The sequence below is a fragment of the Chlorocebus sabaeus genome, chromosome 16 (genome assembly GCF_047675955.1).
Source record: "Chlorocebus sabaeus isolate Y175 chromosome 16, mChlSab1.0.hap1, whole genome shotgun sequence".
Classification (NCBI taxonomy): domain Eukaryota; kingdom Metazoa; phylum Chordata; class Mammalia; order Primates; family Cercopithecidae; genus Chlorocebus; species Chlorocebus sabaeus.
This window is the reverse complement of record NC_132919.1, coordinates 66,833,220-66,953,131: the sequence shown is the minus strand read 5'-3', so window position 1 is coordinate 66,953,131 and position 119,912 is coordinate 66,833,220. Positions and strand designations below refer to the sequence as shown.

The following is a 119,912-nucleotide window of genomic DNA, read 5'->3' as shown; positions in this document are numbered from 1 at the left end:
TCCCCAACCCAACCATCAGCATTCCCCACTCCCTAGCCCCCTGCCCGCCAAATTATCCTTAAAAAACCCTAGTCTCTGAATTTTGGGAGAGACTGATTTCAGTAATAAACTCCAGTCTCTCATGTAGCCACCTCTACATTCATTAAATTCTTTCTCTATTGGGAAAACCTGCTGTTTGCAGTGCATCAGCTTTTCTGGGTAGCGAGCAAGATGAACTCTTCAGGTGGTTCACTGTTCTTGATCTGGGAGCTGAATACACAGGTGTGTTCAGTTAGTACACTGAACTGCATACTTGGTTGATTTGTTTTATTTTTTTTCTTTTTTTTGAGATGGACTCTCATTCTATCGCCCAGGCTTGAGTGCAATGGCGCAATCTCAGCTCACTGCAACCTCTGCCTCCCAGGTTCAAGTGATTCTCCTGCCTCAGGCTCCCGAGTAGCTGGGGACCACAGGTGCGCACCACCACACCCAGCTAATTTTTGTATTTTTAGTAGAGACGGGGTTTCGCCATGTTGGCCAGGATGGTCTCAAACTCCTGACCTCAGGTGATCCACCTGCCTCGGCCTCCCAAAGTGATAGGTTTACAGGTGTGAGCCACTGAGCCTGGCCTGTTTGTTTTCTTGAGACAGAGTCTCATGCTATTGCCCAGGCTGGAGTGCAGTGGCTCCATCTGGGATCACTGCAACCTCCACCTCCTGAGTTCAACTGATTCTCCTGTCTTAGCCTCCTGAGTAGCTTGATTACAGGTGTGTGCCACCACGCCCAGCTAATTTTTGTAATTTTAGTAAATACAGGGTTTCACCATGTTGGCCAGAGGTGATCTTCCCCCTGCCCCACTGCTGCCCCTCTCCCAAAGTGCTGGGATTACATGCATGAGCCACCACACCCGGCTGAGCTGCACACTTTTGATAGTGTGCTTTTCTGTGGCATATTAAGACAAATGAAAACCTTTAGTCCAGGCGTGAGACTCCGTCTCAAAAAAAAAAAAAGGCCAGGCGCGGTGGCTCAAGCCTGTAATCCCAGCACTTTGGGAGGCCGAGACGGGCGGATCACGAGGTCAGGAGATCCAGACCATCCTAGCTGACACGGTGAAACCCCGTCTCTACTAAAAAATACAAAAAACTAGCCGGGCGAGGTGGCGGGCGCCTGTAGTCCCAGCTACTCAGGAGGCTGAGGCAGGAGAATGGCATAAACCCGGAAGGCGGAGCTTGCAGTGAGCTGAGATCCGGCCACTGCACTCCAGCCCGGGAGATAGAGCGAGACTCCGTCTCAAAAAAAAAAAAAAAAAAGAAAAAAAAAAAAAGAAAAAGAAAACCTTTAAGGCCAGGCACAGTGCCTCATGCCTATAATCCCAGCACTTTGGGAGGCCAAGGTGGGTATATCAAGTGAGCTCAGGAGTTCAAGACCAGCCTGGCCAACACAGCAAAACCCCGTCTACTAAAAATACAAAAAAGTTAGCCAGGCATGGTGGTGCACGCCTCAGCTACTCGGGAGGCTGAGGCAGGACAATGGCTTGAACCCGGGAGGCAGAGGTTGGTTGCAGTGAGCCAAGATCACACCATTATACTCCAGCTTGGGCAACAGAGGGAGACTCTGTCTCAAAAAAAAAAAAAACTTGGCCGGGCACGGTGGCTCACACCTGTAATCCCAGCACTTTGGGAGGCCAAGGCAGGTGAATCACGAGGTCAGAAGTTCAAGACCATCCTGGCCAACATGGAGAAACTCTGTATCTACTAAAAATACAAAAATTAGACGGGCGTGGTGGCACACGCCTGTAATCCCAGCTACTTGGGAGGCTGAGGCAGGAGAATCACTTGAACCTGGGAGTTGGAGGTTGCAGTGAGCCAAAATGGTATTTTTTTTTTTTTTTTTTTGAGACGGAGTCTCGCTCTGTCGCCCAGGCTGGAGTGCAGTGGTGGGATCTCAGCTCACTGCAAGCTCCGCCTCCCGGGTTCACGCCATTCTCCTGCCTCAGCCTCCCGAGTAGCTGGGACTACAGGCGTCCGCCACCTCGCCCGGCTAGTTTTTTGTATTTTTTAGTAGAGACGGGGTTTCACCGTGTTAGCCAGGATGGTCTGGATCTCCTGACCTCGTGATCCACCTGTCTCGGCCTCCCAAAGTGCTGGGATTACAGGCTTGAGCCACCGCGCCCGGCCTTTTTTGTATTTTTTAGTAGAGACAGGGTTTCACCGTGTTAGCCAGGATGGTCTCGATCTCCTGACCTTGTGATCCGCCCGTCTCAGCCTCCCAAAGTACTGGGATTACAGGCTTGAGCCACCGCGCCCGGCCCCCAAAATGGTATTAAAACATTTTTTTCTTTTTGTTTTCTTTGAGACAGGGTCTCACTCTGTTTCCCAGGCTGGAGTGCAGCAGCATGATCACAGCTCACCGCAGCCTCAACCGCCCAGGCTCAAGTGATCCTCCCACTTCAGCCTTCCGAGTAGCTGGAACTACAGGCATGCGCCACCATGCCTGGCTAATTTTTTTATTTTTAATAGAGACAAGGTCTCCCTATGTTGCCCAGGCTGGTCTTGAACTTCTGAGCTCAGTCAATCCTCCTGTCTCCCCCTCCCAAAATGCATTGCCTACTCTTTCTTCCTAGAGATTGGGAACAATACATTTACTTTCTTTTTTTTTTTTTTTTTTTTTTTTTTGAGATGGAATCTGGCTCTGTTGCCCAGGCTAGAGTGCAGTGGCACGATCTTGGCTCACTGCAAGCTCCGTCTCCTGGGTTCACACCATTCTTCTGCCTCAGCCTCCTGAGTAGCTGGGACTACAGGCACCCGCCACCACGCCCAGCTAATTTTTTGTATTTTTAGTAGAAACGGGGTTTCACTGTGTTAGCCAAAATGGTCTCAATCTCCTGACCTTGTGATCCGCCCATCTTGGCCTCCCAAAGTGCTAGGATTGATTACAGGCAGACCTGAGCCACTGCGCCTGGCGATACATTTACTTTCTAATTTGTTACCTTATTACCAAGCCTGCAGCTCTCTCTCTTCTGGTAGAGCACCTTTTTGTTTGTTTGTTTGTTTGAGACAAGTTTTGCTCTGGTTGCCCAGGCTGGAGTGGAATAGTGTGATCTCAGCTCACTGCAACCTCCACCTTCTGGGGTCAAGCGATTCTCTTGCCTCAGCCTCCCGAATAGCTGATACTACAGGCATGCGCCACCATGCCAACTAATTTTGTATTTTTAGTAGAGATGGCATTTTGCCACGTTGGCCAGGCTGGTTTCGAACTCCTGACCTCAGGTGATCCACCCGCCTCGGCTTCCCAGTGTTGGGATTATAGGCGTGAGCCACCATACCTGGCCACCTGTAGATACTTTAAAAAAACAAGTAGGCTGGCCATGGTGGCTCATGCTTATAATCTCAGCACTTTGGGAGGCCAAAGTGGGAGGACTGCTTAAGCCCAGGAGTTTGAGACCAGCCTGGGCAATGTAGTGAAACACTGTCTCTACAAAAAAAGTAAAAATGAACAGGCGTGGTGGCCTGCACCTGTAGTCCCAGCTACTTGGGAGGATCACTTGAGCCCAGGAAGTTAAGCTGCATTCTAGCCTGGGGCTGCACTCTAGCCTAGGCAACAGAGCAGAGCAAGGCCCTGTCTCAAAAACAAATAAACAAACAAAAAACCTAAAAAACCCCAAAACCCCCAAACTGAAAATATAACCTAAGGCTCTTGTCTTCTAGTTAAGACTTCTTTCTCTCCTCTACCACCTTGGCAGCTAGTGATTTCCTTTAATCCCATTACTGATGGAGAAACTGAGGTCAGAATTCCAGGCTAGAGGCTCTTGGGTCCAGGCATTCGCCAGGATATGGAGCAAACCTGGGTGTCTGCTACAATGTGAGCTCCCCAAAGGCAGGGGCACTGTGTCCCAGCTCCTAGAACAGAGACCAGCAAATTGTAGGTACTTAGGAAGTATATGCTGAGCGAATAAGTGAATGAAGGCTCACCATTCCTAGAACAAGACAGAGCGCTGCTGGAGGGAAGGGGAAAGAAGCTGTAAGTTTCAAACAGGGAAATGGGTCTCATTTCCAGCCTTTGGCAGGGAGTGGTACAGCTGGGTGCTGTGAGAACCACATCACTTTTAATCCACATGGGGCTCAGGCAGGAAAGGATCAAAACCCAATTTGAGAACTTGAGAGTTGCCCTGAGGCTCTGTGGTTTGGGAACAGTAGGGTCAATCTGAAGGCTGCAATGTGTCACTATTTCCATTACACACTTTCCAGGGTCCCCACTTGGCTGGTAAACTCAGAGCAGATTCTTCTGTCTTGGAAGATGGAAACAGGCCCAGAGAGGTAAAAAAAAATTTTTTTTGAGATGGAGTCTCGCCCTGTCACCCAGTCTGGAGTGCAATGGCGGATCTCGGCTCACTGCAACCTCCGCCTCCCGGGTTCAAGCGATTCTCCTGCCTCAGACTCCTGAGTAGCTGGGATTACAGGCGCATGCTGCCATATTTGGCTAATTTTTTTGTATTTTTAGTAGAGATGGGGTTTCACCGTGTTCCCCAGGCTAGTCTTGAACTCCTGAGCTCAGGCAATCCACCCACCTCAGCCTCCCAAAGTGCTAGGATAACAGGCATGAGCCACTGAGCCCGGCCCAGAAAAAGTTTTGAGAATGCTGCTTGTTGGGAACAGGGAGTTCTGCCTGCCCCAGACTGGCTGGATAATAAGAATTGCTAAAGAAGTTATTGATTACTCTTGCCGGGTGCGGTGCCTCACGCCTGTAATCCCAGCACTCTGGGAGGCCGAGGCAGGTGGATAATGAGGTCAGGAGTTCAAGACCAGTCTGTCCAATATAGTGAAACCCTTTCTCTACTAAAAATAGAAAAAAATTAGCCAGGTGTGGTGGTACACACTTGTAATCCCAGCACTTTGTGAGGCCAAGCTGGGTGGATCACCTGAGATCAGGAGTTCAAGACCACCCTGGCCAACATGGTGACTATCTCTACGCAAAAAGACAAAAATTGGCTAGGTAGTCCCAGCTACTTGGGAGGTTGAGGCAGGAGAATTGCTTGAAGCCGAGAGGCGGAGGTTGCAATGAGCACCACTGCACTCCAGCCTGGGTGACAGAGTGAGACTCTGTCTCGGAAAAAAAATAAAAAATAAAAAATAAAATAAAAAATATGTGAAGTCTTCTCAGAAAGATTAGTGGATACCAAAGGTACTTTCTGGCTTCAGGCCTGTGGCCTTTGGAGCTGTCCTTGGACAAATGCTAAGCGGTCCTTGGAACTCAATGCCTGTATAAAAGGGTGGGGGTGGGGGGTGGGGGTGTTGCAGACTGCCTCCACCAGAAAGTGGCCTCAGCCTAGCCATATTATCTGGAAACTTTCACTGCCTGTTCCTGTTACTCCACTCCTTACCCTTTCAGTGCCCCAGACACAACTCTATCCCCTAATGTTTTCTCCCCTCTGATTCTCCCAGCCTTTCAACCCCATGTCTTCCCATTCCAACGCCAACTGGGAGCATCCTCTGTCCCTAGTGTGGTTCATTCTCCATCATGCCCTCACTCACAGCTCCCATTAGCTCAAGGCAAAAGCTGCATGTCCCTCCCCTCCCTGTCACTCGCTCCCTTGGGCTATAAATAGCATAGCTGTGCCTTAGATCGTGTTGAGAGCTTCAAGACTTAGTCCCCCTTCCCCCCATCCTTTCCTCTTTAACACAACAGGGAGAACAAGCCTGAAGCTTCCAGTTAGGGTGGGCAAGCCCAAGAAGGAGGGGGTCTGGGGGAAGGGAATGAGAAAGGCTGTGCTGAATTCGGAACCACACAGAATATGGTAACTTTGCCATCTGTTGTCAGGGACTCTCCGCTTTTCCCCCAGCCTGCTACCCATTCCCTGACACTTGCTCCTGGAGGAAGAGGAGCAGCAGGAGTTAGCAGAATTCTAACAATTCTCTTTTAACCCTTGCGATCATCCTATGGGCAGGTGCTACCTTGATTTTACCAACAAAGCCATAGACTCTAATAGATTAAATGGCATAACCCAATATTTAGAGTGGTTGGTCTGTGGGCTAATTGATCCCATGTCTGACTTTGGCCTACACTAAGTCTGTCTGCATCATTGATTTAGGCCCCTCTAAATCAGAATTTCTATCGATGTGACCTGATTTGGAAGAAAAAGAGGTCTACTAAACAAATTACTAATGTAGCAATGCATAAATGGAAAACATTAAAGTCTCGGCATGTTCACAAAAATGATGCTATCATAATTTTATCTTATCTGTTTACTAAAGCAGGACTCTACAAAAATCTGTTCCTTGAAGTTTTTTTTAGTTACTGTATGTTCTCAGAAGTTTTTGAAATACAAAGCAATTTTACTTCTTCTATTTCAAGACTTCCCTTCCACTTTACATTCTCTCAAGTTAGTCCTGAGTAGTGAGTTAGAAATCTGGCCTTTTTTCTATCACTTACTGTTGGGCAAAACGCTTAATGGAGCCCCAGTTTTTTGTCTGTGAAGTGGGGATAATAATAGTACCTACCTCATTCCTATTGTGAGGATTAATCTACACAAAGGAGGCCAGGCATGGTGGCTCACGCCTATAATCCCAGCACTTTGGGAGGCCGAGGTGGGTGGATCACTTTGAGGCCAGGAGTTCGACACCAGCCTAGCCAACAGGGTGAAACCCCATCTTTACTAAAAATACAAAAATTAGCCAGGCGTGGTGGCATGCGCCTGTAATCCCAGCTACTCAGGACTGAGGCTGGAGGATCCCTTGAGCCCAGGAGTTTGAGGCTGCAGTGTGCTATGATTACCACCGCACTCCAGCCTGGGTGACAGAGTGAGACTGTCTCAAAACAAAACAAAACAAAAACAAAGCAATTAGCACACTGCTTGGCCCAGAGAAGGTGCTCAGTAAATCATAGCAATTATTATTATTTCTCAGCTCTGGGCTGAGATGCTGTAGGAACATCACCATCATTTCAGTAGGGAGAAGCTGAACTTCACTATCCATGGTTTGGTTCCTGTTCTTCAAAGGACTTGGAGTTGATCCTGTTTCCTGCCCTGTCTTATCCGGACATTTTCATCCCCCTTCTTCTGACCTAGACCAGTAAGGGAATATACCGTCCATCTCCTGAGAATTCAAGCCACTTCTGGAACCTGGAGAGGCAGCACAGGAGGGTGTGTGTGAAAGGCTGGGAGGAGAGTTCCCATGGACGCTGGGGACATGTGAAGGCCCTGGGGAGTTGCTGTGACCCTGGGTCTCTGCCTAGAGCAGTGAATGCTGGGGAGAGAAAAGGACATCAGCTGCCGAACAAATTTCCAGTGCTGCAAAGCCCCTTTAGGATAAACACACAGGGCTGAGTAATCTAGGGAAGGAACAAAGGCCTGGGATGGAGTGGGATCTCCCTAGCACACCCTGTCTTCTTCCATTTGCTTAGCACGTACTTTTTCTTTTCCTAAACAAGGGTGCCAGGATATACTAGCATTCCTAAGCTTCAGTATTCATCTGGAAAGGGTTTCCGTTTAACCAGCCCCCTGGAGGTTAGCATTGCAGTCAGGAGTGTAAACACTGGAGCCAGCCTGACCTGGGTTCAGATGACAAAACTGCCATGTACTAGCTGTGTATCTTCAGGTAAGTTATTAAGCGTCTCTGAAGCTCCATTCCTTTGTGAACAAACTTCTATTTACCATATAGAATAGCTGAGAGATTTGAAATATGCTGAGTACAGGGCTAGGCACGGTGGGGGTCATGCCTGTAATCCCAGCACTTTGGGAGGCCGAGGTGGGTGGATCAGCTGAGGTCAGGAGTTCGAGACCAGCCTGGCCAAACCCCATCTCTACTAAAAACACAAAAATTAGCCGGGCATGGTGGCAGGCGCCTGTAATCCCAGCTACTCGGGAGGCTGAAGCAGGAGAATCACTTGAACCCGGGAGGTGGAGATTGCAGTGAGCTGAGATCGTGCTATTTGCACTCCAGCCTAGGCAACAAGAGTGAAACTCTGTCTCAAAAAAAAAAAAAAAAAAAGAAAAGAAAAGAAATATACTGAGTACAGAAGAGCCCTAATCCTGGTCACTGTTATACCTACAAGCTGAGTGAGCATCACCTCATAGGTAGTATAAAGAGTTCTGGAAGCTGGGCCCCGTAGCTTCCATCTGTAATCCCAGCACTTTGGGAGGTCAGTTCTGAGACCAGCCAGGGTAACATGGTGAAACTCTGTCTCTACCAAAAATATAAAAATGAGCCAAGTGCGGTGGTATGTGCCTGTGGTCCCAGCTAATTAGGAGGCTGAGTTGGGAGGGTTGCTTGAGCCTAGGAGTTTGAGGCTTCAGTGAGCCAAGATCACACAGCCTGGGTGACAGAGGGAGACCCCATCTCAAAAACAAAACAAAACAAAAAACACCAAAAACTGGCTGGGTGTGGTGGCTCATGCTTGTAATCCCAGCACTTTGGGAGGTGAGGCAGGTGGATCATGAGGTCAGGATTTCGAGACCAGCCCGGCCAACATGGTGAAACGCCACCTCTACTAAAAATAAAAAAATTAGCTGGGTACGGTGGCGTGCACCTGTAATCCCAGCTACTCAGGAGGCTGAGGCAGGAGAATCGCTTGAACCCAGGAGGTGGAGGTTGCAGTGAGTTGAGATTGTGCCACTGCACTCCAGCCTGGGTGACAGAGCAAGACTCCGTCTTGGGGAAAAAAAAAAAAATCCCAAACTAAAAGACAGCCCAGAGAGCCTGTCTCTCACAACTAGGGTATTTTATTCACATCCCACATTGTTCATAAGAGTATCTGAGGGAGTGTTAACTTGGGGGACCCAGGCTTTCTGTTCATCCTTGTTCCTGTATCTCCATCTCCATTCTCCACATCAAGCCTCTCTCTGATCCAGACACTTAATTCTATGGGAATTAGAAGACTGAATCTAGTTAGGGGCCCCCCCTCCATTTGGTCTTTCCTTACTTTGCAGCGCCTGGAGCTCTGACTTGGGACTCAGCAAACTGGGGGTTAAGACCGATCCCCTGTCCTTTCCCCTCCCCTCTCCATCCCTGACTTCAAAGTCTTCATAAAGCCCAAGTCACTGCTTCCCTGACCCCATAGTGGCAGCTCCATCTCAGCTTTTGGCCGGTTCAAAACAGCAGATGCTGAGCCGTGGCCTGGCCGCTCGCGCTCCTCGTTCTAGCCATCTCCTAGGGTAAGCACCAGCATGCCAATGACCTGGGGGGCCACCAGTCCTTGCTCCTCCAGGAGAGGAGGGATAACTAGGATAGAAGCTGACTCAAGGGCAGGTACAGGGTTCATGCCTGTAATCCCAGCACTTTGGGAGGCCGTGGTGGGCAGATCGTCTGAGCTCAGGAGTTCAAGACTGGCTGGGCGACATGGCAAAACTGTCTCTACAAAAAATACAAAAATTAGTTGGGCGTGGTAGCACGCACCTGTAGTTCCAGCTACTTGAGACACTGAGGTGGAAGCACTGCTTGAGTCTAAAGGGTCAAGTTTGCAGTGATTGCCACTGCACACCAGCCTGAGTGACAAAGTGAGACCCTGCCTCAAAAAAAAAGAAAAAAAAGAAAAAAAGAAAAGAAAGTTTGTCCTATGGTTAGGCGTAGAAGGCATCCCATTGGACAGGGCATGGTGGCTCATACCTGTAATCCCAGCACTTTGGGAGGCCAAGGTGGGCGGATCAAGAGGTCTGGAGTTCAAGACCAGCCTGGCTAACAGCGTGAGACCCCGTCTCTACTAAAAAAATACACAAAATTAGCTGGGCATGGTGCACACCTGTAATCCCAGCTACTTAGGAGGCCGAGGTGGAATTGCTTGAACAGGGAGGTGGAGGTTGCAGTGAGCCGAGATGGCTACTCCAGCTGGGGCTACAGAGCGAGACTCCGTCTCAAAAAAAAAAAACAAAAACAAAAACAAAAAAAAACAGAAGGCATCCCATTGGCAGAACCCCTGTTTCCAGCCCAGGGATGAAGGTAGCCAGTTGGTAATTGTGAAGAACCTGTTTGGAAAGAGATGGACCTGGAAAAACAGGAGGAGCTCAGGAACCAGAATGTGTTCCTTTAGTACCACGTGCAAAATATATTATAAATTACATGCAAATCAATGTCCGATCATTATAATCTCTGGCAATTTGGTAACCAATGCTGTGATACTATCTGGTCTAGGATGGTTCTGGCTCCCTGGGGCCAGATCCTGCTCTGTAGCTCCCACAGGAGCAACCATCACAGACCAAAGGCCAGCGGGGGCCCCAACACTCAAGGACTGTTTCTCCCACCGCCATCTGTGGATTTTTCCAGCTGTTTTCCTTGGCCCAAGGATCACACCCATAGGGATGCAGATGGGGGAAGGGGAAGCTGAGAAAACAGTGAAGTCAGAACGAGCTGGGGAAGAGGCAGATGGTAGGAAATGGAGATGGAGAAATGGCACTAGTGGCCCGACCATCTGAGATGGGATACCTGGGAGGGACATCTTTTCAAGCAGAGGCTGTGTTAGGGCATGGTGAGAGAGGGTCTTAGCAGGTAACCTTCCTTTCCTCTCCAGACTGAGGAATCACAGTTCTGATTGTGCGTGCCTCTCTCTCTAGGACTGGGCTGCAGCCTAGGAGTCCCAGCTGCTTACATCCAGGTCCAGGATTATGTCTGCTAACAGAAGCTGGTGGGTACCACCTGACGACAAAGACAGTGTGTCTGAGAAGCTCCTGAGGAAGACTCGGGAATCTCCGCTGGTGCCTATAGGTAAGTGAAGAAAGGAATGGGGTGCAAGTAGGAGGCCTTCTCTGAGCAGTCATGTCTCCTGGTACCCTCCAAAGAGAATGAAGCAGAGGTCAGAAAACTCAAATGGTCCTACTCACGGAACTAGGGAACCAACAGCAAAGGTGCCAAGGGGCAAACCCTTACAATGAAATGAGGACGTCTGGATGGGTGGAGGTGGCGGCCAACCGAGCACATGGGATACGAGGAACCTGGAGCACCAACAACAAAGTGGGAAGGGTCAGAGAAACACCTTGGGGTCCCCCAGGGCTTCCTTCCTGACGGACCTGGTAGAGTAGGAAAACAGCTGTACCAGGAGGTGGGAGCCAGCAGTGTGGCTGGAGAAGGGCCCAGGGCGGAGCAAATTGGTGGGCAGGGGCTGTGTCGTGGTGATCAGCTATTTGTATTTGGGGGAGGGGTGTCACTGGTGGTGATCAGCTATTTGTATTTGGGGGAGGGGCATCACTGGAGGGAGGCAGCCACTTTGAGAACGCCATTGAAGGGCAACAACTCAATATTATTATTTTTTTTGAGACGGAGTTTCACTCTTGTTGCCCCAGCTGGAGTGCAATGGCACAATCTCAGCTCGCCACAACCTCCGCCTCCTGGGTTCAAGTGATTCTCCTGCATCAGCTTCCTGAGTAGCTGGGATTACAGGCATGCCCCACTACACCTGGCTAATTTTGTATTTTTGGTAGAGACCAGGTTTCTCCATGTTGGTCAGGTTGGTCTCTAACTCCCAACCTCAGGTGATCTGTCTGCCTTGGTCTCAAAAAAGTGCTGGGATTATAGGCATGAGCCACCACACCCTGGCAATGACTCAATATTCTAAGGATCCCCTAGGTCCCCCGCAACCCCAACCACCAGATGCTGCATAAAAGCAGCTGTTTATCCAGGTCCCCAGCCTGCCTGGTATGTCTCATCAGGGGAGTGCTGTGCATTGTGGCCATGGCCCAGGGGCTGTGTTCTCTGCCCACAGGCTTAGGAGGCTGCTTGGTGGTAGCAGCATACAGGATTTACCGGCTGAGGTCTCGTGGTTCCACCAAGATGTCCATACACCTGATTCACACCCGAGTGGCAGCGCAGGCCTGTGCAGTGGGTGCAATCATGCTAGGTGAGTGGCTTTGTGGGGTCGCAGGAGAATGAGGGCAAAACCAATTACGCAGAGTCTGTAGGTCTTTAAGTCCCAACACTTAAAGGGACTGTGACTTGGCTGCGTGTGGAGGTTCATGCCTGTAATCCCAACACTTTGGGAGGCTGAGGCGGGCAGATCATGAGGTCTGGAGATCAAGACCATCCTGGCCAACACGGTGAAACCCAGTCTCTACTAAAAATACAATTAGCTGGGCGTGGTAGTGGCAGATGCCTGTAGTCCCAGCTACTCGGGAGGCTGAGACAGGAGAATTGCTTGAACCTGGGAGGTGGAGGCTGCAGCGGGCAGAGATCCACCACTGCACTCCAGCCTGGGTGACAGAGTGAGAGTCTGTCTCAAAAATTAAAAAAATAAATTAAAAAAAAAGGACTGTGACTTAGGTTCCTGTTCTGGGATCCACATCATGTCCTTGGTGAAGCCCCTATACTGAGCCATTTTCCCTGTTTAGGCTCCTGTCCCAGGCCTGTGAGGACAGTGCACAGTGTCTCATGACAGTTTGCCCTAGGGGTGAGAAAAATCATGCAACAGAACATATATTGAATTTCTCTTCCTCTTGACATTAAAAAGCAGCCAGCCACTTGCTACCTGTGTGACAGTGGACAAATCTTTCCCACTGAGCTTCAGTTTCCTGATGTGTAATATGACAATAACCACCCCTGGCTTGCCTACCTCGCAGACTGCTGTAAGGTTTCTCAGATACACAATACATGTGAAAGTGTTTTGTGAACTGTCAGATGGGTGGTTTCCCCGGGCTGTGTGGTCAGATGCTTGGAATAGCTGTTGGGACCTGGGGCAGAAAGATGAGCAGGAAGCTGGACTCTCAAGGGAGTAGCTAGAGGTGAACCCCTGGGACACCTGAGAGAGCCAGAGGACGGGTAAAGGGTTTGATGCCAAGGGGCACTATTTCTTTTCCCTCACACAGGTGCTGTGTACACAATGTACAGTGATTACATCAAGAGGATGGCACAGGATACTGGAGAGAAGTAGGACTCCTATAGGAGCTGGGGCCGTCCGACTCCCCTAAATCAATCCCTAGTACATTCCTAATAAAGTAGCTTTGAGGAAAATCAACCGACTCTTTTTCACTGGGGGAGAACAGAGTAAAGGATTGGCAGTGGCTGGGGAGAGGACCTGGAGTGTCTGGAAATCAAAGGGCTCTGGCCCCCTACTCCAGGGCAAGGGAGATTCTTAGGGGAGGCAGTAGTTTCCTGAGGAGGTGGTGGGGTAGACCTCTGATCCCAAGAACCCAACAACTCCCAAGCCATCTTAGGTCCCACCCAGAAGCAGCACGGAGTGGGAGCAAGGAGGGCAATACTGGGGCCTTGGTGCTCATGGGAACACTGAATTAAAAGGCAGGCAGCTTCCCTGGGGACCCAGGCAGGAAGGAGGCTGCAGCTGGAAGCAGAGGCAGTGAAGCCTCTTGGGAGATGACATATATTCAGAATGTAAGCACCAGCACCAGAAGGGGCAGGGGAGACGGGGATGAAAGAAGCAGAGCAAGACAGAGGTCAGAATGTTCTGTTCACTTGCAAACCATGGCTAAGGTCAAACTTGTAGAAAATAAAATTCCATGTAAATCCCAAAGATAGGGCCCCTTGGGGTTTCATCCCTTTCTCTTTCTGTGAGCCCAAGCTCCTCTCTTTCCCTTGGGAAAGGAGCCTGGCAGAGGTCACAGAAGGAAGCAGGAGGCCAAATGCCCCTCTCTCACTGGGGCTCTGGGTTGGAGGTTGGTGAATTGTTCAAGATGGCAGCAGCAGCTTCCAGACACTCTGACAACACCAAGGCCATGTCAACATCATACGAGGTCTCAGCTTCAAGTACAGGAGTTGCAGCTCACTGTAGAGAGCAGAAGCTCCGAGGAGTCTGTGCACTCACATGGGGTAATTGAGCACAACATCCTGTTTGGCAAGCTCCAGCAACATAGGATCATCGAAGAATTTGCTGATGCTCACATCTTCACTGAGGCCCTGCAGGGAATGGGGCAAATACAAGAAAGCCTGAGGTGGTCGCAGACTGAGCGGGGAGACCAACCAAGACCTGTGCTCAGTGGGGAGGCTAGTGGTGGCTGGAATGTAGGTGGTGGTGTTTCAGGAGTCCTGCCTTTAGGGTACTATCACATGGGAGGATAAGGCTCTCCTTTCCCAATGAGACTGGGGTCCAGGTTTGGTTGTCTAAGGAGTATACAGATCATATCTCTACACTGGAAAAGTGTCCCTTAGGAAAAGGGGCCAAAAGAAAGAGAGGGAGATCCTGCTTCTGAGAGTCCTGGGAGGTTAAGGGATGGCAACAGGCCCAAGGGAGACATACCTTCCTACGGCGGGTTTTGATCATGAATTCCCGGGCCAGGTGAGGAGCCGGCTGTGGCTCCAAGGGGCGGATGACAATGCTCTTGTCCAGAGGATCACCAGGCACAATCTAAAAGGCAAAGGAATTTCAGATGGCCCAGGCAGAATTCCCAGAAGATTCAGGCCCAGAAGCAGGACTCTTATTTATTTTATTTTAAAATTTATTACTTATTATTATTATTTTTTTGAGACAGAGTTTCGCTTGTCTCCCAGACTGGAGTACAATGGCATGATCTCAGCTCACTGCAACCTCCACCTCCTGGGTTCAAGTGATTCTCCTACCTCAGCCTTCCAAGTAGCTGGGATTACAGGCATGCGCCACCACGCCCGGCTAATTTTGTATTTTTAGTAGAGATGGGGTTTCTCCATGTTGGTCAAGCTGGTCTTGAACTCCTGACCTCAGGTGACCTGCCCGCCTCGGCTTCCCAAAGTGCTGGGATTATAGGTGTGAGCCACCACAGCCGGCCCTATTATTTCTATTCTTTTTAATTTTAAACTGAGAGACACAGATTCAAGTTGCCCTGAATACATGTAACCCAGAAGAGGACTCTTCTCTTTTTTTTTTTTTTTTTTTTTTTTGAGACGGAGTTTTGCTCTGTATCCCGGGCTGGACTGCAGTGGCCGGATCTCAGCTCACTGCAAGCTCCGCCTTCCGGGTTTACGCCATTCTCCTGCCTCAGCCTCCCGAGTAGCTGGGACTACAGGCGCCCGCCACCTCGCCCGGCTAGTTTTTTGTATTTTTAGTAGAGACGGGGTTTCACCGTGTTAGCCAGGATGGTCTTGATCTCCTGACCTCGTGATCCGCCCGTCTCGGCCTCCCAAAGTGCTGGGATTACAGGCTTGAGCCACCGTGCCCGGCCAGGACTCTTCTCTAGTATGCTGTACACCTCACTTAAGGCTTAGAGAGGGATCAGGACAGAGGGGATGAGGCTTGCAGAGGTGGGAAGCCAAATCTGCCAGCTTGCATTGTTTTCTCACCTGCCAATGGTGGAAGACAGACAGAGAAAAGGCTTGTCCCTGGGTGTGAGTCCGAAGATCAGTCTCAAAGCCAAAAGAGTCGATGGCTGGGATAAAAGCTTTGATGGTGTACAGAGGGGAGCCTGGGATGGGTGCATCCTGAGTCACATGACCCCTGAGAGAGAAAAACAAAGGCTGAGTCTCTAGCCACACACAGGCCAAAAGCCAAGAAGCAATCCAGCATTTGCTGTTCCCAAATGCATTCCACCCCAGAGTTACCATCAAAAAAAGAGTAACCAAGAATGTTCTACAGAAAGCAGGAAAGGCTCAGGGCTCTCAGTATAATTGCCTGTGGAAGTCAAAGTGGCAGCAACCTCTGAGCAGAGGACAGGAGTGGGATGGCGATGGGACAAGAGCCCAAAGACATTTCCATCACTGACTTGCCTCAGCACTTCCTCCAACAGCTCTGTGAGGAGGGGATCCCAAAGAAATGTCTATTTTTTTTTTTTTTTTTGATATGGAGCCTCACACCGTCACCCAGGCTAGAGTGCAGTGGCGCCATCTTGGCTCACTGCAAGCTCCGCCTCCCGGGTTCACACCATTCTCCTGCCTCAGCCTCCTGAGTAGCTGGGACTACAGGTGCCCGCCACCACGCCCGGCTAATTTTTTGTATTTTTAGTAGAGACGGGGTTTCACCTTGTTAGCCAGGATGGAGAAATGTCAAATTTTAATCTGCAGAAAAGCTGGGGCTTGCCTCCCTCTGTTCCTACTTCTTTCTGGAAAATCAGCTCACAGGTTTCCAGAGTGAAGAGGGTAGGGGAGGCCAACCTCTTCTCCCTGCAGAAGCTGAGGTGACTCTTGTTGTGCTCTTGCTCTCAGCACTCTTCCTAATAGGCCTGGGGCTGGGGCTGCTCACCTGCGCCTGGCCAGGACGGTATAAACTGCAGAGACGCAATCTGCAGGGGCCTGGACCTCTACAAAGTAGTAAGGCTCCATCAGACGAGGAGTAGCCTGCAGCAGAGCAAGAAGAAAGGTCCCTCAGCGTAGGGAAGGCTGAGGGCCTATAGTCCCACTTGCTTCTTCACTTAGTCCGCAGTCCAGCGAAGCAGATGGTCTCCTACAGCCCCATTCTCTTACCATGAGGAAGGCAGAGTAGACGACTCGCCTCGCTGTGGGGATGATCTGGCCCCCGCCCCGGTGTAGGGGCTCCTGGGCAACCACTGCATCCAGGATCTTAAACTTGACGTTCCGAATCACTGTAAAGGAGGTGGAGGCAGTGACTGGGGAGAGGTTCTGGGCCTGTCATGGGGCCATGGTGGAGTAGCAGTCTCCTGCAACACTGCAGCTGTCTTGCAGTCATGAAAGACATGATACAAAAATCACATGGAAGGTGGGCGTTCTAACTGAATAAGCAAGGCCCATGGCAGAGGTCAGAAGTTAAGCATATGTTCTTAGTGTTTGCTTCAGGCCATGCTCAGACATAGAGCTTTCCTAGAAGTTTATTTCTTTCTTCTGCACATATTTACATTTTTGTGGATGTAGAATTCCAGAATTGTACATTTGGTGCACGAAGCCCAATCAGGGTCTATTAACCACTCCAATCTCATCATCCTCTTGATATCTCTTCTCAAATATGTCCAAGGCCAAACCCTTCTCAGAAATGAGGAGCAAATGACAGTTCAGAAATGACTTAAATTTCCAGGCTACACCACCAGGATAAGGAAGAAGGGAAGAAGCTGGCCCAGGACACGGGATGGTCCTGTGTACCCCAAGCTGCTTCTCCTGCCGGGTCCTAAAGATGGTGAGCCCATCCCACTCATATGCCTGGCTGCAGGGACCCTCGAGGACTGGGGTGGAGGAGTGCTGGCGGACTTACATTCATCACAGAGGGGGCCCTCCCTTGTTCCCCACTGGAAACCTTGAACGATGCTGTCCTTCACTGAGCCAAGAAGAGCCTTGTCCACCTACAGAGAAACATGAGGCCTCCTTAGCAGTCACCCTGGCAACAGCTGAAGCGTTTAGAGGGAGAAGATAGATGTGCCTGTAAGGGGATACTGTCCTTCATCAGAGGACACAAGATACTTTTGGGAAAAGAACACTTTGTAGTTTCTTCCACTCCAGAGGTAAGAGACTGCCACCCGGTTCCCATCAGTTCTGCTGTACCTCAGAGGGCAGAGTATCATCCACCAGAATGTTGGGGCCAGTCGCATCAGGGCCAAAAGCCCAGATGGAACGGGCAGCTAGTAGATCCCAATCGTACTTGGTCTGGAAGAACTCTCCCAGCTTCTTCCTGGGGAAAGGAGGGGACAATGGAGCTGTCGGCCAGCTCTGTGATTGCTGGTCCTGGAGCCATAGACCCTCCCTTCCTGGAAGACAGTCACCTCATCCTACCCACTGTGCCCAGAACAAGAGCAACGGCAAAGACATAAATGCTTCCCAGAAAGATGTGTGCTCTTAGAGACCCGGCAGGTAAGCTGCGGCATCCCCGCCTCCTTTCGATCCTGGTGTCAGAGCCCTCTTCTCACCTGTTCCATGTAATCTGGACCACCTCATTCTCTATGTCCTCTGCCAGGCCCTTCTCAAGAGGCTCAGCAATCATGGTGATCTTGTTCCTGGTCAGAATGGAAATGGGTGGTAAGGATGGCTAACAGAATAGCAGAAGAGGCATTCCTAAGAAAAGGGTAACAAGATGGACAGCTGAGGAAGTGGTATCAGTGAAAGCCACGGGGGCCGACTGTGGTGGCTCAGACCTATAATCCCAGCACTTTGGGAGGCCAAGGCAGGAGGATCACTTAAACCCAGGAATTTGAGGCTACAGTGAGCTATGGCTCACACCACAGCACTCCAATCTGGGTGATACAGCAACACACTGCCTCTTAAAAACAAACAGCTGGGCGTAGTGGCTCACACCTGTAATGCCGGCATTTTGGGAGGCCAAGGTGGGGGGAACACTTGGGCCCAAGAGTCCAAAACCAGACTGGACAACAAAAAATAAAAAAATTTACAGATGGCATGGTGTATACCCACAGTCCTAGCTGCTTGGGAGGACTGCTTCAGACCAGTAAGTCGAGGCTGCACTCCAGCCTGTGTCAAAAAAAAAAAACCCAGTCCGGGCGCAGTGGCTCAAGCCTGTAATCCCAGCACTTTGGGAGGCCGAGACGGGCGGATCACGAGGTCAGGAGATCGAGACCATCCTGGCTAACACGGTGAAACCCCGTCTCTACTAAAAAATACAAAAAAATAGCCGGGCGAAGTGGCGGGCGCCTGTAGTCCCAGCTACATGGGAGGCTGAGGCAGGAGAATGGCGTGAACCCGGGAGGCGGAGCTTGCAGTGAGCCGAGATCCGGCCACTGCACTCCCGCCTGGGCGACAGAGCGAGACTCCATCTCAAAAAAAAAAAAAAAAAAAAAAAAACCCAAAAATCAAAAAGCGAGTAAGGTTTGGAGTAAACTTTTAAGATAGTTATTTTATAGAGGTGAAGTGGCAGTTATGAAACTCCTCTTCGGAATATCCAAGGTGAATAATCCCATGGCATTGCGTTCAAAGGCAGAAGGGCTGAGAGGGCTGGAGTGAAACTCAAGTATTGTAAGCACCCCCCATTCTGAGATGTAGAGGTCTCTGTGCACAGTGCTCATGGTGGGGGTGGAGGTGGAAGATAAAGGAGAGAGAGTGTCCTGGAGGCTGCAGTCCCGGGGACACTGTGCTCCCAGCTTACTTCTTATTAGGAGTTTCAGCAAAGCACTTGAGGGAGGATGTTTCCACCACCGTCTCACAAAACGTGACAACTGGGTCAGCCACCTGGGAAATAGAAAATAAATTACTGAAGCGAGGTCTAATTTTGTTGGAAGGGCAACCATTTACCTAAGGGAATTCAGAAGCTCCCTTGACACTACCTCTGTGAAAATCCCAACTGCCTTAATCAGCACAAGTGACAAGTACAACAGCAGGTTAAAAGAGCTGTCCAAACCATCACCAAAAAGCCCGAGAAAATTTACTGTAGTAAAGAAATTAGATTCCTGAGCCAAGAATAAGTGGGATATCAAACTAGGGCCTTAATTCTAGTCTTCCAAGATAGCTCTCAGCATCCGTTTGGCCGTCCACCACCATTCATTGAACAACCCCCATGGGTCTGACAGAGCTGGTGCTAGAGACCCACTGGTATGCACCCGTGCCATTCTCAACCCACAGCGTCTGAGTGAAGCTCTGCCCTGAAGCCCCAACATGGTCTGCTGCCCAGGAAACCTAGTGTTTTCTATGACACCAGTGCTTCCTAGATACATCAGTAGAGGAGTCTAAGAGGACTACCGAGGGTCTCCACAGGGCCTTGGAGAAAATAGGTCTCAACTTGGACAAAGAGGCCAAGCAATATACGGTTTGAGGGGCTACATCAAGGCTTGACAAAGAATCCGGGAGAGACACTCCCCACTCTCTCCTTGAAACCACCCACTCTGAGACCTAATCATTACCCATGGGTTAATTGTACAATTACTTCCCTAACAAAGCACCAAGAATAACTTTGGCTTGGGAACTTTTATTTTTGAGACAGAGTCTCGCCCTGTCACCCAGACTGGGGTGTAATGGTGCGATCTTGGCTCACTGCAACCTCTGCCACCCGGTTTCAAACAATTCTCCTGTCTCAGCCTCCCGAGTAGCTGGGGTTACAGGTGCCCACCACCACGTTGGGCTGATTTTTGTATTTTTAGTAGAGATGGGGTTTCACCATGTTGGTCAGGCTGGTCTTGAACTCCTGACCTCAAGCAATCCAACCACGTTGGCCTTTCAAAGTGTTGGGGTTACAGGCGTGAGCCACCATGCGTGGCCTGTTTTATTATTTTTCAATGTATTTATTTTTTGAGACAAGGTCTTGCTCTGTCACCCATGCTAGAGTGCAGTGGCATGATCATAGCTTACCGCAGCCTCGAACTGCTGGGCTCAAGCAATCCTCCTGCTTCAGCCTCCGGAGTAGCTGGGATTATAGGTACAAGCCACCACACATAATTTTTATTTTTTAGTTTTTTGAGACAGGGTATGACTCCACCTCAAAAAGGAGAGCAATGGCACAATCATTGCTTATTGCAGCCATGACCTCCTGGGTTCAGGATGGAGAGCAATGGCATAATCATGGTTCATTGCAGACTCAACCTTCTAGGCTCAGGTGATCCTCCCACCTAAGCCCCCGAGTAGCTGGACTACAGGTACATGCCACTGCACTCGGCCAGTTTGCAGAGACGAGGTTTCATTATGTTGCCCAGATTGGTCTCAAATTGGGCTCAAGCAATCCTCCCAGCTCAGTCTCCCAAAGTGTTGCGATTACAGGCATGGACCACCATGCCCGGCCTGGCTAATTCTTTTATTTTAATTTTTGTAGAGACAGGGTCTCACTTTGTTGCTCAGGTTGGTCTTGAATTCCTGGCTTCAAGCAATCCTCCCGCCTCGGCCTCCCAAAGTGCTGGGAGTGAGCCACCAAGCATGGCTGTGCCTTGATTTTAAATATATGACACAGCAGAAGGGGGCAAACCAGTTCTCAAAAACCTTCCCATATAAGGAGCAACAGATCATGGTTTTCACAAACACATGTACTCTCTCTTCCCTTGGAGCTTCCCAGGAATTCAAGGATTTGGTCACTTGTGAAAGTCTGGACTGTGAACTCAGCTCCCGGCCAGATATTGCTGTACCTTGATGTCTATCTCCGAGTACATCTTCCGCAAATCATGCATCACACAGTCCAGGTAGAGCTCCCCAGTGCCCAGGATCACATGCTCGCCAGACTCCTCCACCTGAAACACAACAGTCCTGACAGTCACAGCCTGGATTCTCTTATGCCAGCAAAACACATACAAACAAAATGAAGGTCAGAGCCCACAAGAAGGTGCCTATCAGAAACAGCTACTATTTAGCATCTGTTCCAGTCTCTTCAAGAAGGTTCAGTGAGGAGCATCTGCCTATGAGTGGGTCCCCAAGACACCAGGACCACTCGGCACGGTGCTACTAGGTGTGAAGTCAAAGATTTAATTCCCATCTTAATGATTTAGGTCAAACTCTACCGTACATCCATGGACATAAACTAGCCCTTTAGCCCTCCTGGCCTGCTACCTGGAAAGGTACACTGGCAGGCTCATAGTGTACAAGGATCAGAGTAACAACTCACTTTTCCTTCTCTTCTCGAGAAAATCAATTCAAAGCATACTCATTAAGAAATATATTTTTTCCAGCTAAAGACATCTGGGGAACACAAATACATACATACACACACATACATACACATACACACACATACACACACACACCCTTGTCCTATACCCCTCCAATTGCCCCCTCCTGCACAGGTCTTGTTTTATCTCACACACACACACACACACACACACACACACACACACACACACACACACGTCTTGTCCTGCCTTCACATGACAGCCACAGGCTGGGATTGCTCCTGACATGGGTTGCTGGAAGCAGCAGATCACGAACACCTGATGGATGTGAAGTGGCGTGGAGCTCCGCCCATTCAGCTGGGGACAGTGGGGCTTGAGGGCTGCTGCAGGTCATGGGCATACCTTGGTGGTGAGGGATGGATAGCTCTTGTTGACCTTGCGCAGGCCATCAAGCATCTTGGGCAGCTCTGAGGGGTTGACTGGCTCCACAGCAATCTTGATAACAGATGTGGTATTGAACTTCAAGGGCCGGAAAATCTGAGCCTGAGATCCAAAGCACAAAGGATTGAGGGCAACCGACATGAGCAGGCACAGAAAGTGCAGAGGTATGAGAGGAGAAGAGGACTTGCTTAGAATCAGACTATGTATTCCCCAATCAGGAGCCTCATGCTGAGTGGGGGTAACCCGAAGGGCCATTTCTTCACAGGTATTCCGGCAGAACAGAGAGGAGGAAAAGAATAAAAGGCACCCGTCCTAATTCCTCGCATCTGAGCTGAGTACAGGGAGAATCCAGCAGGCTCATATCTAGAAGGCTAAGCCTGGAACCAGGACACGGCAATGACTCTGGATTAGTCCCGTTTGTGCCTATGTGTGTCCCTGGGACCATCTAGCTTAAGCCAACCCAGTTGTTCTTTTCAGAAACTCTACCTCCTCATTGCCTCGGGGTTCGGTTATGGTTGCTGTCTTCACAATTGGTTGATCAACACCTTCAATCAAAACCCAGTTGCCAGCAGGAACGCGGTTCACCTCGATGTGGTACCTAAAGCAATATCCAATAAGCACCAGTGAAACTTAAGCGGAGCATTCATTCCCTAATTTTTTTTTTTTTTTTTTTGAGACAGGATCTCACTTTGTTACCAGGCTGGAGTGCAGTGGCACCATCTTGGCTCACTGCAGCCTCAAACTTCCAAGGTTCCAGTGATACTTCTGCGTCACCCCCCAAGTAGCTGGGACTACAGGCACGCGCTACCATGCCCAACTAATTTTTGTATTTTTTGTAGAGATGGGGTTTTGTCATGTTGTCTAGGCTGGTCTTAAACTCCTGAGCTCAAGCGATCCTCCTGCCTCAGCCTTCCAAAGTGCTAGGATTACAAGTGTAAGCCACCACACCCGGCCTATTCCACAAAAATTTACTGAGTACTTGCTGCATGCCAAGAGCAGAGGTGAGCAAAACAGATACATTCTAGCAGGGGAGAGATACAGTAAACAATCATTATCCACACATGTATGTGGTTACAAACTGATGAGTATTACGAAAGAAAAGTACAAGGTATTTCTGTGAGGACATAACAGGAAAATCTTACTCCAACTGCAAGCTCATGGTAAAAAGCTGCTGCCCAAGGTATCCACTGTAAGGGCTAGCAAAAGCATCACAGAAGGCCAGGCGTGGTGGCTCATGCCTATAATCCCAGTGCTTTGGGAGGCTGAGGCGGGCAGGTGGATCACCTGAGGTCAGGAGTTTGAGACCAGCCTGGCCAACATGGTGAAATCTATCTCAACCGAAAATACAAAAAATTAGGCAGACGTGGTGGTGCAAACCTATAACCCTGGCTACTTGGGAATCTGAGGCAGGAGAATTGCTTGAACCCGGCAGGCAGAGGTTGCAGGGAGCCAAGATCATGCCATTGCACTCCAGCCTGGGTGACAGAGCGAGAAAAATAAAAAATAAAAAAAAGGCTGGACACGGTGGCTCACGCCTTTAATCCCAGCACTTTGGGAAGCTGAGGCAGGCATCACAAGGCCAGGAGATGGAGACTATCCTGGTGAATATGGTGAAACCGGTCTCTACTAAAAATACAAAAAAATTAGCCGGGTGTGGTGGTGGATGCCTGTAGTCCCAGTCACATGGGAAGCTGAGCCAGGAGAATGGCGTGAACCCAGGAGGCGGAGCTTGCAGTAAGCTGAGATCGCAGCTACTGCACTCCAGCTTGGGCGAAAGAGTGAGACTGTCTCAAAAAAAAAAAAAGCATCACAGAAAACTTCCACTTTCCCAGCTCTTCAATATTCTGCCTTTTGGCATTTAGGGTGGATATGACAAAAGGGGCCATCATTGAGGTAGAGTAGCCACCTTAGGGAACACAAATGTCTTGGTTTAACTTGTCAACTGGGAAGCCAAACTCATAAACTGACAAGTAGCCCAGAGGCCCAAGCTAAGTTTGACTCTGCAGATTGGGATGCTACAAGGTATCCAGTGAATCCTTCTCTCTTGGTCAAAGCATAGACAGTGGAGGTTGGGAAACAATTTCTTTTGGGAAGAAACACAGATTATGACTTAAGGAACAGAGGAAAGGAAATGGAAAGAGAGTTAAAATGAGTAACAATGGAAATCTTGCTACAAAAGTTCATACAAGCTTCCTGCTTTAAAAAGGGCTTTAAGACGGCCTGTGGTGGCTCACACCTGTAATCCCAACACTTTGAGAGGCTGTGGTGGGAGGATCACTTGAGCCCAGGAGTTGGAGACCAGTCTGGGCAATATAGTGAAACGTTGTCTCTATAAAAAAATTTAAAAATTAGCCAGACATGGTGGTGTGTGCTTGTAGTTCCACCTACTTGGGAGGCTGAGGTGGAAGGACTGCTTGAGCCCAGGAGGCGGAGGCTGCAGTGAGCTGAGATTGTGCCACTGCACTCTGGCCTAGGCAACAGAGTGAGACCCTGTCTCAAAACAAACAAACAAACAAACAAACAAACAAATAGGGCTAAAAAAAAAAGTTCACACAAGCCACCCAAAGTGCAAAGGCAAAGTTTCTGGCACTATTCCAACAGTAGCTGCCTTTGGCCCCAGCAAACCTTGGATAGGAAGAACTAGAAGTCAATAGCCCTGCAGATAGAGAGCCGCTTTACCCCCTCTTGCACAACTACTTCCAAGGAGGATCACCCCCTTCCAGCTCCTTGGGGGCAGTCCCTGGACAGACACCAAGGCATACCCCTGGGGCTCTGGTTGGCAGTACCTGGCCACAGAGATCCAAAGACGGCCCACAGTGCATATCTGGGAGTCTTCCTCATCCTCCAGGGTGTAGTTCTCCCCCAGTACCTTCACAGGCTGCCCAGCATGAATGGTGCCACTCAGCACCCGGCCAAAGGCATGAAATTGGACTCCATCATCTGTGCTGTACATCTTAGTAGTGTGGCACATCAGGGGGCCCTGGAAGAGGGGACAGGGTGCAGCTTCAACCACATCTACCCTCCGGGGAAGTACTACTCCCCACCATCTTCCTTGACAGCAAGGACATGAGCTCTATGAGGAGCTAGAGAAAGATGAGGTAATCTCATCTCCAAACTATGTTGTACCCCATCCCTCTAACGAGGCTGAATAGGAGACATGGCAGAGCAAAAATATTCTCTTCCTTTTTTCTTTTTGGGAAGATAAGAGCATTGAGGAAGAGATGCAGATTTAAGATGGCAGACCGGCACTATTGACAAGATTGCTTACTGTCCCAAATTTCCTCTTAAGATGTAACTCAATTCTCAACTGGCTGTGTATTTATGACGAGAAACTAGACAGCCTAAGAAATGGCTGGCAAAGATGTTTTTAAAAGCCAGGACTGACAAGATTAGCTACCATTTGTTGAATCTTTAGTATCTGCCAGGCAACATGCTGAACACAATCGTAACACTTCCTTAATCTTATTTAAATCTCATAACAACCGCTCACATTTTATTATGCTCGTGTTATAGACCAAGGCCTTGAGGCTCAGGAAATGTGAGTAATGTTCGCAAGGTCATGGCACTAGCAGCGGCAACATCAGGCTTTGCATTCAGGCCTGACTGTGCCCATGGGGATGGGGAGGCAAGGGTGGCGAAGAGGGCATGACTCCTGTGACCAGAAATCAGTATCCCCACACAGGAAAGGAAAAAAAAAATCAGAGAACCGGGGAGCCACGTGCCCTTACATCAGGGTCACAGTCACTCATAGCCTCGCCGAGGTCGGAGTCCACACCGCCCGTGTAGGTGTGCTCAATCTTCGGCTTGGCGCCCACCTTTGGAGAAGGGATATGCTGCACACACATGTCCACAAAGCCTGTGGATGGAAAAGAGAAAGCCATTACTACATGCCCCCCGGGGAGCACGAGCAGGAGTTACTCAACCATTCACAATGGTCAGAAAGCTCAAAGTGCGGGGACTAAAAGCTCTGGCACTATGATTCTAGGGGCAAAGTTGATAGCCTGCTTTCTGGGAACGTGCTGCTAAAAGATTTGGAGTCACCCTGATGCCGGCAAAGAGCAAGAAGTAGGTATCAGTGGTACATGGTTCCTTGGAACTCCGCTGACAGCAAGTTTAAAGTACATCCATCTATGAACTTTTATTGGCTATACGCATTTACATGGAACAAAATAAGCACCCCATCTAACACCTACTTAAAACAATTCCTGACCTGACTCCCACTGAGAAACACCGCATGCATCTCTATTCAATAAGTTACCCGTTTTCCAAACACATTAATAAACCACACAAGTGGGAACCCCCGTGAGCACACTGGGATAGGCGTGTCTGCCTTCAATGGTATCTAGTGTGTCAGACTGGTGGGCAGACCAAAATAAGCTATTAAAACTACACACCTTGGGGGCCCAGACACCTCATTCCCACTGGACTTAGAATCAGAGACTGCTGAGAAGACCCTCAGCCATCACCCTTTAAACTTTCCTGATTTTACAGATAACAAATTAGAGTTACGATGAATTAGGTGGCTTGCCCAGGGTCATCTCATGGAATGGCCAGGGCAGGATCGAGACAGGCTCAGGTGGTTTTTTTCAACCAGTCCAGTGTCTTTCTGCTGATCACCTGCCTTCTGTGTAACTAACCAAGTCTCCCAAATCCTAGCCTAGCACTTTTTGCACTATTTCATACCACCCAAGCACCCATGTTCCCGGCTGACCCCTGGAAAATACACTAGAACCACAGAGCCTGCCTCCCCATCTCATTTACTTGAACACTCCTCCCGGCAGGAAAATGTAATTCCTTTTGGTTCCCAAGATAGAATGTGTGCCATCATCCACTAAGGAAAGCAGCTAGGAAAAACACCAGTGTTCTGCATCTCCATCTGTAGTTTGTTGAAAAGATCCTCAGATCTCTGACCTCCATTGCAGCATGAGAAAAAGTTGCTGTGATACCTGTGGCAGGGCACGAGGATGACAGAGTTAAGGGGCCATAAGCACGTTACTACCTGTGAACTCGCCAAAGAACTTTTTGCAGACCAGCCTGAGCAGGGGGCGGATGTTCAGCTTCAGCTCCTCCTTCGTCAGGTGGATGCCAAGCTCATCTAGGGTCCGTGGGAGGCTGGTGTCCACGTCACCCACAACCTGTGAGGGTATAAGACACCATGTCAGCTGTAGTGAGAGCCTGAGCATGGTGCTAGAGGGAGACAAGGAAAGGCCAAAGAAATAGCTGAAGAACTCCTGCACAAGGCTCTCTTCTATGGAGACAAAGCTCTTGGCAAGGACAAAAGTTTTGTTTCAGCAGCATCTCTGCTACCTACCCTTCAAACCATAGGCAAAGCCAACTTGGTTACATACCCATCCCAGCTAATAAACCAAGCACTCAGACTGACTACTCCTAGTGCTGCCCCCTGGTGTCTGAAAAGCAGCATCTCATCCCACTCAGGAACTTCCTCACCTATTAAATAGAAGTCTATTTACAGACTTCTCAGATTTAGAGGATCACTGTGCACTGGAAGGACCAAAAAAGGTCACCTGGCTGTGGATCCTGTCAGGGCAGGGCCAAGCTAAATCATCCTCAGCAGACTCAAGGTCTCTACTGAGGCAGGCTCTATAAATTTTTTTTATTAATCCATTCCAGTCTGACATAAGATACTAAGTATTTTTCAGGACTAATAAATTTTAATCACTATTTTATCTTGTTGCTAGGTTTTGCTGTTTTGTCCACTGGAATGGTCACACATATTTTGTATATGTGTGTGTCCACTGTGCTTATTAAACACCTGCGTATTTTATTACTATCTTGGGAGAAAGGTCTGTACAAAAATTCCTGTGATTTTTACCCTTTTAGTCCTATCTTTTAGGGAGTACAAATTCATATAAATGTCATGTTATATTCTTTTTTTTACAGACAGGGTCTCACTCTGTCACGCAGGCTGGAGTGCAATGGTGTGATCATGGCTCACTGCAACCTCCGTCTCCCGGGCTCAAGTGATCCTCCTGCCTCAGCCCCCCAAGTAGTTGGGACTATAGGCACGCACCACTACAACAGCTAATTCTATTTTGTGTGCAGACAGGGTTTAGCCATGTTGTCCAGGCTGGTCTTGAACTCTTGATCTCAAGCGATCTGCCCACTGGGACCTCCCAAAGTGCTGGGATTATAGGCGTGAGCCACCACATCTGGCTAAGTTATATTCTTTGCTTCTCAGCATTCCACATGCTTAATTAAATCCTTACCATTTCCTGACAAATTATTTCAATCTGACAAGCATCACATATTTTTTTTTTTTTTTTTTGAGATGGAGTCTCGCTCTGTTGCCCAGGCTGGAGTGCGGTGGCCGGATCTCTGCTCACTGCAAGCTCCGCCTCCCGGGTTTATGCCATTCTCCTGCCTCAGCCTCCCAAGTAGCTGAGACTACAGGTGCCCGCCACCTCGCCCGGCTAGTTTTTTTGTATTTTTTAGTAGAGACAGGGTTTCACTGTGTTAGCCAGGATGGTCTCGATCTCCTGACCTCATGATCCACCCGCCTCGGCCTCCTAAAGTGCTGGGGTTACAGGCTTGAGCCACCCCGCCCGGCCAAGCATCACATATTGTACAAACAGTTATGAAAGCAAAGTTCATATGAACACGCTTTGTTTTTTTCTGAGACAGGGTCTCACTTCGCCACTCAGGCTGGAATGCAGTGGTGTGATCATGGATCACTGCAGTTTTGACCACCAGGATTCAAGCAATCCTCTGGCCTCAGCCTCCTGAGTAGCTGGGACCACAGGTACACACCACCACTCCCAGTTGATTTTTTTTTTTTTTTTTTTTTTGAGATGGAATCTTGCTCTGTCACCCAGGTTGGAGTGCAGTGGCACGATCTCAGCTCACTGCAGCCTCAGCCTCAAGAGTAGCTGGGATTATAGGCATAAGCCACTATGCCTGGGTAATTTTTGTATTTTTAGTAGAGATGGGGTCTTGCTATGTTGCCCAGGCTGGTCTTAAACTCCTGGGCTCAAGTGATCCTCCTGCCTTGGCCTCCCAAAGCATCTGGATTACATGGCTGAGCCACTATGCCCAGCCCAGACATACTTTTAGTGGTTGTAAAGTGGTTCATTTTATGGGATGTACCATCATTCATTTAATCAGATTAAGGAGCATAACTGACAAACATTTAACTTACTTCTTGTTTTTTCCCTTTTCCTGCCATTACAAACAATGCTATAAGGTGAGGTGGTAGACTCCTGCCTGTAATCCCAGCACTTTGGGAGGCCAAGGCAGGAGGATCACTTGAGGCTAGAAGTCTGAGACCAGCTTGGGGATAACAGCGAGACCTTATCTCTACAAAAAAGTTTTAAAAAGTTAGCCAGGCATGGTAGCTTGCACCTGCAGTCCCAGCTTCTCAGGAGGCTGAGGTGGGAGGATTGCTCAAACCTAGGAGTTTGAAGCTGCAGTGAGCTATGATCGTGCTATTGTACTCCAGCCTGGGTGACAGAGTGGGACCCTATCTCTAAAAAACGAAAACAAACAACAACCAAAAATGCTATAAACACTTTTGATTTATATAAGTAGCCAGGAGGACTTTCATAATTATATCTCTAAGTTAAATTCCCATAACTGAAATGATTAGTTCTAAGTGTCACATTCTTCTCAACAGTCAAGATATGTTCATAAACCTGCTCTAGGAGAAGCCTTTTCTTTCATACCTCCTCCCTTTCCTTTGATTTTTTTTTTTTTTTTTTTTTTTGAGACGGAGTCTTGCTCTGTATCCCGGGCTGGACTGCAGTGGCCGGATCTCAGCTCACTGCAAGCTCCGCCTCCCGGGTTTACGCCATTCTCCTGCCTCAGCCTCCCGAGTAGCTGGGACTACAGGCGCCCGCCGCCTCGCCCGGCTAGTTTTTTGTATTTTTAGTAGAGACGGGGTTTCACCGTGTTAGCCAGGATGGTCTCAATCTCCTGACCTCGTGATCCGCCCGTCTCGGCCTCCCAAAGTGCTGGGATTACAGGCTTGAGCCACCGCGCCCAGCCGATTTTTTTTTTTTTTGGAGACGGAGTCTTGCTCTGTCACCCAGGCTGGAGTGCAGTGGCGTGATCTCGGCTCACTGTAACCTCTCCCTCCCGGGTTCAAGCCATTCTCCCGCCTCAGCCTCCCGAGTAACTGGGACTACAGGCGCCCGCCACCACGCCCAGCTAATTTTTTGTATTTTTGTGGAGACGGGGTTTCACCATGTTGCCCAGGCTGGTCTCAAGCTCCTGAGCTCAGGCAATCTGCCCACTTCCACTTCCCAGAGTGCTAGGATTACAGGCGTGAGCCACCATGCCCGGGCCTCTTTCCTTTGATTTTAATAGCACTTGGAGTACTGCAGTGTTCTGAATCTAGAAGATTACTTCTTGAACAATTGGTGACCAACAACCACTCTTACACTTAACAGAAAACTGAGCAGGTTTAGGGACAGAGTGAAGTATGAGTTCACCAGCTCTTTCACACTGTGCTTACAAGAGCAGATCTGCCCAGTGTGGCCTGACACACTCACCTGGGCGAGGATCTTATAAAGGGGCTCCAAGATAAACTCCACGAAACTTCTCTGGGAGCTGCTAGTTGGGGCCTTTTTGGTGAACTTTCGCCTAAAAGGAAAAATAAGGGTTCTGAGTGACCCGGGAGAAAAGGCACTATCGCTGATCCCAAGAGGCATTGTCTAAGTGCTGAATCTGAACAGCAGCCCAGGCGAGGAATGTGTGTGCGACTGTAAAGTTTCCAGAGGCAGATTCCTGGAAGGATACATGGTTATGACCCTCCTGGATGCCTGAGTTGGGCTGTAAAGACTTCAGGAGAAAAAGTCTCTCACCAGATCAGAGCTTAGGAAGCCAACCCATTTAGGGGAGGAAAGACAGTAGTTTACGTTAACAAAAAAGAAGTAGGTATTTTAATCTTTGAACTCAGAGAATTTCTCTATCTCTTCTCACTTACTGGGTAAATGATCACCCCTCTGGAAAGTCACGTCCCATACTCTACTTACGTCTTAGGGTTGAAGTAGATGTCACCCCAGAGTCTTTTAGCAAATTCTTGGTAATTAATGTCACCTATGGGAGAAGTCACACAATTATAATCTACCTAGCAAAGTGTTCAAAATTCTGTTTCAGGTGGCACAGGTGGTTCGTAGCTGAGAACTTCTACCACTTTCCTTTCCAGGGTCCACAAATTCCCTTCTAACCGGACAGGAAAACGGGGACACTGAGACACAAAGTAGGACAAGACTGGTCCAAAGTTGACAAGGCTGTGCTGGAGCCAAAATGAGAACCCAAGCCTCTCCATCTCCACCAAGCACTAGGATTGAATTATGGACAACAGCATGTGTTACATGTTTTCCTTTGATGGAACAGGGTCACCTACTGTGTGGCATCCTCTATCTGCGCCTAAACCCTGTCTCTTCTGGAAGGGGAATTTAATGGTTCTTTCACCCCTTCCTGATGTAGACAAGCTCAACTCTGCTGCCAGTGTGGGCCACCTTCCAACTGCAGTGTCACCATAAGGCTCTGGCTAGCCCCAGGCCTCAAGTAAGCAATTACTCAGCCCTCTCGAGAGAAAACACCAAAGCCAACCTCTGGCTCATCTTTTACCAATTAGTATTTTTAGTTCAACTATAACTGCTAATCCTGGTCAGACTATACCAAACAACTATGGCTTTAAAAAGTCAAGACACTGGGTAACATTCAGTTAGACAAGTGATACCACCAACTACCTCCTGGATATTTCCACCCGGATGTCAGACTGTCCCCTCTCCCCTTGTATGGGATAAAGGGGATCAGCTTTTTCCTAAAGCCACATTCCCCTTCAGACTTCTCTGCCTCCATCAGTATCGTTATCACCAAAATTTCATCTAAACTCAAAATCTTTTTCTTCCTTACTCTGTTAATTACCAAATTCTCCCCTTCTTTCCCACATTGTTACTGAAGCTTTCCTTCCTCTGAACCACTGAATGTTTATGCCCTCTGTTAATGATCAAATTCTCCCTTTCTTTCCCACATTGTTACCGAAACTTTCCTTCCTCTGAATCACTGAATGTTTATGCCCTCTGTTAATGATCAAATTCTCCCTTTCTTTCCCACATTGTTAGTTATCGAAACTTTCCTTCCTCTGAACCACTGAATGTTTACACCCTCTGTTAATGCACTTACCATGTAGTATAATCACTGAACTTTTTTTCTTTGAGACAAGGTCTCACTCTGTCATCCACACTCGAGTGCAGTGGCATAACCTCGGCTCCCTGCAGCCTTGACCCCCCTAGCTCATGCAATCCTCCCACCTCTGCCTCCCGAGTAGCTGGGACTACAGGTGTGCGCCATCACGGCCAGCTAATTTTTTTTTTTTTTTTAGACGGAGTCTCGCTCTATCGCCCAGGCTGGAGTGCAGTGGCGTGATCTCGGCTCACTGCAAGCTCCGCCTCCTGGGTTCCTGCCATTCTCCTGCCTCAGCCTCCCGAGTAGCTGGGACTACAGGCGCCCGCCACCACGCCCAGCTAATTCTTTTTGTATTTTTTTTTAGTAGAGACAGGGTTTCACCGTGTTAGCCAGGATGGTCTTGACCTCTTGACCTCGTGATCTGCCCGCCTCGGCCTCCCAAAGTGCTGGGATTACAGGTATCAGCCACCGGCCATGGCCAGCTAATTTGTAAAATTTTTTGTAGAGGCAAAGTCTTACCATGTTGCCTACACTGGTTTTGAGCTCCTGGCCTCAAGTGATCCTCTACTTTGGCCTCCCAAAGTGCTGGGATTACAGGCACGAGCCACTGTACCTGGCCTGAACTTGAACTCTTCTCCTCGGCTAAACATTCCACTGTTACCTGAACAGGCCATGACTACCACCACCTGCCTCTGTGCCTCTTTTTCCAGCCCTGCAAGTCTGGAATTCCTGGCTTTTTACTCTCTATTTGCCCAAGTCCCATCTCCTTCCCTCGGCTTTACCTGACTCCAAGCCATTAAGGCTGACCCCTACCCCACCCCTAAGTTCTCTCAGCTGTATCTGCCTACAGCAGATACCTGGTACTCAGCTCACACTATCACCTCACATTGCCAATCATCATTCTGTGGGATTCTGTCCGTCCACTGGATGAAGTTTCTAGAAGTCCGAAGTTGTTCATCATGCCTTATTATATTATATTCCTAGTGAGAGCACATGGTATCAGTTTCGGCAGTAAGGTATAAATGGATTCTAGTTACAACTCTATCAATAAGTTCTGTGACCATGGGGATAGTTTCTCTCCATGTAAAATGAAGAGGAAGGACTCAATGATGTCTTCAATATTCCCTTCAGTGCTGACTTTCCAGAAGTCTACACATGGCTTTCTGTGATAATGCTGCTGCAGCCCAGCCCATAGCTAGCTCTGGCATAAACTAACAATGGGTTCAAAGGATGAGAAACAATCTCGCCCAAGACTGAGGATCATTTTCAATCAGAATTGGAATCATCTCTGCATTATAATTATAAAAGGGTCTTGGATTCTGCTTCACATGCTCATACAATGGACATTCAGAAACACATAAACAACTACTGGAACCCTGTTCAATTTCATTTATTGTCCAGCTACCCATTTTTAAAAAACAGCCATCTGGAAATAACTGATATATATATCTAATAACAAGAAAACCGTCAATGGTCCACTGCTGTGTGAAAAACACAGATTATATATGTATACAGGTGATCCTTGAACAACATGGTTTGAATGTCTTGGGTCCAATTATATATGGATTTTTTCTCCCACCTCTGCCACCTGAGACACCAAGACCAAGGCCTCCTCTGCCTTAGCCTGCTCAATGGGAAGATGACAAAGATGAAGACCTTTATGATGATCCACTTCCACTGAATGAACAGTAAATATATTTTTTCTCATGATTTTCTTGGTAACATCTTCTTTTCTCCAGCTTACTTTATTATAAGAATATAGTACATAGGCTGGGCACAGTGGCTCATGCCTGTAATTCCAGCACTTTGGGAGGCCGAGGTGGGTGGATCACAAGGTCAGGAGTTTGAGACCAGCCTGACCAACATGGTGAAACCCCGTATCTACTAAAAATACAAAAATTAGCTGGACGTGGTGGCACGCACCTGTTATCCCAGCTACTCAGGAGGCTGAGGCAGGAGAATCGCTTGAACCCGGGAGGCGGAGGTTGCAGTGAGCTGAGATCGCACCATTGCACTCCAGCCCGGGCAACAGAGTGAGACTCTGTCTCAAAAAAAAAAAAAAAAGAAAAAGAAAAAAGAAAAAAAATAAGAAGTAAATTTTTCTTTTCTTGTTTTTTGAGACAGGGTCTTGCTCTGTTGCTTGGGCTGGAGTGCAATGGTGCAATCATGGCTCATTGTAGCCTCAACCTCCTGGGCTCAAGTGATCCTCCTGAGTTGGGACTACAGGCCAGCACCACCACGCCCGACTAATTTTTTGTATTCTTTTTTTTTTTTTTTTTTTGAGACGGAGTCTCGCTCTGTTGCCCAGGCTGGAGTGCAGTGGCCGGATCTCAGCTCACTGCAAGCTCTGCCTCCCGGGTTTACGCCATTCTCCTGCCTCAGCCTCCAGAGTAGCTGGGACTACAGGAGCCTGCCACCTCGCCCGGCTAGTTTTTTGTATTTTTTAGTAGAGACGGGGTTTCACTGTGTTAGCCAGGATGGTCTCGATCTCCTGACCTCGTGATCCGCCTGTCTCGGCCTCCCAAAGTGCTGGGATTACAGGCTTGAGCCACCGCGCCCGGCCTAATTTTTTGTATTCTTTTGTAGAGATGGGGTTTTGCCATGTTGCCCAGGCTGGTCTCAAACTACTGGGCTCAAGTCATCCGCCTGTCTCAGATTCCCAAGGTCCTGGGATTATAGGTGTGAGCCACTGCACCCAGTCAAAAAAGACTGAACTTTAATCCCCCATTTTTTTTTCACAAGAGCAAAGGGCTCCATGCTGACAGTGCAGGACAACTGACTGGTGAGAACAGAAACGCTGGTGCTCCACTGCCTACTGGTCATGAGACCTCTCACGGAGCCTGTCTGCTCGACCCTAAAAACAGTATAACAGTGACTTCCCTCTAAGGAACTGTAACATTGAACATAGGAAAGACTCTCAGTGCACGATTCCTATTGGAATCTGAGGTCACTGGGGAAGTGCAAAGATGAAGAGCCAGGGAGTCTCTCACAGTGGGAATCTGGTCTTAAAGATCTGGTGTTGAGGCTCCAGGAACCCATGATATTATGCGGCTGGGCATGTCAGCAGAGGCCTGTAGATGCTGGCTGCAAGGTCACCATGAGTTCTCAATTAGACCCATGAAATTGATGTCTGCCTCCATACTGCTAGCTAGAAGCACTAACGGTGAGAGAGATGTTACCTGTGAGGAGGTCTGAAAGTGCCTGTGGGCATGGATGATTCCTGTTTACAAAACCTGTCTCACCCTAGGAGAGCCTTTTATTCCTAAAATGACCTCCTTCTTCTCCCATGTCCTCCCATTCACTTTTACTTTTCTATTATTTAGAAACCACTTAGCCTGAAGAAAGGGTCTCAATGCCAGAAATACCCCCAAATGTGATAATAACAGGTGATAAAATGTTCCCCCAACAGGGTGCTCTGATACGAAGCCAATTTCTGAGCCATTCAGCAGGAAAGGCACACAGGACTCAGGGGAAGCTGGTGAGACAGACTGCCAGCCAGCACTTACCAAAGGTGTCGGCGTAGATCTTGGCAAAGGAGCCCAGCGTGAAGCAGATGCTGTACTGAGAGCTGGAGAAGCAGACGTTACCCAGGAGTGGGGAAAGGATCAGGTTCTCATCAGTGGAATACATGCTGAAACAGAGACAGTGGTAAGCACAGTGCCAGGCTGCAGTATCCCAGATGCACTGCCAAGGGGAAGGGCAGGAACTCAGTATCACAGTCACTCTCCAGTCCTCGGAAGGGACTTGTGCAGGACACTTAGTTTTGCCAACAGCCTGGTCCAAGAATGTGACATGATGGAGCTGTTTCCTAATTCTCAATAACAAGCTGATTTCCCAGAGTTGGGAACATTCTGCACAATCTTGGAAAAGTTAACTGCACCAGACAGACAAGGGAAAACCTAGAGGACAGAGACAAAAACCTTAGAACACAGGAAATGAATCTAATGTGATAAGACAGAAATACAGAAATACATTTGAGGAAAAACCTCAATTTCACAAATATAAGCAGACATAAACATCATTTAAAAAAGAGAAAAGTGGCCGGGCGCGGTGGCTCAAGCCTGTAATCCCAGCACTTTGGGAGGCCGAGACGGGTGGATCACAAGGTCAGGAGATCGAGACCATCCTGGCTAACACAGTGAAACCCCGTCTCTACTAAAAAAAATACAAAAAACTAGCCAGGCGAGGTGGCGGGTGCCTGTAGTCCCAGCTACTTGGGAGGCTGAGGCAGGAGAATGGCATAAACCCGGGAGGCGGAGCTTGCAGTGAGCTGAGATCCGGCCACTGCACTCCAGCCTGGGCAACAGAGCGAGACTCTGTCTCAAAAAAAAAAAAAAGAGAAAAGAAAGGAAAAGAAGAAATGCAACTCCGCTCTTTACTCTCACTGCCATACTCTTTATTCTTTTGTGTTTGGCTTTTACCATGTTAAAACTTTCAATCTTAAAAGCCATGCAGAAACCACAAGCATCTGAGTTCATTAACATTTATAAGAAAATCAGTTGTACAAGGGGATCAAATCCACAACCTTAGCCTTACTGGCAGATTATCTTATGGAATTTCCCAATACAGAAATAAAAGTATGGCTTATAAAGAACAGCCCTCTACCCCCAAGTTATGCTCCCTAGAGGCAACTGCTTTCAACACTTTTAAAGCTGCTTTTAGGGTATTTGCCTTCAGATTTCGAAGTAATATGTTTATGTTGCTTTTTCTTGCTTAGAGGTTCTTTTGTTTTTGAGACAGGGTCTTGCCTGGTTGCCCAGGCTGGAGCACAGTGGCAAATCACAATTCATTGTAGCCTCAACTCTCAGGCTCATGCAATCCTCCCTCCTCAGCCTCCCAAGTAGCTGGGACTGTAGGCATGAAGCACCAAGCCTGGCTAATTCTTGTAGAGATGAGATACAAATGCCATGTTGCCCAGGTTTGAACCTTGAACTCCTGGGCTCAAGCAATCTCCTGCCCCGGCCTCCCAAAGTGCTGGGATTCTAGGTATAAGCCACTGTGCCTGAGCTCTTGTTTAGAGGTTTGAAACATGACCTCTTGACCTCCTATTTTAGTAAATCTGGTTAAATTTAGCCCTATCCCACCTCCTGCCTTTTTTTTTTTTTTTTTTTTAAAGAGACAGGGTCTCACTCTGTCACCCGCACTGGAGTGCAACAGCACAATCATAGCTCACTATAAGCCTGAACTCCTTGGCTCAAGTGATCCTTTTGCCTCTGCCTCCCAGGTAGCTAGGATTACAAACACATGCCACCATGCCAAGCTAATTTTAAAATCATTTTTTGTAGACAAAGAGTCTAGCTATGTTGCCCAGGCTGGTCTTGAACTCCTAGCCTCAAGCGATCCTCCCGCCTTGACCTCTCAAAGTGCTGGGATTACAGGCATAAGCTATCATGTTCAGTCTTTTTATTAAAAGATATTTGTCATTTCATCCTTTGGACTCGTGGTGTCACGTTGGGCTCTAGTCATTGTCAGTCCTTGCAGAGATGGGGTGAAGATATTCCTTTTGAAAAGTAGTGCTACACACTGGGAAGGCTTCTGAAGGTCTCTAGCCACACAGGTACCATCCCCAATCCTCAAATGGAAAGGCATTCTTTCAGTAGGACGGCTTCCTCACAGGCCAGGCCCATTTAAGGGGCTGCAGGAAGTCATCTAGCACATCCTTCAGCCTGTAGTAAGACTGTCTTTAAGATATATTTAACCTCTCTTTCAAAGGCTCTTTGATATTATATTCTAAAGTATCATAACCATCACTCATATGTATTAATGCAAGCCCTAAATCTATCTTGTTGAGAAGCAGGTATATCCACAGAAACACAGCAAACAGTTCTTAATTTATTTAGACTGTGTTAACTATAACAGCATCTAACATTATTCAGCGCATCAGCTGCTATATGGCAAGCACTGTGCTAAGTGTGTTCCATCAAATATCTATTTAATTTCTTATAACATCCCTTGTAAGTTATTATGTTAACTTATACTACATGCCTAATAATATTTGCCATTATTGCTATTAGGCAAGTAACAACTGGGTGTAGTGGCTCACATCTGTAATGCTACCACTTTGGAAGGCCAAGGTAGAAGAATTGCTTGAAGTCAATTTAAGACCAGCTTGGGCAACATAGCAACACTCCACCTCTACAAAAAATAAATAAATAAATAAATAAAAAATAAAAACAAAAATAAAAAAAATTAGCCAGGTATGGTGGCACATGCCTGTGGTCCCAGCTACTCAGAAGACTGAGGTGGGAGGATTGCTTGAGCCCAGAAGTTCAAGGCTGCAGTGAGCTGTGACTGTGACACTGCACTGTAGCTTGGGTAACAGAGATCCTATCTCTAAAAAGAGAAGAAGACATTAAATACAGTCCAAGTAATGATCATAATACTAAACGGAAGATGTGTTAAGCATCACAAGTGGTTAAGGCACAGAGGTAATAGTATGGAGTTGACCCCTGCAGAGTCCTAGAATGTGCCTCTAGTTTTGCCCAACAAACTCATCAACACATGTCAAGACATAAATCAGAGTTGTTCCCAGAGGTATTCAGGGTTAAAACCCAGAGTCTCTGAGGACAGGAAATCCACTCCCAGGGGTCTTCTACCTTATTAATCCATTGACCTCATCCACAATGTGGCGCAGCTTGTAATATGCATCAGTTGGAGGCAGCTTCAGCTCCAGGATCAGTCGGTCAATCTTGTTGATGCACACAGTGACCGCCAGCCTCTCCTGCACCGCGTGCTTGATCAGCCGCTCTGTGTTCAGCATCACCTGAGAAACACAAGCCTCAGAAGGTGGTAAGAAGAACAAGGAGGGCAGAAAGTTCAAAGCAGAACCCAAGAAGGCACTATTTCAAGCCATGAAACCTGGGGAGAAAAAAAAAGACCTGGGGAAATATTACTGGGTGGAAGCAGAGAGCATCCTGCCTGAAGATAGACACAGGAACTTAAAGAGGGCACCTTGCAGGATTGAGAAATGAATAAACCCACGAACAATGATGTTGGAGCCAGGTTTCTCAGTGCTAGAGAAGGAACTAAGAAGGCTGGGAAGAGCCAGTGGTGCTGAAATGGAACTGGGGATACTAGGATTAATGCATGATTTTTAATATACGTGTGTAGAAATAGTTATAGATATGTACGAGTGTATATAACCCAGCTGTGCTCAGTGAGAGGGCCTAGAAGCAATGTACCCCAGTAGCATTCAAACCTTTGTTTCTAAATACTAGTCCCCACTGGCCAGGCACGGTGGCTCACGCCTATAATCCCTGCACTTTGGGAGGCCAAGGTGGGCAGATCACGAGGTCAGGAGAGCGAGACCATCCTGGCTAACATGGTGAAACCCTGTCTCGACTGAAAATACAAAAAAATTAGCCGGGCATGGTGGCAAGTGCCTACAGTCCCGGCTACTCGGGAGGCTGAGGCAGGAGAATGGTGTACATCCATGAGGCAGAGCTTGCAGTGAGCCGAGATGGCGCCACTGCACTCCAGCCTGGGCGACAGAGACTCCGTCTCAAAAAAAAAACAAAAAACAAAAAACAAAACAAAACAAAAAAACAAAAACTAGTCCCCACTATAAGCTAGGCTAGGTGCAGTCACTCACACCTGTAATCCCAGCATTTTGGGAGGCCAAGGCAGGAGGACTGCTTGAAGCCAGAAGTTCGAGACCATCCCAGGCAACAGAGCAAGATCCCATCTCTTAAAAAAATCTTTAAAAGTAAGCTGAGCATGGTGGCACACACCTGTAGTCCCAGCTATTTGGGAGGCTGAAGTGGGAGAATCACTAGAGCCCAGGAGTCTGAGGCTGCTGTGAGGTATAATTGTACCATTGCACTCCAGTCTGGGCCAGAGAGCAAGATCCCATCTCTTTGAAGGAAAAAAAAAGCCAGAGCTCCTTGAAGAAATGGCTGAGTCCAGGATTGTGACAAGACACGTCTAGAACATCTTTTTGTGCTTGAAGGTAAGGAAGTGCTCAAGAAACAATGAGATGTGAAAAGGATGATGGAATCACCCTAAAGGAGTTCTCAGTAGCCAAATCTGGGATGAGCGCACTAGAGCACTGGAATGCATAAGGACAGTAACAGATTATAATTATAATTCACTGAATAAAATACAAACCCAAACATCCATAGTGATAAGCAAATGGGGGAGAAGCAAAAGCACTTCTTTACAACGTAATTCCAACCAATAGGCCAGGCGCAGTCGCTCACGCCTATAATCCCAGCACTTTGGGAGGCCAAGGCAGGTGGACTGCTTGAGGTCAGGAGTTCAAGACCAGCCTGACTGACATAGTGAAACTCCATTTCTACCAAAAATACAAAAATTAGCTGGGTGTGATGGTGGGCACCTGTAGTCCCAGTTGTCCAGGAGGCTGAGGCAGGGGAATCGCCTGAACCTGGGAGGCAAAGGTTGCAGTGAGCCAAGATTGTGTCACTGCACTCCAGCCTGGGCGAAAGAGCGAGACTCCATCTCAAAAAAACAAAACAAAACAAAACAACAACAACAACAACAACAACAACAAAAGCAATGGCCGGGTGCAGTGGCTCACGCCTGCAATCCCCACACTTTGGGAGGCCTAGGTGGGTGGATCGCCTGAGGTCAGGAGTTCGAGACCAGTCTGGCCAACATGGTGAAACCCTGTCTGTACTAAAAATACAATAATTAGCTGGGCTTGGTGGCATGCACCTGTAATCCCAGCTACTTGGAGGCTGAGACAGGAGAATCGCTTGAACCCAAAAGGCAGAGGTTGCAGTGAACCGAGATCACACCACTTCACTCCAGCCTGGGCGACAGAGCAAGACTCCATCTCAAAAACAAAACAAAACAGAAGGAATAAGAGTTAGAAGACTCACCATTTGCAACTATTGTAGGAATAAGCCAAGAATCATCAATGGATGACAAAACTAGTAAAGTCTGATAAGGAGCGGAATAACCAGATTCTAATAACCAAGCCTAATCATAAGGAAGTATTAGACAAACCCAAATTGAAAGACATTCTACAAAACAAATGCCCTGTACTTTTCAAAAGCGCCAATGTCATAAAAGACCAGGAGAGACTAAAGAACAGCTTCAATTCAGAGACTTGAAAATCATGAAAACTAAATGCTATGCATCACTGTGGATTAGGGGAAATATTCTATAATGGAAATTGTTGGTATGATCAGTAAAACTGAACAAGGTCTGCAGAAAAGATCTGTACAACAGGATTGTATCAATTTTAAATTTTCTGATTTTGGCAACTGTACTGTGGTTATGTAGGTGAATGTCCTTATTCTTAGAAAATACATTCTGAAATATTTTACTTTCAAACGGTTCAAGGGGAAAACATACACACCTGTCTCTGTGTGTGTGTCTGAATGTGTAGAGAATTACGAAGTAAATGAGGGTGGGTCCTTTGAATAATTCTTGCAACTTTTCAGTTTGTTTATTCCAAAATGAAAAGTCAGTTAAAAAAACACACAAAAAAACCAAAAAAACCCAGACAATTCTGGCTCCCTCTGCTGGCTGTCTCACCAATGACAACATGTATGAGGACAGCCAAAGTGTTCCATCTCTCAATTCAGGAATACAGAAGACACCCTGGTCTTTTAACTCCAATCTCTTGGAAAAACGTAACTAATATTAAAAATCCACTTACAAGAACATACTCTCCTCCCTTCCTTTTATTTACATTTGTCATTTTATCTTTGTGCTTTCTGAATAGCAGTGAGTCTTATTTTGAGCTTCACTGAGCAGGAAGCAAGGGCACCCACATTGATTATTTTTTTCTTCTTTTTTTGAGAGAATGTCTCACTCTGTTGCCCAGGCTGGAGTGAAGTGGCACAATCTCGGCTCACTGCAACCTCCAACTCCCAGGCTCAAATGATTCTCCTGCTTCAGCCTAATGAGTAGCTGGGATAACAGGCAAGGGTCACCACACCTGGCTAATTTTTGTATTTTTTGGTAGAGACGGGATTTTGCCATATTGGCCAGGCTGGTCCTGAACTCCTGACCTCAGGTGATCCACCCACCTAAGCCTCCCAAAGTGCTGAGATTACAGGTGCGAGCCACCACACCCGGTGAGAATTAATTTTGAACTTCATTTGCTGCTTTAATTTTAGAGCAAATTTGAGCCTTAATCCCAGAGAGTTTCAAGGTTCTCTGGCTCCCAGCTCACTTAGTGCTCTGGGTATTGCGGGGGGCAAACATAACAGGATGGATGAGATTCTGGGAGCTGAGTCTGACTCACCCCCTCGGCAGCATCAATGAAAAGAACCACTCCATCTGAGATGCGCAAGCCAGCTGTGACCTCATCAGAGAAATTCACATGTCCTGAAAAGCAAATACTAAGTAAGTCATCACTTGGTGTAGGATAAAGCACAATTAACTGGTACGGTGAACTGAGGGGGCACTTCAAAGCCTGTGAACCTCCAAATACCCTCTTCCCCTCCTCACCATAACCCGCTGCAGGATAAAAATATCCCCCATTAGAATCATATCCTTGCATTAAGCTTTTCTATGGGAGGCTCCCTACATAAAAAGAGGGAAGTGCCCAGGAGAGCATGAGTCCACATCACACACCAGCTTAGCCTAATCAGCAGTGAGCAGAGTTCTGTGGGACTCAAGACAATCTGGAGGCAGGAGAAAAGGCAAAGGAGGGCCTGGAGCACAGTATGCTGTTCGAGGAAGGCAGTTCCTGCCGAGGTGCTATGGGGGCAGGGGCTGAGAGGTATCAGGACACTGGGCATCAGATGGCGCCAAGAAGGCAAATCAGCCAAAACCTAAAACCTTTCAGTTTTTAAAAACTCTGCCCCAGTTGGTCCTTTCAATAGGAGGAAGAGTCAGCCAAGGGGTCCTGTTTCCAAGGTCATCTGTATGTTCACCAGTCTCCTTTGAGAGTACTCGAGGCCAGGAACTGGCTCTGACTCACCTTTAGCTCCCCAGCAGATAGCATGGGGCCTGACGGGCTGAAATGAATAAATGAATACGATTCCCTAACATTTTTACATATTCAAAAGAGTAAAGACATGAATAGGAGGCCTGGAGTACGATGCTTGCGAAATTAACAGTCAGAAACAAAGGAGAGAGTCAAAACTGAAAATGGTGTCAATGAAGGTGAGGGAATGTAAAAACAAAGATGTACTGCTCTGTTCTGCTCTGGAAAGTGAGACGACACACGCAAAACCAAGACAAGGTTCCAATAATCAAAAGCCAAAGGATGTCCTACCTGGAGTGTCCATGATATTGAAGAGATAAGATTTTCCTTTGGTGTCTGGCAAGACCACTGTCACAGGAGTGCTTTTGATGCCTACACCTCTCTGAAAGAAACAAAGAGTGGTCAAGACCTCTTCCTACGCAAGAGGGGTTCATTTTGCTTTTGGGGCTCCCCAATTGCTAGTAAATTACACTGATGGCTCTCCTTATAGTGGGTGATTTTTATCTAGGCTTCTAGCCAGCATGACCTTGAAAATAAAATATCTTGGTGTTAGATAGCATTTTTGGGGGGCTTGTTTCAAATATGAAAAGATGAAAATGAATTACTGCAAACAAAACAGTATTAAGCCCTATCAGAGAATCCAGGGTCCTAGAATCTCATCCTCTTTATACATGAGAAACAAAAATAGCTGAGCACCTTGAAAGTAAAAAGAAACAATCTGGGGTATTTTAGTTTTTTTTTTTAAAAAAAGAAATATAAAAAGAAATATAACAGGAATAAACATTTGTTTAAAATTCCAGTCAAACAAATATATAAATGCATTATAAAACAGTAACAGCTAACACTAACTGCCTATCTTTATTAATTCCAAGTGCCTTTAGTTAACCATACTTATTTATACTTAAAACTTCCATTAGGAAAAAGGGACAGAAATAAGAGGGGGGAAAGAGAAGGGGTCAGAGAGTAGAGAGAAAGATCCGGATGGAAAGACAAAAAGAGGAACACAAAGATATAGGAACCCATTTTCAAAGAGAAGCTACTCCTAGAAAGAGGTCATCATATGGATGGAGTCATCCTGTGGATTTTTAAAGGATGACGTCATTTAAAAAAAATCACGTTGAGCTTCTGCGTAACTTAAAGCACAAATGCAGCCATCACCTCTTAGTATTTGCCCTATATTAGGCCAAATTTAATCTAGTCAAGAACAGGAGGGTCCCCCTCCTAACCTACAGCTTGCCTACCCAGTTCTTTTTTAAGTTATAACCCTGGAGTAACTGGAGGAAGAAGGAGATGGGATGTGAGAAGTGGGGAGAAAGGAGTAGAGTACGAACTAAAATGCTATCATAAAGGCTCCTCTACATTCCCTACAAAACTATTACTGGGGGGTCTGGTGTAGGCAACAATCGGATTCCACAAGGCATGCTTACCTCTTGCTCTGTGAAGAGGATGTCAGTATAGCACAGCTGAAAAAAATTAACTGTTGTTACCACCTGAGTTCAGACTCCTCTCCCACAAACGAACCATCAATCGCTTTCCCTCACCACCTCCCAGCTCAAGGGTTTCTTTGAGATTAAAGAGAGACAGAGAGCAGGGTGTCCCCACAGCAATTCCAGACAATGAGACCAGTGCCCTCCCAGCTGGAAATGCTCCTGGGTGCGTGGAGGGATTTTTTTATTTTTATTTTTTTGGAGACAGAGTTTCACTCTTGTTGCCCAGGCTGGAGTACAATGGCACAATCTTGGCTCACTGAAACCTCCTTTGCCTCCCGGGTTCAAGAGATTCTCCTGCCTCAGCCTCCCAAGTAGCTGGGATTGCAGACGTGCGCCACCACGTCCAGCTAATTTTGTATTTTCAGTAGACACAGGGTTTCACCATGTTGGTCAGGCTGGTCTTGAACTCCTGACCTCATGTGATCCACCCAGCTAGGCCACCCAAAGTGCTGGGATTACAGGTGTGAGCCACCACGCCCGGCCGGGTTTTTCTTTTTGGTTGTGGTTTTGTCTTTTTTGAGACAGAGTTTCACTCGGTCGCCCAGGCTAGAGTGCAGTGGCGTAATCTTGGCTGACTGCAACCTCTGCCTTCCAGGTTCAAGCGATTCTCCTGCCTCAGCCCCTCGAGTAGCTGGGACTACAGGTGCACATCACTGTGCCCACCCAGCTACATTTTGCATTTTTAGTAGAGTTGGGGTTTCGCCATGTTAGCCAGGCTCGTCTCAAACTCCTGACGTCAAGTGATCCTCCTGTCCTGGCCTCCCAAAGTGCTGGGATTACAGGCATGAGCTACCGCTCTCTTTGAGTTGGGGGAGGTCACTAAAGACCAGGTATAGCTGAGAGCTAATTTATATCAAATGCACAGAATTCTTAGCATGATAAAGGGAGACACATGTCAGCCTTCATGCTAGAGTGTTAAAACAATCAATCTGGCAGGGATTGAACATTTATTGCGCAGAGACTTGCAGCCACAGTTGGCCTCATTCACAGGCATTTAAATTTACCATGAAAACCAGGTACAATTGTATCATATTTATAGAGCAGGCTATTAATACTATGACAGCAAAGAATAGACTATAAAAGTCAGGACATATCATAACAGAGGAGGGATCCCAAGTGCAAAACGGATCATCCAAAAATACTGCAGCTCAATATTCTCTAGGCTCCTGAGAAAGTTGAAATTATTTTCTTACAGCCTATTAATAGAGATCACAATTATAAAGCTGCACTTTGGAGGCGTCATTATTTATAGAGAACAGGAAGGGTGAAGGAAGGAGGAGACAGACATCTCTATCTGTTCTGAATGGTTCATCCTAAACCCTCAATAGAAGTTCTACTTACATCTTGGTCATAGCGCTTTCTGATTTCCGGGTGAGTCTGCTCAATTAAACAATCTACAAAACATGTCTAAAAGGGAAGAAACAGTTAACACCTGCCAACCACAGAGGAAAATTTACTGTGCCCTTCCCCCAGCTCCCAATACACCACATAATTTAGGGATAAGGAGAGGAAAAAGGAGAGCAAGGAGGGTTATGGGACAGCAAAGAATTAACACTGAAGCCACAGGATTATTTTCAAATAAAAGATGAAATCTTTCTTAGACAGGCATCCCTCAGGAAATGAAAACTTATAAAAATCAGAGTAAGGCTCAATTTCCCATCTTCTGTCCAGATGTAGACACAAGGCTCAGGAACAGGCTCCACCTGCTGCTTGGGAAAAGCCAGAATTTCACAGTATGGCTTCGTAACAGGCATGCAGTACCCCGAGTCAGTAGGTTGAGCCTTGTGACCTCAAACCTCAACCGCTGTGACTCTAAGGGCTAAAACATGATCAGGCACAAAAGAGAAATCCTATTCCAAGTAGCTGAAAGTTCTCTCTTACCTTGCCATGGTGGAGATGTCCACAAAGGGTCACATTTCTGATGAGCTCTGAGTTATCCATCAGATCTGCCAAGAAACTGAAAGGACAAAGGAAAAGAGAAAACAGACATTGGCAAAAGTTTCCAAATGAGGAGTGGAGTTTAAGGTTCAGGTATTTTTGGCCAGGAACAACTTTCAGACCAATTGGAGAGCCCTCAGGCAGATGCGAATGTCTATACTTACATAGCAAGAAACTTATCCAAGAGGTAACACGATCTGTGAATGGACTATCACAGGGATTTAATAGTAAAATAGCAAGACTAAAAAAGGAAGAGGCTGGGCATGGTGGCTCACGCCTGTGATCCCAGCACTTTGGGAGGCTGAGGTGGGCGGATCACCTGAGGTCAGGAGTTCAAGACCAGCCTGGCCAACATGGTGAAACTCCATCTCCACTAAAAATACAAAAAAATTAGGCCGGAAGCAGTGGCTCACGCCTGTAATCCCAACATTTTGGGAGGCCGAGGCCACCACGACCAGCTAATTTTTGCATTTTCAGCAGAGACAGGGTTTCACCATGTTGGTCAGGCTGGTCTCAAACTCCTGACCCCAGGTGATCCACCTGCCCCGACCTCCCAAAGTGCTGCGATTACAAGCATGAGCCACCGCACTCGGCCAGGACTTCCAACATGGTGAAACCCCATCTCTACTAACAGCTGAACGTGGTGGCATGTGCCTGTAATCCCAGCTACTCAGGAGGCTGAGGCAGGAGAATCACTTGAAGCTGGAAGGTGGAAGTTGTAGAGAGCTGAGACCATGCCACTGCACTCTGGCCTGGGCAACAAAGTGAGACTCCGCATCGGAAAAAGAAAAAAAAAAAAAAGAGAGAGAGCACCTAAATGATCCTACACACATATCTACCTGCTTTTGCTCTCCTTTTCAAAATAAAGAGTTGAGGGCAAGGTATGGTGGCTCACGCCTGTAATCTCAGCACTTTGGGAAACTAAGGCAGGAGAATAATTTGAGCCCAGGAGTTTGAGACCAACTTGGGCAACACAGTGAAACCGTACAAAAATTAGCCAGGCGTGGTGGTGTGTTCCTGTAGTCCCAGCTACTCAGGAGGCTGAGGCAGACACATCTATTGAGCCTGGGAGGTCAAGGCTGCAATGAGCTGTGATTGTGCCACTGCACTCCAGCCTGAGCAACAAAACGAGACCTTATCTCAAAACAACAGCAACAAAAACAAAATAAAGAGCTAATATGTTCCTAAAATACTCAGCAGTCTTACTAAGTCCAAACAGGCTCTGGTGGACCCAAGAGTGATAACTGTAATACCCAGATCTGTCTTAAAGGCTGGCTTTCAACATCAAACTAAAGACCTGGAAGAAGAGGAAACAGCTAACATCTGGATGAACACCAAGAGAAAAGTTAAGATTGAGCCCAAATATCCCAGCAGCCACACAAGCTGAAGGAGAATTTGAGAGCTATGTACGGCCACAATTTACTGGCTATTTCAGCCACAAACCACCTCCTATCTCTACAAAAACATGAACCCAGGGCATTCCTGCAGAGAAGCTGAGAAACCTTGTAACTTACTCCATCTCATACACTGTAACAGGTAATGTCTGCTCCATCAGAGTGAATTTCTTGGTTTTCACTGGCTTAATAATGGGTTCTAGAAGAAAAAAAAAAGGTAGTGATGTGTAGGTGGGCATAAAACATAAAAATACAGAGCACTATTCCATTAGACTGACCTTTCGGAATGTATGATGTACGACATCAATTTATTTTACTCTCAAGGTTCACTCATGTTGAGAAAGTTTTGGAAATGCTATTTGGCATGAGACAGTGAAGGACCTTGAATTGTGGAAAGAGGAGTCGGGGCATCATTTTGAGCAAGAGTGGGAGGGAGGGAGAGGGAATGGATGTAGGTTGAGGTCAATGTCAGTTCAAAATCTTTCCTCACATTTATAAGATGCAATTACTTTCCAAAAGATCAATGAAAACTTTTTTTTTGGGGAGACAGGGTTTCACCCTGTTACCCAGGCTGAAGCGTACACATGGCACAATCAAGTGATCCTCCCGCCTCAGTCTCCCGAGATGCTGGGAGGCATCCACCATCGTGCTCGGCTAATTTCTGTACTTTTTTGTAGAGATGGGATTTCACCATGTTGCCCAGGTTGGTCTCAAACTGCTGGGCTCAAGCAATCCTCCCGCTCTGGCTTCCAAAAGTGCTGGGATTACAGGCATGAGCCACCACTTCCAGCCTATGAAAACTATTAAGATGCAGTGGCTCACGCCTGTAATCCCAGCTCTTTGGGAGGACAGGGCAGGCGGATCACTTGAGGTCAGGAGTTCAAGACAAGCCTGGTCAACATGGTGAAACCCCGTTTCTACTAAAAATACAAAAATTAGGCCGGGCGCGGTGGCTCAAGCCTGTAATCCCAGTACTTTGGGAGGCCGAGACGGGCGGATCACGAGGTCAGGAGATCGAGACCATCCTAGCTAATATGGTGAAACCCCGTCTCTACTAAAAAATACAAAAAACTAGCCGGGCGAGGTGGCAGGCGCCTGTAGTCCCAGCTACTCGGGAGGCTGAGGCAGGAGAATGGCGTAAACCCTGGAGTCGGAGCTTGCAGCGAGCAGAGATCCGGCCACTGCACTCCAGCCTGGGTGACAGAGCGAGACTCTGTCTCAAAAAACAAAAACAAACAAACAAAAAAACCCAAAAATTAGCCAGGCGTGGTGGCAGGCGCCTATAATCCCAGCTACCAGGGAGGGTGAGGCAGGAGAATTGCTTGAACCAGGGAGGGGGCGGTTGCAGTGAGCCAAGACTGTGCCACTGCAATCCAGCATGGGCGACAGGGCAAGACTTCGTCTCAAAAAAAGAAAAATAAATGGACAATGCACATTATGAGAACTGGTTAAAAGGGCTGGAGTTATTTGGATGGAAAAACATATCAGGCCACAGGGTAAATAAACTTGATAAGTCTTCATGCACCTAAACTGATAGCATATAAATAAGAAATAACTCTTATTTACCTAGAAACTAGTTAAGAGCTTTACTGAATATTAAAAGAGGATTAACTGAATCTTAAACCAGAAACAGTACTGAAGGTAGTCAAGAAAAACTGATCAATTCATTTACTGAACTTTTAAGGTTTGCTGACAGCTATGAAATGAAGTTTCCAGGTTTCAATTTCACCTCCTCACAGCCCAGCCCCTCCTGATGTACCTGTGAGAGGCTGAGTGTCTTCCTCTTGAACTATGGTCTCCACCTCAGGGCCGTACACCTCCTCGGCTGTCGGGTAGTACTTCTTGTCCTCATGCAGCACCACCTCCATCCCGGGGTGGTCATCGTCATGATCTCCTATGTCATCGTCATCGTCATCATCATCCATCTGAAAGCAAGAGGGAGAAGGAGAATCGAAGAGGCACACGCCTTTCCTGTTTGATGTCTGACCACCTCCATGAGTGACAGCACTGACTGTACATGCTGGCCAGCTTCTTTTTTTTTTTTTTTTTTTTTTTTTGAGACGGAGTCTTGCTCTGTTGCCCGGGCTGGAGTGCAATGGCCGGAACTCAGCTCACTGCAACCTCTGCCTCCCGGCCATTCTCCTGCCTCAGCCTCCTAAGTGACTGGGACTACAGGCGCCCGCCACCTCGCCCGGCTAGTTTTTTTGTATTTTTAGTAGAGACAGGGTTTCACCGTGTTAGCCAGGTTGGTCTCGATCTCCTGACCTCGTGATCCGCCCGTCTCGGCCTCCCAAAGTGCTGGGATTACAGGCTTGAGCCACCGCGCCCGGCCTCTGGCCAGCTTCTTATTCTGAGTTCTAAGCCAGCGGGGCAGGTTCCACTCCTCTGAGACCGTTCATAAAGAGAAGACTCTAAGCCGAGGCCATGGACAGTGCTCCTGGTTCAAACTTGCCCCTTCCTGAATGTGGGCCACTGGTCACAAGTGGGTTGAGACTGGAGAAAACAAATCACAGCACTGCCCTTTAGGGGGAAAAAAGTAACTTTCTCCAAGGGCAGAAACCAGAAGACAGAGGTAAAAACTGGGAATAAGCCCATACCTTTAACATTTTCACTTATATCCACAGAATTGTTTTTGGAAAATAACTTTGTGACAGATAATAACAGGTGCCGGCAAGGATGTGGAGAAACTGAAACCTCACACACTGCTGGTAGGAAAGAGGTGCAGCTGCTTTGGAAAATAGTTTGGCAGTTCCTCAAAATGTTCAACACAGTTACATATGACCCAGCCAGTCCACTCCTAAGTATATACCCAAGACAAATGAAAACTTATGGCCACACAAAAACTTAGAAATCAGTGTTCATAGTGGCATTATTTATAACAGCCAAAAAGTGGGAGCAACCAAATGTCGATGAACTGATGACTGGATAAATGAAATGTGGTCCATCCATACAAAAGATTCGGCAACAAAAACCAACAAAATACCTGTACTTGCTATAGGTATACACATGCTACAACATAGATGAGCCTTGAAAACATGATGTGAGTAAAGAGGCCAGACTGAAAAACCTGCATATTATATGATTCCATTTATATGAAAATATTCAGAATAAGCAAATCTATATAGACAGAAAGCAGATTGCCCAGGGCTGGCAGGGTAGGTGTGGGTGGGAGGGCAATGGTTAAGGGGTATAGAGTTTTTTCTGAGATAATGAAAATGTTCTAAAATTGATTGTGACGACAGTTGCGTGACTCTGAATACCCTAAAAGCCATTAAATTGAACACTTAACAATTAAGTAACTTCAATTCTACCTCCTTACAAATTAATCCATAGTCATATGCAACATTAACGAAGTCATTCTCGCTTCTGCTAAAAAGTTTTCCAAATAATCTAAGGTGGCTACCAGATCACCCTTTATGTCCTAAAACACTTACCGAGCATGTAATATGTGCTAAGCACTGTTCCAGGTGTTAGAACTAAGGCAATGAAGGAAAAAGAGGTACTACTGGAGCAAAAAACCTGCAGAGAGAGAATAACTTCTACAGGTATCTGGGGAAGAGCATTCTAGTCGGCTGATGAAACAGAATGCAAAGGCCCAGAGCCAAGAGCATGTGGCAACTTTGAGGTTTAGCAAGAAAGCCAATATGGCGAGAATGGAGCGAAGGACTGGGGAACAGGAAGCTGTGATCACACGGGAGGCAAATACACAGGATCTTCGAGACCGCTCTAAGAAATTGGACTTTACTTGTACTCTAGAGCAAAAGTAGCGGGGCAGGTGCCATTAGTATCCAGTGGGTAAAGGCCATGGATGCTGCTAAACATTCTATAACACACAGAATCGTCACAGAAAGAAGTATCTGGCCCCAATGTCAACAGTGCTGAGATGAAGAAACTCTGCACCAGGAGTTTGGAGCAGAGAAGTGATATGATCAGATTTCTGTTTTAAAAGAACCACTCCAGCCCCTATGCTGAGAATAAACCAGAAACAAGGAGATTAGTTAGGGAGCTACTGCAGTAATTCAGGAAAGAAAGAACAGTGATGGTGGCTTGGACTAGACAGAGCAGGAACTAGGAAGGTGGTGAGGAGAGGCTGAATTCTGGATACATCACAAAGGTAGAGTCAAAACTGTTTTCTACTGAACAGAAAGGAGGTATGAGAAAAAAGAGAAGCAGCAAGGTTTTTGACCTGAGCACTGGAAAACAGCCTTGCCTTTATTGAGATGAGGAAGAAAGACTGTAAGAGCAGGTTGGGGGAGCAGGGCAGGGAAAGCTCAGTACTTAATGTGTGAGATAACGCCAGGTTTGAGATTCCCTGTCAGACATTAAGTAGAGACACCATGTAGGAAGGTGGACATACAAACGTGACATTCAAGAGGAAAGTCCAGATTGGAGATACAAATCTGAGTCATCATGAATACAAGTTATTTGATAGACTGGATGAGATCCCCAGAGGAGTGAGTGTAGACAGAGAACAGGTCTGAGAAATGGAGCCCTGGGCCTGCTGACATTTGGAGGTCAGGGAGATGATGAGGAAGCAGCAGCAAAGGCTGAGAAGGGATGTCAGTGAGGAGGAAAACCAGGAGTTCTCTGAAAGCCAAAGGAAGAGAGTATTTTAAAGAGGGAATGATCAGCTGGGTCAGATGATGCAGGCAGGTCACGTAGGATGAGGGCTGGGAACTGACCTTGGGATTTAGCAAGGCAGAGGTCACTAGTGACCTTGACAAGAGCAGTCTGTGGAATGGGAGAGGCAAAAGGATGGAAGTGGGTTTGAAGGAAAATGGGAGGAGAGGATCTGGAGACAGCAACTATGAACAACTCATTTGAGATGTGCTGCACTGGAAAGCAGGGAAAATCTGGAGGTAAATGAAGAGGGATATGGGGTCAAGAGAGAGTTTTAGGATGAAATGACATTTTTTCTGTGTATGCTGATGGGGATGATCTGGTAGACAGGGAAAACTGATGGCACAGGATAGAGAGGGCAGAACTGCCAAAGGTCTTGAGAGGTGAGAAGGGATGGGATTAGTTTCTAGTAGACAGAAGCATGAACAAATAATTCATAAGAACGGAAGGGAAGGCATCGTATAGGAGTACAGGTGTAGGCAGGTGGGTAGAGGGACTGCTGGGTGCTTGTTTTCCTTCACACAAATTACAGCATGCCAACCTCTTCCTTAAGAACACAAAACCCTCCAGTGGTAAGACTGGCTACCTCCTACCATCTTACACTCTACTTCTACTAAAGTGGCCTAAGATTACATTAGCTCTTTTGGCAGCCACATATATCTTACTGGTGGTGGCTCCAAAATAGCTATCAAGCCAGTTTTCTACTGCCCCATACTGCTGAATATATTATGAATCTAACTGCAGGATTTTATATAATCATTTCTGACTGCCTGTAATTACCGCTACCGAGTCTACAGTAGCTCAACAAGTCTAAAATAAAACTAAACCAATATTCTTTTATCATTGTTTTTTTAAACTTTTAATTTTTTTAATTTTTTTGAGATGGAGTTTCACTGCAATCTCTACCTCCTGGGTTCAAGAGATTCTCCTGCCTTAGGCTCTGGAGTAGCTGGGGCTACAGGCGCATGCCACCATGCCCAGCTAATTTTTGTTTTTTTGTTTTTTTTTTTTTTGAGACGGAGTCTCGCTCTGTCTCCCAGGCTGGACTGCAGTGGCCGGATCTCAGCTCACTGCAAGCTCCGCCTCCCGGGTTCACGCCATTCTCCTGCCTCAGCCTCCCAAGTAGCTGGGACTACAGGCGCCTGCCACCTCACTCGGCTGGTTTTTTGTATTTTTTAGTAGAGACGGGGTTTCACCATGTTAGCCAGTTGGTCTCGATCTCCTGACCTCGTGATCCGCCCATCTCGGCCTCCCAAAGTGCTGGGATTACAGGCTTGAGCCACTGCGCCCAACCAATTTTTGTATTTTTAATAGAGATGGGGTTTCATCACATTGGCCAGACTGGTCTCAAACTCTTGACCTCAGGTCATCCGCCCACCTCAGCCTCCCAAAGTGCTGGGATTACAGACATGAGCCAATGCACCCATTACCAAAATCTATGCATCTCTGTTATATACCTCAATATAATTTAAAAAAATAAATCTGTCCAGGCGCGGTGGCTCACACCTGTAATCCCAACACTTTGGGAGGCCAAGGCATGTGGATTGCTTGAAGTCAGGAGTTCAAGACCAGCCTGGACAACATAGTGAAACCCCATCTCTACTAAAAATACAAAAAACATTAGCCAGGCATGGTGGCACACACCTGTAATCCCAGCTACTTAGGAGGCGGAGGCATGAGAATCGCTTGGATCCGGGAGGCAGAGGCTGCAGTGAGCCAAGATGGTGCCACTGTGCTCCTGCCTGGGCAACAGGGTGAGGCTGTCTCAAAAAAAAAAAAGAGAGAGAAAAAAGAAAAGAGGGGGCTGGGCATGGTGGCTCATGCCTGTAATCCCAGCACTTTGGGAGGCCAAGGCGGGTGGATTCTTGAGCTCAGGAGTTCGAGACCAGCCTGGGCAACATTTTGTCTCTATGAAAAATAAAAAAAATTAGCTGGGCATGGTGATGCATGCCTGTAGTCCCAGTTATTTGGGAGGCCAAGATGGGAGGATCACTTAAGCCCAGGAGGTAGAGGTTGCAGTGAGCTGAGATTGCGCCACTGCACTCAAGCCTGGCAACAGAGTGAGACCTTGTCTTAAATAAAAATAAGTAAGAGCGAGATGAAAAGACAATATATTTGCTTTACCTCATCAAGATCTTTGGTCTCTCTACCCAATTCGTCGTCATCTTCATCAGAATCAAGCTCTGGTCCAATATAATTCCCAAACTCATCGTATAAGTCGGTGTCCATGATGCTAAAATTCAAGGAAAGGAGTTAGATTCTGGCAAGGTAATCAAGGCCTCCATGTGGTGGCCCCACCTACCTAGTCTTATGGTTGGCCATACCCCTTTCACATGCCTCCTCCCAGTGACATCAATCTACTGAAGGCTCCTCCCAAAGACCAGTACTTTACCCAAGCCTCTGCCCTACTTGTCTCTATTTATGTAGTCTTCCCTCCACCTTTTTTTTTTTTTTTTTTTTTTTTGGTTTCAAGCAGAGTTTAATAGGCAAGAAGGAAAGAAGACAGAAGGAAGAAGCTCCCCCCTACAGAGACGGGGTGGGGCGCTCCAAAGCCAAAAGAGGAGGTCCCCTTCCTCTACTTCTTTAATACCAAATTTAATTTTAAAATAACTCAATGTCAAAAAGTGGCAAGAATAGTACAAACAACTTACTTTTTCCTAAATTATTTGAAAGTGAGCTGTTGACACAGTGGCTTATCACCTCCTAATACTTTAGTGTAAGGGTGTGCAAACTCTGGCCTGTGGCCAAATCTGGCCCCTCCAGCTGTTTCTGCATGGCCCTCTAGCTAAGAATGCTTTTCAACATTTTTAAATTGTCAAAAGAAAAATATTTCACGATACATGAAAATTAATTATAAGGAATTCAAATGTCAGTGTCTACTTAAAACATTTCATTGGGAGGCCTGGCGCGGTGGCTCACGTCTGTAATCCCAGCACTTTGGGAGGGCAGATCACCTGAGGTCAGGAGTTCGAGACCAGCCTGGTCAACATGGCAAAACCCTGTCTCTACTAAAAATACAAAAATTAGCTAGGTATGGTGGCATATGCCTGTAATCCCAGCTACTCAGGAGGCTGATGTAGGAGAATCCCTTGAACCCAGGGGGTAGAGGTTGCAGTGAGCTGAGGTGGCGCCACTGCACTCCAGCCTGGGAGACAAAACGAGACTCTATCTCAAAAAAAAAAAAAAAAAAAAAGTTTCACTGGAAAACAGCCATGCATCTTCATTTACATCATCTACAGTTGCCTTTACACTGTAATAGCAGAGTTGAGTAGCTGTGACTGAAACCATATGGCTCACAAAGCCTAAAATATTATCCAGTTCTTAACAGAAAAAGTTTGCCAACCTCTCCCTCACCTTGTGTGATTCTTACGAACAGAAACATTCTTCTACATAACCACAAGACAACCATCAAAATCAGAAAATTAATATTCACACATTACTACCACCAAATTTACAGATCCCATTCAAGTTTCACAGATTGTTCCAATAATATGTTTCACAGATTGTTCCAGTAATATCTTACACACCCAAGGATCCAATACAGGATCATGTTTGCATTTAGTTGTCATGTCTTTAGTCTCTTTGGATTTACAATCTTCAGTCTTTGGATCTTTCCTTCCAAGGACTGTCGTGACATCCTTAAGGATGTCCCTTGATTTGAGGTTGTCTGATGTTACCTTATGATAATATTCAGGTTATGTGTTTTAGGCAGGAATATCATAGAAGTGATGCTGTGAGAACATGTGAGAACTGTGCTTCTCAAAGCATTTCCTATCAGGTGATACATGATTTCAATTTGCCTCATTGGTGGTAATGTTAACTTTGATCACTTCATTAAGGTGATGTTTGCCAGGCCTCTCCATTGTAAAGTTACTCATTTTCCCTTTGTAAGTAAGTAGTGTTTTGTGGGTTTTTTTCCACTTCAATTATTGAAATTCTATTCAAAGAAACAGTTCAAATGCCACCACCTCCTTCAAGCTTTCCTAGCTCCTCAATTTCTCATTCCCCTATCCTACTAGAGCTTTTTGCACCTTTATCAGTGTTTAATTTTGTCTTAAATAGTAGTTAACTGGCTGGGTGCAGTGGCTCACACCTGTAATTCCAGCACTTTGGGAGGGCAAGGTGGGCAGATCACGAGGTCAGGAGATCGAGACCATCCTGGCTTAACACAGTGAAACCCCGTCTCTACTAAAAATACAAAAAATTAGTCGGGTGTGGTGGCACGCACCTGTAGTCCCAGCTACTCAGAAGGCTGAGGCAGGAGAATCACCTGAATCCAGGAGACAGAGGCTGAAGTGAGCTGAGATTGCACCACTGCACTTCAGCCTGGGCGACAGAGCAAAACTCTGTCTCAAAAAAGAAAAATAAATAAATAAATAAACAAATAGTTAACTGTACTAATTACCATCACCAACTATAGTTTATAAGCAATAAATAACAGACTAGAGCATCAGGGCTCTGAAGTTGGAAGACTTAGATTCAAATCCTAACTTTGCCACTAACAACTATGTAACCTCAGGTAAGTTGCTTCATCTCTCCAAACCTGATTCTTATTCCTCAACTGGAAAATAGAATGAATAATCCTCACTGAATAAATGTTTATGAGGATTACAAAAAAACACCCTGTGTAAAGAATTTACCAGAGCCCCAGGCTCAATAAACAGTTAGCATTATTTTTTGCCATCCTTGATCATGAGAACCCTGTGTTCCATGCACCCGCTTCTTCCCTTCACTTCTTTTATACTAAATTTAATTTTAAAATAATACCAAAAAGTGGCAAGAACAGTACAAATAACTTTCTTTTCCTCAAATATTTGACAGTAAGCTGCTGACACAATGCCTCTTCACCTCCTAATACTTTAGGGCAAGAATTGACAAACTCTGACCTGTGGCCAAATCTGGCCCCTCCACCTGTTTTTGCATGGTCCTCCAGCTAAGAATGCATTTTACTTTTTTGAGACAGAGTCCCACTCTGTTGCCCAGGTTGGAGTGCAGTGGCATGATCTTGACTCACTGCAACCTCCGCGTCACAGGTTCAAGCGATTCTCCTGCCTCAACCTCCCAAGTAGCTGGGATTACAGGCACCCACCACTTCACTTGGCTAATTTTTGTATTTTTAGTAGAGATGGAGTTTCACCACGTTGGCCAGGCTAGTTTCGAACTCCTGACCTCAGGTGATTCGTCCGCCTCGGCCTCCCAAAGTGCTGAGATTACAGCTGTGAGCCACTGCAACCAGCTGCATTTTACATTTTTAAATAGTTGAGAAAAAAGTACCAATGCTAACATAGTCAACAGCCAAGACAGCACCTTGCATAAGTAGAAACTGGATAAATGTTAACTGAATGGGATGTTTAATTTTAAGATGCTGATATTTCTTGGATTAGACTGATATCTCCACCTCCCTCAATGCCATCTGCTGGGTGCTGAATGTAGAGAGAGAATCGGAGCTCCAAGGACCAATAACTAAATGTAAATTATTATGGAAACTTTCACATGCATACAGATTCTTTTTATTTCCGAAAAGCTATTATCGCATTTATGCTTATCTCATTCTCCCAAGACCCCAGTCAAGTGCTTGAAGAAATTATTTATCTATTTATTTTATATATATTTTTTGAGACAGAGTTTTGCTCTTGTTGCCCAGGCTGGAGTACGACGGCACGATCTCGGTTCACTGCAACCTCCGCCTCCTGGGTTCCAGAGATTCTCCTGCCTCAGCCTCCCGAGTAGCTGGGACTACAGGCGTGCACCACTACGCCCGGCTAATTTTTTTGTATTTTTAGTAGAGAGGGGGTTTTACCATTTTGGCCAGGCTGGTCTCCAACTCCTGACCTCGGGTGATCCGCCCGCGTCCGCCTCCCAAAGTGCTAGGATTACAGGCGTGAGCCACCGCGCCTGGCCGATTGAAAAAATTTTTATATAAAGCTGTTCATGGAACAAGCCAAGTTCAGTTCTGCCTCAGGGCCATTGCACTTGCCATTCTCTTTGTCCAAAACGCTTTTCCTTTTGATATTTTCACCTTGTCCCTTTATTTCAATCAAGTTTCCACTAAAATGTCACCTTCTCTGTCACTCTAAAAAGTCCCCCATACATACTCTCCAACTCCCCACTTTCACTGTTTTATTGTTATTCACAAATGTTATACATTTATCACTAGCTGACTTATACCTAGTTGTTCACTGTTCATTTCCCCAACTACAGTTTAAGCAAGGGCTTGTTTTGTTCACTTAGAACAGTGCCTAGCGCAGACTAAGCCCTCAATAAGTATTTATCGAACTATGAGTGACTCTAACATGGTACAGAAAATATAGCTGATTTGCCCACAGTTACACAAAACTAGCGACTCATGGTAACAAACCTCACTGCCGCTTCCCGCTACAATGCAGGCGCTCAAAGGGAACGTCGGAGAGAACTTAGCAGAGAACGGCTGAAGGCGGCAGACGGAAAACGGAGTGAGCAAGGGGACTGGACAGTTAGAGCAACACTCCTTCCTAGGGATACGATTTTACGGACAGAGGCTAATAGAGGCAGACCCGAAATCGAGGTGTGTGCGTGCGTGCGCGCTTCGAAAGCTTTAGGGGGGGCACGCGGAGGAGAGGATCTTCCATTATTTTTTCCGCTCCAGGCCTCAATTTACCCATCCGTAAAGCGAAAGGGGCAGATAGCATATAAGGCCTCTTCCAGATCTGACGCTCTTTAATTTCCTATCCCACCTGGAGCAACCATTCCTTGCCTCTGACCCGCTTCAACTTACCTCCCGGCTGCTCAGTTAAGAGTTCCCAGGCCGCCGCCGGAGAATGCGCTTCCGCCCCACGCCAAAAATCGTCTGCGCCCGCCTCCAGGAAGGACCCCGCAGACGCCGCTGTCGCCTTTCTGCCCGGGAGGACAACGCTCCGCCTGAGGACCAGTTCCGAGGTATGCCCTCGCGGAGACAGGAACTGGCAAGGCGGAGTAGCGGGTCCCCAAGACGAGTAGCCCAAGACGTGGGCTGCTGCAAAGAGGGTGAGACCTGAGGATGAACGAATCTGATCAGGCGCCTCGGGACTACCCTGAAATGGGGTGGGGGGGGCCTTCCGGCAGATCACGTGGCCAGGCTGTTAGCGCTGTTGCTGGGCAACCACAGCTGCGGGAGTGGTCTGCGCGGGGCTGCCCTCCTGTTGACTTATCAGGGGTTGGCCAAAGAAAACAAGTGGACCAAGGCCGGGGCTGCTGGGGTGAAGGTCCGGGAGGCTGAGTAAGGGGACGGAAGGGTTAGTAAATGCCTGGGGAGGGCTGAGAACTGGACACTTGAGTTCGGTTACTGGCCAGCCCAGCCCCTTCTTGGCGTTCAGATTCCCCACGTTGGGGTAGGGTGGCTGTGGGATTGATTGGGGACCTCCTGCTTCCTTGCGCTAGGGCTGTTGGTGATGACCCCGCCACAAAATCTAACTCAACTCACTAGGAGTTTGCAGTTCAGAGAGGTCCCACAACAAGTAAATACCAGAGCCACGACTAGAACCCACGTAGAGAATCTCTCTGCAGGTGGCTCACTCCTGTAATCCCAGCACTTTGGGAGGCCGAGGCGCGCGGATCACTTGAGGTCGGGAGTTCGAGATCAGCCTGGCCAACATGATGAAACCCCGTCTCTCCTAAAAATACAAAAATTAGCCGGGCGTGATGGTGCACGCCTGTAGTCCCAGCTCCTCGGGAGGTTGAGGCACGAAAATTGCTTGAACCCCGGAGGCAGAGGTTGCAATGAGCTGAGATCATGCCACTGCACTCCAGCCTGGGCAACAGAGCAAGACCCTGTTTGAAAAAAAAATTTCTCTGTAGAAATCAGTCAGCCTCAGATATGCAGAAGCTACAGAAGTACAGTGGTAGAACTAAAGACATTGCCCAGGTACCTAGGGACCAGAGGGATTTGGGGATAGGGTCATTGAGCTCCTTCCTCTGCCCCTTCTGCTTGATTTCCTGCTCAGTCATTGCGTGTGGTTTGGGTGAAAGTCTCCTTCCTCACTAAAGACATTCAATGAAGAATGAAACTTTATCCCTGAGCTCAAAGGTACCTAACAAGAGTTCTGCTTTTGTGTGAGGTCCCCTGTTGAAACGACTTTCTGTAGAACAATCCTATGGGGGAAGAGTGAAGAAACTGAATTCTGAGTTCCAAATGCCTCCTCGACTGAAGCACCAAAATTAAAAGTATTTTTAGAGGCACAGAGCAAAATTAAGACAGAACTCCAAATTGAAAGTCAGGACTCTGTATTCTATTTTCAGGGATAAGTCTTGTGTAAGTCCTCACTGTGAAATTCAACTTGTCTGTATAAAATAGAAAACCAGATTTTTGTAACACCTCCCAGTGTGAGTGACATAATGTCCAGAGTGCTTTGGGGTCATTTGTGTTCTGGTGCATAATCCAATAACCCTCTTTCCCCTGATATTGACCGTCCACTGATGTGTATTCCCTTTGCCTTCCCGGGCACAGGCCATGGAAAGGAATGACATCATCAACTTCAAGGCTTTGGAGAAAGAGCTGCAGGCTGCACTCACTGCTGATGAGAAGTACAAACGGGAGAATGCTGCCAAGTTACGGGCAGTGGAACAGAGGGTGGCTTCCTATGAGGAGTTCAGGTTGGCTCACTGCCATTTTTCTCAGGCCCTCCTGTTATGGTGGACTATAGTAGTTAACCCTGAAAGCAAACCATTCTGGGCTTCAGTCCTGGCCCCACCCTCTACTATTTGATCTTATGCAATTTCCTTAACTTCTCTGAGTCTCAATTATTTATCTGTAAAACAGTAACTGTTATAATTAAATGAGTTCTTACACATAAGACTGAGCAAGTGTCTGATACATGTGAAGTGCTTGAAAGCAGTCAGCTATCGCTGTGGTTATTGTTATTATTATGGCCCTATTGGTCTGTAACAGGTTCATCCTATACCATGCAAAGTCTAGCTGCCTCACGCCCACAGACACAGCATTAAGTCCATTGCTTAGTTTCTGTCCTTTGCCCACAGGGGTATTGTCCTTGCATCACATCTGAAGCCACTGGAGCGGAAGGATAAGATGGGAGGAAAGAGAACTGTGCCCTGGAACTGTCACACTATTCAGGGAAGGACCTTCCAGGATGTGGCCACTGAAATCTCCCCGGTAGGTGAGGGCCTGCCTCTTTAGTCCAGCAGGATTCTCTGCCCTAAAGCTTCAATCCTGTTTTTTCATTTTGTTTTGTTTTGTTTTGTTTTGTTTTAACCACACATAGTCTTTATTTGTCATGTTAAACCTACAGATAGGTTTCTGCCTCCAATCCCAGAAAGAAAAACAAACAGCAGATGGCGAAGCTGAGTTGAACTGGGCAGAACGAGTCAGAAAGTTGGGCTAGGAAGCTCCACTTCCCTTAGACCTTTGACTTTCATTCTCAGATCAGATTTGGGTTGCTCTGCCTCTGGGTTGTATGGTGTCTAGTGTAATGATCCTGTGGCAGTGTTGAGAGAGAGACCCCGACATTCAGATCCTTGAGTTCCTTTCTCTCTTCCTGAGGTTTCCAATCAACCCATCCACACGACTTACAGTTAACCCCAACTTACTCTTGAAGGCCAGAGCTATGTCTCCATTCTTGAATAGGAAAATTCCAGTATAAATGAGAATCTCAAATCATGGCGTGGATTCCTTGGGGGCCCTCCCTGTCTCATCCCCAGCTTCCTCATCTGAAAATGAGGCCCCCAAGGACCACAGCCTTCCCAGTGCTCAGAGAGTAGTAAGATGAAGACAGTAAGATGAAGACCGACAGGTTCTCCTCACTGTCACTGTCGCAGAGCAGCTGGAAGAGCTCCTGACTCCCTTTCCTTCCTTTGTGATTCAGGAGAAAACCCCCCTCCAGCCCGAGACCTCTGCTGACTTCTACCGTAATTGGCGACGACACTTGCTAAGTGGGCCAGAGCGCTACCAGACTCTACTGCAGCTTGGGGGTCCAAAGCTGGGCCGCCTCTTCCAGACAGATGTGGGGTTTGGACTTCTCGGGGAGCTGCTGGTGGCACTGGCTGATCACGTGGGGCCGGCTGACCGGGCAGGGGTGCTGGGGATCCTACGCAGCCTGGCGAGCACTGGGCGCTTCACACTGAACCTGAGCCTGCTGAGCCAGGCAGAGAGAGAGAGCTGCAAGGGCTTGTTTCAGAAGCTGCAAGCCATGGGCGTCCCCAGATCCACGAAGGAAGGGCTCAGCTGGGAGGAGCAGGGTCTGGAGGAGCAGTCTGGTGGGCTCCAGGAGGAGGAGAGGCTCCTGCAGGAGCTGCTGGAGCTGTACCAGGTTGACTGATGCGACAAGCTACTCTCAGAGGTCCTGGTGGTCACTGGAGGCAGTTTTTTGGTTGTTGTCTTGGGGGTTCTGCAGGACCATAATAAGAAATCCACACTTAGTTCCCTTCTCAACTTGGAATTTTCAGAGCAAAAATAGGAATCAAATCTTCCCCACTTCTCCAGTCCCTCAGTGTCTCGCTATTTTGAACTGTGTGTATCCACGGGACAGTCAAGAACTCAGGAAATTGAAAGCAGTTTTTTCTCCACCCTTAGAGTCTGCCAAGCCTCTAGCCCACTGGTCTTGAGAGATGAGTGTTTGCCCAACCAAATGCTGGCTATACCAGTTACAGCCTCCACTCAGAAAAAGAAAAAAGCAAAATCTTTATGGTAAACAAACACTGATCTCCACAGCTCTTAACAAGAATGTTTATAGCCCCAAACCAATGAATGGACAAGTAATCAACAAATGATCAAATGCTACCTCATTTGAGGTGTTGAATTTTCCCCTAGAGACTCAGTTCTTGTGCAGGTTGGGCCTGGGAAAGTCCCAAGCCATCAGCTCAGGTCCAGCCAGCCTCCTGAATGGCCAGATATGCAGGAGAGTGGGTTTCCTCCATTTCCCGGATTGGTGAAAAGGAAGACTTTTCCACCAGGCTGGCAGGGCAGGGCCTGGAGCACTGAGGCAGAGATTTCCCTGCCTGAGCACCTTGGCCCCTTCTCATTCCGGTTTCCTTTGACCCATTCTTGGGTGAGTGCCAGTGTTCTAGAAAGGGGAGTGAAGGCCAGGTTCTAGAATGGCTTTCCCCCAAGATCGGGTCTGGAATGTTAGAAGGGCACCTTGTACATCCACTGGGCATAAATTGCCTTGCATTTGGCAACTTCCTCTGCAGGTTGTTGCTGCGTTTCCTAGCTGCCTAATCCTTTCCTCATTCAGAGGCCTCAGCTCATCAGTGCTTTCTGGGAGCCCCATGAGCCTTTAATGCGTTGGTTTTGCCCTGCCCCTCTGACCCCTCACTCCTTCAGGCATGCACCTGGCCCTCACCACTGTGCTCCTGTGGGCATGGGGGGGTCTCCAGGCCTTTGAAATTGTAGAGAAGGAAAACATTTTTCAGAAGACCCCCTGCCCTGCTTTCCTGATGTTTGAAAATGCAGCCTACCTGGCCGACATGAGCTTTGAGCTTCCCTGTCACTGCAAACCCGAAGAGGTGCCAGCTGTAGTCTGGTTCTACCAAAAGCACCTAGGTAGCAGCCACACCAAAGTGCTGACGGACTTCGATGGGCGGGTGCTGACGGAGGCAGCCCAGGTACGTGTGGGCAGCGACATGCTGGCCCGCTTCAGCATCCGCATGTTCAGCCTGTTGGTTTTCAGGGCTCAGCCTGAGGACTCAGGCCTGTACTTCTGCGGCACCCGCAAGGGGGACTACTTTTACGCCTACGATGTGGACATCCAGAACAGTGAGGGAATGGTGGCCACTTTCCAGGACGAGGGCCAGGAGCCCTTTGCAGATGAATACTATGGGCACCTCCATGTCTTCACCACCTTCTGGGAATGGACCCCCTGTGACCGCTGCGGGGTGCGTGGGGAGCAGTGGCGCATCGGCCTCTGCTACCTGCAGAGCCCAGACCTCTCCCCACGCTACCTCAAGGCAGTGCCCGATATGGTGTCCTGTGGCTCAAGGGCTGTGCCAAGGAAGCTGCAGACCAAGGCCAGGGACCACACCCCTGAGCTGCTGGTTCGGAGCTGCATAGTACCCTGTGAGAAGACGAAGACCGTCCGGGAGGGTGTGCTGGCCATCGTTAACTATGTGTCCAAAGTGGGCAGCCGGCCCTGGGTGCCCCAGGTGCCCATTCAGTTCCACCAGCAGAGACTGGGCCATGGACTCATCATCTCCTGTCCCGGGGCCCGGCCAGAGCATGCCGTGGCCTGGGACAAAGACCGCCAGCACCTCTACCGCACACAGTACCTGAAGGGTGTCAACAGGTCCATGAGGGTGTTCATTGACCACGGCAACCAGCTCCACATCCGCTTCACCCAGCTGGATGACCGGGGCATCTACTATTGCTGGAGGCAGGGTGTGCGAGTTGCTGGCTTCCGGCTGGGTGTGACATCTCGTGGGCGCTACCCAGCCTCATTGTCGGATCCCGAGACTCGCTCGGCTGTGGAGCTCACCCTGATAGGCTACCTGTTCATCACGGCAGTCTTCGTCACCATTCACCTCTGTCGTTGCTGCTGTTACTTATTTCAGTGTTGTCCCAACTTCTCCCCTTAGGTTCTCTCTTTCCCCAGCTCTGAAGACCAGTTGTCCTTCAATGTGTTTGTTAAATGATACCAGATGTCTCTGGGTGGGTACCCTGGGGTGGGACGTGTGGTAGGAACATGTGGGCAAATCTGTTAGTTATAGCCTGCTCCCCATTTTCATGGGCAGGTCTGGGGCCTGATCTGAGAAGTGGAGGGGCTTGAGGCTGGTGGGAGATTGGGGACTGAGGTTAGGATGGAAGTAGTTAGGGTACATGTGTTTCCTGACTTCACACTTAGGTCAGAGAAGGAAGGAGTGAACTCAGATTTATCCAGTGGTAAACACTGAGCAGTGTTGAATCGTGTTTGAGCTGCTTTACTTTCTTGCCTCTGAGGATTGTACTGGTTGAGTTGCAGGCAGCAGGGAAAGGAAGGAGGAAGAGAGTGGAGGGAGCTGGTGTATGTCCTCTTTGGCTGCGGGTGGGATTTGGTGAGGGCATGGGCTCCAGAGATGATCAGTAATAGGAAGTGAGTTGGTCTTGTCAAAGGCTACATCTTGGCCCCAGTCCCACCCTCTCATAAACAGATCTGAGTCCACTCTGGGGAAGGGCGCAGCATGTGTCTTTATTTTTCCTCAGCGACTAAAGGCAGCAGCAGTGCCCTGGAGATTAGCAGCAGCAGCAGCAGGTGGCAGGAAGGAGTGGAGGGAAAGGACACCAAGTCTTGGGGAGGGGGAAGGACCCTTCTTCAGCCTTAGAGGGGAGAGGAGAACCCTGAAGTGGGCCCTCCCAGTCCCATTTCTGGGCACAGATCCCACCAGTCTGCTTACCAGTCTGCCCAGTTAAAAAGCAGAGTGGGTGCACTGGGGTGGACATGTCAGCCCTGAGCACCCGGCCTCCAGGCTGCAGGAATATGAGCCAGTGTCTTCATTTTGCTCGTGCTTGTTTTACAAATTGTAAAATATGGCGCTACCTAAAATACTGGGTACATTTTGTGTGTGAGTAAGAAGGGACTGCAAGAGGCCCTCGGCTTAGGGAAAAGCAGCCGCTCACTATGGAGTGGAGAGGGTCAGACGTGTGGCAGTGGCTTACTGGGGTCAAGAAGCAGCAGTCCCAGGGGCTCAGAGGCTGGGGTGGCCTGGGATGACACAGCAAGGAAGAGGCCTTTAGAACTGGAACAAAGTCATGCCCTGCCCCCATGGATACATCCCCTTTCTCTCCTTTTTCAGCATCTTCAAGAGGATAAGTCACTTCCTTAATTCCCACAACCCAGAGGCCAAGTGCAACTGGTCACCCACAACCCCTGCTTGGATGCCTAGCGCCATCCCAATTGCCTCCTCCACCATCTCTACCAGCATCCCTTTCAGTCTGCACGGGGCAGTCCTCCTGGGCTTGACCTCTCTGTACCCACCACTGGGGACCAGGCAGCCCCCCTGTATCCCTCCCAGCACCCCATCCCTCTCCACGTACACGACAGATCCCCCAAGTGCTGAGAATCAAGCTCCCACCTGCCCACAGCACACCCACAGACAGGGTCCCTGGATAGCAGCTCAGGTGGACTGAGACACTTGCATCATCGCTCAGGAGGTCCCTCTGGGATCTGGGCAGGTGACTGCCCCATGTGGCAGGACGTCCCCACCCATCTTAGACTGATCAGGGTCAGTCTAGAAGAGCAACCCTCTGAGCTGGGCATGGTGGCTCGAGCCTGTAATCCCAGCTACACAGGAGGCTGAGGTGGGAAGACTGCTTGAGCCCAGGAGTTCAAGGTCAGCCTGGGCAGCATAGGAGACCTCGCCTCATAAAAACCAAAAAACAAAACAAGCCTCTGGCCAAAGATACCTTGTCTGTGGCGCCTTCCCTTTCCTGTCTGAGTCTCAGTTTTCCTCCAGCAGCCTGAGGAAACTCAAAGGCACAGTTCCCAGATACCCTGAGAGAACCTCCAGCTCTGGCAACAGTTTCCATAACAACAGGTATCAGGGATGTGGAGGGCGATGTAGTAGGTTCCCCCCCCACCCTCCTCCCCTTCTCTCCTTCCTCCTCATTCTAACCCAAGCTGCTGGCTATGCCCCTCCAGACTGCCCCTGAGGGTGAGTTTCTTGTTAGTTGGAGTTGCTGGGTGCTGGGTGGGTGCCGTCTGGCAGGCCTAATAGTGACGGAGCCTAGGGCAGCAAGCTGGCCTAGGGATAGAGGAGGGAGGGGAGCAGCTGGGGTGGTGGGGAGCTCAGGTCTGGGGAAATGCACCAGCAGAGGTGGAGCAACTATCCTGCTTCTGCTCGGGCTCCTCATGAGATGGGGCAGAGGCCACCAGGTGGGTCCTGCCTCACATCACATCCTTGTGCTCCTGCTTGGACTCCTTAATGACCTGCAGGGGACAGGGAACATGCACAGTGCAACAGTTAGGAGTTCACGCAGACCCCAGGTCCACCACCATGAAGCTGTGTAACCTTGGGCAAGTCCCCCGCTTCCCAGGTCTTTCTTTTCTTGACAGTAACCACAGCTGCCTTGCGTGGTGGTCAGAGCGGGTGGTGAGATAACACTGGGAAAGCATTTAGCATCGTGCCTGGCACGTGGTAAGCTGCTGCAGTAAGATGAGCTCCCACTGTGGTTGAAGTGGCCTGGGGGATACGCCAAATCCCCTCTTCCCATTCCCCTGGTAGTTTCCTTTTACTAAGCTGGAAATGGAAAGCCGTCCCCATCTCCAGCTGCCTCCGCTAGAGTTGGAAGTGAAAGCTGCTAACTTTAATTCTCTTTTTATCCCTGGCAAGCCAGGCCCCCGAGTTTGAGGGTGAGAAAGAGACAGCGTGTGTTGGGACCCAATCTAGTGGCTTTGGTGCCAAGGCTCCCCTTAGAACAGCCTATGGAGGGACTGAGGAAACGGAATTACATTCAGGTTCCTTGCTCTCCTCCAGAATTCCTTGGGGGGCTCCTGGGAGTTACTGGGGACCTTCTATGTGCTAGTCCCAGGCTTTCCTCCATGGCCTGGCCTTTAGAATCCCTGGGGCCAGCCAGAGCCTGACTGGGCCTGAATCCCTCCATACCTCTCCATCCCGCATCTCCACAGTCTTCACCACGATGTTCCTCTTGAGGTGGCCTTCTGACACAGACTTGGTGTCCAGGCTGGTTTCTGCAGATGTGAGGAGAGGAGGCCTCTCATGGACTTTCAGGGCGTGGGTCATCCTCTCCCACGCCCGGCTTCCCCATCGCACCCCCCCAATCATGAGTATGAGAACCTATGCAACTGGGCAGAGAGAGCCTAGGCTCTTCCAAACGGGCTGGAGAGCCCCCAAATCCCAATAGTGCTGCTGCCCAAGTCCTGGCTGCTCTGTCCAGTTAGAGTCCTGGCTGCTCTGTCTTCTGGCCTGGCTTCATTTCAGCCCCTCTGCAAGCCCTGGCCTGTCACCTGGGTTTCTGAAAATCCAGCATGGCATCGAGGAAGGACATACAGGCTTTGAAATCAGGAGACCAGGCGGGGCGTGGTGGCTCACGCCTGTAATGCCAGCACTTTGGGAGGCCAAGATGGATGGATCACCTGAGGCCAGGAGTCCGAGACCACCCTGACCAACATGGTGAAACCTCTACTAAAAATACAAAAAATAGGCCAGGCATGGTAGCTCACACCTGTAATCCCAGCACTTTGGGAAACCTAGGCAGGTGGATCGCCTGAGATCAGGAGTTCGAGACCAGCCTGACCAATATGGTGAAACCCTGTCTCTACTAAAAATACAAAAATTAGCCGGGTATAGTGACGGGTGCCTGTAGTTCCAGCTACTCAGGAGGCTGACACAGGAGAATCACTTGAACCTGGGAGGGGGAGGTTGCAGTGAGCTGAGATCACACCACTGCACTCCAGTCTGAGCAACAGAGTAAGACTCTGTTTCAAAAAAAAAAAGAAGAAGAAAAGAAAAAAGAAAGAAAGAGAGAAAAATTAGCCAGGTGTGGTGGCTCACACCTGTAATCCCCACTACTCAGGAGATTGAGGCCCAAGAATTGCTTGAACCTGGGAGGTGGAGGTTGCAGTGAGCCAAGATTGCACCACTGTACTCCAGCCTGGGTGACAGAGGGATGCTCTGTGGAAGGAAGGAAGGGGAGGGGAGGGGAGGGAAGGAATCAGGAGACCAGAGCTCAAGAAGTCCCAACTTGGCCGGGCGCGGTGGCTCAAGCCTGTAATCCCAGCACTTTGGGAAGCCGAGATGGGTGGATCACGAGGTCAGGAGATCGAGACCATCCTGGCTAACACAGTGAAACCCCGTCTCTACTAAAAAATACAAAAAAAAAAAACTAGCCAGGCGAGGTGGCAGGCGCCTATAGTCCCAGCTACTCGGGAGGCTGAGGCAGGAGAATGGCGTAAACCCGGGAATCAGAGCTTGCAGTGAGCTGAGATCCGGCCACTGCACTCTAGCCTGGGCGACAGAGTGAGACTCCATCTCAAAAAAAAAAAAAAAAAAAAAAAAAAAAAAAAAAAAAAAAAAAAGAAGTCCCAACTTAGCCACCAACCAGCCACATGACTCTGGGCAAGTTAATTGACCTCTCCAAGCCTCAGGTTCCTCATCTGTAAAGTAAGGATGATGGGGCCTACTTCTGTAGGTGGGAGAGAGGAGACAATTAACTAAAATAAAGGCTGTTAAACATATGGCACATATTAGTGCTCAATACACATAGGTCCCTTTCCTGTCCCCTTTCCTCTTTCCTACTTCTCTCTGCCACTTATCTGTACCTTAGTGACCTGCGACTATCTGGGATTTGGCAGTATTACCTCTACTAGTCAACCTGGTTAACCTTTCCGATGCTGAATTAAGCCCTGGGACATGCATATCTAATGGTCCTAAATATTCTAGCCCAGAAGAAGAGGAGTTTTGTTCTTTAGCTAAGAATCATTTGAGGGCCACATGCAAGTAAAAAGTAATTTAGCTCTTCCCCCTGCCTCAGAGGGAAAAATATAACATGTCACATTCACTAATATTTGACATTAAGAGCAGGGAACATAAAACTGTATTCACTGCAAGAGCAGCGGTCCTGAGGGAAAAATCCTCTGGACTGAGTCAGCACTGAGCTGAGCCATGGAGCCTCAGGGATGAAAGAATAAAGCAGAGAACCTGGCCCTCAGGCACAGCGAGACCCAAGGGGCCCTCCCAGTGACGGGAAGAGGTGAGACAGAGGCTGCTGCTTGCTCAGAGGCCCCGGAGCAGCTCAGCTGCGCACCCAAGGACTCGCCACCTTTACCACTAACCAGCTCTGCCGGTTTAATATAAATTACTCTGTACCACGTCCTGGCCTGGGCACTGCGGTTCCTGGGAAAATGATGCAGTCCAGGCCCTTTAGGGGAACCCTGGGAGGAGGGAGCTCAGTAGGATTAGGAGGATGAGGTGCGTCAGGCTCACTCCCTGTCAAGCTGGGCAAAGCGCGTGTCTGAGAGGCAGCTAACCGCGAGCTGGCGGTGCTCCATTTACAATCTGGTGAGCCTGTATTGGTATAACTCGTATTGTGAGGCTTTTGAGATGTCTTGTGACCTTGTGACTTTCCCCGTCTTTGGTGCTTTTGCCCCCTGTAGTGACAAGCAGTTAAAAAAACAAAAACAGAAAACACTCAGAAGGGCAGTGCTTGCTCAGGGATCTGCAGACAGGGCAGATGTCGAGATCTCACCCAGTTCTGTTTGGAATGGGGTGCGGGGAGGGGAACAGGGACCCAGGGCCTAGCAGGACAGGGGCAGCGGCAAGCCTCGCCTAGAAGTACCCTGGGATGATAGGCTCTGGCTAGGAGCGCTGCGGTATCACGAAGGCCCCCAGGGAGAGCGTGGATCCCTTTGCCCTGGTCCTCAGTCCCAGTCCGGAGCAACCTACAGGCCCTGGAGGAGGGGGCAGGACTCCAGTGCCCTTCCCACGAGACCCTGCTCTACTGACCTCGGATCTGCAGGTTGGAGAAGGTCTGCACAGGAATGGTGATCCTGAAAGAAAGCAGAGGGAAAGGGCTGCCCAGGCTGCCTGGGACACCCCTACGCTGGGTCTTGGTCCAGGGCCATCATGACAAGTTAAACACCCTTTTCCTTGCCAGGAAAGTCTAACTCCATCTCCTAGCTTTCCCCAGCAGCCAACATGATATCTGGAATTCCAAGTATGCAAGGGGCTTGAGTGTTATCTGGGAGGGGCGCACATCTATCTGAAGGAAGATGGAAGAGGGAGGAGAAAGTGGTGAAAAACGTTCCAAGGAGGCAGAAGAGATGGGTGAGGTGCGGAGTCCAATCTTGGCTGGGAGGGTGGGAAGTAAGCCTCTTAGTTTGGAGGGTGACCCAAGTCCTTGGCCTTGAGGCCTATTCAATATTGGTTGAATCCATCCATCCATTAATTCATCAAACATCTAGTGACTGCCTGCTGTGTGTGAGGCAGGCACTGTGCTGGGCATTGAGGTAGGAAGGGATCTGGACACAAGGCTGAAAAAGACTCAGTCCCTGAAGGGGGCAAGGGGAGCTCTACTGAGAGGCCACAGGGAGAGGTCCCCAGGGCTATGATCAGGGCTCACCGGTTCTCCTCGCCCTCCAGCAGCTTCCTGTAGGTGGCGATCTCGATGTCCAGGGCCAGCTTGACGTTGAGCAGCTCCTGGTACTCCTGCAAGTGGCGGGCCATCTCGTCCTTGAGGCTCTGCCCCTCTTCCTCCAGCCGCGCCAGCGCCTCTTGGTAACTGGCCGCCTCCCGCGCGTGGCGCTCCTCCTGCTCGCGCATCTGCCTCTCCAGGGACTCGTTCTGTGGGATGGAGCAGGCCAGTCCCGCGGAGCCCCGACCCGACTTGGCGAGGCTTCCAGGCCCCGCCCCCGGCCCCAGGCCCCTCCTCTAGCCCGGGGGTAACGTTCGGGCCCCGCCCTCGACCCAGGTCCTCGCCCCGGTCCTTCTCCCCTGGCATCTCCTGGGGTGGCCGTCCCCGCTGCGCCTGTCCCCGTCCTGCCTTGGCCGCGCTCACCGTGCCTCGCAGAGACTCCAGGTCGCAGGTCAAGGACTGCAACTGGCGCCGGTAGTCGTTGGCCTCGTGCTTGGCCTGGCGGAGCAGCTCCGCATTTCGGGCAGCAGCGTCTGTCAGGTCTGCAAACTAGATGGGGAGATGGGCCATAGACTGAGGGCGGCCTGGGGCCGCGGGGCTGCGGGTGGGGGACACATATAGGGGACTGTGTGGGCCCATGGGCAGGCACAGGCTCTGGAAAATCAGGGAGGTGACCAGCACCCCAGTCAACCCCAGGACGTTGGCCCTGGCTGGGACTTTTCCCAACAACTGTGACCCATGGATGCGGGCAAGGTAGCAGCTGCCAGACCTCAGCACTTAGCACAACACCTGGTCAGCAAGCAAATGAATGAATAGTGCCACAAAATCCAGAACCTTCCACACTGACAGCTGTATCTGTGGGACTAAACGCTGTCATCTGCCACAGTGGACAGTGGGTTTCAGCGAGCGAAGCCCTGGGTGGTTTTTTTTGAGACGGAGTCTCGCTCTTGTAGTCCAGGTTGGAGTGCAGTGGCACAATTTCGGGTCACTGTAACCTCTGTCTCCCACATTCAAGGAATTCTTCTGCCCCAGCCTCCCAAGTAGCTGGGATCACACAGTTGCGTGCCTCCACGCCCGGCTAATTTTGTATTTTTAGTAGAGACAGGGTTTCGCCATATCAGCCAGGCTAGTCTTGAACTGCTGACCTCAGGTGATCCGCCTGCCTCGGCCTCCCAAAGTGCTGGGATTACAGGTGTGAGCCAACGTGCCTGGCCTCACCCTGGGTTCTAATAGCCCTTTCTCCCCCGCCTGCAGGGAGGTCCTCCCAGCCCCATTGGGCCTTCACCCTGCTCAGACGCCAGTGGCTTCTACTACTCACACTCCTTAGCTAGGTGCACTGGCTAGGCCAGCATCTTCGGGCTCTGCCTTTCTGTGCTTTTCTGACTCCAGGCTCTGTCCTCCACCAGAAATGGCCCTCCCTTCTTCTCTTCCTGTCCACAGCCTGCCTGTCCTGCCTAGCCCAAATGCCCCACCTACAGCGTCTTACCTGGCTCCCACACTACATATAAGCTCTGAGCTGTGGTGTTCTCTACAGGCACTATGTTTGGGTGCATGTCAACATCACACCTTCCAGCTCAGACACCTCTCTGTGTCCTGGGGGGGGGTGGTGCCTGGCATACGGTAGAGGCTCAGTAACCCAAAACAGACTGGCAGAGGCATGGAATGCAGGCTCCCAAGTGAGATGGGCTAGAGTTGGAAATCCAACTCTACCACTTAGGAGCTGTGTGACTTTGAGCAAATTAGTTAACCTCTCTGGACTTCAGCTCTCTCATCTGTCAAAGAACAGCACCTACTTCATAGTGGGGTAATGCATGAAAAGCACAGAGCTTAGCACAGAACAGTATCAGCTACTACTAATAATAGCAATAGTAGCAGTAATAATAACGGGCACTTTTGAAAGCAGTAGTGCCTGTGTGGCCCTGGGCAAGTCATCTCACTTCTCTGGTGAAGGTCAGTCACCTGGAGAGGATATTCTCCCAGCTTCTTCCACCCTCCTTCCCCCATTCTCTTGTATGGAGCAAGAAGGGCTGCCTGGAGGAGGCAGGCTGGCCCACAGGCAGGGCTACCTTGGAACGGTACCACTCCTCAGCTTCATGCATGTTGCTGGACGCCATTGCCTCATACTGCGTGCGGATCTCTTTCAGGGCTGCAGTGAGGTCTGGCTTGGCCACGTCCAGCTCCACATGGACCTGCTGTCGGGCCAGCTGCTCCTGGAGTTCCCGAACCTCCTGGCCAGGGTGAGAGAAGGGGTACCAGGCCTCAGGGTACAGGCCACAGCTGCAGTTCCTCACAGCATCGTGTCCCCTTCTTCCTGCCCTTCGGCCAGGGGTTAGAATGTTCTCTCATCTCTTCCTGTCTCCCTTACTGCCTTTCTCTCTGTCTTTCATTTCCTGTCTCTACCTGCCAATCTCTGTTTCTCTCCTCTCTCTGAGTGTCTCTCTCAGAGACTGCAAGGGGCTTGAGTGTTATCTGGGAGGGGCGCATGTCTATCTGAAGGCAGATGGGAGACGGAGGGCAAAGTGGTGACAAAAGTTCCAAGGAGACAGAAGAGATGGGGGAGGTGAGGAGTCCAATCTTGACTGGGAGGATGGGGAGTAAGCCTGTTAAGCCTTGGACACAGGACAGCCTCTCTGTCTCTGTCTCTCCCTCTCTCAGTTGCAGTCTCTGTGTTGAGCTTTTCTTCCTCTGCCCTGGCCTCACCTCCTCATGGATCTTCCTCAAGAACCGGATCTCCTCCTCCAGTGACTCAATCTTCCTCTCCAGATCCAGACGGGCCAGGGTGGCTTCATCTGCTTCCTGGAGTGGCAGGAGGGGTGAGGAGTAGAGGGCCACTTGGGCCCCAGGCTCCTCCTCCCCATTGCTCAGCCTTGCCTTACCCCTCCTTCTGGGTCAGTGGGGAGCAGCACATTGCTCTGGAGGGCTGAGCTTGGGGGCTGTGTTTGGGTGAGTGGCCATGAACCCTTTCCTCCCTCCCCTGCCCCTCCCCTCCACCTCCCTGACCTGTCTATAGGCAGCCAGGTTGTTCTCGGCTTCCAGCCTCAGGTTGGTTTCATCCTGGAGCCTGGAGTGGGGGGACACATTCCTGGGTCCAGGCTCTTCTGAGGACACTTGGCTACCTGCCTCAATCTCCCTGGAGGCAACTGTCACAGAGACCACCCCCACCCAGGACCAGTAGAGCAGCAGGAGGAGTAAGGGTTGGGGGGCCTTAGACAGAGGTCTTGTCTAGAGGATGAGCAGATGTGGGCTTTTGCCTTAACTCATTACTAAGGTGCCTTATCAGGGTTGGTGCACCTGCTTCTCCTCACACAGGCGCATCCACCAGCGTACACACACTGCTGCACACACACACACACACACACATCCTCCTGCACTTGAAGGCACACACGCATGTCCTGTCAGCTCAGCGAAGCGCCATGCCCCTGGGGATTCCTCTGATCCCAGGTAACCACCTTTTGAAATGAATTTTATTATGAGCTCCGCTTCACAGCTGTGCAAGTCAAAGTGACTTGACGGGGGTCACACGCTGGTGGCAGGCAGTCACCTGTGCTCTGCACCCAGGCTTGCCTGCTCTTTCCCTCACTTCCTTTACCCCAGAATCCAATCTCCCTCATGGACACCAACCTTCTCTGCTTCCAACTCCTCCTTTATATGGACCCAGGCTCACAATAGGTGAGCTCGCTGCCCACAGTCACAAAGCCCAGCCATGAATGAAAGCAAGGGCCCAGCTGCTGGGGGCCCAGCCGCTCCTGCACTGCTTTCCCCAGTGGGGAGGTGCTGAGGGGACCCTGGCTCCCTGGCAGAAGGCATGTGGGAATCAGATCCCTGGGGTCCTGGGCCTGTTTCTGGTCCCTGCCATCATGTTGGGGTGCAAGGATAGTGCCCCATTAAGAGGTAGGGAGACCCAGGGAGCAGGGAGGCTCAGCCCTTGCCTGAGACTTCTCGGGCACTCTCTCGGGGGTTCAGCCCCCTCTGCTCACAAGGCCCCCTTTCCCCATCCCCTCCTCACTTCTGCTTCACGGTGCCCAGGTCCTGTGCCAGATTGTCCCTCTCGACCTCCAGCCGGGCACTGTTGGCGGTGAGTTGATCGAGCCGCAGTCGCAGCTCTCGCAGCTCAGCCTGGTAGACGTCGGCCAGCTTGGTGGGCTCCTTGGCCCGCAGCTGGTTCAGCTCAGCAGCCAGCGCCTTGTTTTGCTGTTCCAGGAAGCGAACCTTCTCGATGTAGCTGGCAAAGCGGTCATTGAGCTCCATCATCTCTGCCCGCTCACTGGCCCGGGTCTCCTTGAAGCCAGCATTGAGTGCTCCGGCCAGGGAGAAGTCCACCCGGGTCGGGAGTGGAGGGGGCATTCGAGCCAGGGAGAGGCGGGTGCCAGGACCCAGACGGCGGCCAGGAGCCAGGCCCCCCACCATCATCTCCCCCGAAGAGACGTAGGAGCGGCGAGCAGCGGAGGTGATGCGTCTCCTCTCCATCCTACCCTGGCTCTGCTCGCTCCTGGGATGCAAGGGCTTTATGAAGGAGTGGGCTGGACTGGCGATGCCTGGCTGCCCCTGGCAACGCCCCCTGGCATAGCCTGAGGGGGTGGGGTTGGGCCGCAGCCCAGCTATGGGGAGAGCTCCCCTCACCCCATTGAGGTAACTGTGCCCAGAGGCAGAGCTTCCTGGGCACGCCAGCTCCTGCATGAGGCAGGTGGTGCCTGGAGCCAGACCATGGGTCTGGGGCCTTGACCACTGAAGCAAGAGGACCCTCTCTCTAGGAAGGTGGGTCAAGAAGGGGTTGGTTGGACCATGATGAATACTTACAATCATTATGCATCAATTAAAAAGGAAGAAAAGGGCTGGGTGGGGTGGCTCACACTTGTAATCCAAGCACTTTGGGAGGCTGAGGCTGGAGGATTGCTTGAGCCCAGTAGGTTGAGGCTGCAGTGAGCTGTGTTTGTGCCACTCCAGCCTGGGCAACAGAGACAGACCCTGTCTCAAGAGGAAAAAAAAAAAAAAAAGGAAGGAAGGGCTGTACCAGATGACCTCTGACCTGTTTTCCAACTTTTTGATTTTATAACCCAGGCCTTCTCTCACTCAGCTGTAAGTACCTGCAAGGTGCTGGGAATTTGGCAAAGAACGAACCTGTTCAGCATCCTCAAGGGGTGCCTATATCATCATTTCCTCCTAGGCCCCATTCCCAGGACTCCTGGAGTCCTCCCCTCGAACACAGATGTCCCATATTCCTGCTCTCTGCCCATTCATTCCCTGGAGTTCTGGGGCTGGGGGCTGGGATTGGACACCAGCCCTTTGTCTAAGCATCAATCATGGCCTGTATGTGGCAGTGGAGGTCCTTATAGGGCAAGAGGGGGCTGGCACTCTCTTGCCCTATCAGGACTTTAGCCCCTGGGTCTGTCCCTCCGGGTCACTCTTTCCTTGCCTGGCCTCCCTGTGCCTCTCTCCCAGAGCCCAGGCCTTGACAGCTCCACAAAGCAGTTACGCATGAGCTGGCTGTGCTGGCTTGAGTCTTTATCCCTCCGTCTCCCACTGGAGATTTATTTCCTCGAGTTCCCACACATCAGCCTGGGGAGATGGGAAGGACCTCTGGGGATGGATAGGTTTGGAAACGCAGGAGCCACTGGGCCCAACTGGGAGCCTGAGACCTGGGCCCTGTTGTCCCTGGAGACTTCAGGTCCATCTACGCCCTCCACTCTGGTCCCACAGGGTCAGAACCCTGCCCAGTCCCCTCACCCATTTGTGTACTTGGACTTCTGGGAAGCAGACAGCCCTCCTCTTCCCGCCTGCCACCCACTGTCCACGCCTGGGCCTCCCCTGATCCCCTTTCCCGGGCACTTGCTGAATAGAGCCTTGTTCTCCACCGCCAGTGGTGCCACACAGCAAGGGCAGCCCCTAGGGGGCTGTGCTGCTTTTATCCCAAGATGCCAGGCTGTCAGGCTGGGGTGCAATGCAAGCCCCCTGCTCAATGGGCTTCTCGGAAGGCATTTGAGGGGGACTGGGGTGCGGCGGGAAGCAGGCAGTGTGCCCACCCCTGACCATTGTGTCTGTGCCAAGGTGAGTCATTCACTGGGCATGAAGAGGAGGCCCTGGGGGGCAGCCAGCCCAGTGCTGCCAGGTCTGCTTGCAGACAAGGCCTGGCTGTCTGCCTCCTCCCCAGCTCACAGAGCCAGCTCAGGCTCCCAAGCCTGTGAGAGCAATGCCCCCTACTCCATACCAGGATATTACCAGGATATGTTCTTTTTTTTTTTTTTTTTTTTTTTGTCTTTTGAGACAGGGTCTCACTGTCACCCTGGCTGGAGTGCAGTGATACAACCATGACTCACTGCAGCCTCAACCTCCCAGCCTCAAGCAATCCTGGTATGCATCACCATACCTGGCTAATTTTTAAACTTTTTTTGTAGAGATAGAGTCTTGCCATGTCACCCAGGCTGGTTTAGAACTTTTGGGCTTAAGCGATCCTCCCACATCAGCCTCCCAAAGTGCTGGGATTACAGTTGTGCCCCACTGTGCCCAGCCCAGGGTATGCTCTTCATTTGGGCATGTGATGGACAGACTGCCTGCTGAGGTTCCCCTCTGTGAGTCCCAGCATAGAGAAGGAGGTGAGAGCCCCTTAGGCTCTAGTCACGTCTGACTCTGGGCCTGAGCAGCGACGTAGGGAGGGAAGTCTTGAAGAGGGGACGAGCGCCCAATGACCTTTGATCCTGCTATGAATTGGGGACCTGGGGAAGGACAGGAGGCTTTAAAGGAAGAGCAAGTCTGGGCGTAGTGGCTCATGTGTGTGATCCTAGCACTTTGGGAGGCCGAGGTGGGCGGATCGCTTGAGTCCAGGAGTTCGAGACCAGCCTGGGCAATGTGGTGAACCAAAAAATTAGCCAGGTATGGTGGTGCATTCCTGTGGTCCCAGCTATTCGGGAGGCTGAGGTGGGAGGATCACTTGAGCCCAGGAAGTGGAGACTGCAGTGAGCCAAGGTCGCATCACTGCACTCCGGCCTGGGTGACAGAGTGAGACTCTGTCTCAATAAATAAAAAAATAAAATAAACAGTAAAGGAAGACTGGGGATGAGCTCTTGTCTCAACTCTCATCTTTGTGGCTAGGAGTGGCCCGCCTTTCCAGGCTGCCCAGCAAGTCACAGCGTGTGGTCTTCCCTTTTGGTTCAAGGGAAGTCTAGTTAAAATGAGGGCAGGCCGGGTGCGGTGGCTCAAGCCTGTAATCCCAGCACTTTGGGAGGCCGAGACGGGTGGATCACGAGGTCAGGAGATCGAGACCATCCTGGCTAACAGGGTGAAACCCCGTCTCTACTAAAAAATACAAAAAACACTAGCCGGGCGAGGCGGCAGGCGCCTGTAGTCCCAGCTACTCGGGAGGCTGAGGCAGGAGAATGGCGTGGACCCGGGAGGCGGAGTTTGCAGTGAGCTGAGATCCGGCCACTGCACTCCAGCCTGGGCTACAAGAGCGAGACTCCGTCTCAAAAAAAATAAAAATAAAAATAAAATAAAATAAAATAAAATAAAATAAAATGAGGGCAAAGCTGTCCTGGAGAGAAAAGATGTGATGAGCAGGAGGTTCTTGTCATTGAAGCTCAGTAAACTGTCCCTATGTATGGGAAACACAAAGTTGTTTCAGCATCAGCAGTTGGAGTCCCCCAGCCTTTGCCATCAGCCACCTCCGTGGGCCCCTGTCACAGGCCCAGGTGCATCCTCCACCCCCTCTCAACCCTCAGACCTTTCCTCACACTCAACCCTTAACTATCTTGTTTTTCTTTTTTGAGACAGGGTCTTGCTCGTTGCCCAGGCTAGAGTGCAGTGGTGCTATCACAGCTCACTGCAGCCTCAACCTCCCTGGCTGAAGCGATCCACCCACCTCAGCCCCCGAAGTAGCTGGGACCACAGAGGTACACCACCATGCCCAGCTCATTTTTGTGTTTTTGTAGAGACAAGGTTTCGCCATGTTGCCCAGGCTGGTCTCGAACTGTTGGGCTCAAGCGACCCTCCAACCTCTTCTTCCCAAAGTCCTGGGATTACAGGCATGACTTGTACAACCGGTACATATAGATCATGCCTGGCCAACCCTTAACTATCTAAAGATGTCTGCACAGAGAACCAAAGATACAGACAGATTTGGTCATGGTTGTTTTCCAAACTTTCATTATCTTTTTAATTAAATATTCACTGTAGAAAAGTCAGAAACTATAGATAAACAATACAAAAAAATGTAATTAGCCATAATTTTGCCACCTGGAGGTAAACACTACCAGATTTTTTCCACACATATAAAATCATGTTTTTCAAAATGGGCTCATGCTGTACAAATTATTTTGTAATTTGCTTTTCTCACTCAACAATATGTTGTGAACATCTTTTCATATCAATAAATATTTGTCTGCATCATCATTTAACAGCTGCATGATTTTCCACTATATGCATTCATGTACCAAGCCCTAATGGTGGACAGTATGACAGTATGTTCTCTCCCTCTCTCTCTCTTTTTTTTTTTTTTTTAGAGACAGGGTCTCACTCTGCCACCCAGAACCAGATTGCAGTGGTGCCATCATAGCCCACTGCAGCCTCAGACTTCTGAGCTCGAGCAATCCTCCTGCCGCAGCCTCCCAGGTAGCTGGGACTTGTACAGGCACATGACCCTGCGCCCAAATAATTTTTTTTTAAAGAGACCAAGTCTTGTTATGTTGCCCAGGCTGGTGTTGAACTCCTGGCCTCAAGTGATCCTCCGGCCTCAACCTCCCAAAGTGCTAGGATTACAGGTGTGAGCCGCTGTGCCTGTCCTCTCTCTGTTCTAAACTACACTCTGATTTGCATCTGCTGCAGGCAGATACAGCAGACAGAGAAGGGTAGGCCCTCAGCCCTTCCAGCCTCCACCCAGCCCCCTCCATCCTCCTAGCCTGGCTCAGACCCCATTCTCTGGGGTGCCTCCTTTCCTGCTTCCCAAAATGGAAGGCCCCAACTTCTTCTTTTTTTTTTTTTGGTTTTTTTTTTTTGAGACAGAGTCTCGCTCTGGAGTGCAGTGGCACGATCTCGGCTCACTGCAAGCTCCGCCTCCCAGGTTCACGCCATTCTCCTGCCTCAGCCTCCCAAGTAGCTGGGACTACAGGTCCCCCCGCCACCACGCCCAGCTAATTTTTTTGTATTTTTAGTAGAGACGGGGTTTCACCGTGTTAGCCAGGATGGTCTCAATCTCCTGACCTCGTGATCTGCCCGCCTCGGCCTCCCAAAGTGCTGGGATTACAGGCATGAGCCACCGCGCCCGGCCTGGAAGGCCCCAACTTCTAAAGCCTCAGGCCAAACCCTAGACTGGCGCCTAGACTGCACAACAGGATAGTACCAGCCATGGAGAGAGATGCCTAGATGCCCTTTCAAGGAGCCTACAGCCAAGCTGTTCCTGCTTCAAGCCGAGGTGGGGACAAGATGACCTCCCCGTGCCCTTCCCTTGCATCAGAATCTGCTAGATGACCTTCTGCTTACAGGGTAAAGCCCAGATGCCTCCTGGGACAGACCAACCCCGTATGTGGCATCAACCCACACCCAAGGTGCCTGGTGTTTGCAAATAGGCCAGCCTCTAATTCAAACGGCAGTTTTACCACGTGACTGCTGCCCACTGGTTCTGCTTGGTCCCTTGGCCCTGGCCCAGTACCTGGCACGGCGTGGTGGTCAGCAAGTTGGGTGAAGAGAACACAGTGTCTCTGGCTGAGCCTTGGTGACCAGCAAGTCTGTTCATCCATGACCCGTTCCTGTGGAAGGGAACTGAGCCTAGTGGCCACTAGATGGCGTTGCTCAGCTGGTCAGGTGTGAGCGGCCACAGCCACCGCAGTTTAGAGGCAGGGAGAAAGCCTGTCTGGTAGCTGCAGGTGGAGTTTTCTAAAACCCAGATTTGTTTCACCCAGAGGCATCACCCCCTTTGTTCTCTAGACTTGACTCTGACTGCCATAGCACTGTCCTCAAGGAGAGGGAGCAAAGCCTTGGCCACTCAATAGCTATGCAGTCTTTGATGACTTCAAGAACCTTGCCTGAGTCTTCATTTCTATGTCTGTAAAATGGGGATTCAGCCATGACTGCTCCCCAGGTAGTTGTAAGAATAAAATCAGTGAAAGCTGGACACAGCAGGTGCTTGACAAATTAGAGCTTCCATTTCATAACACCTCCCAGGGGCTTTACCTATCGACATGTTAGGGGATCTGCGATGGGGTTGGCGGAGGGGCGGGAGCTGGGGCCTCTGAAGGGGCTCCTGTGTCCTGTTAACTCCTTTGGGAGTAAGTGGACATCCCTCCCCCAAGAGCAGTTACTTGGCAGTGTGGATGGGACAGAGGGCAGCAGCTGGTGAGGCACGGGGGAGAGCCAGCACTGTCTACCCCCAGGCCACGAGCTGGTGGTGGCTTCATCTCCACAAGCAAGTTCTCTCTGCCGGCTCAGAGTAGAGACTGCTTTCCCACCTGCTTTCTTGGCTCTCTGACTCCCCCAGTGGGTGCTGTTTTCCCCACCCTCACCCCTCCCCATCCCTAGACTTGAGCCCCACAACTCCATCCAGTTTGAAAAGCTCTCTGTGTCACTCTCTCTCGGGTGTGGGTCTCATTTGCATCTCAGCCTGGAGCTTTACAAGGAGAGGGCCCATGCCTTTCCCCCAACAGATGGGGACTTCCTGATGCTAGGACCTATGTCTTCCCAGCAAACTGGGGTCTCTCTAAGGACAGTGTTTCTCCCAATCCCAGGCTAAAGCGCCCACAGGACAGGAGTCATCCTCTTCCCTTGGATAGGTGCTCCCGGGTTAGAACCCATGGCTCATTGTCAGATGGGAGCTCCTTGAGGGCAGGAGCTCCCATTCTGTTGGAGAGGGGGCTGCCTCAGGGTAGGGCCCATTCCTTACCCGCATCCTCAGCGTGTGCCCTGCCAGGCTCTGCTGTCTAGAACCGACTCCTGTGGCTGCAGAATGGTTCCTGACCGAACCCTGGGTCCCTTCCCCTTGCCCTTCCCTGGCCTTCTCAGCATTGGCTCACTCACCTTCACAGACCCCAGGCTGCTGCGCTGGGGTTGATAAGCTCAGGCCCATTCTTCTTTGCTTTTCCCCACCCAGCCAGGGCCTGCTCCAGCCTGCCCCCCGACCTCCCAGCTTGTAACCCTGAGAGCAGCTTTTTAATTGCTTTCCCTGATCTGCTCTGTTCCCCACTCTCCTCAACCTCCCTGATTGGCTCCCTCTGGAGGGTGAAAGGCGGGGACCAGATGTGGCCCTGGTGGGAGGAGCGGCTGGCGAGTGGCCAACCCAGCAGTCCTCCAAATGGACAGGATGAGCTGGAGAACGGAGAACGGAAGCAGGAGGGCTGCATGTGAGCTGGGGGAAGCCCTCAGGGTGAGCTGGAAAACACAGCCACCATCTCTGGTGGGGCCCCTGTGGTGATTCCCCTGCCCCACATTCTTTTTTTTTTTGAGGCGGAGTCTCACTCTGTCACCCAGGCTGGAGTGCAGTGGCACGATCTCTCGGCTCACTGCAGCTTCTGCCTCTCAGGTTCAAGTGATTCTCCTGCCTTAGCCTCCCAAGTAGCTGGGATTACACCATACCCGGGTAAATTTTTGTATTTTTAGTGGAGACGGGGTTTCACCATGTTGGCTAGGCTGGTCTTGAGCTCCTGACCTCAAGTGATCCTCCCACCTCGGCCTCCCAAAGTGCTGGGATTACAGGTATGAACCACCATGCCGGCCCCCACATTCTTTATCTCAAGCCCTCCTGGATCCTTCTTCACAAAGAACCATGGAAGAAGGGAAGATGACCATGAACCAAATTCTGCCTGGGAGCTGGGATGCTCCAGACATGACCAAGAGCCAAGGGGACATTCCTAGGGGAATCTGGGGATCTGGGAGGCAGCACTCCTGAGTTAGTACCTCAAAGAGGCTCCCCAGGTGGTGATGAAGTCCCCTTTGTGGGTCAAGCTGATAGCCATGTGTAAGGGGGACACAGAGAGAAAACCCAACCCCTTCTCCTTGGCAGATACCAACACTGATTGAGATTTTGGCTTACACTCAGGTGATAGGAACAGGTGCCATCCTGATTTTGTGCTTGGAGGGACCATGTCTTGTTCTGTTTTCAGCCCCTGGCACTGAGCCTGGTTCTCTGAACTGGGCAGGATTTGTACCCCAGGGTGGGGACCCAGGTGTGAGCTGTGGGGACTGAGTCAAGCAAGGAGGTTGGCATAAAAGGCCTGGGGCATGAGGATTTCTAAACTCATAGAGGTGGAGTGAGAGGCTCTGCCAGGCCTTCGGGGTGGAAGAGGCAGGATGAGGCAGGGAGAGGGGGGCATTAGACAAGGCTGGGTCCTCAGCGGATGGGGAGCCATCGATCGTCACTTCTCATGGATGACTCTTTATGTAAGAACAATCCAATCTGAGTCTCATCGCCGCCCACGGAGGTCAGCTGGGAGCTGGCTGTCAGCTTGCTGCACCCTGGAGCCCCTGCCAGCTCCCTGCGAAGCTCAAAGCTCAGACCAGCCAAGCTGCCTCCTGGCGTGGGGGACGCCACACTGCGAGTGAGCACTCTCAGCCCGACCTCCTGTGATTGAGGGCAGGAGCCGCACATGCTTGACTCCATCACCATAGAGTCTTTGTGAATTTAATGGGTCACCTGGGAGCACAGCTTGCACCACACAGCCACAAATGTTTGCCGAGTGCATGACCAGCTGTAGAACACGCTTGTCAAGAGTGACCTCTTCCACTTGAGCTGCCCCCGGCCCAGGCAAAATTCTGCCCCGTGCAACGGACCCTATTGGGTGAAGGTTGCCCTCCTGGCCCTCGTTACCAGCTGCCTTGCCCTGTGCCTGCTGCCTCCGCACTTGCAGGGGTGATGGTGATGATCAAATAAGATAATATATGTGAAAGCCCCGGGAAATGGCGGATGTTATTCAATTTGAATCCAACCAACACTCAGCAAGGCCTCCTGAGGTCAAGGCACCATGCCAGGGTGCTGGGGGCTATGATGATGTGAATCTGTGACTGCTTCTCTGGAAATCATGGTACAGAGTTGGGGGAAACCTCATTAAGACTAATTGGAAAGGAGGGAACCCCAAGCACATGAAATGTCTGTCCTTTTCACTTCCCTCTAGAAGTGAGCAGACATTATTCACTTCTGGAGGAGAGCAGCTCGGTGTGAGGCAGAGAAGCAGACCTCAGATCCAGAACACTTGAGTCTAACTCTGGGCAAGTTTTGTGACCTTTTTGGAGCCTATCATTATCTCCCTTATGAGGTGACGCAGCTCGGTGAAGGGCCTGGCAGCCAGTGGGTGCTCGATGCTCCTGGCTATTCTTTCCTCTACTCCAAAAAGGGCTCAGAGGCCGGGCACGGTGGCTCATGCCTGTAGTCCTAGCACTTTGGGAAGCCGAGGTGGGTGGATCACTTGAGGTCAGGAGTTCGAGACCAGCCTGCCCACCATGGTGAAACCCTGTCTCTACTAAAAATAGAGGTGTGAGCCAGGTGTGGTAGCTCACACCTGTAGTCCCAGCACTTTGGGAGACTGAAGCAGGAGAATCGTTTGAACCGGTGAAGCAGAGCTTGCAGTACAAGTGGTGCGAGATCGCACCACTGCACTACAGCCTGGGAGTTGCAGTGAGACTCTGTCTCAAAACAAAACAAAACAGAAACAAAAAGGGCTCAGAGCTGAGGGGCTGACCTGGTAGAGGCTGCTCCCCCAGAACAGCCAGGACTCACTTGAAATTAGCCGCATTTATTTATATGCTTCTCACAATGCTCTGAATACCTTTAACATGTTTGTTTTCAGAAGCAGGTTAAACACAGACTCCTGTAATTTTGTTTACACTATTAATTCATTCAGCCAACCATATTTTCATGGGGAGAATGGAGGGAAACTTAGGTGGCACTGTTGCACAATCCAAGGGAGTGGAGATGGAAGTCACGAACCAGGTGGAGGCATGGCGGCATAGCAGACTGCACTGGACTCAGGCCTGCGGGGTTTAGCTTGGAGCCTCACCTAAGACCTGGTGACCACTAAGAAGGCAGAACTCCTAGCAACCCACCCCCAAGGCTGTAGAAGGGTGGAACAGACCTCCAGATGCAATTACCCCCAAACCCATGGAGAAGAGGAGGCCCTTCAAGGTGTATTGGGCTGTGGATTGAAGAGCTGGGCTCAGACCTCAGGCTCCAGGAGGAGGCAGAGTGATAACTGTTTTCTGTATATACTCAGAAGTTTCCTGAGGTCTTAAGAGTAGGAAGGTGAGAAAGGGAAGGTGTTGCTATCCTATCTAGGTGTACAGAGAGACACACACACCAAGGATGGAGACGGTTTACTGTTATACCAAAAATATATGTATATATCTCTCTATATATATGCAGAAATAAAGGATCAGAAGGCTATAAACCCAAGTATCATTAGCATTTGTATCTGGGTGCAGCATTAAGGCTGAATTCCCCTTTCTTTACACTTTTACACTGAACGTGTATCCTATTTACAATAGAGTGAAACAATAAAGCTGTCTTCATTTGGAAATCAAGGCACCATTATCATCCACATCTTCACCAGGACTGTGGTTGGGGACTGAGGGGAGTAGGGATGAAGATGTCCATCTCAGAAACCAGGAAGAGCCAAGCTGCGACTCCCAGCTCCCCAACCCATCCTCACTCCTCCTCCACTGCCCATGGCCAACACTGTGGGGCCTGTGTTAGAGACAGGTGGGGAAAAGAGCCCAAGAGCTGTCTGCCTGCACGGAGGGCATCATAAATGAGAGGGGAGGCCGGGCGCGGTGGCTCATGCCTGTAATCCCAGCACTTTGGGAGGCTGAGGCAGGTGGATCACGAGGTCAGGAGATTGAGACTAGCCTGGCTAACACGGTGAAACCCCGTCTCTACTACAAATACAAAAAAATTAGCTGGGCGTGGTGGCAGGGGGACCTGTAGTCCCAGCTACTAGGGAGGCTGAGGCAGGAGAGTAACCTGGGAGGCGGAGGTTGCAGTGAGCCGAGATCACGCAACTGCACTCCAGCCTGGGTCACAGAGCAAGATTCTGTCTCAAGCAAAATAAAAATTAAAAATGAGGGGGGAACATGGCAGCACCTTTAAAACAGCAACACGGGTCAGGTGCGGTGGCTCACGCCTATAATCTCAGCACTTTGGGAAGCTGAGGCAAGCGGATCACCTGAGGTCAGGAGTTCAAGACTAGCCTGGCCAACATGGCAAAACCTCATCTCTATTAAACAGATGAAAATTAGCTGGGCATGGTGGTGGGCACCTGTAATCCCAGCTACTTGGAAAGCTGAGGCAGGAGAATTACTTGAACCCAGGAGGCGGAGGTTGCAGTGAGCCGAGATCGTACCACTGCACTCCGGCCTGGGCGACAGAGTGAGACTCCATCTCAAAACCAAAACCAAAACCAAAAAATAGCAGCACGTTAACACTCACAAATGAATATGTACATGCTAAGAAGTTGAGTGTAACAGGAGATTAACAGAGGGTGAGTAGCAGGATGATGTCTGGGAAGGGATGTTAATACAGCGAAGGTGTGTTGGCACTAATTGCTCCCAGGTAAGGAAGGCAGGTCCAGCTCCTGGTGCAGGTGGCTCCAGGTCTATCCAGCATAGAGGGGCCGGTGGGTTAGGACACCTTGGTGATCAGGACATTCTCGCGGTCAGGACACCTTGGTGACGCCATTCCCCGCTGACAGCACTCTCCCCACCCTGATGAGGTCCTTTCCACTCCTCTGGTTGCTAGGGCACAGGGGACTCAAGGGCAGCTCTGCAGGCCAGTTGGATGGGTGGCGGGGAGTGCAGCGAGGAAGGAAAGTGAGGCTCTGTCCCCGTCCTCCAGCCCACCCCCCACCTGTCTCATCAGCAGTGTCCGTGAGATGCTTGGCAATACCCTAGGCCCTCCTTTCTTCTGGGTCTCAGCACCCCCCTGCGCCCTCCTGCTTCTTGTCTTCATTGGCCTCCATGGCCCAGGCTATCCCTGTCCCTAGTGCCAGTCACCTGGGAGTACAAGGGGCCCAGCTGGCCTCTTCAAAGTGCTGCTGGGGAGGCGGGCGATGCGGCTGCGGCCACGGGAGACTGAGGAACTGAGGGAGGAAAGGAGGGAAGGTGGACGGTTACGGCCCTGTCTCTGGACTATGGGTGTGCATTGAGTGGGGCATGTAAATACTCAACACTAAGCTCTGAGAGCAAAGGATGCTGGGCTCCAGCAGGAGCTTCCAGAGCCGGATCTAAGGGCGGGAGAGGCAGTGTCTAGGGTTGGGGATATGAGAGGGAAGTAGCGGTGAGGATGGAGAGTCCCTTTGCTGGATTAATGGTGTGCAGCACCTCCCTCACGGACCAATGGGTGCTGAGCGCCTCCCTCGTGGATCAGCTCTGGGTGATCCTGGGATAGCAAGGGCCAAGGAAACCTCAGGTGGAGAACTAGATGCGCACCCTGCTCACAGGACCTCAGCTGCTTGCTCGGGGGGTCCAGAGACAGAGACACTGGGGGCCCAGAGTCAGCCCAGGTGTCTGCTGCCCTGCTGAGAGCGAGCTCCTTCTCCCAGACAACTGACCCCTCCAAAATCTCACCTCGCAATGCGCTTCTTCTGGCAGGCAGAGGTCCCAGGGAGGGAAGATGTTGGCTTGGGACCCTTCATGGTGAATAGGGGCATGGATCCCCTAGGGAGGGAGGGAGGGGAAGGAGGCCGATCAGCAGGGAACCAGAAGCAGGGCCAGCCACTTCCTCCCTCCAGCTCCCAGCTCAGGCATGGGGGAGGGTGGTTGGACAAGATGACCTCTGAGGTTTCTTCTACAAAGAGGTGGATTCCTCTCCCTGCCTTACTCTGCCTGGCTGACAGCTGAGTGACAGGCCTGCTCTGGGAGGACATCCAGATGTCAGTTTCTGGTGCACCCAGGGAACTGGAGTTCAAACAGTTTCACCCTTCCACCTGCCCGGCTCTGCGCTTGTTACCAAGAGCTGCTTCTTGGGCTGTGGAAGGGGGCGGGGCACAGGTAGGCAGAGCCTGCCAGCCTCTGCACCACAGGTGCAGGTCAGTCTGCCACTGGTTCTTGGCCTTGGACTGTCCTGAGCGGGCTGCTGTTCCCCTTCCCTGCCATGTGTGTGGAAAGGGGGAGTGAGAGCTTCATCTTCTCACTGGAAAATACTGAACTGAGTTTTCTAAGGACCCCCTTTCCTGTTCCAGATGCTGGGCCGGAGGCCAAAATCTGGAGTAGAAGTGGCAGAAAGAGGTATTTCCTAGTGGAACATAGAATGCAGCCCAGGTCAAAGAGCCCGAGTAAAGACAGGAACAGTAGTGTTGGGCTCCCCTAGTACATTCCTGTTCCCTGCTGACTCTTTCCAAGTTGGGGTCCCATTAGCTACGCATGAGCATGCTACAAACCAGCACAGAGTGGGTGGCTTTGCAGCATGGACAGACCAGGCAGGCGCCCCGAGGGAAGTGACGCCTCCTTGGCAGCTGTATAGCTGTATAGGCTCTCCTGGGCCTGGGGAGCAAAGCGGATCACAACCAAAGGGGAACAGATAGGAACCGTCCCAGCTCCACACGTCACGCTGTCCTCCATATTTCTCAGCAGCACCAAGAAGTCCCTTGCTGACCCATGACCCCGACGGAAGGGGTGGAACGAGACTGGGAGACCCACCTGGGGATGAAGGGCTGGCCTAGCCTGCTCAGCTCCTGGGGGATTTTGTCCCAGCCAATGCATTCATGGAAACTGGGCTTTGAGGGAGGCTCCTCGGAGAGATCGAAGGTGGCGTTGAGGTCTCGAGTGGGCAGGGCCAGCGGGGTGGAGCAGTTCTGCATGGCGGAAGGGCCTAGGGGCACCCGGCTTTTGATGACTGTGGTTGGGCAAAAGTGAGGGGAATGGCAGGGGGAGGAGGCCCTTTCTCCTTTGGGGGTGCTGGGCCCCTGTGAAGGTTGGGCGTCAGGCAGAGACCCTCTCCTCAGGCAGGGCAGGAAGGACTGGCGCTGGCGCTTGGTGCCCCGCTTTGGGGCCATGGGACTGTCTGGATCCAAGGGGCTTGGTCTCCTCCTCTTCTTCTTCTCCATGGGCCATTGGGATTCCTGGGCTGGTGTGTAGTTAGGTCCAGATGGGACCCCCAGCGTGTGCAGGGGGCCACTCAGTCGCCTCGCCATGGTCCGGGTCACAGGGCCAGTGTGTCCTGGAGGCTCTGGGTGGAGAGGAGACTGCACAGGGACTGCACAGAAGGAAGGAGAATTTGTAGAACTTGGGGAGCCAGACACTGGAGACATGAAGGAGCCCAGAACCCCTCAGGTCTCCTGGGGCCACTCTGTGTGCAGAAGTCTAGGATCCCAGGGGCCCAGCCTCCTACAGCAGCAAAACCCAGTAACTGAGGCCCCTGGACACCCCTCAGCCCCAGTGGGGCCTTGAAGACAGCACCCATAGGCAGGGAGAGCAGGATGAGACTCACTTGACTCTGAACACAGCTCCTGAGTCAGAGGTGCCCCACTGGCCAGGCCAGAAGTGCTAGAGGCCTCTGCCCCAGGCTCAGTTTTTTCCTCTTGCACCAGCTGCTGTAGGGTCTCAAACTCCGTGATCATGTCGGGGGTCAGGAGGTTGGCTGCTTGGAGCAGGGAGTACTGCCGCTGGGCCAGGCACAGCACCTTAAGGGCCAACCTGGAACAGAAGAGATTCCCAGCCCTGCTCATACCCAGCCTGACCAGGAGCCTCTATGCCATGCACCTGTCCTCATCACTCCAGCTGTGGCTGAGGAGCCTGAACTGCTCCCCTGGTTCCCTCCTGCCTCGCTCCAGACGGGCTGGCCAGGCTCACCACCCTCCCAGCCTGCTCTGCTCCTGCTCCTGCTCTGCTATACTTTTGCTGAAGGCCAAGGCTGGCCAGGATGGCCACAGGTAATGGTGGGAGGTGTCGCCCACTAAACACGTCCCATGACAAAGACAGTGATCTGAGAAATAAGGAAAGGGCACTGGATGGCCCTGAACTCAGAAGGTCTGAGTCTCCTCTTGGCTCTGCCACTTACTAGCGCTGCAATCATGAGTTCATCTACCCTAAGGGCAGTGCAAGGGAGCAGTTAAGAGCCCAGCTCAAGTTAGACTGCCAGTTTCCTGCTCAAATCCTGGCTCCAATACCTCCCAGGTTTGTGATCTCGGATGCACTGGTTAACCTCAGTCTCCACAACCTGAGAATGGGGATAATAAATGCACCCACCTCATAGGGTTATTGGAAAGACTGAATGAGTTACTTTACAGACAAAATGTTTAAAGAATACCTGGCATGTAATAAGCACTGTAGGTCTAGCTAACTATTGTTTCCTGTAAAATGGAAATAATACCATCTTGCTGGTTAGGATAAGAGGAGATTATGTAAGATAGGGTATGTTCATCGTGGTTCTAAGAAAACCCTCAAAAACACATTCAGTCCATGCTTTCTATTTAATGATTGGGATCCTGAAAAAGTATGTGTGAATCAAAGTGTATTTCACAGGCACTGGGGGGCTATTTAAAGGAAATGACGAGGGTAATGAGATTATTGAGGTTGTAAATTTAGATTCTAATAAAGCATATTTTCTTTCTGTAAGGCACACCTATGATAAAAGAATAAACACAATTATCTCAGTGGGAATTATCCATGGAAAATGATTTATCCTCAGGTAGTTCTACCAGCCTGGACATCTCTGAAGCCCCCTCCACTGCCCTCAGTCAGGGTGTGCTCAGGGAACACAAACTCATTTTATAATGCAGCCTCGAGGCCTTTTTGAAAAAAGGCAGGATATAAATTAAAATGGACACAGTGGAAACTCATTCTATATCTGCACGAGCCACACATTACAAGGAAGATTAGACAATTGTGAAGCGTGGGCGTTTGGGGGAAATATCCAGGCTCTGGCCCCGTCCCTCTTGCTATGTGAGCCTGAACAAAGGCTCCAGTGCCCCATCTGATAAATGGGGAGCTGGTCTAAATCAGGAGTTTTCAAATTAGGTTTCAAAAACCCATCAGACAGAGTAACTCTGTTTTGACTGTTCTATGCATTAGATTTCATTGTAGCAAAAAACAATAAAAAAAAAATCTGAAAAACCACTGAATTGGAAAATCTAAGATCTACTCAGTGCTCTAGTGGTCCAAGATTCTAAATTCTAAAATCAAAGGGAAATATTTTCAATGATCTGGTTGTTAGGACATTTCCAACATGGAGATTTGTTACATTTTATTAGTAGTTCATCCCCGAGAAGTAGGGAGACTGGGGACTATGATCCGCAAGTCAAGGCCAAGGTTGAAGCAATCTATTGGAGACCACAAAGCCAGGGCAGAAATAAGGACCCTGGTGTCCTCTCTCCTCATAACAGGGGACCCCTAGCAGATGGGCTCTGGGTCATTGGTAGGAGCTCATGGTTGTTCCCCGGGAGATGAGGGGGACGTCCCAGCAGTGCATCCTTTCCTCTCCAGGGCCCTGGGCAGGACCTGATAGCAGGAGACAGATAATGAGCTGCCGATTATTCAGACTGCAGCATTTTTGCTGAGTCGGGAACAGACACTCCCCAACAAGAAATAAAATTAAACAGGCCCTTCTGTCCAGAAGCTTTAAATACACTGCCTAGCGTGAAGCGTGCTGGGGAGGGAAGAACGGGATGGCAGTAACAGAGCTAAGTGGCAGGGGATTTAGGAACTAGGGGCCAAGGAGAAAAATATTAGCAGCATCTTTCTATGAAGCATAGAAAGAATAGTCCAAAATCCATTTTTCTTTGGCTTTGAGTAGTGGTTGATATTTACTTCTGAGAATAAATGAATAAATAGCCACAGTCAATCCGTTGATGAAGACACACGATAAACACTGGCTCAGGAAGGCTGTCCTTTCCCCAGCCTGACGTTCAGCTTCCCTTGGCTGCCCCCTCCTCGCTGTAGATGGGCAGCCTGGCCTCAGACTGGAAAGCAAAGCGCAAGTCCCAGCCGCCCTGCTCTGACCCAAGGCCTGCTGGCTGCTTGGATGGACTCTGGCGTTTTGCTTCCCTCTCCTGCTGGGCAGCCAGCTATGTAGAGGAATACGTAGACGTGATAAGCTAATTGAGTAGGTGATGATAACATCAAAGAGGTGAAACCCGGTAAAGGACAGTGCTGATGAAGAGACAGAGATTTTGTGATGTGCTTAACACCAATTCCCACCCCCAGGGAGGCTGAACCCATCACTTCCCACCTGGATTCCAGAATACAGCAAGAAGATACCTACTGTTTAGAACAATCTCGTTCCAGTTCCTGTGCTGAGAGGTGGCCCACAACTGGGTTGGGCTGCAGGGTCAGGCCAGGGGACTCTGGCAGTGCATGTGTGGGGTTCTGCTCTGGCATCTGTGTTAGAACCTAAAGAGGAAGGAGAAGGCACAAGTAGAGGGGCCAGGATGGCCTCCCCACCTTTATAAACAGTTTCTAAAATCCTTCCGTCCTACAAGAGTGGAAATGAGAGCTCCTAGAATGACTAGGTCTTGGTCACTTCCAAACACACAACGATCTGATGGATCATTTCTTTTTCCTGCCCAGAATCTGAAATCCTCCTAATGACGAAGGTACAAGACATCCACATAGAGAGACGGGACTGAAGGGACTCTGAATCAGGGAGAGGCATTTTTTCCAATATCCCACCAGCTCCAAGCCCTTCCGTTACCCAGGCCTCACACCCCCAAGTCCTACCTCCTCAGCTGGGCCTTCACCCTGGTCCTTTGGGGACTGCTCCTGGTCTGAAGAGTTCCCTTCCATGGCCCTCTCCACCTGGGCCTCTGTCCCCAGACTCTCCTCTTGAAGGGCTCTAGGCCCTGCAGGGAGCTCTGGAGTACAGGGCAGGCTGGGAGGGTGGGGTGGCAAGGGGGAGCTGGGAAGGCTAAGAGGGAAAGGAGGGTTTGAGGGGCAGGATGTGGGCCAGGTGGGAGAGCAGGGGACGGGTGGGATCTCTGTGGCACCCAGGTCATATAGAGTCCATAAGGGACAGATGCTTAGGTGACAAATGGGCAGTAGCTGAGGGTAGGAGGGGTCAGGGATTTTCTGGTTTGCGAACACCCTAAGTTCACCTTCTCTCAAATAGTAGGCCCTGCTCTTATGGGCTGGGGTGCCATTTACTCACTGGACACAGCACTGGGTGTGAACCCTTAACCCTAGGGATTGGAGCAGAAGCAAGGAGTCCTATTCTTCCAGAAACTGGAGAAGAGGGCCTGGCTCCCCATCCTGGCTGAGCTGCAGGGTGGGGGTGGGAATGGGCAGTGGAACTCACTGTTGTGGTGGTCCCGACTTGGGGGATCTTGGGAGGTACTGTTTTGGGGGTTGGCCTCCCCCTTCATATACTTGGAGCTTCTTCCTCAGAGCGGCTACCTGGAACAGAAGCAGCCCAGCCCAGCCCCAGAGAACCCCGGCTAAGCACAGGAGGGGAGGGGCAGACAGAGTCCCGGTCACACCCTCAAGCTCCTGCCTCTGGCTCTCTGCCCCCTAGCCTGCCCCCAGGGCAGGCTCCTCACCTCAGCCTGGAGCTGTTGGCAGATGGTAGCATACTGGCTGATGTGACAGTCCAGGCTGGTCACGTTGCTCTTCAGCTGAGATGGGGAATAGGAGAGAGATTTATTTATTCATTCAAAGCAGCTTTTATCAGTTACCTCCGACGGCCAGGCACTGCGCTAGGTCTCACCCATGTCCCCATGACCCACCCTCGCAAGTGGGGAGACACAGCAGAGAAGGTCAGTATCATGCCTAAGACCACAGTGAGGGGCAGAAGACCCCCGACTCCACGAATAAGACCGTCTTGCCAGGGTTAGGGTGTTCTTGCAGTGGTCCCAGGAGAGCCAGGGCTCCCTAGGGGAGGGAGGGAGGGAGGGAGATAGGGGTCAAGCAGATGTGGCAGAAAGCATATATCGGTGTTTATGTTTTGCTGAAAATATGCTCCTGCTGCTAAAAACAAGTCTGAACTAGACCACTGGCCAATGAGAGGCCACCGTCCTGCTGTCTCCCTTGGTTTTGGAGACCATCTTGCCCCTCTCAGCTGGTGACTTCCCACCCAGGGATGAGGACTGTGTTGCTTCTATCACAAAGACTCTCTGAAGACAGAGGAACTTCTTTTTTTTTGAGACAGAGTCTAGCTCTGTCGCCCAGGCTGGAGTGCAGTGGCATTATCCCAGCTCATTGCAACCGTCACCTCTTAGGTTCAAATGATTCTTCTGCCTCAGCCTCCGGAGTAGCTGGGATTACAGGCGCCCACCACCATGCCCGGCAAATTTTTGTATTTTTAGTAGAGACGGGGTTTCACCGTGCTGCCCAGGCTGGTCTCGAACTCCTGACCTCTGGTGATCTGCCCACCTCGGCCTCCCAAAGTGCTGGGATTACAGGCATGAGCCACCATGCCCAGGCCAGAGGAACTTCTTTCCTCTGCCTTGGGGACACTTGGCCCAGGGATCTGTGGGAGCTGCTTAGGTGCCACCCTTCCCTGCTCCCCGGCGGAAGCACGCACCGAGAGCCTGATCTCCTTGGCCCGGTCGGCATATTTGAGGGTGTTATACGTGTCCTCGTAGGCCAGGCTGGAGGGGCTGATGGCAGCGATCATCACGGTGCGGCAGTTGCCCCCGAGGGAGTCTTTGAGCAGGCGGGTCAGTTTGCTGTCCCGGTAGGGCACATGGGTCTTGCGGCCCTGGGGGGTGCAGTGAGCGGGTGTAGGGTAAGGAGGCTGATGGCACGGACCCAGGATGGGGACCTGTGGCCTTTGGCCCTGGGTTCAGGTGCTCAGTTGCTATCCTAGGGGGAACGCTGGCCTGCGCCGCTTTACCTTTGCGTCGGCCAAGGCGTTGAGGACGTTGATGAGAGCCAGCAGAGATCGGTTGATGTTGGCCCCCTCCCGCAGCCGCTCCCCCTTCGCATGGGTGCTGGATGCCCGCTCTGAGCCAGCTAGGTCAATCAGGCTCATCTTGGCCATCTGGACAGCCTGGGTCAGTCCTGGAACCCTGTCCTGCTGCTTCACAAAGATCTGAAGGGAGATGGCAGGGGTGAGGGGGAGCTAGGCATCAGGAGCCCTGGTTTCAGGCTCTGACCCATGACCTCACCTGGAAGATGGCATGGGAGCGGGAGGAAGTCGCGTTGGCATCAGTGGGGTGCTGTGTGCGGTTACGGTTCCCCCTGGTCAGCATCTCCAGCAGCTGCTCAGCTGAGGCTGGCTACAGAAGAGAGGCCCAGGAACGGGGCTGTGGGTTCCCCGACCAGGACTTTTCCCCTAACAGGAAGGGCTGCTCTTCAGAACCTACATCACCCCCTTGATACCACCACCACTGCCACCACCATCACAGGACCTAGGGCATCCCCAAACAGTTTTGTGAGGGAACCCCGAGGACCCACGGGGCCAATCGTCCTACCCAAGCCCAATCCCACACCTGGTGGAAAGAAAGTCCTTGCACCACCACCCCCTTGTCAGGGTCCTCGCGGATGGCAAGGGGCCCCTTGGGTTCCAGGAGGTCATGGATCTGCTCGTTGTACACCTGAGAAAGGGAGAAAGGAAGAGGCCTGAGGGAGAGCGGCCCATCAGGAAACCTCTCCCTAGCGGCTGGACAGGGGAGCTGAGGCTGGGGTGTATCTGAGACACCCACAGGAGTGGTGCTTCCCAGGACTGTGTTATATGACCACAGCAGGGTGAACGGGCGGGTGTCTCCAGCGCAGCATTTCACTGAGCTGTATCTATCTCCTTGAAGGGCCCCAGCTCTCCATTTCCTGCCACCCTGTCCCACACCAGCTCACTCCACCCCATGGGCTTGCTTCCCCCCAGGTGGTTGTGAAAACGAGGCCCAGGGCAGGGGCAGCTGACCTCCTGGTAGCTGATGAGCACCTCGAAGCACTTCTCCTGCTGGCGGGCCTCCAGGCGCCTGTACAGTTCCACGGTGGTCAGGTACATGATGCCGGGGTCCGCCTCCCTTCCCAGCATGGTGTGTGTCTTCCCAGCCCCGGTAGCCCCGTAGGCAAACACTGCAGAGGACAGAGTAAGGAGGAGGACCCCAGTGCCTTGCCACCTAGCTCAGACCTTCCCTCCTCCCTCAAGCCCCTTTCCTTTGCCTCCTGTGTTCCCTGGTCCACTGCTCCCACTAATCGCACCCTCCATGTTCCCACTGCAGGGTTGGAGTTCTCTGTGTGTTTGTTCTGCTGCCCCATAGGCCAGTGGATTTGGGATGACCGGATCTCCACTATGGGTGTGGGCTATGCCTTCCTTCTGTAGGCGAGGCAGCTTTTGGTGTTGAAGGCCCACAGTTATCTCCGTCTTACCATTTACCCTGGTTTATCGCCACACACTGTGGGTGTGATCTGTGAGTGGTGTCTTCTCCCCTCTAGACTGTGAGCACCGAGTGGACAGGAACTGTCCTGTCTGATTTGCTGGTGCAGCCCTGGGCCCAGTAGAGTGCCTCCCCCATAGACTGAATGAATGAATGGGGGTCCCACAGAGCATGATGGGACATTGTACAGAACTCCTTAGTAAATCGTGCCCAGCCTCGGGGAGGCGGGCACGTGCCAGAAGACACATGAAACCCTTCCCTTAGGAGGAGGCAGGGAGGCCAGGCCACTGCCAGGCAGGGCTGAGGTTCTCACCTGAGCAGTTGTAGCCCTGAAGGAAGCTGTCTAGGATGCTGTGCGTGGTGTGCTGGAACACGTCCTGTTGGGTGGCCGCCTCGCCAAAGATCCGGTCAAAGACAAACGTCAGGTCTTTGCCCTTCTTCTTGGGGCCATCATGGGTGCCGCCCCACTTCAGGCCAGGGAGCCCTCCATCAGTCTCCTCAGGGTTAAACACCAGCACCCGCTCGTCCACCACCTGAACCACTGGCCGCCGCTGACCGTCCAGCTCCCGAGGGGTGGGGGGCCGCACCCGCACCACCACTTGCAGCGTGCTGTCCTCCACTGCCATCACCGTGGCGACACCTGGGCCGAGACATGGTGGAGCTGAGGGCCAATCCCACCCCAGGCCTGACCAGGTGCCCCCTCAGCACTCCAAGGCCCCCTCCACCCACTCCCAATGACTGGTCTCTGTTTTATGCCTCAAGAGAGTAAAAATATTGGTGCCGAAACCAATTATATCTCTTTCGCACTTGAAATACCATCTTTGTCATACTCAAATGACTATATATATATATAATATATAATATATAAAAACATTTTTATATATAAATATATTATATTATATTTATATATATATTTATATATAAACTATATATAAAAATATATATATTTGAGACGGACTCTTGCTCTGTCGCCCAGGCTGGAGTGCAATGGCGTGATCTCGGCTCACTGCAACCTCCGCCTCCCAGGTTCAAGCGATTCCCCTGCCTCAGCCTCCTGAGTAGCTGGGATTACGGGCGCGTGCCACCATGCCCAGCTAATTTTTTGTGTGTATTTTTAGTAGAGAGGGGACTTCACCATGTTGGTCAGGCTGGTCTCGAAATCCTGACCTTGTGATCCGCTCACCTCGGCCTCCCAAAGTGTTGGGGTTATAGGCGTGAGCCACCACGCCAGGCCTCAAATGACTATATTGTTGAAGGCCTCTTACTGGGCTTTCTACTATGTTCCACGAATCCATTTGTCTATTCTTTTTTTTTTTCTTACTTTTCATAACCTTCATGTAGCTCTGTCTATCCTTGGGCCAGTGCCACACTGTTTCCATGATATTACTTTACAGTATGCTTTCCAGCTAGTAAGGCAAGAACCTCTTCATTACTCTTTCTTTTCTATAGCTTTCTTGGCTATTTTCAGGCATTTATTATGCTACTTGATTTTAAGAAAATTTTATCAATTCTACCCCTAACCTGGAGTCCTCTCCTCCCTCAAAAACCCTATTGGGACTACAGTTTGAACTATTACATTTACATATTTATTATACTGAGCCTTTTATTTTTTTACTTTACATAAGCCTTTAGCAGCCAAGTGTATTAAACCCTTTCAGGCAAGATTGTGGCTACTGCCTTTCTTTTTGTTCAGATATTTTTTATGTCCCTCAATAAGATTTTATAGTTTTCTATCTCTTCAGTTAGTTCTGTAATTGTCCTTTTAATATATTTCTCAGGTGTTTTATGTACTTAATTGCTCCTGTGGATGGAACACTTTTCCCCATTTACATTTCCAGCTGATAATTACTAGTATGGAGGAACACAACTAATTTTATATATTCACGCTATATCTACCACCCCCAAACTCTCTTATTAATTTCATTTATTTTTGTTAGAACTTACTGGGTTTTCCAAGTATACAATTATGTATCAGAAGAGGAAAAAATTTTTACCTTTTCTTCTCTATATTCATACCCAATATTTCATTTCTTGTCTATTGCAGTCTCTAGAATTTCTAAAACAATGTTGAATAATTATGATAATGTGCATTCCTGTTTTGCTTCTGATTCTAAAGGAAATGGCTTTAGCGTTTCCCTATTTAGACATTAGTTTTATACAAGTAGTCTTTATCACATTAGCAATTTCTTCTATTCTTGTTTTACTTGGGGTTATTATTAGGAAAGTCTAGAATTTTATCAATGCTCTTTTAGTATCTCCATACACACACACACACACACACACACACACACACATATGTATGTATTTTTTTTTTTTTTTTTTGAGACGGAGTTTCACTCTTGTTACCCAGGCTGGAGTGCAGTGGCATGATCTCAGCTCACTGCAACCTCCGCCTCCCAGGTTCAAGCAATTCTCCTGCCTCAGCTTCCCCAATAGCTGGGATTACAGGCGCCTGCCAGCAGGCCCGGCTAATTTTTGTGTTTTTAGTAGAGATGGTGTTTTGCCATGTTGGCCAGGCTGGTCTCGAACTCCTGACCTCAGGTGATCTGCCCACTTTGGCCTCCCAAAGTGCTAGGATGACAGGCGTGAGCCACCTCACCCGGCCATCCCAATATGTTTATGTGTTTTTTTCCTCCCTTATTTTGTTGCTATGTTAATTTATTAGATATTATTCCTGGTATCAAACCAACCATGCATTCCTGGAAAAAATCCTACCCCAGCCGTAGTGAAGTTTTTAACACTTAAATGGTCAAACATGTCAATCTTTTATTTTATAGCTTTTATGCCATACTTAAGAAGACATTTCTTCTACAAGGTAATAAACCCTCTTCTTATATTTCTGTCTAATACTTTTTCTTTCTCACATTGAGGTCGTCATGGAGATGGAATTTTTTTTGTGTGTAAACTATGTGAGGAGGTTTCTAAATATATTTTCTTTCTAATTGGTAAGCAATTATCCTCAAGGTCATTTATTGAATAGTGTATTCTTCCTCCACCAATTTGAAATGCCAAATTTAACATAACTAAAGTCTCTTAGAAACATGAATTTGTAGCTGGGTGTGGTAGCTCACACCTGTAATCCTAGAACTTTGGGAGGCCAAGGTGGGCAGATCACCTGAGGTTGGAAGTTCGAGACCAGCTTGACCAACATGAGGGAACCCCCTCTCTACAAAAAATACAAAATTAGCTGGGTGTGGTGGCACATACCTGTAGTCCCAGCTACTCGGGAGGCTGAGGCAGGAGAATTGCTTGAACCTGGGAGGTGGAGGTTGTGGTAAGCTGAGATCATGCCACTGCACTCCAGCCTGGGCAACAGGAGTAAAACTCCATTTCAAAAAAAAAAAAAAAAAAAGGAACATGAGTTTGTGCCAGGTGCGGTGGCTCATGCCTATAATCCTAGCACTTTGGGAGGTCACGCCTGTAATCCTAGCACTTTGGGAGGCTGAGGCTGGCAGATCACTTGAGGTCAGGAGTTTGAGACCAGCCTGGCCAATGTGGTGAAACTCTGTCTCTACTAAAAATACAAAAATTAGTCAGGCATGATGGCAGGTGCCTGTAATCCCAGCTACTCGGGAGGCTGAGGTAGGAGAACCACTTGAACTTGGGAGGCGGAGGTTGCAGTGAGCTGAGATCGCACCACTGTAATCCAGCTTGGGTGACAGAGACAGACTCCATCTCAAAAAAAAAGAAAGAAACATGAATTTGTTTCTGGACTTTCTCTTCCGTTTCGTTATGTCCATTCCTTTTCCAGTACCTCACTCTTGTAATTACTGTGGTTTTATCATATATCACCTCATTGCTCTTTTTCTTGGCTATTTTTAGGCATCTTGTCTTACATATGGTTTTAGAATCAGCTTACGAACTTCTATGAAAAATCCTTCTAAGATTTTAATTTGGATTATTTTGAACTTATAGATTAATATGAGGAAAATTGGCATCTTTACAATATCAAGTGTTCCCACCTAGGAACCAATATCTCTTTCCATTTATTCACACCTTTACAGTCTTTAGTAAAATTTTATAATTTTCCTCACATGGGTATTATATATTTCCTGATAGGCTTATTACCAGTTATTACATGATCTTTGCTATATTATGTATAGGCTTTTTGTTTTATTTTTATTTTTATTTTTTTTGAGACTGAGTCTCGCTATCGCCCAGGCTGGAGTGCAGTGGCACCATCTCGGCTCACTGCAACCTCCACCTCCCAGGTTCTCTTGCCTCAACCTTCTGAGCAGCTGGGACTACGGGTGTGCACCACCACGCCCAGCTAATTTTTGTATTTTTAGTAGAGGGGGGGGCTCCAACTCCTGACCTCAAGTGATCCATCTGCCTTGGCCTCCCAAAGTGCTGGGATTACAGGCGTGAGCCACTATACCCACCCACTCCTTTTAAAATTACATTTTCAAACTCCTTTTTTCCAGAAGATAGGAAAGCTACTGATTTCTGCATGCAGATCTTGTATCTGGCCACATTGCTCAACTCCCTTACTGGTTCTAATAGATTGTCATTGATTCTCTTAAGTCTTTCAATTAAACGATGATATCGTTTGCAAATAATGACAGTTACTTTCTATTTTTAGCTCTTCTTTTTTTTGAGACGGAGTCTTGCTCTGTCACCCGGGCTGGAGTGCAGTGACCGGATCTCAGCTCACTGCAAGCTCCGCCTTCCGGGTTTACGCCATTCTCCTGCCTCAGCCTCCCGAGTAGCTGGGACCATGGTCGCTCGCCACCTCGCCCGGCTAGTTTTTTGTATTTTTTTGTAGAGACGGGGTTTCACCGGGTTAGCCAGGATGGTCTCGATCTCCTGACCTCGTGATCCGCCCGTCTCGGCCTCCCAAAGTGCTGAGATTACAGGCTTGAGCCACCGCGCCCGACCAGCTCTTCTATATTTAGTTCCCCACCTCCACTGCCCATTAGGAAGGTAGGAATGGGTGTTGAATTTTATAAAATGCTTTTTGGCACTTGCTGAAGTGATCACACATATTTCTTCTTTAATCTATTAATGTAGAGTGTGACTCAACAGATTTCCTAATGTTGACTGGGTAATAATTCCAAACACATATTTACTCATATCTTATATCTTACTTATATCTCCCCCAGACTCTCCTTGGTTTTTCGTTTCTCTTTCGAAACAGTGTACAAAGGGTAGGGATGGAATTCTTGGAATGCAGCGTACCAAGGGTAGGGATGGAATTTTGGAATGTATCCTGGAAAAGTTCAGCCCAACTCCAGGGCTATATTGACAGAGGTGAGGAACAGGGGCTGTTCCTGGGCATTCTGAATAGATGCATGCCTTCCAGGTAAAGACTAGCTTCCACTGGTGGGTCACAAATACCAAGGTCATTCAGCAAAGAAAAGTGGGGTTTCTACCTGACACTTTAGCAGATAGCTAAGGTTTTCCTTGGGGAATGAGACAGAACTGAGCTGATTTGAAACTCCTGTTCCCTCACCCCTAAACTTCTTAACTTCTTTCCCATATAAAATAAGAGAAAGATATCAACCAACCATAATCCTTTTACATGTATGTAATTCTATTCCTGTCCCAGCAATCAGATTGCCATAGTAAGCATATTAGCTAAGTGCTCACTGTGTCAGGAACTGTTCAAAGCACCTTACACATATCTCCTTTTATCCCCATTGCAATCTCACAAGATGGATACTATTATTATACTCATTTTTCAATGAAGAAATTGAGACAAAGAGGGTTAAGCAGTTTGCCCAAGGTCTCAATGCTAGTGAGTGATGGAGCCCGTCCAATCCAGGCAGTCTGACTACACACTGGGTCATACTGCCTTATAGTGATATTACATATTATGCTACAATGATCACATTGTTGTAATAGTCCCTTATGTTTGTATAATAATTATAATCCCTTTTATGGAATTAGCATTCTGTATTCTATAAACACTTTCAAATAGATGGACTGTACCTAATTTTCTTTTTCTTTCTTTTTATTTTATTTTTTTTGAGACACAGTCTCGCTCTGTCGCCCAGACTGGAGTGCAATGGCGTGATCTCAGCTCACTGCAAAACCTTTGCCTCCCAGGTTCAAGCAATTCTCCTGCCTCAGCCTCCCGAGTAGCTGGGATTATAGGCGCCCACCAGCACAGCCAGGTAATTTTTGGATTTTTAGTAGAGACGAGGTTTCACCATGTTGGCCAGCTGGTCTCGAACTCCTGACCTCAGGTGATTCGCCTGCCTTGGCCTCCCAAAATGTTGGGATTACAGTCATGAGCCACTGCGCCCGGCTGTACCTAATTTTCAGCAGAAAGGGTTGCTGTCTCCTACTTTTACAGACCTACCCCCAGGAAACCCCACTTTGGCACCCAGGGAAGTGAAGGCAGAGGATGCTTGGGTCCACATTTCCTGGCAGTCGCAGCTTCCCATGGGGAGGGCTTTAGCTGAGGAGGAGCCACAGAGCAGCCTAACATTCTAAGCAGGAAATTAAAAAGGGCACTGGCAAAGGAGTGCTCATAACCTTTACAGTTCTCTCCTCCCGCCTCCTGAGGGCCAGTGTGGCTGAGTCTGTTTGCCTAATGAGATGTTTTCCTTCTTGCTGAGATGGTGCTGGGGGCATGGGCACAAAGTGTGGATGACACTTGGCATAGCCGCTGCTAGGATGCCTGGGTCCTGGTCCCTGTTCAGCATCTGACCAAGGCGGAGGTCTTTCCACAAGCCACACCAGGTCAATGTCGCATCAGCTTCCCCCTTTGAGAACCAGAGAAAACAGCTACCCAGCTGCTCCCGCCCCAGGGGATGGGGAGATTAATGAGAGAACGTGTGTCAAGTTTGCTTTGATCCTTGGTTGGAAAGAGCATTTCAGCCCAAAGTACAAGGGAGATGATTCTTTAATAAGATCTTCAGGATTCTCAGCCAGTCACAGTCACGTCCTGTTTCTAACCCAGGGCAGCTCATTAAAACCCAGAGGCTAGTGCTCTGCCAGGCTGGGGCTGGAAAACCAAGATTCTGTTGTTTTGGGGATGGCCTGCTCTGCCCACCCTAGTAGAGACAGGCCCAGTGAGCCCATGCTCCTCAGAAGTCCCTGGAGAAAAATTTCAGAGGACTTGAGGGAATCTCCCTGCAGACACTGGGAGCTGAAGAAGGTAGTAAGGGTTGGGAGGGGGGGGAAGGAGAAGAAACCCAACCCCTGGATGTCCTAGTTTTACAGGTGATGCTGTAGCCCCCTTCATCTCTCCTTCACAACCCTCATACACTTGTTTTTTTGTCCTTAAGCTCCAAGAGCAGGACCTTCTTCTGACATCGTCTGTGTACCCCAGGTGCCTGGGCACCCAGCCCAGCATGCAGCAGATGCTGAATTTGTCCTATGAATAAATAAGGGCCAGAGAAGAGCAGAGTCTGAATCCAAAAGTCTAAAAATAATTATTATTACAGCTAACATTTACTCAGTGCTTACTATGAATTAGACACTATGCTAAGTGCTTTACAAATGGTGTTTAACTTTCGTAACAATTGTTACATCCCTACCCTACAAAAGGAACAGAAGCCACAGGAACTTGTCTCCCGAATGTGAAGTAGCAAGGCTAGAACTTGACCTTCTGTCACCGGGGGCACTACCCCATCCTTAGGCTGTTCTGCCCTGCAGTTGGGCTTGGGCAGCTCCCATCTCCCCCTCACCTTGGTACCCACAAAAGAACAGCACCCCCGGGCCACTGGTTCTTCCTACATGTGGTCATGCAGAGGAAGAAATTGTGTTCTTTTGTTTTTTTAAATAGATCATCATAAGGCTGTAATTGATGATAGTGTTGTTTCTTCCTAATCTTAATTTATTTTTATTTATTTTTCTTGTCTTACATTTCTGGTTAGGACCTCCAGCACAATATTGAATAAAAGCAGTAATAGTGAGTATCCTCATCCCTTTCCTGATTTTATAAAGAATGCTTCTACTATTTCATACTTTGTTTGTTTAAGGAAATTTGTCTCCATTTCTAGTTTACCTATATATATTTAAAAGTCATGAATGGATATTGAATTTTATTAAATTCAATTTTCTTTTTCTTTTCCTTTTTTATTTTTTTAGACCGGGTCTCACATTGTTGCCCAGGCTGGAGTGCAGTGGTGGGATCACCGCTCACAGCAGCCTTGAACTCCTGGGCTTAAGCCATCTTCCCACTTTATCACATCACCTACCTCCCCAGTAGCTAGGACCACAGGTATGCCACCATCCCTGGCTAATTTTTAAATTTTTCGTAGAAATGATGTCTCACTATGCTGCCCAGGTGGATCTCCAACTCCTGGGCTCAAGCGATCCTCCCACCTCAGCCTCCCAAAGTGCTGGGAATATAGGAGTGAGCCACCACACCTGCTCCTATTGAATTGTATTTCTGTGCCTAATGGGATATGTTTGCTCTTTAAATCTCTAAATGTGTAAATTGTATTAATAGATTTTCCAATGTTAAACCATTCTTTCATTCTTGGGATAAATTCAACTTTGTCATAATCTAGTTTTTAAATACATAACTGGTTTCTGATTGCTAATATTTTATTAAGATTTTTGCAACTACATTAATGAAACAGATTGACTTGTAGTTTTTTTTTTTCTTTTTTGAAATGGAGTTTTGCTCTTGTTGCCAAGCAGGCTGGAGTGCAATGGCGTGGTCTCAGCTCACTGCAACCTCTGCCTCCCCGGTTCAAGCAATTCTCCTGCCTCAGTCTCCCTAGTAGCTGGGATTACAGGTGCCTGCCACCACGCCTGGCTATTTTTTGTATTTTTAGTAGAGATGGGGTTTCACCATGTTGGTCAGGCTGGTCTCAAACTCCTGACCTCAGGTGATCCACCTGCCTTGGCCTCCCAAAGTGCTGGGATTACAGGCATGAGCCACCGTGCCTGGCCTGACTTGTAATTTTCTTTGTGTCATTTTTGATCTCAAAAATACACTCAACATGTTTTCTCTCTTTTTTTTTTTTTTTTTTTTTTTTTTTTTTTTGAGACGGAGTCTCGCTCTGTCTCCCAGGCTGGAGTGCAGTGGCCGGATCTCAGCTCACTGCAAGCTCCGCCTCCCGGGTTCACGCCATTCTCCTGCCTCAGCCTCCTGAGTAGCTGGGACTACAGGCGCCCGCCACCTCGCCCGGCTAATTTTTTGTATTTTTAGTAGAGACGGGGTTTCACCGTGTTCGCCAGGATGGTCTCGATCTCCTGACCTCGTGATCCGCCCATCTCGGCCTCCCAAAGTGCTGGGATTACAGGCTTGAGCCACCGCGCCCGGCCGTTTTCTCTTTTTTATAGGGAGAGTTTGCATAAGGTAGAATCATCTTTTTTAATTGCCTGTAAGTTTCTGATGGAATTTGGTATAGATTTTTCATGCCTGTGAAGATACATTTTATTTACTTATTTATTTATTTTTTTTGAGACGGAGTCTCGCTCTGTCGCCCAGGCTGGAGTGCAGTGGCGCAATCTCGGCTCACTGCAAGCTCCGCCTCCCGGGTTCACGCCATTCTCCTGCCTCAGCCTCCTGAGTAGCTGGGACTACAGGCGCCCGCCACCTCGCCCGGCTAATTTTTTGTATTTTTAGTAGAGACGGGGTTTCACCGTGTTCGCCAGGATGGTCTCGATCTCCTGACCTCGTGATCCGCCCATCTCGGCCTCCCAAAGTGCTGGGATTACAGGCTTGAGCCACCGCGCCCGGCCGTTTTCTCTTTTTTATAGGGAGAGTTTGCATAAGGTAGAATCATCTTTTTTAATTGCCTGTAAGTTTCTGATGGAATTTGGTATAGATTTTTCATGCCTGTGAAGATACATTTTATTTACTTATTTATTTATTTTTTTTGAGACGGAGTCTCGCTCTGTCGCCCAGGCTGGAGTGCAGTGGCGCAATCTCGGCTCACTGCAAGCTCCGCCTCCCGGGTTCACGCCATTCTCCTACCTCAGCCTCCCGAGTAGCTGGGACTACAGGCGCCCGCCACTGCGCCCTGCTAATTTTTTTCTATTTTTTAGTAGAGACGGGGTTTCACCATGGTCTCGATCTCCTGACCTTGTGATCCGCCCGCCTCGGCCTCCCAAAGTGCTGGGATTACAGGCGTCAGCCACCGCACCCGGCCGAAGATACATTTTAAACTAACTCAATTTTTTCTATGGAAAATTGAATTCCTCAACGGAGTAGTCCTAGATCTAGTCAAAATTTCCATAACTTCTTGAGTCAGTTTTGGCAAGTTGTTTTTTCCTAGAAAATTTTCCAAAGGCATTGTCAAAAAGAATATTTCATTGCGTTTCTCTCTCTTTTAATCTCTGTCACTGAAGTATGTACCTATTTTTGCTCCTAAGATCTTTTTTTGTGTGTTTTATTTCTTTATTTCTCCATCAGTATTGCCAGAGGTTTTTTTTGATTAGTCTTTTCTAGATACAGCTTTTGACTAAAATAATCCTCTCTATTATATGATAAAACGCTATTTCATTGATTTTGCTTTTAGTTTGTTTATTTATTTATTTATCGATACAGTGTCACTCTGTTGCCTGCGGTGGAGTGCAGTGGCGCGATCACGGCTCACTGTAGCCTCGACCTCCTAAGGCTCAAAAGATCCTCCCACCTCAGCCTCCTGAGTAGCTGGGATCACAGGCACACGCCACCATACTCCCTTAATTTTAAATTTTTAAAAAGAGATGGGGTTTCACCATATTGCCCCAGCTGGTCTTGAACTCCTGGGCTCAAGCTGTCCACACACCTTGGCCTCCCAAAATGCTGGGATTACAGGCGTGAGCCACCACAGCCAGTCTTATCTTCTTTTATATTCTACATATGTTCTCTACTGTTCTGTCTTATTAAAGTTTGGTATTTGCCTCATTAACTTTCAGTTTCTTAAACAAAATGTTCTAATATAAGCATTTAAGACTATAAATTGCCCTCTAAGTATCACTTTAACTGCGTCTCACAAGTTTTATAAATAGTATTTTTATAGTTGTTCCATGCTAATTATCTTTTAATTACAATTATGATTCCCTATTTGACTGACTTAAGTGTATTTTTTAAAAATTTCAGGCCAGGCGTGAGGCAAGATATAGGCTCACGTCTATAATCTTAGCACTTTGGGAGGCCGAGGCTGGTGGATCAGCTGATGTTAGGATTTTGAGACCAGCCTGGCCAACATGGTGAAACCCTGTCTCTACTAAAAATACAAAAAATTAGCCGGGCGTGGTGGAGGGTGCCTGTAATGCCAGCTACTCTGGAGGCTGAGGCAGGAGAATTGCTTGAACTTGGGAGGTAGAGGTTGTAGTGAGCCAAAGTGGTGCCACTGCACTCTAGCCTGGGCAACAAGAGCGAAACTCTGTTTCAGGGGGGGAAAAAAAATCCAAACATGAGCTGGGCACAGTAGCTCATGCCTGTAATCCCAGGACTTTGGGAGGCTGAGGTAGGAGAATAGCTTGAGGTCAGGAGTTCAAGACCAGCTTGGGCAACATAGGGAGCACTTGTCTCTACTTCCAAAAAAAAAAAAAATTGTAAATGTGGTATTTATAATTTAATTGCTTACATAAAGAGATTATCTTTTATACAATATTCTGATAGTTGTTTAGATGTGTTTTGTGGCCAGGTATAAAAACAATTTATAAATTTATAAAATATGCTACATGTATACTTTTTTTTAACTTCTATTTTATTTTATTTTTTGCAACAGTATACATGTATACTTTTTTAAAAAGGTATAAATGGAATTGGGTTAGATAATATAAAGACCGACATCTTAAAATAACTCTCTAGGGGTGGGGAAATTCAACAATGAAATAGGCAGAGAATGACTGGATACCTTTGTACTTGTTGAAGCATAGGATGCAGTGATTGGGGAAGAAACAGAATAGGGAGAAGATTGGAGAAAGCAATATAACATTGAGATGTTCTCCTCTAAACTAGGCTTAACATCTCTGAGCCTCAGTTTTCCAACCTGTAAATTGTAAATAACATTAGTATATACCCCATATATTTCTGAAGACTAAATGAGTTCATTCAAACCTGGTAAGTGCTCAATAGATATTAGCATTACTGTTAGAATTATATGAAATATGGCATTTTCCCATGATGCTAGAGGAACCAATGTCTTCAATAAAATCCCTTAAGTTCTGTGGCACAGACCAGGCTTAATCTTCTCCATGTCACTTCAGTTCCTTAGAAGGTCAAAGCTAAGGGGAGATGCATCCTAGGAGCAGTAACAGAGGCCTGGTCTTCTGTCATATAAATGTTCTTTCACTTGTTCCTTCATTCAATCAAATATTTAGCCAGGCGCGGTGGCTCACATCTGTAATCGCAGCACTTTGGGAGGCTGAGGCAGGCGGATCACCTAAGGTCAGAAGTTCGCGACCAGCCCAGCCAACCCTGTCTCTACTAAAAATACAAAAATTAGCTGAGTGTGGTGGTAGGCGCCTTTAATCCCAGCTACTCGGGAGGCTGAGGTAGGAGAATCGCTTGAACCCGGGAGGCAGAGGTTGCAGTGAGCCAAGATCGTCCCATTGCACTCCAGCCTAAGAGACAGACAGACAGACTCCAACTCCAAAAAAAAAAAAAAAATTACTCCGTGCTACAGCCACCGGCACGTGCAGCTCTGCAATCGGTTCAGTAAAGATGGGTGGAGAGGGGCTTACTTACTCCACACTGACATGCAGGGAGTCCCAGGCCTTTAGTTCTAGTGTGCATAAGAGCCCAATTCCTCACTTGCGAGCAGGAGGACCTTTCACGGGGCCGACTTACAGAAGGCCAGGCCCCGGTGGCAGATATGCAGGCCCAGTCTAGGTCCAGCATAGATGAGCAGAGGGGTCCCGACCACCCGTACGGGTGTGTAAGGAAGCGCCCCGCTTCCCGCCCAGTTTAAAGGGGTCCATGCAGGGCCTGCCGGGGCGGCGGCAAAGCTCAGTCTCCGCGCCGCACCTTGACGTCCAGCACAAAAGAGGCCTGGCTCAGGCCACCGCCCGGAGCAGCTGGGTCTGCGCGTCTGAGACCTGAGAGCAGGCGTTCGCGGGGTCCGCTTCGCAGCGGGCCAGGGCTTACCTTTTGTCAGTTCTCCGCCGCTGGCGTCGCTGCTTGCTCGCGGGTCCCACTGCCACAACACAGACAGGAGTACCCACCCCAGGGGAGTGCGCCCCACACTCTCCCCTACCCGCGCCAACCTCCACCTGGCGCCTCGCGTTCAAATTAGCCGGGCCGGCAAGACCGTGCTTCCCATTGGTCAGCTACCGGATCGCTGATTGGCTGTTTCCTAAGTAACAAAGTGTTGCGCGAGCCGTTCACAGTGCGCTTGCGCACTTCCTCTTGCTGGCTGCTGGAGGTTCTCAGGCTGTGTCTCCGGGCTGGGCACACGAGAGTAGCGGGCAGAAGCCAACCCAGGGTTCTGTTACGTGGGGCCACAGTCTCTGTGGTCCCCGGGGCTAGGCTTGGCACCAGTTACAGCAACCAGACATCCAACAGGTGTTTAAACCTGTTTTTTTCTGTAGGCTAAATTCATATCCGTTTGTCAAGAGGGATTGTCAACCGCTGTCAGCAGAGTCTTTCCGCTGCGGGACCATCCCAAGATGAACAAGATGAACTTAAAGGACAACCTTGATGTGGCAAAGCCGGCGGACGCCAAGAATGGCAATTCCATCCTCTTGGCTTTGACAGTGTGAGAAGCTTGGTGCCTGATGATTACGTGTGAGGGTCGGCCTCTTACGGCAGCGGTGGGGTGCACTGCCTCCATAGTGCACCACTGCCCGCTGCTTGGATTCTGGTGGGCTCACCTCATACTGATCTCCAACACTGGAGGTTGTGGGAGTCGAAGTGTTTCCAGTTGTGGCTCAGTCACTAACTAGTGCTGAGACCGCGAGGCATTTCAGCTCTCTGAGTGTCAGTTTCCTCATCTATAAAATGGGGCCGATATCCTGCTCTTCCTCCTCACCTAGGAGAGCGTGGGAATGAAAGCCCTCCAACGTCCCCAGCATATGTAAGGGATAACTTTTATACATTTGATTAGAACCAAATAGGTGAAGGCTGCAAAGAGCCAGATGCTCATTACTTTCAGTAAATGTTCAGTACATCTGTTCCCACACTGGGACTATGAGCTGATTTGGGGTGTGTAAGACAAGGGGGAGGCAAAACTCCCTTATCAGACTTGCTATCACGATAAGGGTTACTATAATACCTAGTTGACTTGGCCCAAACTCATTCACCTCCCTGGACCCCAACTGACCTCTATACAATAGAATAGCATTGCTGGTTTGGTGAGGTTAAAACCAGAAAATTACGTAGAGGTGCTGGTCATTGTAAAGCTACAAGAAATTTGGAGCACTCTTGCCATCTCCACTACCCATGATAAATAAAAACAAAAAATAAAGGATGGCTTACAGCGTAAGGCTCTCTTCCTCTCTTACTGGGATGTGTGTTTTTTTTTTTTTTTTTTTTTTTTTTGAGACGGAGTCTCGCTCTGTCACCCAGGCTGGAGTGCTGTGGCCAGATCTCAGCTCACTGCAAGCTCCGCCTCCCGGGTTCACGCCATTCTCCTGCCTCAGCCTCCCGGGTAGCTGGGACCACAGGCGCCCGCCACCTCGCCCGGCTAGTTTTTTGTATTTTTTAGTAGAGACGGGGTTTCACCGTGTTAGCCAGGATGGTCTCGATCTCCTGACCTCGTGATCCGCCCATCTTGGCCTCCCAAAGTGCTGGGATTACAGGCGTGAGCCACCGCGCCCAGCCGGGATGTGTGTTTTAACAGAGGTTTTGGCTCCCCAGGAGCCATCAGGGGAGCTTCTTGTGTCCTGTAAGCCAGGTCTTGCCCTGGGCCTCTTCTGGTTCAGATAATAACTGTAGGTTAGGTGAACCAGGGTAAGGCAAGGGGCAGAGTCCGGCCCTGCTGCAGGTGTAGGGGACAGGGGACACTTACTTGCTGGATAATCTTGGGTAAGTCACCAAGTCTCTCGGAGCCTCAGTTTTTGAAGTTATAAAATAGGGAACAAAAGAATACTTAGCTTGTTACAAAGATTAGAAAAAAATGTAGATAAAGCACCTTGCTAACATTCAATAAAATGGTAATGGGTGTTCTCGTATTCATTTATTCAACAACTACTTACTAATATGAGACAGGTGGGCTCAGAGAAGAGGCTGCTCAGTGATCAACACCCTCCTCCTACCCTCGTGGAGCTTGCAGCCTTTGGGAGAAATTAGACAATTAAATATGAACAATGATGTGAGATACAGACTATAATGAGAACATGCAGGGGGATGTGGGGCTGGGAACTGGCATGCTAGCTGAGGGCTGAAGGGAGATTGGGAGCTTGCCTGGCAGGGGAAGCTGTTCCTTGAATCTCAGAAGACAAGGGAAGACAGTCCCACAGGTGAGAGGGTCAGCCTTGCCCAATAGTGCTGAGAGGTCTTGGTAGGGCCTGGCCAGTCCCGCCTTACTGAACACAAATGGAAAATTTCTGGGGCCTATACCACAGATGCTGATAAGGGGAGCTTGGTTTGGAATTGGCCTAACAAGAATTTTAAGGCCTAGAACCCTAACTTGAGGACTGGGTGCAGAATTTGTTTTCTTGTGTGGAGGCAGAAGGTGATTCTAGGCTGATGTGATTGGGGGTGTGAAAGGCAGCAGGCTCTGTCTTTTTACGAGGTGTGTGGGCATCTCACTACCTGTGATTTCTGAGACCACCAACCCCAGGTACTCAAAGGAAGCAGAGGGAAGGCACATCCTCCCATCCTCCCACCTGTACCCTTATCATTGCAGAGCTGTTGCTGTACCCTTATCATTGCAGAGCCTTTGCACCATGATATGGCATTAGCTACTTTGTGTTTTTTTGTTTTGTTTTGTTTTGTTTTTTTAAATTTGTTTCTTTATTTTTTTGAGATAGTCTTGCTCTGTCACCCAGGCTGGAGTGCAGTGGCGCGATCTCAACTCACTGCAACCTCTGCCTCCCAGGTTCAAGCGATTCTCCTGCTTCAGCCTGCTAAGTAGCTGGGACTACAGGCGTGTGCCACCACGCCTGGCTAACTTTTTGTATTTTTAATAGAGACGGGGTTTCACTGTGTTAGCCAGGATAGTCTCAATCTCCTGTTCTCGTGATCTGCCTGCTTCGGCCTCCTAAAGTGCTGGGATTACAGGTGTGAGCCACCGCGCCTGGCCCCGTTTTGTTTTGTTTTGAAATGGAGTCTGGCTCTTTCATCCAGGCTAGAGTGCAGTGGCACAATTTCAGCTCAGTGCAACCTCTGCCTCCTGGGTTCAAGCGATTATCCTGCCTCAGCCTCCCAAATAGCTGAGACTACAGGCACGAACCACCACACCCGGCTAATTTTTGTAGTTTTAGTAGAGACAAGGTTTCACCATATTGGCCAGGGTGGTCTTGAACTCCCGACCTTGTGATTTGCCCGGCTCAGCCTCCCAAAGTGCTGGGATTACAGGCATGAGCCACCACGCCTGGCCTACTTTGGATATAGACCAATTTTAAAAGCTCCTTGAATCAAGTATCCACTTGGTTTAACAACAAGAGGTCATGGGTGGCCTTTTTTTTTTTTTTTTTTTTGAGACAGGATCTCACTCTGTCATCCAGGCTGGAGTGCAGTGGTATGATCTCAGCTCACTACAGTCTCCACCTCCTGGACTCAAGTGATTCTCCCACTTGAGCCTCCCAAGTAGCTGGGACCATAGGTGCACACCACCGTGCCTGGCTAATTTTTTTTTTTTTTTTTTAAGAGATGGAGGTTTCACCATGTTGCCCAGGCTGGTCTTGAACTCCTGAGTGCAAGCCATATGCCTACCTCTGCCTCCCAAAATGCTGGGATTACAGACATGAGCCACGATGCCCGGCCTAGGGTGCCCTTGACAGGAGCAGGTTCAGAGGAGTGGCAACAGCCAAATGACAGTGGAATATGAGGATGTTGTAACAACTTTTAAGGTAATTTGGCTGTCAAGAGGAGCACAGAAATGAAGTAGTAGCTGTAAGTGGGGGTGGGGTCAAGGGAGGATTTTTTTTTTTTTTTTGAGACAGAGTTTGGCTCTTATTGCCCAGACTAGAGTACAATGGCAAGATCTCAGCTCACTGCAATCTCTGCCTTCCGGGTTCAAGAGATTCTCCTGCCTCAGCCTCCTGAGTAGCTGGGATTATAGGCATGAGCCACCATGCCCGGCTAATTTTGTATTTTTAGTAGAGACGGGGTTTCTCCATGTTGGTCAGACTGGTCTTGAACTTCTGACCTCAGGTGATCCACCCGCCTCAGCCTCCCAGAGTGCTGGGATTACAGGTGTGAGCCAGCGCGCCCGGCCTCAAGGAAGGAGTTTTAAGGATAGGAGAGTTTTAAATGATGATAGGAAGGTGCCAATATAGAATGATCAGCTGGGTTGAGTGTGGTGGTTCGTGGCTATAATTCCAGCACTTTGGGAGGCCAAGGCAGGAGACTTGCTTGAGGCTAGGAGACAGAGATCAGCCTAGGCAATATAGTGAGACCCCCATCTCTGAAAAAAAAAAAATTACTGTATGTTATACCTTGGTTGTGGAAGAAAAGAATGTTTTTTTAGAAAAAGAAAAATTAGCCTGGTATAGTGGCACATGCCCTGCAGTCCCAGCTAGTTGGGAGGCTGAGGCAGGAGGATCATTTGAGCCCAGAAATTGGAGGCTTCAGTAAGCTATAATCATGCCACTGCACTCCAGCCTGGGCAACAGAGCAATACCATATCTCAAATATATATATATCAAGAGGTGTGGTTATCAATTAAGTGAAGTCCCCAAAAAGGTTGGAGACTTTTGCCAATCTTTTTCAACCATCCCAATTTGTCTGGCTAGGACTGAGGGGTTTCACAGGACTTTCGGTTTTAAACTGGAACAGTCCTGGACAAACAAAGCTTGTCACCCTGGCAGGAGGGCACAGGATACAGACAGAGCATCTTCCATGAAAACAAGAAAGGAGAAGAGGAGGGGCACAGGTGCAGGGAAGTTTGTGATTTTATGGTGGAAAGTTGTTGGAGTGAGGCTCTCTCTTGTGACTTCTGTCTTCTCTGTGGGGTAGGACATGTGATCACCCATTGGGTAGGCACCTTTACACTCTATCTCCTGCCCTTGCTGCTGGGCCTGCAAATCTATCTATCTGCATGTACTCAATAGATACTGACTGAAAGAATCAGTGAATAAATGAGACTGGGGTAGATCTCACAGGTTGAGTCCTCTGTAGAGAGACCCTGGGATAGAGATCAGGGTGCAGGAAGTTTATTGGAGAGTGCTCTTGGAATTAACACCTTTGTTTTGTTTTGTGCCAGGGTCTCGCTCTACTGCCCAGACTGGAGTGCAGTAGTGATTGCTCAGTGTAGCCTTGAACTTCCAGGCCCAAGTGATCCTCCCACGTCAGCCTCCTGAATAGCTGGGACCATACCATATAGTCCCACCACATGGCACACACCATCATGCCTGGCTAGTTTTTTTTTTTTTTTGAGACAGGGACCTCACTATGTCTCAGAGGCTGGTCTCAAACTTCTGGGCTCAAGCAATCCTCCCACCTTGGCCTCCCAAAGTGTTAAGATTACAGGCATGAGCCACTGCACCTGGCCAAATTAATACCTGTGGAAGAGAAGGAAATAGGATTGGGCAGAGGGAGAAGTTGAACTGGGAACTCTGAAGTAGGGAAGACGCTTCAGAGCTGCCCTGAGTAGGGGGTGGAGGGCCCGGCACATAAAACCCATGCTGATCAGTTATGGGAAGCAGGCTGCTCTGAGAAAGGGGCAGGACATTGAGGAAGGCAGCTCACATCAGCAGGGGAAATCCTGAAAGGGGGCTGGTAGCTGAGAGCCATCTGCTGGCAGCAGTCTCCGGAGCTTGGGGACTAGATCCTTCAGTTCTGAAGGAGACCTGGGCAGTGTGCATCGCAGCATCCATCACAGCAGAGAAAGGTGAAAGCTTAAGGAGAGTGAGAGATGGTGAAACAACCACTCTTATGGTAGAATGGCCATTATCTGGCCGGCACAGTGTTACAGTACTGAGTGAGACAGCCCTACTGGGAAGATGCTCTCAGTCTAGCCTTGGAGGCTTTAGAGGCTTTGGAGGCTTTGGAGGCTTTGGAGCCTTTGGAGAGAGACCTGCTGGGGAAGTGCAAAAAGGCTTCATGAAAGAGCAGGCAGTAGGCCTGGGCCTTAAAGAATGAACAGGCCTGGCCGGGCGCAGTGGCGCACTTTGGGAGGCCGAGGCTGGTGGATCCCCTGAGGTCAGGAGTTCGAGACCAGCCTGGCTAACCTGGTGAAACCCCGTCTCTACTAAAAATACAAAAATTAGCTGGGCGTGGTGGCGGGCACCTGTAATCCCAGCTACTCATGAGGCTGAGGCAGGAGAATCACTTGAACCCAGGAGGTGGAGGTTGCCGTGAGCCGAGACTGCGCCATTGTACTCCAGCCTGGGCGACAGCACGAGACTCCATCTCAACAACAAACAACAACAACAACAACAAAAAGAATGAGCAGGCATTCTGCAGGCAACAGAGTAGGCAAGGGCCTAGCAGACACATATCTGTCTCTGGTCAGGCAGGGAGAGGTCTGTAACTATTCTAGCTCAGGCAGTTTTCCTAGTTCAGGCCAGTGCTTACCACTCAAGGAGCAAAGGCCTGTGCCTCGAGGGCCTGGGAAGGAGCCCTCAAATTTTACTTTCATCATCTTGGAAGAGCAGGAGCCTCATCCCCTGAAGAAGCTGCTGTCTGGGTAGTTTCTTTCTTTCTTTTTCATTTTTATTTTTATTTTAGACACAATCTAGCTGTCATCCAGGTTGGGGTGCAGTGGCACTATGATAGCTCACTGCAGCCTCAAACTCCTGGACTAAAGTGATCCTCTCACCTCAGACTCCTGAGGAGCTGAGAATACAGGCTTGTGCCACCATGCCTGGCTAATTTAAATAACTTTTTTGTAGAGATGAGGTCTTGCTTTGCCATCCAGGCTGGTCTCAAATTCCTGGCTTCAAGTGATCCTCCTGTCTGAGCCTCATGAAGTGCTGGGATTACAGGCGTGAGCCACCACACTTAGATTGCTTTCTTTCTAAAATCCCACATATAATCATTCCCAATCTGGGTTATTTCTTTTTTCATTTCTTTTTACTTTTTCTTTCTTTCTTTCTTTTGTTTTTTTTTTTTTTGTTTTCTTTTTTTTTTTTTTGAGATGGAGTTTTACTCTTGTTTCCCAGGCTGGAGTGCAATGGTGCGATCTCGGCTCACTGCAACCTCTGTCTCCCAGGTTCAAGCGATTCTCCTGCCTCAGCCTCCCGAGTAGCTGGGATTACAGGCAACCATCACCACGCCTGGCTAGTTTTTTGTATTTTTAGTAGAGACAGGGTTTCATCATGTTGACCAGGCTGGTCTCAAACTCCTGACCTCAGGTGACCCACACGCCTTGGCCTCCTAAAGTACTGGATCACGGGCACAAGCCACTGTGCCTGGCCTTTTTTTTTTTTTTTTTTTTGTGAGACAGGGTCTTGCTCTGTTGCCCAGGCTGTAGTACAGTGGCATGATCTTGGCTCACTGCAACCTCTGCCTCCTGCCAGCTTCAAGCAATTTTTCTGCTTCAGCCTCCGGAGTAGCTGGAATTACAGGTGTGTACCACCACGCCCGGCTAATTTATGTACTTTTAGTAGAGACAGGGTTTCACCATGTTGGCCAGGCTGGTCTCGAACTCCTGGCCTCAAGTGATCCACCTGCCTTGGCCTCCCAAAGTGCTGGGATTACAGGTGTGAGCCACTGCACCTGGCCGAACCCAGTTCTTCCGTCTTCACTTCTTGCGTGTCTACTGGGTCCTGCTCTCTCCTTTTCTAACTCTACCCTGAACCAACCCAGTCAACTTTAGCTTCCTCTCTGGGTCTTAGTGTTTCTAAGCTGCGTGAGGGGAGTGGCCATTCTGTGGCATTGATTCTCAATTTTGGCAGATGGCACAAATGCATGGAGAGCATGGGGTAGGTAGCCCTCGGGCCCCTTTCTCCAGCCCCCATCTGCCCCCTCCTAGTGTCCCTTCCAATCCCTTCCAGTTCCAAACATGTGTAGACTTTTCACTTCCACTTTATTATCACCTCATTTGTAGGATTTTAAGGTTTATTACCTAGAAGGGAGTGAGGAACTCACACCTTCAGTTCCACTTTTCAAATATACAGTCATCATGTGTGAAAATAACCTTAATAACAGCATCTAACCTGCTACAGTTTTGTCTGGAGGGGATCCACATAAATAAATGCAGAAGGAACCAGGGCATGGGCAGCAACACAGCTAGCTGGGGTAGTGTGGCCTCTGGACCCCTGGAACTTTCTTCTAGCCCTTGGGGGTCCTGGAGCTGTTGTCAGGGTCAGCAGAACTCAGACGAGACCCAGAGCAGCTTTGAGCAATTGGCCGCCTTCTCTGGGTCTCCGCCTCCTGCCTCCTCTGATGCTCAGAGCTCCTTCAGGAAACAGCTCCTGGGTCTCCCCAGTTCCCCTGTCTCCTGGATGCTTGTCCAGGATTGATTCTCTGGGCAGCTCCCCTCCAAGCAGTAAATGAAATATTGGTTACCAGGAGTGAGGAGGGAGGCAATTAACCCTTAGACCTCACCATGGCAGATGTGTCTGTAGCAAGCTGAAGTGGAGAGCCAGGCATACCTGCCTGGCCTTCCTGCAAAGTCATCCAATTAGGGCAGCCCCCAGCAGTGGGCCCACTGCCCCCTCTGGTCCTCATAACCTTAGAAACCAGGGCAGCACCAGCTCCTAGGGCTGGTGGCTGCCTCGGCATAAGATGGCCTGCCATTTCTCGTGTGGAAGAGCTCCAGGGGCACCTCCGTCCTCACACCCCTCCTGGCAGGGACATTATTCATTAATTAATCACACATCTTCCTAAAGGGGAGGCAGCCTGGGGAGGTTTGTTGCTTCTCCTCCAGAGTGGACATGCCCTTCTGTCTGTCCGGCACCTTCCCACCCCCACACAGCCCTGACCCCTGGAATGTTCCTGTGCCAGAAAAGAACCCTGACTGAAGAAGGGGGAGACAAATGCCCTGCTTTCACGGAGCCCCCACTAGAAAAGACAGACACAGCCTCTGCTCTCAAAGTGCTCATAGTTAGATAAGAAGACAGTCTCTCCTTCAGGCAGCCCCCAGTCCGGGGGTGGAGACTGTCCCTTTCTCAGAAAGTCCTAGTTTAATAGAAGAAGCACAGTATCGGCCAGGCACAGTGACTCATGCCTGTAATCCCAGCACTTTGGGAGGCCGAGATGGGCAGCTCACTTGAGGCCAGGAGTTCAAGACGACACTGGCCAACATGGTGAAATTCTGTCTCTAGTAAAAATACAAAAATTAGCCAGGCATGGTGGTGCACACATGTAGTCCCAGCTGCTCGGGAGGCTGAGGCAGGAGAATCGCTTGAACCCTGGAGGTAGAGGTTGCAGTGGGCCGAGATCATGCCACTGCACTCCAGCCTGGGTGACAGAGCAAGACTCTATCTCAAAAAAAAAAAAAGGAAAGAAAAAGGAAAAGCACAGTATCTACCCCTTAGAACCACTCATGGAAGCCAGTCTTTGCATCAAGGAATCCCCAGATCCCTGGTCTGGGTGGAGATACACACCTCACCCTCAAGGAGCTGAGATTTGAAGAGAAAACACAGTCTTTGTCTTTAAGGCCCCCAGTCTGATGGAGGAGATATGCGTCTTACCTTTAGGAAGCTTCCCAAACTGATGATGGAGACACAGTCTTTGCCCTCAGGTGTCCCAAGTCTAAGGAAAAAAATAGATTTGCCCTTGAGGAGCCCCTGTTTGATGGGGAGCATTTCCCTAGAAGGTTGCCCTGCAACTGGGATGTGGCTTGAGTGACAAGCAGCAGGAAAGCTGGCACTGCAGGACACTCCTAGTGCCCTTCAAAGGTCAGAAAAGTCCTTGGTTTCAGTCCAGCCCCAGTTGTGCCACAGCGTTACTGCATGACTGTGGGCAAGTCACGAATCTTCTTCAGACTATGATTTCTTTTTTTTTTTTCTTTTTTTTTTTTGAGACAGATTCTCGCTCTGTGCCCCGGGCTGGAGTGCAGTGGTGCAATCTCGGCTCACTGCAAGCTCCGACTCGCGGGTTCATGCCATTCTCCTGCCTCAGCCTCCTGAGTAGCTGGGACGACAGGCGCCCGCCACCGCGCCCGGCTAATTTTTTGTATTTTTAATAGAGACGGGGTTTCACTGTGGTCTCGATCTCCTGACCTTGTGATCCGCCCACCTCGGCCTCCCAAAGTGCTGGGATTACAGGTGTGAGCCACCGCGCCCGGCCCAGACTATGATTTCTTCACCTACAAAATGGAGATGTTAGCCCCATCTCTCAAAACAACATGAGGACTGTCAAGTTACTAGAAAGAAAAGAAGCCAGGCCAGCCAGTCAGCCAGCCTGCACGCACTACAGAAAAGATTGACATGGTTTTTCTTGTAACAGAGGTCATGGATCAGTCCCACTGGCCTCTGGGAAGGGTGGGGAGCCCCTCAGGTGTGGTGGCTGGATAATTCCAGGCCCGAATGGCCATTAGAGAACCCGG

General features: G+C 49.3%; 6 protein-coding genes across 19 annotated transcripts; 3 read left to right on the top strand and 3 right to left on the bottom strand.

The window, feature by feature from the left end:
- The first annotated feature begins 6,950 nt into the window (after positions 1–6,950).
- On the top strand, positions 6,951–12,864 carry HIGD1B (HIG1 hypoxia inducible domain family member 1B). Of its 4 annotated transcripts, none has more exons than XM_073005228.1 (4): positions 6,951–7,571; positions 10,520–10,670; positions 11,665–11,799; positions 12,761–12,864. In XM_073005228.1, exons 2-4 carry the CDS (start codon positions 10,571–10,573, stop codon positions 12,823–12,825), a joined length of 300 nt encoding a protein of 99 aa, XP_072861329.1. In that variant the 5' UTR covers positions 6,951–7,571; positions 10,520–10,570; the 3' UTR covers positions 12,826–12,864. The 4 variants fall into 4 exon arrangements, with proteins under 4 accessions (XP_072861329.1, XP_008010570.1, XP_008010571.1 ...); XM_008012379.3 differs by lacking the exon at positions 6,951–7,571 and adding an exon at positions 9,026–9,127; XM_008012380.3 differs by lacking the exon at positions 6,951–7,571 and adding an exon at positions 10,257–10,334.
- A 482-nt stretch (positions 12,865–13,346) lies between these two features.
- EFTUD2 (elongation factor Tu GTP binding domain containing 2) lies at positions 13,347–59,100 on the bottom strand. 4 transcript variants are annotated; one of them, XM_073005223.1, is made up of 30 exons: positions 58,985–59,096; positions 58,031–58,125; positions 56,459–56,576; positions 54,355–54,463; positions 49,370–49,535; positions 47,731–47,809; positions 46,160–46,235; positions 45,620–45,685; positions 44,216–44,251; positions 43,080–43,170; positions 42,102–42,184; positions 38,482–38,648; positions 35,392–35,516; positions 30,724–30,787; positions 30,241–30,331; positions 26,733–26,868; positions 25,462–25,589; positions 24,520–24,713; positions 22,220–22,331; positions 21,695–21,835; positions 20,816–20,917; positions 18,856–18,938; positions 17,666–17,752; positions 17,304–17,430; positions 17,017–17,104; positions 16,278–16,396; positions 16,057–16,151; positions 15,162–15,315; positions 14,146–14,253; positions 13,347–13,805 (listed from the first exon to the last, which is right to left on the bottom strand). In XM_073005223.1, exons 4-30 carry the CDS (start codon positions 54,457–54,459, stop codon positions 13,710–13,712), a joined length of 2,919 nt encoding a protein of 972 aa, XP_072861324.1. In that variant the 5' UTR covers positions 54,460–54,463; positions 56,459–56,576; positions 58,031–58,125; positions 58,985–59,096; the 3' UTR covers positions 13,347–13,709. The 4 variants fall into 4 exon arrangements, with proteins under 4 accessions (XP_072861324.1, XP_072861326.1, XP_072861323.1 ...); XM_073005225.1 differs by lacking the exon at positions 56,459–56,576; XM_073005222.1 differs by lacking the exon at positions 58,031–58,125.
- Positions 59,088–62,671, top strand: DNAAF19 (dynein axonemal assembly factor 19). 6 transcript variants are annotated; one of them, XM_008012389.3, is made up of 4 exons: positions 59,088–59,145; positions 60,692–60,837; positions 61,222–61,354; positions 62,064–62,671. In XM_008012389.3, the coding sequence occupies exons 2-4, from the start codon at positions 60,695–60,697 to the stop codon at positions 62,514–62,516; spliced, it is 729 nt and encodes a 242-aa protein (XP_008010580.1). In that variant the 5' UTR covers positions 59,088–59,145; positions 60,692–60,694; the 3' UTR covers positions 62,517–62,671. The 6 variants fall into 6 exon arrangements, with proteins under 6 accessions (XP_008010580.1, XP_008010582.1, XP_008010579.1 ...); XM_008012391.3 differs by having other exon boundaries at positions 59,117–59,232; XM_008012388.3 differs by lacking the exon at positions 59,088–59,145 and adding an exon at positions 59,285–59,464.
- A 118-nt stretch (positions 62,672–62,789) lies between these two features.
- FAM187A (family with sequence similarity 187 member A) lies at positions 62,790–65,461 on the top strand. The gene has a single exon (XM_008012376.3). The coding sequence runs from the start codon at positions 63,523–63,525 to the stop codon at positions 64,765–64,767; it is 1,245 nt and encodes a 414-aa protein (XP_008010567.2). The 5' UTR covers positions 62,790–63,522; the 3' UTR covers positions 64,768–65,461.
- Positions 65,339–76,217, bottom strand: GFAP (glial fibrillary acidic protein). Of its 2 annotated transcripts, XM_008012374.3 has the most exons (10): positions 76,055–76,217; positions 75,264–75,746; positions 74,258–74,318; positions 73,958–74,053; positions 73,324–73,485; positions 71,681–71,806; positions 71,246–71,466; positions 70,630–70,673; positions 67,771–67,856; positions 65,339–67,094 (listed from the first exon to the last, which is right to left on the bottom strand). In XM_008012374.3, the coding sequence occupies exons 2-10, from the start codon at positions 75,722–75,724 to the stop codon at positions 67,053–67,055; spliced, it is 1,299 nt and encodes a 432-aa protein (XP_008010565.2). In that variant the 5' UTR covers positions 75,725–75,746; positions 76,055–76,217; the 3' UTR covers positions 65,339–67,052. The 2 variants fall into 2 exon arrangements, with proteins under 2 accessions (XP_008010565.2, XP_072861327.1); XM_073005226.1 differs by lacking the exons at positions 65,339–67,094; positions 67,771–67,856; positions 76,055–76,217 and adding an exon at positions 69,238–70,274 and having other exon boundaries at positions 75,264–75,824.
- A 9,308-nt stretch (positions 76,218–85,525) lies between these two features.
- KIF18B (kinesin family member 18B) lies at positions 85,526–109,602 on the bottom strand. Of its 2 annotated transcripts, none has more exons than XM_008012371.3 (16): positions 109,460–109,602; positions 96,785–97,111; positions 96,012–96,169; positions 95,584–95,688; positions 95,260–95,370; positions 94,986–95,183; positions 94,674–94,850; positions 93,691–93,765; positions 93,450–93,547; positions 92,876–93,062; positions 92,421–92,548; positions 89,649–89,854; positions 88,859–89,414; positions 87,788–87,877; positions 87,215–87,300; positions 85,526–86,984 (listed from the first exon to the last, which is right to left on the bottom strand). In XM_008012371.3, exons 2-16 carry the CDS (start codon positions 97,095–97,097, stop codon positions 86,878–86,880), a joined length of 2,595 nt encoding a protein of 864 aa, XP_008010562.2. In that variant the 5' UTR covers positions 97,098–97,111; positions 109,460–109,602; the 3' UTR covers positions 85,526–86,877. The 2 variants fall into 2 exon arrangements, with proteins under 2 accessions (XP_008010562.2, XP_008010563.2); XM_008012372.3 differs by having other exon boundaries at positions 88,859–89,387.
- Positions 109,603–119,912: the final 10,310 nt, after the last annotated feature.

Bases quoted from the DNA above. Each gene is read 5' to 3' on its own strand.
- HIGD1B (XM_073005228.1), top strand. From the start codon at position 10,571: ATGTCTGCTAACAGAAGCTGGTGGGTACCACCTGACGACAAAGACAGT. The intron at 10,671-11,664 runs GTAAGTGAAGAA...CTCTGCCCACAG, and splicing joins ATCTCCGCTGGTGCCTATAG to GCTTAGGAGGCTGCTTGGTG. The intron at 11,800-12,760 runs GTGAGTGGCTTT...TCCCTCACACAG, and splicing joins AGTGGGTGCAATCATGCTAG to GTGCTGTGTACACAATGTAC.
- EFTUD2 (XM_008012381.3), bottom strand. From the start codon at position 54,459: ATGGACACCGACTTATACGATGAGTTTGGGAATTATATTGGACCAGAG. The intron at 15,316-16,056 runs GTGAGCAGCCCC...TTTCTCTCTCAG, and splicing joins ACCGTCCTGGCCAGGCGCAG to GGGTCATGTGACTCAGGATG. The intron at 13,806-14,145 runs GTATGTCTCCCT...CATTCCCTGCAG, and splicing joins TCAAAACCCGCCGTAGGAAG to GGCCTCAGTGAAGATGTGAG.
- DNAAF19 (XM_008012385.3), top strand. From the start codon at position 59,978: ATGCCACTGCACTCCAGCCTGGGCAACAGAGCAAGACCCTGTTTGAAA. The intron at 60,110-60,691 runs GTACCTAGGGAC...TCCCGGGCACAG, and splicing joins GAACTAAAGACATTGCCCAG to GCCATGGAAAGGAATGACAT. The intron at 61,355-62,063 runs GTAGGTGAGGGC...TTTGTGATTCAG, and splicing joins TGGCCACTGAAATCTCCCCG to GAGAAAACCCCCCTCCAGCC.
- FAM187A (XM_008012376.3), top strand. From the start codon at position 63,523: ATGCACCTGGCCCTCACCACTGTGCTCCTGTGGGCATGGGGGGGTCTC.
- GFAP (XM_008012374.3), bottom strand. From the start codon at position 75,724: ATGGAGAGGAGACGCATCACCTCCGCTGCTCGCCGCTCCTACGTCTCT. The intron at 74,054-74,257 runs GTCAGGGAGGTG...CTGCCACTCCAG, and splicing joins ACCTGGCTGCCTATAGACAG to GAAGCAGATGAAGCCACCCT. The intron at 67,095-67,770 runs GTATGGAGGGAT...TGTCCCCTGCAG, and splicing joins TGGAGATGCGGGATGGAGAG to GTCATTAAGGAGTCCAAGCA.
- KIF18B (XM_008012371.3), bottom strand. From the start codon at position 97,097: ATGGCAGTGGAGGACAGCACGCTGCAAGTGGTGGTGCGGGTGCGGCCC. The intron at 95,371-95,583 runs GTGTGGGATTGG...TCTCTTCTGTAG, and splicing joins AAGGACTTTCTTTCCACCAG to CCAGCCTCAGCTGAGCAGCT. The intron at 95,184-95,259 runs GTGAGGTCATGG...ATCTCCCTTCAG, and splicing joins GCTCCCATGCCATCTTCCAG to ATCTTTGTGAAGCAGCAGGA.